We start from the raw sequence: 136033 nt of genomic DNA, 5'->3' as shown, positions 1-136033 counted from the left end.
AGTTTTACGATTAGTCCTAGAGGTCCAGGTACCGAGTAGTAGGTAGGCCCTCGGGGGGCAAGAAAACAACGGACCTTGACATGGGATGTCAAAATAAACTCAGTAAAAGTTATTCTAAACTTAGGCTAAAGTTACCTAAATCTTTTTGTCATTGGGGATTAAGGTACTGAGTTTTCTTTCCTCCCGTAGGTAGGTACCTAGTAGGCACTAAGCTGAGTACCTACCCTGTCACTGGAAAGGTCAAGTACATTTGGGCAGCGATTATGACGACGAATCAAGAAGAGATCGGAGCTTGTATAGGTCATTAAGGTTATTATGACCTGGGTAAACCATTTACATATAATACACATTTACCTAGATAGGTTCCTATATGATATAGGTACGTTAAACTACAAAGCCTGAACTTGGCCGTAGTGGATCTAGGTAAATCGCAAAATAACTCCTGGGTAGAATCCTCCATCCGGAGTAGGTACCTAGGTTTGCTTGCATTTATTTCAAACTTCCATTCTCTCCCCCACACTCACATCAGGAGCCCGTCCGCTAATCACCGGGGGTTGACCGCTACCTTATTAGGTTTGGGGCCTGTGCTAACAATGAATGTCCTTGAAATGAATTACTTCGATGTTGAAATATCTTTGGTTGTTTCACCCAAGGTATTTTACCTATTTATAAGCTGTCTTCTGCCCCTTGCTCAAGTATAATGCTTTGGTTTACAACTGTTACTGTATAAGACAATTCTGAAGTACAAAAAGACTTCTGGTTCTTGTCTCTGTTAGTCACAAACCTTAGCTTCGTGCATGACCTGTATCAGCTTGCATAGCTGACTCGGAGCATAAAACATAATGAAACACAGACAGACACTCCATGATCACCAAGTCACATCTCATTTTGTGTCTGGACAAAAGGCTACCCCAGAGCGATCGACCGCTGTTAGCTATAGTCATGTACAAAACCGACTCGCTAGAACGAGTTTCTAAATACCAGTACAAGCCCCTGATTCTTGCTACCCAGTTTCTTCCCACCTCTACCATTTAATGTCAATGTATCCCGTCTCTGTCTAGATGTAACCCCCCACCTCCAACTTGTCTTTTCAAGAACATAAAGCCGTTAACCTAGAGAATTTCCAGACCCAACATAACCTCTACAACTTTGCATCCGTATCCTCATACTCGTTAATGTCTTTGACGGGTCTGGCCCCTGAACTTGCGGCAAGGCCGGCCTTGTAAAGCCTGACATCAGTGATTTCCTCGGCCGTCTTTACAGCATCTCCAGGAGAGGGCTCCTCGTCAGCCTTCTTCTGAGCCTCTTCCTGTCGCTTATCAACCCCTTCAGCCTTGCCTTGAGCCTGAAGATGAATTGATAACCGTGCCCTGTGATTGGAGGCAGGGTTGAGGTGCTGGTTGAAGAACTCAATGACCTCGGGTTTGGTCAGAAGCTTAATCTGTGCGGCATCGCGCTGGGCTATGTAGAAGGTCAGTGTATGTTCACCACATAAAGCATGCTCTCTGCTAGCTTACCAAGCTCGAAGTCGTAGTATTCGTTCGTGATCTGATTCCAATGACGAGTGGACTCCTGGTCCAGGTTCCTGAGCTTCTCTAGACGCCGGACGATCAGACTTCGCTTGTGGCCCTCGAATTCTGTCTCGCTCATCTTCTCCAGAGTGTCTGCATATCTCATTAGGAAGGCTTCAATACGCGAGTCAAGGAACTCTGGTGTCATTTCACTCTGGATGAGGAAGCGGAAGCCATAAGTCGTCGAGAAAGCTCGAGGTCCACTGAAGACGATGTAGCCGAGTTGCTCCTTAGTCCGGAGCTGATCAAAGGCTGGCTCATGAAGCATCTGGTCTAAAAGGAGAGTCTTGGTCCGAATGTCGCGATCTTCTCTGCTACCGACATAAAACCAAGTCTCGACGCAGTGGTTAACGTTGGCAGGGTCCTTGAGAGTCTTTCTGAAAACGTAGTTGGAACCTTTTGTCAGAATGAGTGACCGCAGGATAGGCCATTGGGCCTTGGGCAAAACCCGTGGTTTCAGGATGGACTCGACCATATCAGTTGCTTTGAGAGCATCCTCCTTGTACATGTTACCATGTACGTACACTTCGATGAAGACCTGGCCAAGCATCTGCTTTTGGAACAGCCTGACACCTTCCAATGTGACACTTGGAAGCTCTGCTGCGAGCTCCTCCACTATAAAGTCCCGTTCGGGGGCATTGAGCCAATTAGTGTAATCGCCAACCTGGTGATAAGATGATTGCAGCTGCCAGTTGCTGTATCCTCGGATCAAGCGCTCCCTAACAATCGCAAAACGATCTTCCTTGATATCCAGGTCTCGCATTGTGGTGACGACTTGTTCCAAGAGCACGGGAAGCTTATCGTTATAGCCGCTAACGTCCAAGAACAGACCGCGCGAATCGAGACTGACGTTGTACTGCAAGCCAGCCAGCTCCGCGTCATACGAGTACTCCTCGAGTGCATCACGGACGAGGTCTGAGTACAGTCGAGCCTTGACGTTGTTTTCTGCCGAAGCGTATATGAGTGGTGTCTTCAAGCTGACAATAACATTGGCGCGAGGAACCCAGAAGGTATCATCCTTCTTCCACCATGTCCTAGCAATGCTATCATTGCGAAGAACCCGAGGGTTCAGTGCCGGCTCGGCCACATCCTTCTTCTCGACCTCAAGCTTGTTGGGGATAAACTGATTTTTGTGAGGCAGGTGAAGGGCAGGCAGTCGATCTTTAGGAGAGACTGCAAAGGCTTTCTTGCACTGCTCCATGAGATCTTCGGGGATCTTCTCGTGTCGATATTCAGTTCCGTACCACTTTTCCTTTTGGTCCCAATTGCCAGGGTAATTGCGTGATACAATGACCATGCGGAAGTTATCTGGGCGAATCGTGGCTAGGGCTTTTTCGATCTCATCAGGAGCAAATTCTCGGAGACGGCTGTGTCCACTAAGTAACCATTCCCGAGGAAGAGGCTTTTGCATGACCGAGCTGATTCGGCTGGTGAAGCGGCTGGCGGGCGTCTTCTGCTTGAACTTGAAATCGACATCAGCCATTCCCTTCTGCTCTTGAAATATCCACTCCTGGGGTGGGCTCTCACGCAGGAGAGTAATGTACTGGAAAAATATCTTGACAATTTCAGGGTAGTTCTTAAGACCTTCTTCCGTCAAGCGAACCTGTACATCGAAGATACCAGGAGTACCAGGGCAAACAGGGTAGGCGCCGGCACTAAGTCCATTTGCCCAACCCTTAGACTTGATATATGACATGATACTTCCAGGGCCTTCATGCCCGATGAGATGACTGATATATCGGCTAGGTTGAGTAGCAAACATAAACTCCTCATCGATGAAGGGAAAATACAGGTTAAGCTCTCTCGAGTCCATGACGGGCTTCGCGAAACACTGCATGCCGAGATCGGTTTCCCTGAGAGGAAGTTCGCCTGGCCACCTGTTTGGTGGAAGCTTTTTGTTAACAACAGGAGAAAACAACTCGGCAACCCATTTCTGAAGCACGTCAAGCGGTTCTCTACCTAGAACAACTAGCTTCATGCGGTTTGCTGAGTAGTGTCTGGCGTGGAACTCGATAAATTTGTCCCTCACGTTAATTCCACGTGCCTCCGGAAGTGTCTTGAGAACCTCAAAATTGCCGGTTGAGAAATGACAGAACGGGTGGTTAGGGTTGGATAGAGACTTCTCCAGCTGATGAAGCCTCCATGTGTCATTCTGAAGATTCTTTTTATTCTCTGAATCAACAGCTTTCAGCTCTCGGTCCAGGGTCTCGGGTAGAAATAGCGGTTCAATGAAGAACTGAGCGAATCGATCCAGGGCCTCGCGCAGAGGAGAAGGGTTGGTATCTGAAGGATCCTGGTCATTGTCTGGCTTGGCAGAAATATCAAAAAAATAGTTTGTCGATGTTGGTCCAGTGTAAGCATTTGAGCTTCCTGAATTGGCGGAGAGGTATTGGCCGTATTCGTTCTCAATTGGAAATTTCTTGGTGCCCATGAAAAGAAGCTGTTGACAAGCAGAAATGTTAGTCCACTGTCTGTTTGTATGACATCACAAATGTCGAATTGGGGCACTTACATGTTCAACCGCATGGGCCATCCCGGGGATATCAGACTCGTCGCTGAAGTTTCCCACATTGACATCCAGAGCAGCGCTGGCCTTATCGGTCTCGGGGTCATGCACGAGGAGAGCCTCGAGCTCATTGCCAAGACGAATGACTCGATAGTCGCGATCGTCGAGGGAAGGCTTCTCGAGAGAGTCGGTAACAAGCGTCACCGGTATGGGAGCACCACCCATCGCTGCGGAAGCATCTTCTTCATGCTGAGAGTGAGGCATTGTGTATGTTGCAAATGCAGATGCAAATGCAGGCGCAAAACCAAATTTCTACACCGATACTGTCACCGACACCGACACCGACTGTGACACTGACACACACGGCACAAGTTGTACCCGGAAACCGGAGGAAGAAAACGGCCGTGAACTGTGGTAGGGCAGGTCGCCGATCGCAAGGGTTCGTACGAGTTGCGTGCTCAGGTACGAGAGTCGATTGGACAAAGTCGGCGCGTACAGGACGATAGACGCAAGACAATGGAACGAACGTAATCCAATTGACGTCGAGAACCGAGAAAATAATGCAGTGCGGTAAGTATGACAATGGCAGAGCAGATGTGACCTGGAAGTAAGGTACAGAACGGATACCGTCCCGTAGGTAAGGTTCCTACCTTAGTACCTTGGTAGGTACTGTAAGACAGTCCCTACCTACCTAGAGGCTAACGGTACAGGGCCAGGGCAGGGCAGAGCCCGTGTCGCGGGGATGTAGTGTTAGTACCTAGGTACCTAGGTATTTACCGACTTACTGAGGGGCGAGGGGTAGGTGCTATGATGGATGCCAGCAATGGAATGGATGGCTACAGTACAGGGGCTAGATCTGAAAGATGCTAACGAAGCAGATGGGAAAGCTAGGTACCTGGACATAAATATGTAGGAAAGGCTACAGACAGTTAGCTACTGACCTATCTACTAATGTCATGAAAAAGCTACCTGTGCTGGTGATATGTAGGTATTAAACATGGGCCTCGGGAGGGCTCTGCAAGGACATGGGGAGGTTACCTTAGCTCAGTTTCCTCGCTTTCTAACTGACTAGGGTTAGAATATCGCTGGCGCAAAAGACCAGTCAGATAGTTGAATGGAGTTGAACTTTTGAATTGTGTCCTTCTATGACCGAACCACTTGAAGGCTATGATTGAGCTTGTGGGGTGCGCCACTCGACATTGCGCACGCGCACAGCAGAATAAAGAAGCCGAGGGGGGTCTGTACTCTGTGCTGAACCAGCGATCTAATGATGCCTGTGGAGCAGTGCTATGTACCAGTCGACTGAAGATGGGCGAGCCTTTAGGTTGTTGAGATGGGCTGTCAGGGTAGGAAGAGAACAAAAGAGAATAGAAGGATACCGAGTCTTACTGATTCGGTAATGATGAAAGAGCTTCTCGGCATGTACGGAACCTATCTCGAAATAGGATCAGTTTTCGAATGACCAATCCCGAATCCTTTTTGGAATCAAGTGTCTTGGCTGGTCCCTGATATATCGAGGACGGACAAGAGCAACCTTGTTGGGCGATTGATGGCTTTCTTAGGTACCTTACCTACCTAAGTACCTACCTTACCTTACCTAGTAGGTAGGTAGGTATGTACCTAGGAGACAAGGATAGTGGGTACTGAGACCCGAACCTTCTCGTCCCTGGACTCTTTGAAGGACAAGACAGTTGTCAGTTGTCGTGGGGGTGCCAGATTTGAATACTTAGGGAGATGCTAAAGGTGATGTCGGGGAGTTGATACTGGGTAAGTTACTAGCCGCTAGTCAAGTCCTCCGCGACTACTATTCGTTTTGTCCTTGTTAACGTGTTGTGTTCAAAATGAGGTGGGCTAGGTAAACTACCAGGTAAGCAACAATTCGTCAGCAAAGGTGCTGTCTCTACATCACGTGCTGTATATGATGAGCTTGACCAGATAACAAAACCTCTACCTATTAATGACCATCATGGAATGCTGAGGCGGAGATGTGTGCGGGTATGAAGGAACAAGAGGAGGTGGTAGATACCAGGTAGGTAGGCATAGTAGGCAATAAATCCGAGACGATGGTGTCAAACCGGGTATGGATGTTGTTCGTTTCTCCTTCGTAGGTATTAGTAATTATTGAGAGAGCTGAACATGGTCGTTTAGTACTCACCTACATACATGGGAATCAACACCAATGATATCAACCTAACAAGTCTGAATAATAGTACTACCTATACGGAGTACTGTAACTTACTAAGTGAACATGTGCCTTACCTCCATGCTACAAGGTAAGGCAGTACTTATTTCATAGTCAGTTTCTTGCAACGCTCCTCTCGGAGTTCTTATGATATCACGTATATAAGCTCAGTGACTCGCGAACAAGCGCTGAAATAAATAACACTGTTCTCTTTCGTCTCCCCATTCCTTGACAAGTAGGATCTCTACACTGTGGTGTCAAATCTCGTGATTGGTGACCGACCATTGGTCGTGGCAGATCCTTAAGAGTCCGACCAATCCAATCCATGCATCCATAGTTGCAAAGATCCCTATCAGGTCCCTGAAGACAGAAGTGATCAAGATGAGGCAAGAAAACTTAGAATCTCTATCCCAAACGACCGAAAAAACGAATAAATTGAGTATCATTTGGTGTAGATCTGATAGACCTTATATAGAGCATAATCTTCTTGCTTTGGCACTCTTGTTCAACATCAAATATGGTCTTTCTCCCTGGAGGTTATAAACAAAGGCAAACTACTGCGTGCTGCCTGTATGTATCTGTGAGGCGTCAAACAGAGCACCACTGTTGCCGCTGGAATTAGATATTGTTCCTTGGCCTCCGAATCGTTATGCTGCTTTTATAAGTGATGTGAAGTGGGCAACTCTCGTTGGTAAATCATTGGCCTAATTCCAACTTCTGTTCAATGTTGTGCCGTCCGAGTTGTAATCGTAGTGCTGCGTATATCGATCGCTGTTCTGCCTTAGTAGACAATTTACCCAACACCACAGGAATCCTGAGCCTCATCTCAAAGTTGCCAACGCAACAGTGTTATTGGCTATCTGTGTATGTGATGCTACCATAGTATGGCCTTAATATGACATTGACACCAACTATCAGCTGGTCAAGATATATAGAGATTTTGATGAGTATGAGCAAATACATACATATCTATGTATGTACCATACTACCTAATAGTGATTCACTGATTGTGTACTTTAGTAATAGTGGCTGCATCTCATTGCAGTCTCAGGAGTATACATCGTGTACCTTGGGTGCATATGGTAGAAGCTCAATGCATGTCGCCCCTGTAATCCTCGCGTCCAACAAGCCTTTAATCACGAAAATCGGCCAATAATTATGCCTTCCTGTCTTTGCTCAGGGGATGCACTTTAGTACCCATGAAGCTGCTGTCTAACAGTCGTTATTAAAGGGGTTTGGTCAGCAACTCCAATAGTTGCTGTGCGCTATGCAATGCCAGTATCTTCGTCTTCCCACTTCCTTGACTTCCTAACCTTATTTGCTTGCCCCCATTTCGCCTGGCCCTGGTATGCCATGATGTGGGAATGGGAAAATAGGTAGCGTTCTCCTGTATATACCAAGGAGCCCCAGACTTGGGCCAGAGATAATGCAGAGTGCCAAGTCTGCAGATGAGATCAAGTCAAGACATCCCCATGGATTTTGTATGGTTCTAATCATACATGTGTGCCATTTGACCCCTCTTAGGACAGTCGACAGCTTTGTGACCAGTCTGGTGGCACTTGTAGCAGGTCATGGCTTTTCCAGCAGGGGGGAACTGGCTCCCGCCTCCTGAAGAAATACCACCACCGGAGGATATTGATGTTGGCTTGCTGAGCTTCACCTCTTTCTTCTTTCTTCTATCCCGGAATTCTTTGGCTTTGGCACTCTCTGCAGTTGGTCGTGACCGGGAACGGGAGCGTGAACGGCTTGGGCTATCACTGGATGGCTTCCGCTTTTGTCCATGTGCCGGCGTATTTGTTTCTTCTGAGTCCTCATCTTCACTATCGCTGTCGTTGTCTGATGTCTTCTGGGATTCTTGTTTCTGTCACGGTCAGTCAGCAGTCTTGGTCCTATCTATCACAGCATAAGGTGGTGATCGACATGCCTGGTTCGCCGCCTTCTTGAAGCTATTTGTCGAAGTACGCCCGTTTCTCGGCACGTCCTCGTTATCGCCTGAGTCGTTAGATGAATCCATATCACCATACCCAACATACACGACATTGAGAGGTGCTTTGGTCTGAATTGCAGCTTTCAACCCAGCAAATGGGTTGTCAAGAACCCAATGGGTGTCGGCCCCAACATGCTTCTCCATAGCCTCTTGTCGTTTAGTTTCTTGTGCATTGAGAGCAGCCTTGATTGCAGCCTGGTCAATGTTCAGGTCAAGGCGACCCGCCGCTGGAGAATGTCCAGTCTTTCTTTTCTTGGATGAATGTGTTTCTGAATCCAGGGACGAATTTTCTGAGGCTACTGCCCGTTGCATAAACTTCATAGTAAGAAGTCTCGAAGAGACTGCTCGTGGTGTTTCGGGCGCCATGATGAATGTTCGTGTCAACAATTATTATCTTTGCGAAGACGCTTCGATATAATTCGAGTGGGAAAAGCTCCGGTGGCGCAAACACGTGGATAGGCTATAGCTACAGCGCAGAAAACGGCCCTATATATTAGTTTAATTCATGAAGATCAATTGACAAACTCTTGCAGTGATTCGATTACAAGAGGGCAAAAAAGATTGTGTTTATCGCAAAACGCATTGTTCCTCAAGGTTCCAGGCGCATTACCTCCGTCACGTCTAGGAAAATATTTCGGTCACGGATAAACTAGAAATCCGGAGCTGCAATCATGAACTGCCAAATTCAATACCTCGCATCTACGAGAATATCATCCAGCGCCGACACTGACGACTCGATCCGCACACCGGGAAACCGACGAATTTACAATGGCCACATCTCAATTGAGAGCAATTGGCGTCTTTGCGCGCGGTGCGCGCCTCTCCCAGCGCGCCTTCACCACCTCCACTCGGCAATTCGAGGCTGCTGTCTCTACCAAAACTAACGAGACTGCCCCCGCCCCGGTCAACGAGAACAAGCCTGTTGAGATCAATCAAGCTCCCAACCGCGTCGGTGTCTGGTCCCGTAGCCAGAGACCACGTTCTCAGGCCATGACCGGCCCCCGATTCGAGCAGACCGACTTTGATCTCCAGGTACAGCCAGGGCGAGGGAGCTAGGATGGAATATCAAATCACTAACTGTATTATAGCCTCAACCCAAAGCCGCCATTGAGATGATTCACAAGCAACCCGTTACATGGACGCACGAGCGCATTGTTGCCTGCAATGGCGGTGGTGGCCCTGAGGGTCATCCTAGGGTCTTTATCAACACCGACAAGCCCGAGATTGCCGTTTGTGGCTACTGCGGCCTACCTTTCGTACGGCACACCCCTAGCAATTTGTGCTTTTTTAATACTTATACTATATTTCAGGCCCACGAACACCACCGAACCCATCTCGAATCCCTCCCAGAGACTTCTTACCCTCTGTCATAATCAGCTTCGAATCATAGAACCGGAACGGGAGGGCTGTTATCTGGATCACTACCTTGACATGTGCTAGAGGCAAAAATGGTCCGTGTACTGTGATGTTTCTGAATGGAGAAGTCAAACCTCTGTGTATACTCCGCGAATACAATGAAAGAACAAACCGACAGCTTTCCCAGTGCGGTCTTCATCTCTATCTGCCCTGATGACACGTTAAAATCACCATCGATTCAGCATGTTCTTAAGAACGATCACAGATATCCGCTGAAGCGTTCGGTTGCGGAATCTTGCTACAGTCTCACATTATCAAAATGAATGTGATGCTTGCCTGGCCTCCGGCGATAGAGTGAGCTTATGGGGAACTAATCTTAGGTACTGATACCTAAAGGGGATTATAAATGATGCGCTGTGATTGGATAAAGAGGAGCTTGATATAAACTGATATGTAGAAAGAGACCCATACCTACCTACCTAGGGTCCAACTCTGGCCCCACTATGACGGTTGTTTGCTTTCAAGCACGATTCGTTCTAATAAGCCATGCCTCAACTTCAAACATCACGTCTCAACTCTGCAACGACACCAGTGCTTCTCTGTTTACTACTTGTAATATCTCTGTTCCCCGGTCTGTTTCACTATCTCTGGACACTGCCTTTTAGCCTTGTTGGATTATCAGGACCCCCTCAACCCCGCTCAACTGCCCGTCCAGTGACAGACCCTTCGACGGCAACAACCATGAGTTTTTTTCAGAAGCAATTCACACTTCCTGCCAAATCACGGGGTTCATACCTCATAACTGACCAGGTTGTGTCTTCACTTCCCGAAATTCGGGATTACAAGGTCGGCCTTTTGAACCTTTTCGTTCAACACACGAGCTGTGCTTTGAGCTTGAACGAGAACTGTGAGCTGAATTATTCGGGCCTGGAGAGCTCTTGATGCTGATATGAGAAAACCAAGGGGACTCTGATGTTCGGGAGGATATGAGCGATGCTCTTGATAGAATCGCGCCAGCTGAAGGACCCAAGGGAGAGGCTCTATACCGCCATGAGTAAGTGCTTTGCGTATGAGCCGCAAGAGGAGACATTGACACCCGATAGTGCCGAGGGCCCAGACGACATGCCTGCCCACATCAAGTCTGCACTCATTGGGGCCAGCGTTACTATTCCCATTAAGGATGGAAAGCTTGTAAGTGTCAGCCAATCTTTGACCCGACCATAAGTGACTGATATCGCCATACTTAGGCTACAGGAACTTGGCAGGGAATCTGGTACCTCGAGTTCCGTGCCGCTTGCCACCAGAGACGGGTCGTCGCAACTATCCAAGGGGAAAAAGTTTGAGTGAGATGCACAGAAAAGTGGAACTTAGATGTATAGAAAACAGGAAGAAGACAGAAAACCTATACTTGAGCTTTTACACATCCTTCCTATACGGGCAAACAACCAAAAACGCCGAACACCACGCCGTGTCTCCGCGGTCATATAGAGGGATCAGCTTGTTCCATTCTCCTCCTTCATGTCCGTATCATCGCCTGCCAAGACTTTTGTGTATGGAACATAGCCCTCTGGCGCGGCAGACCCTGGTGTGGCAGCGACGACGTTGCCATTCTCGTCCACAAACTCAAAGTTGTATCGACTGAGAAGATGGGGAATTGCAGAAAGCTGTGGGCCGTATCGGGCAGTGTTATCGTAAAGCTCGAATAGAGGAACGGCCAGAAGCTTCATGTTCTTGGGAACGCTTAGAACCTCTGCAGGAAGAATAAGTATCTAGTTTCTCAATGATGATCGGTTAACCTACTTTGTTTGGGCAACTGGATAAAGTAGAGCTTCTTGCACTCCTTTGGCCTCGTCACATGCGCCGGGATAAACGGATACATGAATGTTTCGAAGTTAGGCCTCCACCACTGAGCAAGGCAGTCGCCCACTTGCCAATCACCAGCTTCCTCGCCCTCTCCTAAGCGGCCGACAGGCGCCAGTCTCTCGTCGAGCCGCGACTTGAAGCCTTGAATTTCATCGTCTTCGGGGCGCAGGTAGTCTCCGGGGAGCTTGAAAAAGGCATTGGCGATTTGCAGCATCAGGATATGTGGGTGGTTGTGCTCATGGCAGACGAGGATGCCTTCGCAAGTGCGGCGCATCCCATGTTCCGTGTAGTGTTCTTCGAGTCTCTTGAGACGAGCGATGACTGATGGGTCCTCTTCAGGCTGGGTTTCCTTGACCCCGAACGTGTAGTTCGACAGTGGGTAGAGCGTCACCTTTTCGGGTTGGTTACCATTAAAGGACAGAGGAATGACGGGCGGCTGTCCTGACTGAAGCGCATCGGGGGTTATTGTTGACATGACTGCTACCCGGGCGCTGTCAAGGGAGAATTATTATATAGTCAGGTATCTCGAAGTCGCTCAACGTTTTATGCTGTCGTCAAGTCGAATGCAGGACAGTATTGGCTACCAGAGTACGGAGTATCTAGATTGGTACCTCAAGGAATTGCGGAGAGCTCAGGCCTGTCAGTGCTTGAGGAGCTTCAGGATTATTCACGGCAGAAGATGTCCCAGTTTCCTAAACAAGAAGGCGGTGTAGCGTCGCCAGGAAGTGTTACAATGTACAAGTACCTTTAGTGTTTACGATGAATCAAGCAATAAATCGTATTGAGGGACTCATAATCCGCTATTTTAGCTTATGCGAAGCAATGAGTGTACGTACTTATTAGAATATTACCCCAACTGAGTTGATACTACCTAGTACTTACCTTATATTCCATGGATGGTAACTGTGTGGCGCAGAAAGGCAGTACCTAGGTAGGTATTTCCAGCGAGTTGATGTTCTGATTTCGTTGCGACAAGCTTGTTACATCCATACACTTACAATCACCTATCAGGAAAGAAACAGGGCTCAAGAATAGCAATTTTGACGTAGCCACAATCTGAAGGGTATATATGTCGATTTAAAAGTAAAATATCTCCCTTAATGCTTTGATAAATATTGGATACTTCAAGATTAAACAGTCGTCTGACATAGTACCTACCTACCTTAGAGTCATGGCTTTGAGGAACATTGTATTTTCGTTGAACCTGCCTTCTCAGGTAATAGGTAGATGATGTAACTGGCTAAGATTTCTGATGGTGCTGCATGATAATAAAGGTTCCGAGTTGGATTCGATCGAGCTTTTCACAGGAGAACTTTCGTATTATAGGTATAACAGGACGAAACAGATGACTGATAGCTGGAGAGGTACCCGCACTGACTGTGACCAAGGCGCAAGTCATGGATGCCCTGGGCGTTTGGATAACGGGGTTAACCGGCGGGGTTTCTTTTTCTTTCTAGCATACCACCTACTACCTACCCAGTCGAACTAGCTGAATGCTTCCAGGGCAGCAGGGGAAAGGTGCTTATACCTGTCTTCAGTCAAGTCTTATCCTTGGATCAGATGTTATGTAGGTAGACAAGTGATCGTCGCAATGGGTGTCCGGAACCGGCCAGTCGGGACAAAGAATTGTTGTTTGGCTGAGGTACTATAACCTTAGATCAGAGCTGACGAAGTCAGAGAAGACCAACCAGTTCGCCCATAGAGTTAAACATATAACTAGTAGTCAATTGGCGATTTGCAGCAGGACTGATAGTAGTCGAATCATTCACTCATCCTATATCGATCGTATCTATCCATCCATCCGTTCGATTCATCATGCTCTACCCGAGCCGTTAAAATATTGGAGACATACCTTAGGTAGTAGTTACCTAGTAGGTAGGCATGTAAGGTACTAGGTAGGTAGGTAGGTACCTAGGTAGAGATTGATCGAGACCCATTGTAAAATTATAGGTCAAAAGTCTGACAACACCCTGCACAGTGTCGGCTTATATTAGCATAAATCCACTTTTATATACTTCTTTTTCTAGAGATATTTATATAATATTTAACATATAAAAAATTTATATATATAATTAAGAAATAGAATATACTAATTATATTAATATAAATAAATTAGATTTTATATTAATAAAGTTATAAATTCTTAAAGTAAAAGGGTTTAGTTATACAGTATAAAAAGCACTATAAATGTTAAGGCTTGAATAAAATAGCCATAGCCTATAAATTCACTATAAGTAGTAGGATATACTATAGTAATAGAAAAGGAGGAGGAGGTATTAAGAGAGTAGAAAGTTATAACTGCCAAATAGTGAGGTATAGGGTAGGATTTATAAGATAAAAGTAGGTCTGTTAAATAGAGCAAATTCTTCCGAATTTAATGATATATATTATGTAATTAGGAAGCTAATAAGTCTGTAACTAAAAGGAAGTTCCCTAAGTAGAAAGTCCTAGGGTTTATATAGACATTCTAAAGAGCAGGCATTAAAATTCCTAAAGAGGGGTAGACCCAATAGTAACAGAATAACTATCATAAAAACCGCCAAAATTCAAAGAAAAATAAGATATACTTTTTACCTAATTTAGAAGGCGCTAGCCTTTAGTAGGCTTATAAAGCTTAAATAAAAAAGTAAGGTTTTTTATAGTATGTTATAAATTATCTAACTAAGGGGTAAAATCTTATATATATAATCCTTATTATATAATTATTATGTAACCCAGTTTACGTAACTTTCTGACTAATATTCCCTTAGTAGGAAATATTTAAAGTTTATAGGAAGAAACTTTAATATGTGGAACTTGCTTAATTCTCTATATTTTGCTTAGGTAAGCATACTAATCGAAAGCCCTGATTTTTCTTATTATTTTGATATATATTTTGCCCTGATTAGTCATCTGGATTATAATATATTCCTTAGTTATATAATAAGACCTTTATATAAAATTAGGTCTTAATAATAAATAAAGGCTAATACTATATTACTCCCTATAAGGCCCCTATAGCTTAAACTTTATTTTTCTTCACTAACTCTATCTTTTAAAACCTATATAACTTATTAAATATAAACTATAAATTAAAAATAAAAATAAAACCAAGTAAATAAATAGTAAAAGTTAATACTAGTATTTTTATTTTATTTTTATTATTTCTTTAGAATTTATAATAAGTAGATTTACTAACGGTAGATTTAGTGGGGCTAACCTGTGCACTGTGAAGGTGTTGTCAGACTTTTGTCATATGATTGTATGTCGAATTTTAGAATGGTCTAGCCAGACTTAGAACCATGGCCGCTATTAGGCGTACCAATGTTCGCACTATTATCCCCCCAAACCTCGATTTGTGTTTGGTCTGCCGACGGCCTCGTCGCCGTCAAAATCAAAAATCCCCATTCTAACGTTGATTTACTTATCTCCTGCCCTTACAACTCACGATCCTGCAAGATCCTTCACGTGCCGTCACTCATAAAAATCCCCTTCTCTGGCAAGGCAAACATCTTTCCCGAGCTCGTTGCGTCATGCGCATACCGAGACATCCCTCTTTGTCTAGTCTTAGCTTCCCTAGAGGAACCTGTTAAAACTCACGGCACTACGAGTACTGTAGGTATACGAGTAGACTATGGATGAGGCAAGCCTTGTCAATAGCCTCTCTCAGAGGCTCTCAGAGCTCGAGCACAAGGTTCACACCTTTCGCCACGAGGTGGCAGCTGATTTCCTGCGCTACTACCACGATCTGCTCCGAGACACACAACCCGAAATCGCTTCCAATGTTGCCCAGTCCATAGCCCAGTCACTACCCAAATACCCAGACCTCAGCTCAGTTCTCACAAGTCTGGATCTGGACCTTGATAAAGCTGCAGCTGACTCACAAACTCTACCACTTGAGTCGACTCAACGCCACTTTTCCCCGCCGGCCACTGTCGCTACCTCCGGATCGGGAGCCGCAGAGCCTCCAGGCAGCCCCCGCGATCGACATCACGAATTGCTCTTTTACCTTCCCCTGCTAGAGGGCTCTCCTCCAAGACCGCCTACCTCTCCTCACCTCACAAATAACCACACTCCTCCTCTCGACATGTTGTTGCCTGACCCGAGCATCCAGGCAGATGAGAAGCAAGACTCAGCCATTGAGACAGGAAGGAAACCCGATAACGGCACTGACCAACTACAGAATGCCTTGCCGATAGTGCCTCATTCGCCTGGACGGCCAGGTCATGTTCGCCGCTCAACCAATGATACCGTCTCGTCGTGCCATTCGGATCGGAGCGAGTCGAAAACACCACGGAGCGCCCTACGACGGTCTTCAAGTAGTTCCAAACCTCCACAGAGTCCCAGGCGTGTGCGCTTTGATGTCATGGGAGCAGAGGTCTTGCCTACAGCGTCGCCACAACCTACCGATTCCATGGTTCCCTCTGCCGCATCTGCCGACCAGCCTCGCGCTGGATCTATGCTCGACGATGACCTGGAGGACCTACCACCGCCCCGAAAGATTTCCTCTTCAGAAGCACTGAGAGCACTATCTAGGGCGCCGTTGGAGGAAGGAGTGTGGACCGAGGTTAATTCAAATCCAGATCAAAGGGCCGGCGAAGAGGACAAGAAATCTGCTAGCATTTCTGAATCTCCGTCAGAAGAGCGGGCCAGCCCGATTATTATTGCACCGGAATCGCCATCGCCACGCCATGTTCCCGAATCTGTTCGGATCGAACGCACGTTGGGGAGCGTGAGCGAGGATCCAGAGGAGGACCAGGATTCATCCGATGATGACTTTCTTTCAATGGCGAAACCTAGATCTTTTACCAATAAGAAAGCGCCTGCATCACCATCTCTGAACAGAATCCCCGAGGAGAACCAGACCAGTGGCTATGATGCAAGCCTAGCCTCACCCACTAAAGCTCTTAGTTCTGGTACGCATGACGAAGTGGGAGCTGCCAACGAAGACTTGGATGAGGAAGACGAGCTTTTTCACTTTGAGGAAGGCGGCGGCTTATCTGCGCCGCCAAAGCCCAAATCGAAACCAAAACCTCTTACGGCCGAGGAGGATATCGAAGTTGACTTACCGGATGTACCGGAGACCGAGCAATCTTTATACGCAACTTCACCGGCAGTACACATAACCAAGAGGCCTGGCTCCGGGCCGACGACACCAATCGCGGCACGATTTCAAGCTGGTTCCGTGGGATCATACAAAGGACGGCCAGTAGTCATGCCTGTCGTTCGTAATCCCGAAGTTCATGCTCAAGCTGCGTCATTAGGGCATTTCAATACGTTTGTTGGGGGATTGGACGGACGCAGTGGCATGGATGAAGCAGATCTAAGTAGCTTCCGCGCCAGCGTCGCTAATACCGGCGGCTTCTCTGGCACACCGCGCAGTTTCACGGAACGCCTGATGATGGAAGAAGCTCAAAAGGCAAGGGCTGGTGGTTCGAAGTTAAGCTAAGAATACATTACCACAAGGAGTTTGGGGATCTTATGCATACGTCAAGGCCTTGGGCCCGGAATTCTGGATAGCTCGTTGTTGGCGTTGAACATATTGCGATAAGGAGTTTACATATTTTATACAGATATACACGCACAGGTGGTGGGTTGTGGATTAAGGATGATATACGATTAGAAAACGTTATATATACCTCTTCGTTGAGGGAATGGTTGGCCAAGGCATTCGAGATGGCAGAAAACTCTCATGGGAATGCCCTAATATGAATTTTTATTCTCTGTCCTTGTAGGTAGGGTCTTACCCGGGTAAGTAGGTAAGTAGTTTTGGTATCATGATGCCTCAAAGAAATAGTATCGTGCAATTGGCTGGGCTCACATGGAAAGCTAGGTAGGCTACCTTAGGTACTTACCAATCATAGGTCGTGATCTGATTTTCATAGCGGGGTACCTAGTGGTTTCTAACGCTCTACCGGGGGTATGTAGCTAGAAAGCATCATCCCGTCATCCAACGCAAGACAAACATTTTGCCTCCATTCTCAACTTCCACGCAATTGCCTAAGAAGGTGTCAAAGAAAACGACATTCAAAATGGGTGGCCTTAACCTAGAAGTGTTCAAGGTATGCTTATGTTGTGTCCCTAGAGCTGGTTTTATATGTTTTAGTTGCCCTATTCGAAGAAGATGACGAGTTGCGAACAAGACAAGACACTGACATGACATGCCCACAGTTCGGCACGTATGTCATGTTCCCCATCGGAATCATGTTCTACTTTGGCACCAACCTCGATAACCGCTTTGCCGTACCTGGCTTCTGGCCCAAGCCCGAAGAGTGCAACAAGATCCCCAAGGACCGAGACGAGATCAAAGCCGAGTATGACCGCATCGTGGCGCGACAAAAGCTCCGACAGGCTAAAAAGCTTGAAGAGGAACGCAAAAGAGCAGCACAGCAAGCCGAGAATGATCAGTCCGATTCTTGAAGCCCAGCGAATCGGATTCAAGCATGTACATTATTAGCCAGAGGGTTCGGCAACGGCAGCATTAACGATGTATTCATGGCGTTTGGAAGGCATTGGAAATATTCCCCCTCTGTTGGTTTGGGCAAAATACAGCATCTTACAAAATTGCTACAAAGTCGTCGATGTTCTGTGTTTTATACATCCAGGTTTCTTTCAACCTTGTCCCACTCTTCATCCCCTACAGCTCCCTGACGTACATTGGCATAAATGGCTCTGACCTCAGGATATTCCTTGAGTCCGTTGAAGAGCATGTCGAGAGTATCAGCTTGCTCTGTGGTGTCGATGCTCACTTTTGTGTCCTCATTCGGTGCCCAGACAATGTCTGCGTCGAGAATCTCAAGCTCAAACTTTTTGGACAGGGCCTCGGTGATGGCTGTCAACGTGTTTGGCAGGGTCCAAGCCAAGAAGTCCCCCTCTGGCAGTTCCTCGACATCTTCCAACCCCTCGTGCTCAATCGCCTCGTCCAGAACATCGGAGAGTGACGGCCCGCACTCCTTGGCTTTGAAAACGGCTCTACCACGTCTTGTAAAGTAGAAGGTTGTTGACCCAACCACTCCGCCGGCCTTTTTCACCACGAGGCGCAGGTCATGAAGAGTCCGAGTCTTGTTGTCTGTCTCAGCATCGATGACCATCGCGATATCAGGGGGCATAAGGACCTCCAAAGACATAGACTCTAACTGTGCGCCCGTGGCTGAACGACCTTGACCTCGTGCAATTGCACCCTCGATTAAGTTCTTTGGTATACTTGCTAACACCAAGAGTCAGACGCAACCCCAGACTAAAGACTACTGTGCATATATACCTTTTGTTGCAGCGCTTATTGCAGTGGCCAGTTGAGGGTTGAATTTGACATCATCTCCATACACTATCGAATATTAGAAAACCTTCAGGCCGTAAATACTGACACATTAATGCCTACTTCTTGAATACATAGCAATCGTCTTAGTGAAATTAGATCTCTCAGTCATCTTCTTCTTATCAGTTACAGCTTTGATGTGTTTTGTCTTGGACCACTTGTTGTGACCAGCCATTTGAGCAGGTGTCGTCACGAAAGATCGTCGACATTGGTGACAGATTGAGTTGGCAATTGACTTTGGTGCCTTTATCAGCGGGCTCAGGCACTTTCGTGTCGCCATAATGAGCGAGGGAGCCACTCGAGTCTCAGAATATGCCGATAGAGAAATATTCGGGTTTCGTGATTTCTCGTCCGAGTCTTCAACGGGCATGGCCCAGCTCAGGGTAAGTCGGCCAAACTCCGGACGCTGAGGATGCCCCACAATAGTTCATGTACAGTGGCCCTTGGGGAGCAAGAAAACACCGGACCTTAATCTAGGGTACTAAAATAAACTTATTAAAGATCCCCTAAACTTAAGATAAATATACCTAAATATTTTTATTGCTTAGGGTTAAGGTTTTGTGTTTTCTTTTCTAGAAGTAATGGAACCTAAGTGGCATGTGGCTACCTAGGTAAGGTAAGTGTAACTATAGTACCTTACCTACCTTATTAGGTACCTATGGAGTCTAGTCTAGGGGATCTCAAAGTCAGCTACTTACCTACCTACTTTAGGTATCCATTACTAGTCTTACCTCTTGAAACGTACATAGCAAGAGACCACGAATTCAATTACACCTGCGACTTCACTACGTATTCTTTCAGCTCTAACATAGTTGACGGCGTCGATTTTCGTACGTAATGTCGTCAACACAGGAGCCTGAAGCTCCAGCTCCAGCACGGAATCCCGAAGCGCAAGCTCCCTCCGACACCGCGACTACGAATCCAGAGCTCGATCTCCCCAAGCTTCAGTCACTCCCCGCCGAACAGCAGGATCTTTTCCTGCTCACTTATGTCTCGAGCTTGACGAAGCACGTCCTTGACCTAGCAGAGGATGATTGCACAGCACAGCAATTCTATCTCAAGAAGGAAATATTCCAGATAATCAGCCTCTCTTCACCGCAGCCTTCTCGAGTCATCCGGAATAATTTGGGGAAGTGCTTAGCACACATCTTCGGAATTGGAGACAGGAAGCTTCTCTTCGAAACGATCAACGACTTGATCGCCATTATATCGAGTGGAAAGTCAAAGTCCGATGCTGAGATACGGACCAAGCATGCGGCTATAGTCTGCCTAGGCGATGTGTTCGCTTCTGCTGGCGATAGCGCCATTGGGCTACACCCCCTTGCTTGCTCAAGCTTGCTCAAGCTTCTCAAGTCGTCCTCGAACAATGCTGGAATCCGTGCAGCATGCCTTACCGCTCTTGGAAAGATCGTTAGTATGGTTGAAGGTAGCATGGACGAAGTGATTGCGCGTGATATCTGGAAACAAGGACGAAATCATGCTTCATCCGACAAAGGCCATCTTGTCGTTGCTTCCGCCTGTCGGGCTCTCAAAACATTGTTCAGGCACACGCCTTATTTCTTATACTCGAGTGACCTGGACAAACTCGAGACTGCAATATCCAAAGCATTTGACTCTCCTTCAGTCCAAGTCCGACTGGCTGCAGCAGAGTGCTTTGCCGAAGCCCTGTTCCAGGGTCATTCGGAGGGCGGTCCACCAGAGGTAGCGTCACCAAAGGGAAAAAAGAGCAAAAAGGCACTGAAACGCCAGTCCACGATACCTAAAATTGCCGATGATGAGCTGGACATTCCCTCTAGATCAGCGAGCCCAGCTCCTTCAGGCAAGCGCAGTCAAGTGCTAGCTCTGTCTCTGACGGATATCCTCAAGAACCTGGCATCCCAATATATAAAATCGACAGCCTCAAACAGAATCCGAACAGCCATTGGTGTGTGCTATGGCAAGCTTTTCAGGCGCCTAGGAGAAAAGCTTGTCGAGACAAACTATCTCAAAATAGTCGAGAGTCTCGCGATAGATGTGCTGGGTCACTCTACAATCGCCAACAATCGATATCGACTTCTTATTTCCAGAAATATAGTCGACGTTGTTATACAGGATGTCATTGGGCGTAAGATTTTGGGAGAGTCTGGCCAAATATCCGCTGCAAAATCTCTCATCAACAATATCTTCAAGAACTACCCTCAAGCTCTAGCAGAAAGGCCAGAGCCTTCTAAGCATACTCTGATCGCGACGCTGAGCGCTGTGTCTTCGCTTATCCAATCACTAGGATCTGCGGCAAATACCTTCGCAGAATCATGTCGAGATGGTCTCTTGCAAGTCTTACAACATTCCAGTTATACTGTTCAGGTATTTGCATCTCACTGCATGAAGACGCTTGTCCTTGCCTGCCCCCAACAGCTTCTTCCTTGCCTTTCTGTTTGTATGAACAGTCTGAACCGAGAACTATCCCTTCTCGGATCGGGACGTAATTCGCCTAGAAGATGCATTGGATTTGCTCATGGACTCGCCGCGACTCTGAGTGCAAGCCCTGCTCGTCCACTCTATGGGTCAGTTGAGATCAATAGTCGCGTGTTGACTATTGCGACAAATATGTTGAAATCGAGCAGTCAAGCGCAGCTCAGGGTTGCAAGCACACAGATTCAAGTCGCTTGGGTTCTTATTGGAGGCTTGATGTCCTTGGGGCCAAACTTTGTCAAGATACATCTATCACAGCTCCTTTTACTTTGGAAGAATGCGCTTCCAAAACCCCTCGCCAAAGATAATACATCAGCCCGAAGTTTCCTAGAGGTGTCGTTCCTGACACATGTTAGAGAATGCGCGATGGGCTCAATTTTGGCCTTCCTCGAATTCAACAGTCGACTTTTGACTGTGGATGTGTCAAAGAGAATAGCCACCATGCTCCAGAACACGACGGCCTTCCTGAGAACTCTGCCGTTTAAGAAGATCTCTGACGACGTCAGTCAGCGACTAGCCCCTGCTCTACAGCTCCAAGATCTTGAGATGATGGTTCAGCGCAGAGTCTTGCAATGTTACGTCAGGCTCGTCAACCTCAGTCCTGCTGGTGGAAGCGAGGCACTCTTACAGTCTAATTTGCTGACGCTAGCGATTTCACTCTTCGCCGACCCGGAGAACTATGCACCAAACTCTTTGAGTGCCTCGATTGCGAACGCAGCCGCTACATTCGAGTCTGTCTGGGATGTGGGCGACAACTCGGGTTTCGGAATTACTGGCCTTGTTGCTGGCCCCCGTGTCAGAAAGCTCCCTGGGCAGCAGGAAAACTCCGATGATGGGAACACAGATGAGCTCGATAGTCCAGAAGACATGATAAATAACCTCCTGCGCTCGCCAATCTGTGGCAGTTTAGAGCATGATGCATCTGTCCTGTATATTGGCAGTACAGACTCATTTTTTTCAAGTCCTGATCCTCCTGCCACAGAGGTCATCAATGCGGCTATTCAGCTGTTTGCATTCGCCTTCCCACTCACTCCTGGCAAGGTTCAGGAGAGTATACTCGAACAGATTCGAACATTTGCGTCTGCTGGCACCCTGATCAGAGATCCTGGGCGCAAGGCCGCCATCAACGTCAACCTTGCTGCGGCCATTCTCGCTACCATGAGGGTAGCTGTGAAAGAGACGAAATCGCCTTCCGGTGACATTTCGAACCAGGCAGTGGAAGCGTTGCTCCAAGATATCGTTCGCGACTTTGTCCTTGACCCAGACGAACATGTCAGAAGCTTGGGGTACGCTGCAACTGCTCGCTTATGCAATGTGTATGGAAATGGCTTTACGAATAATGAGATCAAGTACCTAGTCGATACCATTGTGGGCAACCGTGAACCTAGTGCGAGAGCGGGCTGTGCTATGGCACTTGGGTCAATCCAAACTCAGGTGGGTGGCATGGCGGCCGGTTACCACCTGAAGACAATCCTCGGCATCTTAATGTCTCTCTGCAATGACCCTCATCCGGTGGTCCATTTCTGGGCACTCGAAGCACTATCACTCGCAGCTGATGCCTCGGGGCTAAGTTTTGCTGGCTACGTCCCCAGCACTTTGGGTATGCTTGTTCAGCTTTATGTTTCAGAAACCCATCATGCCGAGATTTCCTCTGCAATTACAATGAATCTCGAGCTCGAACTTTCCACGACATCTGCTATCGCTCGTTGTGTTGATTCCCTCATCAACGTCCTCGGTCCTGACCTACAGGATGCCACGAAGTCAAGAGAGCTGATATTCACTCTTGTTAACCGTTTCCGTGAGGAGGATGATTGGCTGGTGCAGCGGGCTGCGCTGGGCTGTCTAGAGCATGTGTCGCTTTACGCCCCTGGACACATGCAGTTCGCTGACTACGTCAAGTTGCTTCAAAAGTACTTGATGTTTGAATCAACAACTTTACGAGATGTATCAGTGGATGGGATACACAACATGATGAAACGGAATCCACAGGACGTCCTCAAAGAAGCAGATGCCGGGTTTGAGGAACAGCTTTGGCTAGTCCTTGACACCGTTCCGTCTCATGACGGGATTCGCAATATCATCCGCAACTGGATGCATCACACATGTCTTACGGAGACCAACGCTTGGCTTCAGAGATTCCAGGCTGTACTCAAGATGACAAGAGCACGACCCAAGGCAGAAGATACTCAATCTGGGTCTAAAGGCAGCGGCGTACCCGACTTGCAAGACGAGGAGGTTGCTGGGTTCGCTGCTGCAGCTGGTGCTGCTAAAGATGAGAAGGAAACCAAGGCTACCTCTGAAGTTGAGCCTTTAAGATGGCAAGTAACGACTTTTGCACTGAGCTGCATCGATGAGATGTTCTTGATGATTGCAAAGGATGTGACTACCAATGGAGAATCCAAAGCCCAGAGCGATCTTCAAGGCAAAGTTGCAGATGTTGTTCGCATGGCGTTCTCGGCGTCAACCTCTGGTGTCCTGGAACTCCGTATCTGGGGCCTGAAAATCATAGGAGACATACTCAAGATGTTTGGCAAGACACCCGATCCAGACTTTGAAGAGGCGATGTTGCTGGAGCAGTATCAGGCTCAGATCAGCTCAGCTCTTACCCCAGCATTCGCAGCCGACTCATCGCCTGAACTTGCTTCAGAAGCAGTCAATGTATGTGCTAGTTTCATCTCAATCGGTATTGTCACCGACGTGGATCGCATGGGTAGGATTCTCAAGACTCTTGTAAGCGCTCTAGAGAATTTCTCCAAAGATAGTGAGAATGCTGCGATTGGTGACCTGAAAAGTCTGAGTTCCAATGCGCAGGTCATGGTAAAGATATCGGTGTTCTCTGCTTGGGCGGAGCTCCAGGTTGCAAGCTCGGGGCAGAAATATCTTCTGGATGTGCTTAGGCCTCACATCGGCACATTGACGCCCCTTTGGTTGGAGTCACTTCGTGAGTTCGCACGGCTTCGATTCGAGCCTGACATTTCTATGACCTTGGGGCCCCCTTCACTCTCTGGGAGTCTCGACACCATCTATGCAGCCCTGAACCGCGAGACATTGCTGCGGTTCTACCAGGATGCCTGGTTGAAGTTGGTAGATGCGATTGCCAGCTTGATCGAACAGGATAGTGAATTTGTGTTTGACGCCCTCGATGGAAAGGAATCGGATGGTCCCTCAGCGAGCGGCCAGAGCAAGAATTCCGACATCAATTACAGAGACGAACCTGTGGCATTCTTCTTTGTTCTGTTCGGTCTGGCCTTTGAGGCGCTTGCCACGCGTTCTGGGCAAAGCGATTCTCTGGCTACGCACGAACAGACGCTAGCCATCCTCCAAGCCCTCAAGAAGATCCTCCACCCGAGTGTGTCCGGCCATGCTATCTACAGGCCGGATGTGTTTTCCGAGACCATGGACTTACTGGATCGTCTAGTGCTCACCGAGAGCCTCGACGTTCAAGGTGTGATCGTGGAGATCGCGAGCGTTCTGTGCATTGCGCACCCTTCTGCAAGGAGACACGCCACTGAAGAGGGTGACCTGTCTGATGATATCGACCAACTCTTTGAGCTGACGCGAATCATCGTTCTCGTTCTTACAGGACTTCTTCCTAACCTTTCCGAGGGAAACCAACCAGCCAGACACCAGATGAACGAAGAAGCCATTCTTCTCATACGGTCATCTCTCAACGCGCTCGTGGACGCCGCAGAGGTCTTTCCAGCTATCATCAAAACCGATCTGCATGCGTGCATCATACACATCTTTGCCACAATTTTATCAACGCCTGGTTGCCAGGAGCTCATCGTTCCACAGTCCCTGTCCACACTGAAGCGTTTCGTCGGTAGCATGTCCAAGTCAAGAAGGAACCACAGCAATGGCGAGCCATCTTCCACAGATGTTCAGTTGCAGGGGTGCCTACGCCGATTCCTGTCGATATACCTCAACGCACAGAAGCGTGAGGCTCCTCAATCCCTTACTTGTGTCAAGAACTGTCTGTTGGCTACGACAATCCTCTTTACCGGAGGCCAGAATCACCTTCCAGCTTCTGAAGCTCTTGTGGCCCGTTATCTTGAGGAGTTGATGGACTGTCTCACTGATCGAATGGTACGCATTATCCAGCTCACTTTCACCATCCCCCCACTCTAGGGACATCAGCTAACAATAGCCTACTTTAGACTGCCAAGATCGCGGCCAACTGCATTAAGTCGCTGCTGCTCCAGCCATCCCAGACCAGTGCTGATCTCAGCATTGCTCGTTACCTGTTTCCCCGACTCGTAGCCTTTGTGACCGATACGGACCCTGAGGATCCCGAGAATGCTCGATCCTTAATCGCACACACTCTTTGCCAATACGTGGGCACGGGCGTCAGGGGTCGACATTTGGCGGCTATGGCAGTGGTGATCCCAACATTGATGGCCCGAGCAACAGCTGAGGGTGAGGAGGTATACCAAGAGACTAGCGCACGATTACTCGAGCTTGCCGCGATCGATCAGGAGACGTTTAGAGCAGTAGTAGGCGGCATAAGCGATGGCCAAAAGGGGTTCCTCGAAGAGGTGATTCGCTTCGGCCGGCAAACCACTGACCAAGTGAGCAAGGCTGCAACAGCAGAGTCCGGGCAGCCAAGTATTGCGTTGAAGATGGACTTCGGAGGTTGATCTGACGTATATTTCACCAGGTGCCTATCCGGATGGGTGGGCGATGCGGTTGAGCCATTATGCGCAAAGTTCAATCCCTAAAGCTAAGCTGCATTCCTTCTTAGCAAGCTTAAACTTATGTCCGTCCCTGAGTCGGGCATACATGCCTATTACAAAAACGAAAAAGAAAAAACAAGAGGGGGAAAAATGACAAAGAAACGCACAAGACCACTAGCCATCTCTGTTGAGGCCTTTAGGGGCATGTGTCAGGGAAGCAGAAGCACCGCTTGCCATGGTAGACATGCTGACAGGGGGACGACAACGGGCGATGAACGGCAGCACGTACCAGACAGAGAGCGAACTCCAGCCAAAGCCCAAGGTAGAATGATTCGACGAGATACGATTCAGCTGGCCCAACGGCCGGCGTGTCCCCGGTGGAAAGACTGCGGAGTCATTTGTCATGTTACACAAGGATCGCTGCAGCATATCCACACAATGTTCTGGGTCAAGTATGTAGTGCAATGCATTGCATAGGCATAGCTTATACAGCATGCTCGGGCTGCCGGCAATATGCCGTGCTATCAATATCGAGTGCATACGATAGCAATATGCAAGTCTGAAAGTCGCATAACTACCAATCAACAAGATCCATTCTGTATAACACGGGGACGGGAAGGGAGAATGATAGAATGGGGTTATGACGGGGCTTTCTATACATGCAATGGGATAGATATGGTTAATGGTTACATATATAATTATGGCGTCATGGCACGCCAAGATACAGACACGAACGAAGCACCTGTGGCCTCCTCGATCATGTGGTGTGCAACAACAGCTCTGTTGTTTTACCCAGCCTTCACCTCTAAGACATAGGTAGTGTAGTGTCACTGTACTCCCTGACTCTGTAGTACTGTAGGCCGATAGCCCTACGTATTTTCGGCTCGAGGTTCTAATTTTTAGCTTTCAAGCTAACATCGACTAGAGTTGGTCTAGGGGGAAATAACACCGCGAATATTCAGGGGCTGTACGCACCAACTTCTGGAACATCAGCTAGCATGGTCAGGAATAACATAGCCGTGTCAGACTAGGCCCATACAACGACTAGGCAATGTTATCATTACTGATTGAGCGCAACGAGACAGGAAACCCCATCATGAACACTCCACGGAAGAGAAGCACAGGTAGCCATGCATCCAACCGTTGAGGCGAGCACCAAACAAGGGCTGGCTGGCTGGTTTGTTCTACGTTTACGTTTCTCTTTTGATCCGTTTGGTGGGAAACTCCGTATCAAAAGAGACAAGAGTGTCGTCGGTGGGCCTCCGCAGAATCTTGTTGGTCTGTGTCACCATGGCATGGTGGGTAGTAGTATATTGTAGGTGTCAAGATATCAGAGATGGTTTACTTTCTTTTTCTGACTTCTCCACGCAATCTGGGCCAGCTCCAGCACCTAGGCTAGTAGGCTAGACATTATCTGATCCTCGAGGATGCACGGCCTTTGCAAGGATCAATGATTTGGGCTGTGACATTTCCTGTAGTAGGCCCAAGTGGCAAAGATTTTGACTGACATGCAGCTCTTTGACCTTGCGTCAGACTTTAGTGCGTGCTAGTCACGCAGTAGAACATGCCCATGTGGTCTTAAGTTGAGCTAGGACAAGTAACGGGGATGATGATTCACCTGTTGCTACTTTGTCGGAGTGGTCACAAATACCAGCTCTGGCATGTCCGTCACTTGTTGTTAAGCAGTTTCTGGCTTTGGTTAATAGACATCTGCTGAAGGTCTGCATCGCTTGTTTTCGTTCTATCCAGGGGCAGTATCTTAACATCAAAGCTTGTCATGGTGATAGGAGGTTCCATCAACGACGACCGGCTTTTCATCCTTGACGCTGGTCTCCTTTTCGGGGGACGCCTTTTTCGATGGCAACTTCTTGTCCACTTGCGACCCCGAAGATTTCTTGCTTGAAGACGACTTCTTTTCCGTTGCCTTCTTTTTATCAGATCTCGTTGGCTTGGTCCCCTTGTTCTTTGATCTTTGGGACTTCTCGTTCCGTTTTCGGCCATCATCTCTCATGCGGGATGGAACAGTTGGTACATTCACCTCGCTCTTCTCAGAGTCGGCCCAGTTTAACGATTCATGCCAAACGATGGGCTCCCCAAGCTCTTCCACCTCTGCATCCTCCCGAGTGGGTCGCGCTATCATTCTTCTGCCTTGGAAACGTGCTTTGTTGAACTGCTCCGTCGCAATCTTCGCGGCCGCGACGTTTTCAAAAACGACAAAGATGTAGCCCCTGAGGTAATTGCTGTCACTGTTCTTGGGTATCTCGATAGATTCGATCTTGTCATTATCCACTTTGCGCTGGACCCAAGATTTGACTTCATCGGCTTCCGCTTGTTGCGGGAATGGCGACACACATAGCTTGCGTGTTTCCGGTACCACGTACTCCGACCTATAGGATGGCTCGCCACTGGGGAAGCTACAATTCGGGTAGTACCCTGGATTCTCACTCATACCGCGATAAGGAAGAGCAAGCTGGCTTCCTTCATGTTGGTATTGTGGAGAGTACGAGACTGCGCCTGATTTTGGGGCAAATAGCCGAGTAACGGTGTCATTGTATGTGTAGTAGCTCCCCGGGCTGGCAGCCGCATAAGTTGCTGGAGTGTTTGTGGTTACTGTGACTGGTAGCTGATGGGAGTAGCTTGGGTTCAAGAAAGACTGAGTGGTGAATCGGGAGCTGTTGACCGGAGGGTAACTAGCTATATAGTACTAGAGTCAAAGAGTCATTACTGGGATCTTTCCAAAGCTTGTGCCTTCAGACAGGCCAGCTTACCTGTCCAGGTGCAGCAGAATACTGCGGAGACATAGCCATCTGAGTTGGCAGGACATAGGGGTTCGGAGGTGTGGCTTGGTACTGCAGTGTCTGTGAAATGACGGCTTGCGGTGGTGTAGCAAGCTCCCTGATCTTGATAGAATGCTTACAGTTTCTGTCAGACGCAATGATCGAGCGACCCTTGAAGACGCCGCCGTTGAGAAGAGCTACTACCATGTTAGCTCGGCCAGATAGTCGTCGTGCGAGATGTATGCCTACCCCATGCCCTTTCAAAGTTCTCTCTTCCCCGGACTCGGACCCAGCCTGAGGTACTGCTCTGGAAGACCTCGATATGGTCCACTAGGCATGCTGTACGTGTCCAATCTTTCAACTCCTGCCACGAAGTTGCGAATGGTAACTGAAAGGGTAGTTAGCTTTGTTACCGTAGCACAGGTCATGATGGGTGTGAGAGACCGTACGTTGCAAATGGTAATGTAGTAGATGCCAGTCTCATCGCCGGGACCAACGTCCGCTTGGACTGTAGCTTCGGAAGGCATAGGATGAAGGAATCTGCACGAAGCCGACAAGTTTCCAGTTCCGAATGAGGTCTTGTGCGATGCTACAATGGTTTGGAAAGAAAGTCAAAAGCTGTGTGACAATGATACGAGAAGCAACGGGGGGTGCGTGCTAGAAAAGTGACAGCTGGAGGCTTGGCCAACTGTACTATCTCATCACTGAGTTGCGCTGCTCTCCAGGGCTCTGAATGAAGGCTCTTGGAAGCTTCGAATCGGGCTCGGGTCATATTGTGAATCAGTGACAAGCAAAGGCCGTATGTATGCTTTATATCTAGCTTCACGCGACAACTAGCATGGGAGCGGCAAGATAGAATCAGAAGAGACAACAACCCGTCTAGTATCTTCCAAACGTTGCTTTTGAATCGTCCTTTACCAGCTCTGGATTCGCTTGCATTCGATCCCAGCACTCGGGCCATAATTTGGGCGCCCCGGGGTCTGGAAATGACACCGGAATATGGGCGGTTTGCAGAGGCGCATATCGTCTCAGCATTGAGAGAACGCCGAGAAACGTTGAGACTAACAAGTCTGGATCTGGCAAGCTCGCCTCCTCCTGGATGATTAACGGTGCAGTGTAACCCGAGATCCCTGTCAGCGTTTCGACATGCATCCTGACTCTCAGCCTCGAGATGTGGGGTTCCAGCTAGGGGCAGATCGTCCGGAACTGTAGGGTTCAGTGTCATTGCGGAACTAAGGATGTTCATTTCGCGCTTAGACGCTAGAGTAGAAATCTTTAAAGGGTGCAGATTCTCCTAGACGTTGTCCCTCGACTCAGCTATATGCCCAGGTGCTGTAGATCGATCCAAGCCACCGGCCGTAAATGTCTAGGCATGTCTCTCCCTGGTCGACATGCAGAGGACCAGGTTGAGTCCCGCATGAGATAATGACATATCATATTGCGATCACAGCTCCACCATCTGACGAAATCTTAGTTGTCTAGGTGTTGAGTAGTGATAGATCCATCGACAATCAAGGCGATGATCGAATGCCCGGCGCAAGGTACCAACAGTTTTCCCTCTTGATCTCACGGTGAGAGGAGCAGTGGCAGCCCATAACTTGAGGTCTCTTTTCGCAGCCATGGGTGCATGTCGCTTCCGTGGCCCCAACAAAACGTGGATTCGATTCGTTGCTTATTGGAGGTGCAATTTGCAAGCTATCGCTGCCATGAGAGAAGAGGAAACTACACACCTTTTATGACAGCCGCATTATGCAGTCATGCCCTTGACATCAAATAGAAACGCCATTTGTGTAACATGATCCTAGCCACTGGAATGACTCAAATGCGGGATATTCTCTCCAACAGAGTCCAGCCTCGTCCCTCCCTCCCTTTTTAACCTTACACGTGCCAAGCCGTAACCATTTCCTAAAGGGGGTGGATCAGTTTGTGCCATACAGATGTGGCCTTGGCGACGCTCCTTCTACACGTGCTTGAAAGAGAAGGTATCGTCCAAAGTGGATGTGTCGTCCGGCATCAGAGAAGATATGTCAACGGTGTCTCCAAGATCATGTACCGATCCTATGGTTCTATCGCCAACTACCCCCTCACGCCATAGAGTCGGGCATTGTGCCCCATCTGAGCACGATACTAGGACTCCGTTTTGCGCGTCTGAGATCATCACAACCGGGAACTCGGGGTCGCTGTTCATCCATGTTGTTCTAGTCCTTCCGACAATCTTTCCGTTTGGCAAATAAGCGCTCAAAGAGACTGGCTTGGGACCTTCGGACAGGGGGTCCCAAACGAAGGACACGCCACGATACTTTTCATCTTGGCATGTCACGAGAAGAAGCTCACGGGCAGTGGGATGCCAATGAAAGTCCACGACTGAGTGAAACATGAGTACTGCCCGGAGCTCAGCTGCGGTGACATCCCAGATCCACAGCGTGGTAGGGGTATCATCAAGCTTGGTAACTAAAAGAGTTGAAGATGCATCAAAGGCCAATGAAGAGCATCCATCTCTGACCTCGTTAGGGGCCTTGCCGTCGACCAGTCGGTTTGGAGGTGCGACCATCTGGTTCGCACGAAGAAATGTATACGGGCTCCCTCCATGGGACGAATCGTTTAGCTTCTCCTGCCAGACCTAGGATAATTTGTGAGAATGAAAGCGAGCCGTATATGAAGTGACCTCACCTGCAGGGTGTCCTTGGGGACGACCGTAGTGGGATGTACAAGTTTCAGGCCGCCTCTCCACGTCTGCGTGCTGAGAGCGCCCACTGTTCGGCTGCCATCTCCCATGGCACATAACGACGCGTCAGGACTGAGACTGCAATTCTTAATCCCCGTCTCGAGGTCGGCATCCTCGCCTCCCGTGATGCTAGACGCCAGGATGGAGCGGAAAGGCTGACCGTCGGGTGTGTAGAGTAAGAGCTTATGCCCATGTGCCGGGGCGTCCCACAGGAGCAGCCATTGGCCGTCAGGGGTCCATTTCAAGCCATGAGCGTCGACTGTTTCCGGATACCAAGATCGTAGAACTTGCCTCGATTTGGGATGGTGAATACTGATAGCATCTCGACCATTTGTCCGGGTCAAGATGGCAAGATGTGACGTCTGAGGTCGTACAGAAAAGCCCCTGGGGGCGGACGAGGGGAGATAAAACTTGGGGTTGCTTATCTCGACAGCCTTAGAAGTTGATAGGTCGAAAATAGAAAACTTGAGGCCAAATGCAGCACAGGCAAAGACCTCATCATCATGGGCGCCAAACTGTACAAGTGTCTGCTTTCCACCTCCAACTGCAGGGTTCTTGATCGTGGCACGAAATGACGAGTCAACTATTGACGAGACATGAATCTGGTCGGCACTTGCAACAAGGATACGAGACGATGAAGGTGACCATGCGAGCGTGGTTACAGGGGTTGTGAGATCTGAGGGCAATTTGACCACATGCGCAATCGAGAGCGAGAGAGCCAAGCGTACTGTGATGCTCTGCGATGATAGGGTAGCAATAAATCTTCCGTCGGGGCTGGGCACGCAATGAGGTGATGCTGTGAATCCTGGTTAGTGTTCAGTGTCTCAGGTGCTGTCTAAAAGGAGGAGAAGGAGGGGGATCCGAGCCCAGGAAGTTGATATGTTCCAGAATTGGTATAGTAAGGTAGATTTCTACCTTTAAAAACACGTGAGGGATGCATCACGGCTACCACCTGAAGAAGTGCTGGAAGATGAGAGAGTGTTTGTGAGAGGTGAGAAGAGTGAAAGCTGGCAATCGAATCGTGAGGGCGGGGTTACAAAGTGGTTGACTACCTAAGGTAAGTAGGTAAGGTAAGGTATCAATGGAAAGGGGGAAAGTCAGGCAACGGTCTCGTTCAAGTTTTGCTTCGATCTATCAGGTTCTCTTTGCGTTGTTATGGTCTTTGGCATCGATGCTCTTTGGGTGGTCCAATTATTCAGTCTTCAACCTGGTAGTTAGTGTGTAGTGAGGAAGCACTTAAAGGTGGAGGATGTTTTAATGTTTTGATATTTCCTCATTTGTGCTAGCGTCACCTGCCATCAAAGTGGAGGATTTCCTGATGTGCTGGGCCCGGAACATACTATACCTAACTACTAACTTACCTACTAACCTTCCATTGTAAGGTATATATATACCTATGGGTAGGTACTAACCTACTAGATATAGGTAGGTAGGTACCTTAGGTATTGTTTGCATTCATCAGTATATTGTACCTGCCTAGCATCAAAATCTAGGACACACCAGCCTATAATGCTATGTTGGGTGCGACTGGGCCACACGGGTCTACCTACTAACCTTACCTAGGTACCTACCTATGTTTAGTACCCATGCGGAAATACTAATTTACGTATAAGGTCAGGTAGGTAGTAAGTTAAGTATGAACCAGGGTATGGCACAACATCTATAGGTCAGCTAGTGTTTCCTAATTGGTCATCAATTTATCAGGGTCTGTCTGATATGCATGTTCCATGATGGATTTGTATCATGCACACGAAACAAGTCCCATGCATTCCACTAAGCATCGGAAGAAGAGCCAATTCTACGTCAAACGTACCTAAAATTCCCTGGAACAACAACATCATCATGAATTCAGGCTCAGCTGTCATCGCTGACAGCAGCATCTATATCATTCCACTTTCGAACTAACGTTACCGTTGCAGTCTATGCAACTCCGCGGCTTGAACTAGGTAATGTTAGACTGGAGGCTACCTATTTCCATTACTCAGCGCGGGGATCGAATTGTGGCGAGCGGGCCCTATGATAAGATTGGACAACCTAGGTAAGGTAGGTAGCTTAAGAGGGATAGGCACTTCTTACTTGCGTATTTGACCTATCTACCTGTACATACTAAGATCATGATAGGTAGGTACCTAGGGTTGGAACTAAAGTAAACGAAGCGCCGACGGCCGACAGAGACACCAAGTCAGCATATTATTCTTTTACTTACTAACCTCTTGACTCTCTCTCTCTCTCTCTCTCTCTCTCTCTCTCTCTCTCTCTCTCTCTCTCTCTCTCTCTCTCTCTCTCTTCTACCCCATTGTTGCATCGTCTTTGCGATAGCACGATACAATGGAATCATAGGAAGCGAACCTCCCCATATATACATTTACCTAACCATCTTTATTCCCCCACTTGTCAAGTAAATAACTTCATAGGTATTATAACGCTTTGGAAATATGTCTTTGCTTCGCCTATTAGGCTCGAAAACTTCGGTCCCAGTCAAAGCTAATCCTACCCTGCAACGAACGGCTCCTTCACGAGTGCTCCTCGCGTGTCCCTCCTCTAGAACCATTGCGACAGCTTCTGTAGGACCCCAAGAGGCACCCCGCGAACCTCCCTCTGCAACACCAGAGATCGACCTCCTAAAGTCTCGCCGCCGGCGCATCCGAGATTCAAAATCCTTCTCCGACTTCCTCACAGATACTTTCCACCGACAACATGATTATCTCCGCATATCTGTCTCGGAGCGCTGCAATTTGCGATGTGTCTACTGCATGCCTGAAGAAGGCGTGCCATTGTCGCCAAACCGAGAGCTCTTGACAACACCAGAGATTGTCCTCCTCTCATCCGTATTTGTCTCGCAGGGTGTGACTAAGATCAGATTGACGGGAGGGGAACCGACTGTGCGGCGAGATATCCTACCTCTGATGCAACAGATTGGAGAGCTGCGACGGCATGGTCTAAAGGAGATCTGCATCACAACCAATGGCATTTCTCTGCACCGGAAGCTCGACAGCATGATCGAGAGTGGACTGACGGGTGTCAACCTGAGCCTCGACACTCTGGATCCTTGGCAATTCCAGATCATGACAAGGAGGAAAGGCTTCGAGGCCGTGCAGAAGAGTATCGATAGGATTCTTGAGCTCAACAGACTTGGTGCTGGCATCAAGCTCAAGATCAATTGCGTGGTCATGAGGGGTGTCAACGACAGAGAGGTACTCCCATTCGTGGGCCTGACGGAAGAAAAGGACGTCGAAGTCCGCTTCATCGAGTACATGCCATTTGATGGTAACAAATGGAGCAAAAATAAGATGTTCAGCTACCAAGAGATGCTGGACCTCATCAGGACAAAGTACCCAACGCTGCAAAAAGTGCAGGATCACAAGAACGATACAAGCAAGACGTGGCACATTCCAGGCTTCACTGGAAGAATAGGCTTCATCACGAGCATGACCCACAACTTCTGCGGTACTTGCAACCGTCTTCGAATAACAGGCGACGGCAACCTCAAGGTGTGCTTATTCGGCAATGCTGAGGTCTCTCTACGTGATATCCTGCGGAAGTCCAACAGTGGCGAGCCCATCGATGAGCAGGCTTTCGATGCCATGAGACAGATCGAGATGGACCGGCGAAGGGATTTGTTAACATCGGACCGGACTCCTCTCGGCCTTGCACCTAATGAGATGGAGTTGCTCGAAGTCATTGGTGCTGCTGTCAAGAGAAAGAAGGCAAAACATGCGGGTATCGGTGAGCTCGAGCATATGAAGAATAGGCCCATGATCTTGATAGGTGGGTGATGACACCCCTGTGTTCATCCTGTGCAAAATTCCCACGTATGGTTCACAATGTCAGACTCAAGTGTATGGTTCAAGAGACGTTATTCAGAGATTGTTCGCAGGGCAACTATCATGCACGGGGCGGCGTTCAATGGTTTTTTTCTTTTTTCTTTTTTTTGTTCGCTTATTAAACTCTGAGGCTTGGACACCCTCCTATATGAGATGGAAGTAATACTGAATTGAGTTTTTGTTGTAGATACCCTTGGTCCGTCGTCATCATTGCGCGCCATGCCTCCTCGAATACAATCCCTTCTGCATAACGGTCCCAGCTTCAAGGCTGGGCGTTCTATCTTCACACAGCAGCGACTCTTCTCCAAGACTCGCCATGTCCGAGGACAGGACAACAGCGACAACGCAAAGCTGACACATGTCTCTGCCTCTGGAGAGGCACGGATGGTCTCCATATCAGACAAGACGGTGACATCACGCATCGCCAAAGCTGCATGCACCATCCGATTCTCGAATAGCACAGCGATTGGGCTCATCAGAGACAACCAGATGAAGAAGGGAGATGTCCTGGGGGTCGCGCGGATCGCTGGCATCATGGCATCGAAGCGAACTCCGGATCTGATCCCACTCTGTCATCCGATCTCGCTCTCCAAGGCCGCGGTTGATCTCGACCTCGGGGGTGACGACAGAGTCGAGATCGTAGCCACGGTCACGTGCGATGGAAAGACGGGGGTGGAGATGGAGGCGCTGACGGCGGCGTCTACGGCGGCATTGACAGTTTACGATATGTGCAAGGCTGTGGATAAGGGCATGATTATCGAGGGGTTGAGAGTTGTCCTCAAGGATGGGGGGAAGAGTGGGAGATGGGAAATAGAGTGAGCCTCAACCCTAGGTAGGTAGTAGTTAGCCAACCACATAATATGAATATGCAACTACCATTATACGGTGTGATAGAACCTCATATGCATAGCAGGTCCCGCCTTCAACGAAATAAAAAGAGTGACTCATCTAACTCGCCTCTTGTCACATCTTGCAAGACCGACGGACGAATAAAATGTTTGGCGACACGGGGTCTTGGTAGAACTCAGCCCAAGACCACAATTGTGCGCAGAAGTCAGGAAGCAATATACAATCATAATACTCTGTACACAAGAAAGAATCGCCCTAACCGTAGTCATCTTCTCAACCAATGGCAGTAATCGGACAGTAGAGAGAGAATACTATGTGATCCTCTTGATTCAGCCACAATGCAGTAGTCGTGTAATCACCTCTCATATACGGCCCCGGCCCCGGCCCCGGCTGCGAGTGCGGGTGCGGGTGATATGAATCGCGAGCCACCGTGACCACAAAGGCAAGGAGGGGAAAAAGTAAATATTCGGAAATAATAGCAAACAGCCACAGTCGAGACATTTAACGGCAATCTAGGGTTGTGCTGCAGAAGCGCCAGGCTCAACACGAGACCAATGGAGAGGCCCAACACCTCCAAGATTAAAGCCCTGGCAGGGAACGGGAATCCGATAGCTAAGCGGTAAACTTCCTATTCAAGACGAAGCGAGAAACACAAGAATGTGACAGGCTGACAGGGCTCGGCATTGCATGCAGAGAGGGAATTGTCTGCTGCACATGACCCTAGCGAGGCGTTGACGATGTGCATCGGACAGGAGGGGAACAAAAGGCGGTGGAGGGGATTGTATGTATGTACCTAAGTGCTATACCTAGGTAGGCAAATACCTGTTGATCGATGCCCTCCCTTGTTTGGGTTGTCAGGTTGTGTTGTGCATTTTGAATGTATGTACTGACTGTAGAAACCTCTTGGTTGATCAGTGAACTCATACGGAGAACCTACTTACCTAGATCAGCTTCTATTGGTCAGGTTGAAGGACCAGAACCAATTGACCATCATCTTTATGCTTCAGGCAAATCATCAGCTTGACTTCCTACCGCATTAGATGGAGCCTTTACTAAGTCCATACGTCGAACCTAAGTAAGGGAGGGTGTAAGATACAGCCAATCGACGATAACTGATAAGAATGCCGAGGAGCCGCAGTTGGACAGGGGATATTGAAGGTCGACTTCCGATACAGGTAAAGCACATCATCCACTTAGAGTCTTGGCACTCCGGGCCCTAATAAAGTCAAATGGTGTGGGCTTAGTCTTACGGAGTAGACCAGGAACTGTTTGATGAGAACGGAAGTTTTTTTCTCTTTTTTTTTATTTTTTTTTATTTTTTTTATTTTATTTTTTTATTTTTTTATTGGAGGCAAGCCTTCGGCACTTACTATTATGTACAGCCCTCAGGGATAGTAAATGTAAAACCAGTACTTCTTCCAGTGGCTAATCTGCTATATTTCCCTTGCTAATTACTCTAGTATTATTTCTATAAATATACTGAGCCTTTCTAATCTTATTGGTATATTTAATTCCGTTGTGGGAATATATACCTAAAAAATCGCAGAAATGCACATTTGCTATCCCTGCGGACTGTACTGCCATGTTACTCAATGGAGATACCGGCATTTCCATGCCACTCGAAAGAAATTGATCAAGATTCGGGGCCTAGTAGCTGAATTGAACTCGATACAAGCCGGTACCATCCATGGGAGCCCTCCTCGGGGTGAGAGTGAGACCCAGCTGTCATCGATTCTGGACCCTGACGACGGTCTGGTCTAAGGTAGGCTACGACCAGCCAGTCACTGTTCACAACGATCACGACAGCATTGAAAACCGTGTAAGCTAACAGGTCAAAACTTGTGCATTAAAACTGGTACCTGAGTTATGATGGGGAACGATGTTGCACGCTCTCTGGCCCATGTCTGTGCTCCTGAACCAGGTCTCGAATCATCTGGTTGACCTTACTATCTATTATGATTGGATAAGTTGGATATACCAGCCTCAACCCACGTCTCAACCAGCCACCAGAGGAGCGTTTGATACACCATGTATGTGTCTATCTGAATGGTTCTGCTCCGACTACCTATGCAGATCAGCGGTGAAAGCAGCACATTGCTCACCGGATTCCGAGGCCTCTTCGGACCCTGAATGGAGATTAGGTGCCTTGACTTTTGTTTCTTCATCTCGAGGATTCCTTCACCGCAGTGCAACAGTTGTAGACTCATACCTGAGCGAGACTGTCCATGGCTCCGGAGGCAGTACGTAAATGCTCCCTTTTACTCCATAATAATAACTAATGTAGGTCCGTATACAGTGATTAGTTACATCTTATTCTCATAGCTCACAGCTTGGACCACTCCACTTGCTTGGACCCTGAATTGCTAACAAGATGCGATATGCGAGTGCTAGTCAGCCTTGACTGGATAATGGACACGACTGTCGATCATTTTGTCTCGAACATGACTGATCGAAGCTGAGCCCTTGTGTCCTCTGACCAGAAATACAGTACGTATCACCTTTTTATCTTAGCGCCTCCTCAGTGTCTTGAAAGACTTAAAGGCAGGGAGTTGGGTCATGACGAAGCCAGTCGTGATTAACTGATAGTACGGAGTAATTGGCTTGGGCCATGGCAGATCTAGAAAAGGCACCCCACGGTGACGGGCAGGTCGGTCGGCAGCGCCACGAATTAAGGACGGATGCTAGGCTAAAAAGGTTAGGAAACGTGACTGCAAGCAGACAGCGAGCCTCGGTGGAAGCCCCGCAGAATCCCGACAGCGCCTAGAGTGGAAATAACTGGACAAGGATCTGGCTAAGTACGGAGCGCGCTGTGGTATGAATCATCCACCGTGGAGATGGAAAAACTTGCCCAGGCCAACATAGTGGAACTTCAGGTGGCGTGAAATGGATCGTTCTCCAGTCTCAAGAGCTTCCAAGATTCGAGAAAAAGGGAACGCAACCTAGCGGAAGACGCTCAGGGAATGATGAAGCGCCGAGGAGCCGCAGCTCTTAGGTACTAAGGTATAGTACCTAGGTAGCTTACCATTCTATTGTACATATGTAAGTACATGTATGTTCCGGAACTTCAGCGATGAACTTCAGCGATGTTCCGCTCCGATGGTGGTCCGATAGAAATTACCCAGAACAGCAAGACTTGCAACCAAAGTGGAATTTATGTGAATGGCGTGGGTGTAATATAATAAGCAATGGCAACAATGAGCGCACTCGGTGCGATTACCAACAGAATCTCGACCTGTCTGGATTCCTCGACTTTTGTTGTCCCTCAAACAAGACTGAAGGGTTGCGGATTGCTCAAGTGACCAGAGAAGAGAGAAAACATGACCGTGCACCGGCCGAGCATCTCGGAGCTCGAGGCCAAGTGAAACAGAAGACCCCTGGAGCAGCGACCGGACGGGAAGGTCACGAGACCGTTGAACGGCAATTGACCGTATAGAGAAGCTCCAAAGAACAAGACAAAGAATACCACAAGGGTCCCAGCTTGAAACGTAACAAACAAACCCAGCAAGCAGTGGATTCGGTGAATGATGATTTGAGCTACCCAGCCGCTGTTTGCCTCAAAGGCCTGGCCCGACTGCCTGATCAATTGAAGCCCGTTGATGATCTAATAATAAGAGTGCAGCAAAATGTGGATCGGCAATGAATTGGGACTTCAAGGTGGAGTTTTAGAAGGCCATCAAAAGAACCGAATGAGCCAACCACATGTCGCGTAAAGGGGAAGTCCAGTAAGGTAGGTAGGTATGTGAATCACAGATGATGGGTGGCCCTTTGGCCTTTGGCGAAAGGTAAAAGACATTATGGAGGGGCGGGATGGTGCTGCTGTGGTGAAATGTTCGTTCCTAAAAGCAAGGTAGAAGCAAAGCAGCTACTAACAATAATAAGAGACGATGCAAGATGATATTGAAATGATATCGTTGGTAGGCGGGGAAAGGGTTGAGCGCCCGGCTGGGCTACCTACCTACATACCTACCTAGTACCTAGTTAATGGTCTAAAACGTGCCGGCCAGTGTTGTGCAAGAAGATCATGACGAACATGATGCTGCTCATCACCCTTCAGGTAGAAGATGAGCCCTTTGTGATATGTACCTATGAACCTACCTTGCATGGATCGAGTTTCAGTCGCAGTATTATCCGCACAGTACGAACATACATACATACATACATACATACATACGATCGGATCGAAATAAGAGATCCATCGTCGAAATTACCAGCATCAATTCAAGCCCCATGTCATGGCAATCATGATATCTCGGGTCCTGTCAAATCGCAAGGCAGGATAGAAAGCGAGCACCGATCCATCTGCATGCATACCGACCTGCCCTAGGTACATAGAGAGGTGCTGTAGCGTTGGACAGGGGCGGGCGCGATGAAAGAGAGAGCACGACGCACGATGATATTGCTATGAATTGAAACAATTGTCGACAAACAATGTATGTGAAGCCGTGCGTATAAGGCAAAAAAGCATGTGCGTTGTATTGCAGATTGCTGAGATATGTACTCCGTACCGGTGAAGTCTGAATGAAGAATGAGAGCGATGGGACACACACACACACTGCGGCTGCGGCTGCAACCGCATTTGTCGAATTGCAACCGCCCACCGTTACCGTTAATGTCAATGGAACACCTTAAGACCACTGCCCCTCTTTCCCCAAAGCCCAAAGATGGGTTCTGGTGATTATACATTTGCCGATTGAATGAATGAACTTCATTCTAATCTGTCCTGAATCCCATCGTAAGCTACTAGGTAGGTAGGTAGGTTGTTCGGGAATCTATGGGTCCTTGACTGGTTTGTACGTAACAGTTGGCTCATTTCCAAACATCATCAGAATAGCCAAAGATAAAAGATTTAGCAACGGACAGAACAACTAACGTTCGGCCATACCGTTGTCTTCCCTTGCCTTCCCTTCTTCTGTTTCGGTAGTCACCGGCTTGAGCTCAGAGTTAGTAATTATGGTGTTGCGAGATGACGGTGAAGAAACTCCGCTGTCTCTGCCAGTCAGAACACAACTCGACCCAGCCCAACCCAACCCAACCCAACAACAGACCAAAAACTCCCCGTTACAAAGCCGGGAACCGCAGTTGCCCAATCAAACAACATACATCCGTAAGAACGGCTCTAGTGGCTCGACCCTTGAACCTTGCAGAGCGCTCTGGCTTTGACTTTGGCCCCAGGCTCCCTATCTATGTATGTACTAAGGTAGCGGAGACATGCTTGGCCTAAAGAGCGCGCTTGTCCAATTGCCGCCCTACGATAGTCAGCCCCGCGGACCGGACAAAGTTGGCCACACTTGTTCGTTGATGATGATGAACATCCAATGCATAGTACATACCTACACACGAGCCGTTGCCGTTATACAGTACAAGTTTAATCCATCAAGATCCGGCGGGAAGACCTCGAAGAGTAACAGGATTCGGAACTCAAGGAGACAATTGTCAAGGACCTTGTGGCTCCAATATGCAGCCCATTACCTACCTGACTCGAAAGCCTCCAGTTCTTAATTTAGCCGAAATCCCGTTGTCGGGAACACAACACGCAGACACGAGCACAGCACAAGCACAGTATCCGAGGGTAGATACGTAGTGTATCACCACTTGGGAACCGGCAGTAATACCACCCATAGCCGGCATTCGAGAGCAATTGCCTACCTACTACCTCCTTACCTTTCCTTAGTTAAGAGGTACTACAGATGTTTTCAATCAAGGTCCATATCCGCTTGTCGTAATGGTCCTGTAGCGTATGTACTGTACAATACAAGACGGTTGAGATACAGGGGCATACCTAATAAATCTTTGATCGACCAGGTCAACCCACCAGATTGGATCTGTCTCCAGCGAACGCCGAAGCCATCCAACCAGAGCGCCAATATAGGAAATACCCTGTCCACAGTTACGCACAGGCAGGTATCGAGCAACTGTTTCCGTTCTGTTTATCTCTCAAGACCCTTTACCGTATCCGGATACCGCGAGCCTTTGACTGAGTCGCGAGAGTCCTGAATTACATCACGGTATGAAAATCGCGAGACATGATCTTGTTTTGTGTGGCATTGACCAGACAAGGCAAGGTATAGATAGTACTGTATGTATTGTGCGTACATAGACCGCATCCGACACCGGTCAGACTACATCAGCAAAGGGATGATGTTGAACCCCTAGGGACTCTTGACTACTAACCTACGGATACCCCAATTCTGGGCACCTGCTTGAGACATTATTGACTGTGAGCCGTTGAGACGACGCTCGCTCAAAAAGAGAAACAGACACAGACACAGCGATGCATGCATGCCTGTAACAAGGGCTGGCCCCGGCGCCCTGCTCCAGAGGAAAAGTTAAGCCAAGCTAGGGGAGGAAAGAAAACATAAAACCTTAACCCTAAGCAATAAAAATATCTAGGTAAATTTAGCCTAAGTTTAGGGGATCTTTGATAGATTTATTTTAGTACCCTAGACCAAGGTCCGGTGTTTTCTTGCTCCCCGAGGGGCCAAGCCACACCCATTCACTCACTCCACCGCCTAAGTTACCGCTTCCCATCTCCACATGCAAGAGAGGCCACATCCTTGTCATGCGCTAAGAGTCAAGTGCTAGGTAGGCTAAGGTCGGCTAGCACGTTAGGATCCCCAGTCAGTTCCATCTGCAGACAAGAGGTACGTACCTCTTCCGCCCCCGGTCTCTACGCGACGGTGTTGCCCGCGCTGTCCACCTCAGTCTTCCCAGAATCTATGTGCATACCTTTAGTACTTACTTACTTGAGCCAGTTCGCTTTGGTTTAAACTCTGCGTGGCTCGCCCTTGCTCGACTCCTGCTCGTCTAACTTCCCGTTCAACTACAGCCGTAGAAAACCCCGAATCGATCATAACTTAGTACCTTACCTACCTTACCTATATCCCTCCCTACCTACCTCTACGTACAGATAACTCACTCTACGCCACCTCCCCTCTATAATATCTGTCCAACTACCTACTCCCTCCCGTCGACTTCTCAGCGTTGTGCAAATACATACCCAAGCAACAGCCCTCTCCTGTTTCTCAGAGCGAATTTGCATCTGCTACGATACAAAACGTCACGAGCCATAACACACCCAATCTGTCTCTCTTCCGCGTATCAACAATTACTCTCCACCACCTAACCCACGATAATGGCTGCCGACCTCATTATGCCCACTCTTCCGGGCGACCAGCACTCACGCCATTTCTTCCCCCAGCAACAGCGCCCTACGCATCAACGGAATCAGTCATATCAGATCTCGGTTGGACCTCAAATTTCACCCATCAACACCAATGAGTCCACCAGCCCCGACTCCGCCTCGTCAACTCCCACTTCTCCCAGAGCGCATCATGCACGACAGACTCGACCCATGTATATGCCTGCAGCTCTGCGCCCAAACTTGTTTCCTTCCAAGACCAATAAAATGCCCATTGATGATGCTGCTTCTACTTCCAGCACCGAGCCTGATGGTGCCTTGAGACGTACCAACAGCAGCCTCATCAACCTCCCTGGCATGTCCGTCTTCAGCAACAAGCTAGCACGTGTTTCAACCGGCGATAGCACTCAAAGCAGCATTGACGGCGATTTCGATCCCGATATGTTCCCCGAAGTCAAGGCTCAGCCTACTCGCAAGCACTGGAAGGTCAGTAAAGCAGAAACAACTCGTCGCTCCATCTTCCTCGTGCGCCGCCTACCTACTTGCATGCGCCATTGTCTCAGATCTACCCAACGCTCCGAATCGTGCAACCCAAAACTCCCCTCATGTCTCACTTCATACACTTCGTTTCCTTGCTATAGTCAGCTAACATTATGTTTTCGCAGCCCGATTCCGAATCTACCGTTTGTGATGACCCGACTTGCAAGCGGACTTTTAGCTATTTCACTCGCCGTCACCACTGCCGAAAGTGTGGTCACATCTTCTGCGACTCTCATTCCACCTTTGCTGCTCCTCTCGATCATGATGCCAAGTTCAATCCTCGCGCTCCTCTTTTCCGAACCTGCCGTCACTGCTGTGAAGAGTTCAAGAGTTGGTATACACGTAATAGCAGCCGTGCCTCGAGTGCTGCCTCTTCGGATGCGCCCAACCCCACCCCATCGACTCCTATCGGCACCGGTTTTGGAGACGCCTCCGAACTGCCTCGTGGCCCTGAACTCGCTGCCAGTGTGCCTAGGGATTGGAACTGGAGCACTTTCTGAGCAAAAACAGACAATTTTACTCGCTGCCGCCAGTGTCAAACAACTGCCGACAGCAGAGTTGTCTGTCTAAAGACGCAAATATTCAGTACTGTCTTTCTTAAGGTCGAGATGGTCCCTGCCAGCAGACACTCCTATTTCAGTGTCATTCTCGATTCAGAATTTGTTGGAGATTCGATTACACCAACACATGGTTACCCACCACATTCCTTACGACACACCTGCCGAAGTTGCAGTATAACATACCCGAAGCCGTCAGCTTCATAAAGCCACCACAGAAGCATTATAGATCGATAGACATTCCCTGACGAGTGACTTTGATCATTGTCAAATGTCGCCAATCACCTCATCCTTCCTCCTCTCCATTATACACTTTTTCTGCTGAACTTCATGGTCAAGCAGCGGCTCCTGCGGCCACTTTTTTGGCCTTGCCCCTCGCATCTGGTTTTTACGAGTTCCTCTTATTTACAGCGAGGCGTCCTGGAAAGCAGACTCGATATGAGCTGCTACATTTTGGTTATTAGTCCTGGTATGATTACCTTGGTGGCCAGTCCTGAGAGAGCACGTACAGGATGCGCTTCTGGCTATGCTATTTAATCATTTGTTGTTGTTGTTTTTTGTTTTTTTCGGAAGGCGTTTTATGAGCTCACATAGCCCGGTTCAACTTATAGATGGGTTTGGAATCTGCATTGCCATACGTGGCACGGAAGGAAACTAACGATATGATGAGAATTGAGTAGTTATTTGGCCAGAATGAGTTGGCTATGAAACTACAAATCCCCCCGCTCGTCCATATCTGTCATTGCTGCTTGTGACTTAAAGCATCGTGTTAGTGGTGATGGGACGAAACCTGATAGATAATGGCAATATATAACTGGTTCATTCACAAACTGGAGATCCAACGTGAAACATAAAGGATCACCCCTGTTCGTCATTGTAACTGCAAGAAGTGCATGACAATAAAGAAACCTGCAAGATTCGTTGCTAGCTAAAGAGACTGAAGTGTAGGATACGGAGACTCCAATTCGAGCTTGGGAAAACACACGATGCGAGCTCTTCATTTATCAGGAACCTGTGGCCTCCGTGTAATGATCATTATTTCAAAGGCCATTCAATCACTATGTCCAGTATCAATCATACAACTGAGAGCTGCGAAATATACAAATGCCCTAACAGCGAAAGGCGTAAGACACATCAGTATCCATGAGAATCTCGAGCATTCACAAAGCAATACGTAACAAAATCCCAATTCGAAACTTTTATTGTTGCGGCTCAGGCTAATATCAACTCGCACTTCATACCATCTTACGAGTTGCATCAGATTAGAGTAATATAAGACACAAAACGCTTTCTAAATTTTGCTAAGATCAGAGAAAGAAACGGCCTCATCACCCAAACGAGACACGAGACGACGGTTCTGTTTTTTGTTTTTCTTTTCGTTTTTTCATTTCCAATTCTTCTTCCTTAAGCCTTTCGTCGTGGCTTACCATTGGCCTTCTTGGGTGTGGAAGAGCACGAAGCCTCGTCCGAGGAGCCGTTGGCCATGTTGGCACCATCGTAAATTTCCTTCTCGATACCTTTGGCAGCATCCCAGCCAGCCTTCTCGGCAAGAGCAATGTTTGCATTGACATCGTGAGCTCCCCTGTGAGATGTCTTGCTGGCAGCGTTGCTTCGCTTGACATAGCTGGCAATGAAGAAGCTGACGAAAAGATAAGTCAAAGGAGCGAGGTACAGCACATTGAGCCATATAGCAAAAGTCTCGCCCGTGGTCATGATACATGGCTGAGTAATGTATTGGGTCTCCGCGGTGAAGGCCTCGGCACTGACGGCCTGCGAGGCAATAGGGTCGGCACCCTCACCAGCACCCCAAATGAACTTCTTGAGGGACTCAACCGCGCCGTCAATAACGGTCTCTTGGCTGGCATCTGGAGCAGCTGTGGTAGCGCCGGCTGGAGCGGAGAGTTTCTGAATTACAGTGACCGGAACCTTGTAAGAGATGAAAGAATGGGCCACAGTGTTGCTTGCGCCGACAAGGAATTGTGTGATTTGCATCGAGGTAAGTGTCCGCTTGACGGGAGTGGGGACTCGGATGTTGAAGGCAGTCAGGGTGTAGTAGAAATACTGAAACATGTTAGTTGTGGTTTTTGTTTTGAAGTTTTGGGATAGGGACTTACCATGAGGGAGTGGATGAAGGAGTTTATAAGGACAAATTGCCAGATGGGTGCAGACATGTAACGCATACCAGCCCACATGCAAAGCATGGCTCCGGCGTGGTGATATGTCTGGAGAGTAGAGCTAAGCTTGCCCTTGGCTAGAATGATGAATGTATCGAGGACCTCGTAGAATTTGCTGAGATAAAAGATCCAGCCATAGTAGGCCAGCCCCTCGTTCCATAGACGGCCCCCAACGGTTCCACTGGGCAAACCATCAACGATAGCAGCATTCTCGGCAGAAGACACAAATGAGCTTGTGGTTTCGTTGTAGTAGACGGAGTTTCCGAGACCAGAGGGCCCATGGAGACGGCAGAAACTATCAGCCGTACCAGCAAGACCTTGGGGACCAGCGGGGTTGACAATGCTCCTCTTCATACCAGCAAGCATGCCCCAAAATGTCCAAGCAGAGTAGACACAGAGGAAGACGTTGTGAAGAACCACGAAGGCAAAGAAAGGACGAGTCTTGCTGATAGCCCATGGCTTCTTGCCGTTGGACTTGTTGTAAATGTTGAGACTCTTAACAGTCACGGCGTATAGAATGGCGATGGTCAGGGGGACCTTGGCATCGAGTGCGCCAGTAAAGATATGCTCGGGGATATTGAATGGCCGTAGGATTGTTGTTGGAACCTCGACGGGCGCGATGGGGGCTGGCGCATTTGCAGGGGGGAAGCTGAAGAGGCTCGAATCTGGCGTTGAGCGCAGCAGTTGGAAGTGCTCAGCCATGATGGCGGTCTATGAGTCTTGTCTGGGAACTGGTGGGTGAAATAGTGGTGCAGGAGGTTTTGCTAATCAATTGAGCTTGATAGTCGTCTGCTGAAAGATAGTAGTCAACCTGAGGTTGAGTCTGTGCAAATGGTAGGAGCGAAGCACAGGTTTCGAGTTTGGGGGCAAGGCCAAGACAAATCCAGTTCAGAGTGAAGGGGGCCAGCAAGAGAAGAAGAAGAGACCACTGCAAATGGTAAGAGGTAAGAGGCTGGAGTCCTATTCTTAAAAGGTGAAGGTGAAGGGAAAACGTTGGCTTTAACCTTCTTTTTTTTCTTCCTTCTCCCCTTCAAGTCCACCCCGGCTCGAGCTGGGGCGGACCGGAAGGAGGGGCCTCGGGTCTTGACTTGTAAGTCAAAGTACCTTACGTAGGTTGGTACCTTACCTTACATTAGTGAGTGGTCTGGCCTTCCTAGAATGGCCGGGGATTGGACCCATTGAGACCGTGCCTTTATTCTAGAGGCAAAAGGCAGGTATGATGAAAGGGTCTTGTTACCAGAAAACGGAGCATGAAAATGGCACCTGTCTACCAAGTGTGGTACCCGTTGCCGCCTTCGGGGCGGGAGGACCTAAATGGACTGCCTCATACCTACCTCTACGCTTGTATTAACCTATCAATGCGAGGTTTCACTTGGCATGTGCATTTGAATCACTGTTGTGCTCGGTATACAAGGGCACTTTTGGTAGATATCAAGGGTCTTAATTAGTAACCTGTTGAGTGTTGTTTTCTACCCATACAAGTAGTCATCATGAAAACCTTTTATACCATGATTTCGTATTACAAACATCCATTGCCATTTATAAAGTGTAGCATTTGCATCTTGAGATACATCCCATATGCTTTCATGTGCACTACGGCCGTGTTTGTCATGGAAGTTGATCATCATGATTGCGACCTGTGGGCTTTGACGTTGAAGCATTTGTGTGATACAGAAACAAGACCCGGATATCATGGATGAATGTGGCAATGTGGGGCCAAAGCCGAGGCAGATAGATGTGCCGCAACTGAGCCCTGGAATAACTTTCTACATAGGTACCTTGCCTACCACAAGGTAGGGGGCCTTACCTTTCCAAATACCAGCATCTTCAAACGGTGCAATAATAATGATAATAGGGGCTCATGATTAGCGATATCAAGATTCCGCCGGCCATTATCCTCCTAACAACTGAACTGCCTATTTCTGATGCTCTCGTCTAAGAGACAAGGGTCACCGTGGATCTCTGGTCGACGTCGACACTTGCTCCGGTCAACGATTGAGTATTGGGACGGGGGGTTCTGGACTAGAGCACCATGGATCAGGGAGAAATCTTTGACGGAAGCAGAGTTACAGATCTGTACATCCAAATGTTAGTCTCTCGGTGGAGATCATGCACGAGAACTATCTGATATCATGTATTTGAGCATGCGGAGAATTGCTCTAATAAATCTGTAAACAGAGTGCGGCTGCTGTCCATCTTGGAGGCTGATTTTTGTTGGGGATACGCTAATGCAACGACCATGTGGGACCCGTTAAGTCAAACTACCTAACTAAGGTAATCTTTTTTTCTTCCTTTTCCTTTCCTCTTATTGAGTGAAGCTACCAAATGCTGTCGTGTAAGTGTCGTGTGACTGTCTTGAAAATATTCCATTGAAGCTCAGCTATTACGGACGAGACTTAACACTTGGTTAAGACCGAGTGAGAACTTGGCCATTCCTTGATTATTGGTGCCGTTTCTGAAGTATTGAGCCTCTTGTAACTACCTACACATCTCATAGGTGCTATGTTTGATATATAACCTTGCTATCGTAGAAGACTGCCTGCTTTGAATGCCACCATGACAGACGTACACAGTCACGCAAATTGTCTTTTCTCTATCACCTGCCAAACCTGCAGGGGCTGAAGAAAGAAAGATGTCGTCTTCTCAGGTTCTCTCCACCGTCGTCCCGCGGCTGTCCGAGAACCAAACCCCAGAATCCTCAACAAATCTACGATACCCATACGCATCGAAGCTCCTTGTTTCTGCGCCATCCATTCGCCTCTTGGCCCGCGCATCTTTACCCTCTTCTCGGCGCCTCCTCCGCTGTTCGACGTCTGTTGTCTCTCGTCAGAGGGTACTCCGTATCAGCCCCAGTTACCTTGTTCTGTCTCGCACTCAGTCCATCTCTGTTTTGTACATGGTGGAAACTCGACTTTCATCCCGCTGCCCGGCCGCCGTCCGCCCGGCACGGAGTTTGGTTCCTAGTAATTGGATTTGTCAAGTTGGTCGGCGTACAAAATAAGCAGAACATTCTTTTCTCGGTTTCTTTCTGACAAGATCAATTCCTCCCAATGTCTCTGCCCTTTCTTCTCTTCATCGAACAAGTTCATCTTGTCAGTAGGAACCGGATTGTCTCGGTAATTGTGGGTTCATCTTCCGTCACTCGGCCGGAGTGGAGATCAATCTGGCTCCGTCGGACTTGGAAGTCTCCTGATGTGACACAATACCGATTACCCTCGCCCGTACGTACACTCGGTAGCATTCATGTCAGGTACCTACGCATGGCCATACTGGATACAGCTGACAATCCACATGTGGTACTACGACAATTGATAATCATGCAACCAACACAAAGGCACGCTTACATTATCTTTCATTCTTGTAAAACGTGGTAAATTCGTATCTGTCTGAAGCTAATAACCAACCATTCCCATAATCATGCAATGCCGTCCTTATTCGCGTATTCAAAAGTCAGTGTTGGCAATCTCTCATTTAGTGTGCATTCAAGCACCTCATACACGAGTGATCCAGCTTAGAACCACTCTCCGCTTAGCCAGCGGTTGAAGAAGTCAGAGGAAGCCTCAGGCTGGTCCATGGGCACCATGTGGCCAGCACCATAGATCTGCATGAAGGTAAAGTTACCGCTAGACTTGACCTTGCCGTACTCCTTGCCGTCATGCTCGAGGTTCTTGATCTTGGCGTGGCTAAAATCCTTCTGGCCAGACCACTGGAGCTTGTCGGTCCATGCCTGGTTACCCAACCAGTTGCAGATAAAGTCGGCATCACCGGCATAGATGAGAACGGGGATCTTGTCAAGAACGTTGGGGACGAGCTGGTGATAAGGCTGCATCCAGTCACCAGCAAAGAGGAAGTTTCGGTTGATGTCCATGTTGCAGCTGTCGTAGCTGCTGACCTCAACACCAAGAGCCTCCTTGACCTCTTCGCGGTTCAGGTAGTCGGCAATGTAACCCAGACCAGGATAGCAGAGGTTGGAGCTATCCTCACACTTGCCTCGAATATCGTAGACATTCTGGCCGGTGCGCTGGTAGGGGCCCATCATGGCGTTGTTGCAGTAGATGCTGGCGGGGACACAAGACCAGGCACTGCCGGACTCGTAGCAACCCTTGATCAGAGACTGGCAGCGGGGCAGAGCGTTGTCCATGGACTGACACTCGCTGTCACTAAGGACAGAAGGATAGCCACCCTCACCGCAGGCCATGGGGCGGTAGTAGGCGTACTGGGTGTAGCCATCAGTAAGACCATTGCCAATGAGAACGCTCTTGAGGTTGATGTTGCGGTCATCGTGAGAGAGAATCTCGTTGGCGAAAACAGGGATGTAGTGGCCTGCATAGGACTCGCCAGCAATGTGGAAATCCTGCTTGGCATACTCGGGGAACTGGTGAAAGAACAGGGTGAGGAGAGCATAGATGTCCTTGCCGGCAGCAACGGTGTTGCTGACGGAACCACCGCTGTAGGAGTAGCCTACGTTGACGGGCTGATCCAGGAAGATAACGGAAGCATTGTTGTTCCAGGACTCGGGGTTGTTGACGAGCTCGATCTTCTTGTTAATGGAAGCAGGTCCAAGCTCAAGGAAGAGACCAGTCAAGGAAGAGCAGCCAGGGCCACCGTTAAGCCAGAGTACGACAGGGTCGTTCTTGGGGTCGTTACGAGACTCGAAGAACCCTCCCAGGTATTAGTTCAGATTTGGCGCGAGTCGGGACGACAACTTACAGTAGAAGAGATGCTTGTCTTCCTCCTCATTATCAAGATAACCACTGTACTGCTTGACCTTGTCAACACCGAGCTTTGAAGGGTCGACCTTCTTGGCGCGGAGGTTGAAGTTGTCGAGCTTCCCGCCAACCTCGCGATGCTTCTCGCCATTCTTTTCGACCCAAAGAGACTGGACATCAGCACCCTTGACGATGTGATCCCAGTGGGCATCGGGTCGACGGTTGGCCTTCTTAGGCTGGGTCAGGACCTGCTTCTTGAAGGCCTCGACAGCGTCGGGGGCAAGAAGAGTGACTTCGTCCCAAACGGCCTTGGCCTCAGATGAGATCTCGCCAAAGAACTTCTCGAGGGGCTTGGTCCAGGCGTTGACGTCGATGTCGACGAGAGGCTTGGAGTCGCCGCCGAGAACCTGCTGCTCTTGCAGACCGATGGCCGAAGAGGCAGCGCCCAGCACGAGCGCGGAAGTTGACAAACGCATTGTCTGCTGTGTAAACAGGCTTCAGTGACTGCTTTTTCTGAAGATGAAGATGACAGACTAGAGAATACGGAGCAGTTGTTGGACAAGAAAAGTGATGATGTTGTTGATGGAAGAGAGAGAAGTAAACGCGCAAGCCAGGCAAGCGACGTAATATGGCTGGGGAAGCTCCCCCAGACCGTCTGAGACCTCCATCAGATGGGACGCCCAGCAACGCAGCTGACCACTCAACACGCCCCGCGTAGCGGCTAGCTTCCTAGCGGCAGGGGCGATTCAGGCAGTTGTCGGGGGGGTCTGCTATCAGATAGCCACTGTAGCTACTTGTGTAACTGTTAGTGCAGCATTGCGTGTCACCTATACGCAAGGTACCAAAGGACCAGGCTAAGCTAGGAAGGCAGCTTGCGCCAACAACTCTATGCTCGATAACGTGACTCGACGACGCTATCTTACCCTGATGAGTCGTTGATAAGAGGTGCTCGGCTCGGGATTTAACTCTGCCTTTAGAAGCTGCCTCGCGATGATGGATGAATGAATGCTCTTGTCGATACAGAGTAATACCAAGTGGCCAATGTTCTCTGACTTGAGCCGTATCTCGCAATCTCAACTCTCTCCATGATTCTAGCAATTGTTTAGGTGTGGCCAGGGTGTAAAGCCGGTGCCGGTTCAGTGACGTAGACGATACAGTGCCCGTTTGCTGTGTTACCGTTCGCGTCTGAACTGATAATGCATGCACTAAAACATGGTCAGAGCTTGATTACGATTCCGTTCAAGTATGTCTCATTCATGGCTGTAAGCTTGCCATGATCGGATAGTATCCATTCTCACCAGGCGGCAGCTTGCTCGAATGACTCTGGAACACAAAGGAGGCTGGATTTCATTTTAGTCATATACTTTGTTTTAATGGTAATTAACCGTCCCTTCCCACCACAACCTACTTAGTACATAAGGCGACCACAATCGGCCTACCAATATGGATGTATGTAGCAGCACAAGGCATGAAACATGAGTGAGGCGGCAAGTTGTAACTGATACCTGATTAGACGGGTCATCATGAGCCAACGGGTAGCTTTATTGCCTATCCTTTGCATGGTCTAGGGGGATTCAGGTGAATATAGCCTAAGCTCAGAGGGCTCTTCTAAGTTTGTTTTGATACCCTATATCAAGGTCTGATGTTCTCTTGCTCCCTCTGAGGATGGTTTAACATTATATTAATACGTTCAACTTTGGCCGGTGATTCAAGTTCCTATCTGCCCTGTGTTGCAATTGTATCGAAGAGGCATATGTTCCTGAAGAGAGACAACATTTTCATCAATGTCCATTTGACTTACCTATGTAATTTCTCCTTTTCACTAAAGTAGTTTTGCCAAACTTCGCCTGGGCTAATAAAAGCAAGCTCGAGCTTGAGCGCATGGATACCGACCTACTTATGGAGAATATGCTCAGTATCTAAGCCTCCATATCCTCAGACTTAAGCCAAAGCCGATACATAAACATTACTTGGCTAAGAGCATCCTGGCCACTATAGAACATCCAGACATCGTTCTTTATCAGTGAAAAGCACACATACCCCCCCATCCATAGGTCTCCGCCCGCTTGATTTCTAAACCACATGGTCTCTACTGAGTAAGTACTGAGTTTAGAGCGGCGGCCTGGATAAAACGATCGATATTTTGCAAGTCATTCAGCAGACGAACAGGTATTGTTTATTGGAGTTCGTCTCCAGGAATACGCAGAAATGAGTTATATCTGTCCAGATACTGTTATAGGATCAAAGTAGTCCGCATGTTTACGCAAAAGCATTCATCCTTTACAGAAACCGCTATAGGGGCCTCACTGTTCAAGCCTTCGAATGTAAGTTAAAAGCTCGGTGGCCTCATAAGGCTGACGGTAAGGGAAAAATAATAAAATAACAAAAATCATAATACGAAAACCGTAGCCAGGCAGGATGCTAATAGCTGACCACACGACCCAGTCTCCAGATAGGGACATAAGCAGTCACAATTAGACCTTGTTCGTCAAATGAAGAGACAGACCGATTGCCAAGACATGTCACATTATACGAGGCGAGGTGTAAGTTATTCGCAAGCTTGGCGACATGAATGTAGGTAAGGTAAGGTAAGGTAAGGTAAGGTACCTAGCCAGTTGCTAAGATACATCACGGTTGTCACTTATAAAATGATTATGGAGAAAGGTCAGACGAGGGTATTAAGGGGACGTGCCATGTTCGTAGTAAATATTGCGAGTCTCATCCATGTAAGTCATGTTGATTCTAGTTATCAGCCAGTTTAGTCCATCCGCATTGTTCCAACAACTACTGCTTACTTACAAGAACAGGAAACCAATCACACATAATATAGAAGCTCAGTACATATATGCCTTAATACTGAGAACAAGGGCAATGCGTCATTATAATTGGTTAAATTCAATGAATGGTTACTGAGGCATGGTACATATCGTTATGACTCAAAAGGTATGACGAAGGCCTACCACTATATTCTTCATTGGTGCGGGGCATTATTACGCAGGAGGAAATCCAAACCTGACTGATGGCGGGGTCCAGAAAAAAGTTCTGGTAGAGAAGGTGAGAGTGTCTAACTCGGTACTGTCTTTATTAACTACCTCAGCTCTACGCAAGTCTCAGCAACTCAACGCAGCGCCCTCTGTTTCCCTTCTCTAATTTGTTCCATCTCGTAAATAAATCGCCTACCATGTCTCGCCAGATCCAACAACCATCCAACCAAATCAAGCTCACAAACGTCTCCCTCGTACGCCTCAAGAAGGGAAAGAAGCGCTTTGAGCTCGCCTGCTACAAGAACAAGGTCCTCGAGTGGCGATCCGGGATTGAGACAGATCTCGATAATGTCCTCCAGATCCCAAACGTCTTCCTCAACGTGTCCAAGGGGCAAACAGCGCCTCGTGAGGATCTCGACAAGGCCTTTGGCAAGGGCAAGTCCACAGACGACATCATCCTCGAGATTTTGAAAAAGGGCGAGATGCAAGTCGGCGAGAAGGAGCGCGCGGCGCAGACAGAGCGGGTGCACAATGAAGTTGTCAGCATAGTCGCTAGCAAACTGGTCGATCCGAGAACCAAGCGCGTCTATACTTCTGGCATGATCGAGAAGGCTCTCGACATGCTCAGCTCACAGGCCCATACCGCGACACCAGACAAGAGCGCTGCCGGAAGTGCTACTGGAACACCTGCGACTGGAGAAGCGGGCGAAGCTAAGCCCAGAGCCCAGCACAACTGGACGGGGGTTAGCACGACCAAGAGCGCAAAGAGCCAGGCCCTCGAAGCCATGAAAGCCCTCATCGCTCATCAGCCCATTCCAGTGGCGAGGGCACGCATGAGGCTTCGTATCGCATGTACCACCAACGTCCTCAAGCAAGCCCTGAAAGGAGCCAAGGGAGGTAACAAGGAAGAAGACGGCGAGCAAAAGGCCGTGGGGACAGTCAAAGACAAGATCCTCAGTTACGTTGAGCAAGTCGAGAGTCAAGATGTCGTTGGTTCGGAATGGGAAGTGGTCGGCTTTGTAGAACCTGGAGCGTTTAAGCCCCTATCCGACTTTATTGGCAATGAGACTAAGGGACAGGGAAGAGTTGAGGTTTTGGATATGGCTGTCACGCACGAGGATTGAGTAACAAACACATTCAAGCAGTCAAAAGAAAAGTCATGATACCCTTGCCTAGAATCATACAGAATATTTTCCTTTCTGTAGCAATACCCATGTTGTCACCGGGTTACCCTGTCGTTGACTTCGTAGAACCATAAAAATTCACGTATCGGTAGCATGGAAACTTCCTGCTCCCTCGTAGAACATCTTTACTTGAATACTTTTGATTCGTGACTCTGATCTAGAGTACAGCCCTTGCTTTGGCTGCATGTGCCAGAAAGCAAACCTCTCAAAATGCTCAGAAAGATGGAGAAACCAGCCGTCACGCCTGTCCACCCATAACCAACACCCATAAAAAGTTTAACCACCCTTCTTCTTGGAGACACCGACGGTCCTGCCACGTCGACCAGTGGTCTTGGTGTGCTGACCGCGGACACGGAGACCCCAGTAGTGTCGGAGACCACGGTGGGCGCGGATCTTCTTGAGACGCTCGAGATCCTCACGGAGCTTTGAGTCGACACCGTTGGCGAGAATGTGGGAGTCCTTGCCATCGACGATATCGCGCTGTCGGTTGATGAACCACGTGGGGATCTTGTACTGGGTGGGGTTTTGGAGGATGGTGACGATTCGCTCGAGCTCTTCAGAGGTGAGCTCACCAGCGCTATGAATTATTGTCAGTATATTGTGTATGTCTCGTAGGTATGAAAACTCGCGTACCGCTTGTTGAGATCGACATCGGCCTTCTTGCAGACCAAGTTGGAGTATCGGCGACCGACACCCTTGATCTTGGTCAAGGCGTACATAACCTTTTGCTTTCCGTCAACATTGGTGTTTAAAAGACGGAGAATCTGCGTATCATTAACATCTGCTTCTTTCGGGTTTCATGTCTCATCATCGATTTCGATGCACACAACGCTGAACAGGACGGCACAAGCGCATTCGAGCGCAGCGGTGTCGAATTCGATATCGATGAGATGATGCTGGAGAGGATGACTTACGAACTGGAAGTTCGACTTCTCTCCCGAGACGAGCGACATGATGGGCAACTTCTACCGGGCAGTTGCCGTATGCTCGTTGAATTCGATGATCGGGTGTAGAAGATAGAAGACTGAGTTGCCCTCGCTTAAGAAAAAAGGCTGTGGGTGGGTACTAGGGCAAGTGCAACTTTAGTACTATGTTGCGGATGGTAGTTGATCCGTGCCCAAGACAAGTCACGTGAGCTGTCTGATCCAGCCAGGCTGGGTCTCAGTCTCCCTGACTCATCAAATTTGAACTCAAAGTTTTTATATTGTTGTCTACGATTTATTCAGGTTTAACGCTTAGAACCACTAGGTACGAATGAGTGTACTTCGAGAAGCGCCTCGAGTCCGTGTCTGGCTCCAATATGAAGGACTTCAATCATCACACCAGGTAGGACTTTACTCATTACATGCTGTCAACTTGTGCTTGTGCAGCCCAACATCCGTACTTTGTCGTCTTTTTCCATCGCTCGGTCAGCTCAGCTCGCCAGCTGATCTTGAGCCGGATACCTCACCTCGGTGCTGGTACAAGACAAGACCAATATTGCAACGTTTTTTGAGTACGGAGTCTTTAGTGTTTTCACCAAATGGAGTCTTCCGTAATTTGACTGTTGTTACATTCCCTAGATTAGTAATTAACCCATCTATTCCCGTTCGTTTGTGTACCAGTACGCATCCTTCTATGCTTATTAGCCGGTCAAATCAATCTGTCCATGAGGACAGGCATCAGTATGTCTATTCCTTACACCTTGCTCCAAACTCGGGCCAAGTTATTTCCTGTTTGCACGTGTAGTTGAGTGTCATAGTTCTCGCAAATTCTCAGCCCCAATAGCTCCTTTCTGACCACCTAGAATTCGTCAAGCGGGTCGTAACCCTACTGACATCAGCATTGAACGGATTATGTCGGTCAGGAGAAACAAACCTTTTCTTTCTTGAGTTGATGAGCAAGCATTTCTGAGAGATTCGCTCTATCAGTCTCAGCGGTGAGGTTGGTGCTCCTTGTTTGAAGGTGGGTAACTGACACCTCCTTGAGGCCCCGAATGGTCAAAATCTCGTCCAATCCCAGAATGTCAGTGATCCTGACATGGCGATAGGATAGCGGGAAGAATTGCTTCATCAGATCGGCTCGTGGACTGAGGTTGGCAAGTGTGGATTTCGAGATGCTGATGGTCAAACCCTCGAGCTTATCACATTCTGCAAGTTTTTTGAAAGTTTTTGCCGACTTGGGTCCGCACCAGTGAACCTTGATGTCGCGGACATTCTGCACAAGCAGTGGATTGCTGTCGAGATGATGCAAAAGTTCGCAGCAGCAGCGGAAACGGACAGCCTTCTTCCGAAAAAAGATGCGAAAGAATTCGTGGTTGAGTGCTGGACCCAAGATAGACGGCAAAGCCTTCATCTGAGGAGTGTGGAAAGACCCGAATTCGCGTTCCAGCTGCGGACAGTTGCAGCTCACTTTTTGTGAGCTGGGTTTAATACCCTTTGATTTGAAGACGGTATCAACCATCAAGTCGACAATATACTCTCGGATCTCTGCAGGTAGTCTCATGAAAGGAAAACCCTCGATGGGCGGTGGTCGGTCTAGGTCAGGGAGTCACTCGCTGCTTCTTGGGAACGGTCTGTCAGATACTAGGGGACTACTTACCGGCAATCTCGAGGATCTCGGTGCACATCTCAATGATGTCGACACAGGTCTTGGACTCTTGGGGGTCCTTGTTGATCATGCGCGCGCACTTGGCTATTGTTGCAGCAACTGATTCTCTGCGGCGAGGACTCAGCCGGACCATGCTTCCCAGCTCTCTGGCGTCGATAACGCCGGCGTGAAAGCTTTCCAACCCCTGAAGGAGGACTTGAATGTTCTTGGTCAAGCCATATCGCGTATGTACGGCCTTGGACTTGAGAGCATACCAAGACTTACTCGACATGGCGACGATAGTAAGGAAACGCGATATAATTGAAAGCGACGGCGGTTATTTTCGATGCTGGTGTGAGAAAGAAAGTCAAGGAAAGATGATGGCGTTGGGAAGATCATGCAGCAAGCGGAGAGAATCTTTCCGAGTGAAGGAGCTCGCCTACTAAAGCGCCTCATTGATTCAGTAACTCAGGCAATGCCTCAGGTACCTTAGCTAATTCAATGTTGGGACGGATATCTAGGTACCTACTAATGGATGGGGTAAATCACAGTGGAGGTACATTGTGGTCTTTGCAAGCAGGAGCCTGCGCGCAGTGTCAAAATCTGCCTTCCCGCGCGCGCATGCGTACTTACCTCACATTAACCTACTGCCTTTGAGGTGCTGCGTCAATGGCAGGTACTAACTTTGGTGGAACCTCAAATGATTGAGATCACCTCATATCAAAGGCGAAAGAAGAGGTCTTTAGTAAAATACTCAAGGTACCTCGAGCTTGGTGAGATGCCAATAATGCAGCAAACAAGCGGCAGTGACATTGGCGGGTAAGCGCAGTTACATAAATGATGATAACGACGATGCTATGGAGCTGGAGTTGCAGTACATTGGTGCACCGACAGTATGTATGTATAAGTAAGGTACCTATCCATGGTTTACTCTGTGTTACATCGAATTTCCGCTGTCAAGTTATCCATCAACTCTTTTGTATCTAGATGAGTACCAGGTGTATGTCTACTTAACATGTGAAGTTCCATTCTTTGTTATATGGTTATTCTGGTTACTGGTTGTCAAATAGGTTCTTGATGTCAGTAAACTGTCAGCAACGTCCTGTGTTACATTAAAGGGAGCTGCTCTTTGTTCGGGCTGGAACAAAGCCTATTTGGCCACGAATAACGCATAGGCTACATTGAAAGTAGCGCAATGGTGACATAAACACTCTTTCTGAGACAATTTAATACAACATCGTAATCGATATGTATTAATCGTTATACATCAACTACTAATAGACCAGATTGTTGTGCCAACTCAGGGATTCCTGACCAACTATTACAGCAAGTTAGTACCAAACTGGCCCTGTTAAAAGCAGTCGTTAAAGGTCAATCTCAAATGACACAGGAGGAGATGTTTGATTGTAAAATAAGTAGACTTTTGTTGGTATGTTCGATTCAACGCCTTTTGGTCTATTTGCCCAGCGCATGACCAAAGTGATATGTATGCAAAACTCCTCAAGACAGTCGCTAAATCCAATATGCTCAATTCCAAACCACACATGTCGTGGCGTTTCAAATCATTTCATGCGGTTTTCCTTCGGTGCCCGAGACACCGTCGTCAGAGAAGACGATAAGAAAGACAGCCAATGCGCACTGCTTTTGTTTTGGTGTCTTTTGTTTTTATGCTCTAATGCAATGATTAAAGGCAAGTTCTGAAGTGGTGGTGTTGTTCAGATCGTCAGCTGTTATTCCTGTTTGGGTGGGAACAGGGGCTGATCTTTTGAGATGGTTGCATCACCCAATCGGTGATATTGTCGTGAACAGAGACAGCTTCCAGAGTTGCGATAAGATGGCGGATGGAAAAAATGCAACGCCCAAGGCGAGGATCTTCCAAGGGAGGTGCCTGATTTGGTGTGTTGTAGTAACGTTGCGGGCTTTTGGTGGCAGGCGTTGAAACTGGGGTTCTAGAACTCTTCCAAGATTCGCCGCTATCGACAATCGGCGAGCCCGCATGCCCGCCCATCCATTATCACTGACCTTGCCATTTCAGGAAACGGGCTACGATGATTTGACGGAGGAAGACGAGGAAGAAGTCTGATCATCGCTTTCGCTGTCGCCTTCCAGCGAGAAGTCAACAACGCTGGGGGCTCTGGTGCAGCAAGGGCTGATGCCAATGAAATTGTCCTCCTCGATTTGTTCGGGACAAGAGGCGCCAAAGGTGAAGTCGAAGTGAGAGAGCATCTCCTGATGCTGCAGATTCTGTGCGGTCATTGGCTTCTCGCTAGGGTGGGTGATCTTCTTCCCCTTCTTGTTCTTGGTCTTGCGCTCCTTGGTGGCATCCTTGTCCTTAGACCCCCACGTCCAGGTACGAGACAGCTTGTTGACGAGTGATGATTTTGATGATGAGTCTGACTTGTCGCTGTTCTGGCTGGACTTGGTCATGGTAGCTGTGATCTTTCCTGGGGTGTTGGCGTCGACGATATTTGTGCTTGAAGCGTCGGAGCGCACAGCGCGGCGGAAGTGCTCTCGGATGGCCATTGTGGATAATGTGTTGTGGTCGGCTGTAAGACAGGGTGTCCCGTGTTGTTATAGAGCAAGGTGTAAGCTCGATGATGAGTGTATGTTGTTGAGTTGTTATGATCGAGGCAATGAGCTTGGGATTGACAGGATCCTCAACTTTGGAAGTATCAGAGATGGTATGGGCGATCGTTTATCATGAATGGATAGAAAAGAGACAAGTGCAGCAGCCAGGACATTTAAAGGGAATCCCTGGAGACTGGAGATAGGAAAACCCCTCAAAGCCTTCGGTCGTTTCGGCCTGTATCCATCCAATCCGTCCTACTCTCCGGCGGCGCCTTGGAAAACCTGGGCTTGGTTGTGGAGGTGGAACCGCCTTGGGGCCCCTGGTCCCTGGGTACAAGTGGTACATTGGGGCGTCCTTTGGATTGCCTCTGGGTCTGGTAGCCCCTGGAAATGAAGACGCCGCACTGTGATTAGCTCAAGAGGGTGTCGGGGGCGGAGAATAGCGGAGGAGTCGGCGGCTTATACGGGGTCAGACCCTCAATGAGGTCAGTGTTGGCCAGAACAACTGTATGGAGAAACCCTGTAATGTCGGGCCGGGGAGTTGATTTTGGTACTGAGAGTACATTGCTGCCTCGTAACCCTCTCGCGGTTGACCATGTCGTGGTGGATGGACCGGAAGTAACAGTTTTTAGCAACATTGTAGATCCAGGAGTTGCAGACATGTTGAGGCTACACCACCTACGCCACTATTGGTAAACTATCAGCCTCAAAGGGGCAGGCCGCAGGAGGGCGAAAGGTTGTTTCTGCCTCTTGGCTTTTAGCCGGTGATCATTTCTATGATCGCTCTGACAGTGACAAGGGTGCTCAAGTGAGACTACGATTGCAGGCACCAGAGTTTCGTGCATGTTGACTGGCCCAGGCTTGGCTGACAGAAAATGGATCCAATAGCGAGCCTTGTTTCTTCCATTTCACCAGAGTACATATGTACATATCTAGTATAACCACAGCCGAATGTGTCCGGTAGTCGACGTGGGAGTCAGCGGAAACATGGCGTTCAGGAGTTAGGTGAACCGTGAGGCGCCTCGTGTATCAGCCGTTAATAATACCTGTCTCATACCGTCGACGCCTCTAAAAACAGACTTTTCATCTGGATATCGAATCCCGCAGCATGGCAACGGGCCTCATGCATGGTGTAACATTGGCCGTTTTCGACACCACCAGCACCTCATTTAGACTCCAACTTGAATCTAAAAACACGGGGTCGGCGACAAAGAGCCGTGGAGGGCCCCCGCACGATATCATCCACTTCATGCCCACTCGCCCACTAGCATTGTTGGGGGTTCTTGGGGTTCAGACCAGGCTAGACTCTGCGTGGCAAGTCATTAGGTAGCGTCGTTGTGTGAAGGTAACGCCGAGCTGAGTCCGTTGAACTCCGTTATGAGCTACTGGGTTCAGGTTTCTGAGATTAAGGCCAGCTCTAGGACACATAGTGACATCCAATTCAACGGCGTGCTTCCACTTCCAGGCACCGAGCAATCTGTAGTCTGATGAAGTCTCTGATGAATGCCACACTCTGCCAAGACTGAGCACGTTGATGCACATTATCCTTGCACGGAGATCCTTCGTCGCGCTGGAACCACCTGATGCGAATTACGTACTGGGGAATCGGCCCTTGCTCGGTTAATACTTGTGAACGAGGTCAGCCAACTACCCATCTATCTTTGGCAGCCGGTCGCGCGACAGTTGAAGCCGTTGGAGCCGTCAACAGAGTTTCCAACTGTCAATTTTGCAGGACTGCTAATAGCCCGGCAAGTCAATGAATGAATCTCTCCGGCTGGCAGGTAGAAAACCTCAATGATTTTCCACTGTTTGCTTCTTCCGTTTCTGGAACCCTTACGGGCAGGGCAGGACGGAATTCGGCAGAGACCGGACCGGTGTTTATCACGTTTTTGACCTCTAACCTCAAGACACTCAACTATCGCCGTTCCCGTTGGCTCCCGTTGCAGCCCACACAACATGTCTCATTCGCCACCCGCTCTCTGCGCCGGACTTGGCGTCCCGTTAGCAGCGCGGATAATTGCTTGAGTGTTGAGCTTATCGAACATAGCAGCTTCTTCTGATGGTTGGCGGAGAGGCTTTCGTTGAGGCGGCTATACTTGGCTTGCCTCTAGCCAGTTTTTGGAGGTTTTTTTTTTTCTTTCTCTCCATCTTTTTCCTTCTCGTAAGTTCACTTCTTGGCCACCGGAGTTGGCGACGATAAGTTGAAGAGATAACAGCGCCTGGCCTTGGCATGTGGGGATAACATCAACCTTGTCCATTGAACCCGTCGACAACCGTTCAGGTTCAGGTTAAGCCGGTGCTATTCGCTGAATAATTGTCTTGGTGGACCATCTGAGTCTCGCTAAGTCTTATCCCCCCTCTGGTCCACTTCTTGGTTCGAATTTGTTCGGCGTAACTCCGTCCTGTGGCGAGGTGATTACTGCTTGTTGTTCTTGTCTTGACATGCATACGGATACATGGGGGAAGATATCGTGAGCAGTACATCTGGAAATATCTGGTTGCATCATGGTGGTTGTTGCTGTTCCTGGTGATATGGGGCATTTTCAGTCAGGGTTTGCTTTTGCCAAGCTGCAGGCATTCCTGTTGCTCCTAAATTGTAGCCTAAGGCATCTATGATTTATTGAGTGTGGATATTGGACTCGGTGCAACATGCTGCCGAAAAGTTCACATGTATCGATTACGACCAAACAACGATTTGATAATATAGTATGTAGGTACGGAGTAGGTATATGTGATAGGATATCGACCACTAGCACAAAGCTGGTACTCGACAACGTCTGTTGAGGCTCTTGGTAAGAGGACCACTTATGTCAGGAGCTAATAGAAAAGACCATCGATTACGGGCTATTTTTTGATCAGACGTCGTCATACATTATCTCAAGCGGAGTTGAAAGCTGCTGGGTTACACACATCTGGGCTATTAGGAGTTCACCAGAAATATCCTACTGACCGCCTCGACTCTGAGCGTCATATCACCGCGTGCAGTAGGTAGATATTAGTTTGAGACACGGACAAAAAGGTCCTCGGCGTGCTCAAATTGCTGCATGTCTTTGATATTATCCGTCATTTTTGACGCAGTGAAATCTACATACAGGGTAAGTTCCACAGAAGAAGCACCAGCGAACGGGGCAGCTACAGGGCATATTAGTGGCCAGTACCACCTGGGCATGTGCCGTGGCCAATGACATAGCGCGCTGCAAGCCCCGGACAGCGATTCGAATCAGGAACGGGGGCCTCGATCAGTCAATTGATGATCAACGTCACGATCTATTGGAGGCGGGCCCAGTGACGCACCTCTTTCACACTCTGACAGCACGGTACCCGACCTCTCTTTACCTGCCACGCCCGACTCCTGACTCTGAGGCCTGCCTACGACAGGCGCAGCTTCGGTCGCGTGAGTTTTTGATTTGACCACATGATAGTTTCATACTGCAGATACCTATAGTACCTAAGTATTCAACGGACATTTATTGATCCAGCCAGCTGAACCCAAGGTAACTCCCCAAAGTAAGTACATACCCTGCCTACCTCCTATCGTCTCCTCGGCTGTCTTCTGAAGTCCACCGTTTTCTTTATTTGCTTTTCGTCACATTGTCTCGTGTCTGTATGAGATCGGCTCCTCAGCGCCTTTATCCCACTTGCTTGTGATAACCATTCGCAGATACCCAGGTCGCGAACGGATACAGCCCCTGTCACCGTCTTCGTCTATTAGCAACACAACTGCCGTGTTGTAATTACCTGAGTTCGCATCTTACAGCCTCCCCGCATCCGGACTCTTACCTACGGCAGCTAGATAGCAGCAGCTTTAAAGCATCGAGTGTCTCCTCCAGATCCCAGCGTGTCAAGTTTGTTACAATAACTTCTTGTCGAGCACCGCTGTGATGGGCGCGGAAGACACTGGGGGTGGTGGGCTACCAGCCTCTCCCTCATCCTTTAATCCACGAAGAACCGGCGGCAGTCAGTCTATCGCTCGAGGCGCCAACACACAAGGCTACGACGAACAATCACCTCTACTAAACAATGACGCCAACAATGGCCATGGGGAAGCGGACGATTCACAGGTCACAAAGAGCATATGGTATTTGCTCATATTGACCATCAGCATTGGTGGCCTCCAGATCGCATGGTCTGTTGAGCTTTCAAACGGATCACCATATCTTCTATCTCTTGGCTTGAGCAAATCTCTCATGGCTCTCGTCTGGATTGCTGGACCCTTGACCGGCACCCTTGTTCAACCATATGTGGGTATGCTCAGCGACAATTGCCGTCTGCCCATGGGCAAGAGAAAACCGTTTATGATTGGGGGATCTATTGCCACCATACTCTCACTCCTGTTTCTTGCCTGGGCCAAAGAGATTGTCGGTGCTGCTGCTGGACTCATGGGTTTCGACCCAGAGTCCAAAGATGTGAAAACAACAACTATTGTGGTCGCAGTCATCGGCGTGTACGTCCTCGATTTCGCCATCAACACTGTCCAGGCGTCCATTCGTGCTTTCATCGTCGATTGTGCGCCAGCTCACCAGCAAGAGTCTGCCAATGCCATGGCCAGTCGGATCACCGGATTTGGTAACATCGTTGGATACATTGCTGGGTATGTCGACCTGACCCGTCATCTTGGCTTCCTTGGGAGGACGCAATTCCAGATCCTCTGTGCCATCGCATGTTTTGCCCTCGCCTTGACCGTGTTTGTGAGCGCCGCCTTCATCAAAGAGAGGGATCCCCGACTTGACGGCCCGGCCAAGAAGGAACAACAAGGTGTTTTCTCCTTCTTCTTCACTATTTTCAAGTCGATCAAACGCCTCCCGCCTCAGATTAAGAGGGTATGCGAGGTCCAGTTCTGCGCCTGGGTGGGCTTCTTCCCTCTGTTGTTCTATACATCCTCCTACATCGGAGAGATCTACGTCGAGCCATACCTCCAAGCGAATCCCCACATGTCTCCGGAACAGCTCAACAAACTGTATGAGCAAGCGACCCGTATTGGTACCTTTGCACTTCTGATCAACTCGATCGTGAGCTTGCTCACAAATGTGTTCCTTCCATTTTTCATTGCTCCAACGTACGATAGCCAGCCAGTCACTGGTGTTCCGGGAGAGAGCCCTGCAGGCTACTATGACTCGGATGACGATGAGAAGCCATCGTGGCTAGACAAGCTGGCCATTCCGGGCCTGACTCTTAAGCGTGCTTGGTTTCTGTCCCTCCTTCTTTTTGCTGGGTGCATGTTCGCCACGCTTTTCGTCCGGACCGTAAAGGCGGCCACCGTGCTTGTTGGTCTTGTTGGTATCACCTGGGCGATGACACTGTGGGCTCCATGGGCCATCATCAGTGCCGAGATCAGCCGGAGAGATGCCCTGATACGAGCTCAAAAGATACGATTGGCAGCCGCCAGAGCAAACAATGACGGAACCGCAGATGACGAGGAGGAAGAAATCGACCAGGCTGGAGTGATCCTCGGCATCCACAACATGGCGATTGCGGCACCTCAAATCATTGCTACTGTTGGTTCCAGTATCATCTTCAAGCTCTGGCAGAAGCCCAGAGGCACACCGGGAGACCACAGTATTTCTATTGTGTTCGCTCTTGGTGGAGCCTGTGTCCTGATCGCATCATTTTTCGTTGCCAAGATCAAGGATGATGCTTCTATGCCAGCTGATGTTATGATCGAAGCCGAACAGGGTCGGAGTGGGACAGAAGAGGCCCCAGAACGCCGACCTCTCAGCAGGCGCAAGTCTACCAAAGACCAGCTTCCCAGAGCAACTCAGGCCCGGGCCACACTGACACGACACAAGAGTTTCGGAGGCGCCGAAATGCACTAAGAGCATCAATGCACACACACACACACACTCACACTCATTCACAGACAGAGACGTACACGCCCTTGAGCGAAGCATGGGGAGGCGTAGGGTAAGGCATCTGGATTGGCATTTGGCTCTACTTACCAAGCCTAGGAGCATATGGAGGGATGGAATACCGATTTTCTTTTAGTTAATTTGATAAGTACCTAATGCTAGAAGCCCTAGGTATGATGCTGGGTTATAGGTTGGATGCTAGAACCACAGTTTTATGTTTAAGCTTAGATCAAAACATCACATTCGTTCCTCAGCTCGTCTTGATCTGATATACATCGCTCAAATACCCAAGCCTATCCATCCGCCACCATGACGCACAACATCCTTAGCAGAGCCTACGCCCCGAAATCAATCCACTGGGTTTGGGTCTGCTGACTTGGGACCACACATGCCGATAGAAACCCTTGTCTCGCCAGGAAGAGGACCCAGGGTAGGATTGATGGTGGTGAAAGGGATGAAGCGAAAGCACCACAAGACATCGTCATCATCACCACAATAACTGTAGTCACAGTCGAACGACTCCTTGGGAGCAGCTGTAACAGCAGGGGCATCCGTGTCGCAAGCCTCTGGGTTGTGAGGGAGGGCCAGGGCTGTTGAGGCGAAAAGTAAGACGAGATAGTTGATGGGAAACATTTTGAAAGTTGTGAAGCTTCTGTATCGGACTTGGGCCAAGACTTTCCGTTGCCAAAGTTTCCATGAGAGGAGGGGATCTTTATAGAAAACCATGGGCAAACAAGTGCCACATTCGAGAAGGGTTCCCTGGAATCGATTCAACCAACAGGTACTTGTTTGCGTTGCAGATGATGGCATATAACACTCACATGATACTGCAGCTGGGTTTCATATGGACTAGAACAACAGAGAGCAAGTACAGTAAGCGAAAGGGCGCGTATGGAATCGGCAGATGCGATTTGCACCCACTCTACCCGAGGCAAAGAATTTTACAAGGCGATTATATAAAATGGCCGAGAATTGTGAGACCAGGCGGGAATGCTGTACTTGGGAAGACTGAAAGCCAACTGTTGTCTCTGGTGACCAAGGTACCTATTCAGGTATACACCAGCCCTCATGTGGCTCTCCTTTTACATGGATAGCATCTTGTTTCCAGCCTTCAACCACAACGACATGATAACTCCGATGCTGGTTACCCAAACTAAACTGCGTACCCGTGATAGTCGGGGATTATCCTGCAACCACAGGTAAGCGATGTTGTACAGGAGACGGCTCACAACATAGCCGAGACCGAGGATATTGATTGTTGGCGCTGGTACGGCTGCGAAATTTGCGGCCAAGATACCTGCGGCATAGCAACCGATAGTTTCGAGGCCGTTTTCTGTGGCAGCTTTTGCACGGAGGAGGAATTGTTTATGCTGGGATGGTTAGTGGGAGTTGTGAGTGGGATGGACAGTCAGACAACCGAACTTACAGATTTATCAAGAGTCTGGCAATTGGCGATTCTGTCCTTGTGAGAACGAGGGTTACAGTTGTCGTAGGTCCCTTTGGCACCTGCGGTGATGGTGTAGGCGTGAGGGAACGTGATGATGAAGAATGCAGCTGGGACCTATAAGAAGCATTAAGTTGAGATGTCGTTGATCACGAGGGGAGAAGGGCCGTACTGTGAAGAAGGAATAGTTCCTTGTGAGATCGAGACCGAGAAAGGACTCCATTGTGGTTGATAGGGAGTGAGGGAGTCGTACTGTGATGAAGAAAGAGGTCGACTGAATTGTATGATGGATGGAGGAGACCTCTGTTTTAAATCACAAACAACAACAACAGCAACAACAACGACAAAACTGTTGAGATCTGATGAGACTGAATTATCGTGAGTTCCTGGGAGAATTATCAAACTTGTCCGACAGTTTAATAATCAGGCGTAACTGTTGGTTATTAGACCCGCTTCGAGCATGAACATGCATCCAATGTCATGCATGTCATGTTGAGTTAGCATAACGGTTATGATCAACCCAAAGGCCCAAGTGAGGATAACGACTTTTGAACAACGTGACAATTTCTCACTGAATCCTACTATGTGTCATCATGGAGTGTTCAGTGTTATTTAACACGATGAGAGTAGATGAAAGTCATGTCTACTAGTTACGGTCACTCCTCACTAAGGTATGCCATGGAATGTCAAGAAGAGGTATAGGTACTAAGGTAAAAACCTGGCCATATCGGGTTTGGTGGTGTACCTGATCCATGCCCAACACCGCTAACGTCGATCATCAACATGACTAAAGAAACAGGGGCATTCTCAACGCCTTTCAACATCATCAGCATTCCCCTTCTCACAAATGTCCCCTGGTGATGATATACACACGTTCAGCAATCACGCCACAGAAAACACCCAAAGTAGGCTCGTAAGACTTGCATTGCTAAATACTTCATATGCTCGCATGGCCATCAACCACTTGTAGCCAAGAGATGACTATATATGTATGTACTGAGAAGAGTAAAGGCTGACATAAGAAATCTAGAATCGAAAATGCTTTGACAGATGTTCAATATCTGTTAGAATGTCACGTAAAAACAGCCGCCACCGCCGACCTATATCTTTCCTTCTTGTGTCTGGGGGGTATCTCATATGTTTGTAAAGAATTAGAGGCTCGACCTGCTCATGCAAGATATCGCTTCGAGATGACGGATCGCTTGGACCCGACTCGCCAACCGTTTCCGTTCCAGCTTGCGGTGCCGCTTGGTTGGGACTTGCTGGTCTTGTAGGCTCCGGGGCCATGGTATTGACCATTGTCGTAACTTTGGCCAGTGCTGTAGCCACTACCGCCTTGGCCTTGTTGACTGTCAGAAGAGTATCCATCACCGTTCTGACCTTGCTGACCGTTCTGGGTGTCTTGTCCTGGCTGAGTATTTGTGGGTGGGTTGGTCTGGCCATCACCGTTTCCGCTCTGGCCGTTACCACTGTTGCCATTGCCACTGTTTCCGTTGCCCGAGTTTCCATTACCCGAGTTTCCGTTACCGGAGTTGCCATTACCAGAGTTGCCGTTACCGGAGTTACCGTTGCCAGAATTTCCGTTTCCTGAGTTGCCATTGCCAGAGTTGCCGTTACCACTGTTACCACTACCGCTGTTACCGCTGCCAGAGTTGCCGCCACCGGTAGTTCCGTTACCACCACCACCACCGCCGCCGTACGAGCCTCCCTGGATGTAAACCTTGATGCTGTTTACAAGCCAGTAGGCGTTCTTGAAGTCGGCAGGGTTGTTGGCAACATAGTCCTTGCAGTCTCCCAAAGACGAGGTCTCTGGGTTCTTGCCCCAGACATCAGGGGAGCCAGCCCAATCACCACAGAAAGTGGTATCAAAGACGATGTTGTTCTCCTTGAAGTGATCGTCGATGTTGCAGCCTTGACCGCCGTTGAATTTGGCAGCGGGAGGACCCCAGGATGAAGGGGTGGGGTTACCGGACTGGATATCTTGCGGGATGCGACCACGGTGGAAGAACCATACAGCAATGTGGTCGGATGTCCACTCAGTGGCGTAGACCCCGCCGCCGATGTCATTGAAGCCATCGCCGTAGTTCTGGTTGTCTGAGGTGTCCTGGCCACAGCCGGCGGAGGCACCAGCCGAATCGCAGTTCTCGGACTCGAGGGTCGTGCCCTGAGTGGTGCCATCATTGGTGATGCTGCAGCCAGGTCCTGTGTGGAGACTGATCTTGTTCTCAGTCTGAGTGTTGACACCCTCAAGGATATCAATTTCGCCAGAGGTTGGCCAGTTGGGGCCGAACATCCAGTATGCAGGCCAGACACCGGGGATGCTGCCAGGCATATGGGCGATATCGGCGACGAAGAGACCGTGAGTGAAAGCGTCGCGAGAAGTGACACGGACAGACCTCCGGCCGTTGGAGGGGTTCTTTGTCTGGTAGTCTACACCCATGTAGACAGCACCATCGACATAGCCAGCCAAACCCTCAGAGTTGGCGGCGTCGGCATCGACGTAGTCAACAAAGCCGTGTGTAGGATCCTCCTCGTTGAAGAACTCAAAGGCCTCGAAAAAATTGGAAGAGTCGTATGTAGTCTTGAGGGAGTACTGAGAGTAGGAGTTGTTCTGTGCAAACGCACTATTGAACAAGGCCGTGAGGCCCAGCGCGAGGATGGAGGAATGCATTGTGGAGTCTTTGGAGAAAGAGAAAGAGAAAAGGCAAAAGAAAAAGCCGACAAGAGGAGTGTTGTGTTGTCCCTAGTTGACTATTCACAAGATCGATTCTGATTTGAAGCTGAAGTTTTGAGTGTGAAGGAGAGAATGCGATGAAGTCGTTCACAGAGACAGATGATTTGTGCCAGGTGGGTAGGTTGTATCAGAGCGAGGCTGATCCCTTTAGAAGGTCGAGTGCAATGAACAAACGGTTTATAACAATAGATCCGTGAACGACCATTCATCACCTATTGTCTGAACGAGGGAATCCCCAGCCAAAAGGGGAGGGAGGGCTGGAGCTTGAGCTGGAGCTGGAGGGGGAGGCTATTGAAGTGAGTGACAATAGCTCTGGCACTGACGCTGCCAAGGAGGGAGGGAGGGAGGGAGGGAGGGAGGTAGGTAGGTAGTCCAGCGATATAACTACTGCTCCTAGTCAATAGGAAAACAGCAACAAAACCAAGTAAAAAGAGAGTGGATGGAAGAGAATGATAAAACAAGGACGGTCAGCCAGCTACCAAAAGGATTGAACGGTGATGGCGACGAATGCAGCCAAGAAAGAAGTCAAGGAGTGGATGTGTCTTGTCTAAGTTTCCAAGAACAGCTCAGCCTCAGAGTAACCAGACACTGAAGACGGAAGAAGCCAAGGCAAGGCAAAGAACAAAGACAAAGACAGAGAGAGAGAGAGAGAGAGAGAGAGAACAAGAAAGAAAGAAAAAAGAGTGAGGTTGGTTATGGTCTAGTAAAAGGAAGGGCTTCCAAGGAGAGGAGGGAATGCGGGAGCTATGTATAAGTTTATGTCTCTGATATGGACCGGAATGTCTTACAGCCTCTCCTTTTGAACGCCAAGCTATTTTGAGAAACGAGACTAGCCATGTTTCTTTGTTACTCTCCCACCCCTTGTCTCGTTTGGGCTTCTATCAGTTCATGCTCTACGGGATAGAATAGAGATCAGATGGATACTAGTGCTCGTGCTGTGCATGCTAAAAGATTCCGAAACAATAGCCAAGGGGGTAGGGGAGGAGCCCTTGAACAAGTCAGGACTCTTCATATAATAGAGTGCCACCAATAGAACCTCCCACAACCACTTTTGTCCAGAGGCTCTGATGCGTAGCTTGACAGTTCCGACTCAGAGAGGGCCAAGGCCAATCACTCCAACGGAGAAAAAGCTTAGCGGAACCATATACGGCTTGGCGTGCCTGGAGATGGCCGGTTCAGGCAGGGAGATAAATAAGTCGAGGCCTGTGGTAGGCCCATATCAAGTAGACGAGCGGGTTCAGGGGTTTGCATCCACTAGAGAGCACGCTATTTGACAGTGGAGTGAGTGTGTGGTAGGGAGGGGGTTTTAGTGAGTACTGTACCTTACTAGCTCACCTAGCTCGAGGGCTTTCAGATGGGACGAGAAACAGCTGACGACGAAACAGAAACATTCCCGCTCAGCTGAGTGAGGTGTAGGTTGTGTTTTCCTGGAATTCTCTATTGTAATATATTGATTATCCATCTGAATGCTATTGTTCTTGAATTCGTGAATCATACAACTAACTACTACCTAAATATTTAGGTACACCCAGTCTATCAGGGACCCAGACTTTGGTATCCATAACAGCGCTTCTACATACTAAACTTGACTGCATGTACTCCGTATAGCCGCGCGCTCAACTCGTTTCTATCCCTGTCTCTCCACCTGATGCCATCCATCTATAACTACTAAGGTACCTATCTTAGGGAGTTAAAAGCCCAGTCCAACAAGCAAGCAAGAATAAAGAATGTCCAGACAAAGCACCCAGCATATAAATCACAAATTACATAACCTGATCTTGACCCCATCTTGAATCGCTCATATTTAAGCTAGGCTGAATTCATTCCTTACCAAGACATTTCAGTCACTTACTTAGCCTCGACGCGCGTTATCCAGCCGCCGCCACACTCATGCAAACAATGACCTTCCTAGGTATTCTGAAACATAGTCTCAGGAATGGAAGCAAGGCTAGACCTTTCTATCCCTTCTTCCTGCCTGGCCTACCTTATCTAGCACCTCTTTTGGACACTCGCACATATGTACGGTACTGTACTCACGCTGCTGACCTCACCGCAAAACCTTTCTGCCACCTCCGTTCTCTCTCATCATCTTGGATACTCCAACATTTCCACTTGATGAACCTTGAAATTCGATAAAAATCTGCCACTACTGAAATGTATGCAGACATCTATCGTATCTGTCCTCTCCTGGCAAGGCTAGTCTACTCTTAGTACCTACAGTAACTACTTCAACGGGCGGAGAATCAACTTCTGGGTCTATTTTTTCCGTGCCGTGGTCCCGAAGTCACATCACATCCCGGCAGTTATGATCTCGGCTCTACGTATAGACTAGACGAACAAGATCGACGTCTTTCTCAAGGTCCAGGACCACCTCCATCTTTTTAGACTTTTAGAATGTCGTGATATTTCCCCTGATTGTATGGAGCCTCGCTACGCATATTGTATCAGCTTGATCTGTATCTGGGATTATCCTTGCCCAATAATCATCCATCATCCATCATCCATCACTTCCGAAGGATCTCACTCATTCGACACAAAACAGTTTCACCCCACGCATCTCAACACTACTGTACCTACCTAACAGTATCGGACAATTCCCCCGTAGGTGGTTAAACATTTTCTTTCGGACCGACCGCAATCCCAGCTACTCGGGTATATACTGTACTGCAATTAAGGTACATAGTATACGGAGTATGTATGTTCTTTCTAATTGACAGCCACATGAAACTCTACATACATCCTCCTCCACAACCTAACAACACCCCTTTCATATCTATAAAACACTTCCCATCTCCTCTCATTTCATACCATGAGGGTTCGGTAAGCAGGCGATGCTTCCAAATTCAAACCTCTCCGTGCGATATGCAGCCGAGATTTCTCCCTTACGTCCATCTCTCTCGACTGTCGCGGCTCTCTTTCTAATGCCTCGTCTAAGTGGGTATATGCAGTCGAGAAAAGAAAAAGTGCAAATCATGTACCGAACTCCGTGGCAACCATCAGCACAGTCATACCATCAGACTGCTTTTCGTGTCCGTGTCCGTGTCCGTTCCCCGTATATCGTCTCGCCGAGTTGATGCGTCTATACCCCAACAACAAACAATCAAGAGTAAATCGTCGCTTCATTCATCTCACAGCTTCATTCAAGTGCTCTTCACAACTTGACCTTCTTGCCGGTGAGCTTGAACCATATGACCGCAATGAGATCCTCCTTAAAGCGCTCCCATGGGTTTCGGTTGAGCCAGTAACTGAACTCACGGTAATAGTACATCTCGCCCCAACAGTCTCGGCCCCATTCGCACCCTGCCATATTGACCAGGAAATCGCGCTGGTTCTCCTCATAGTGGATGTGCTTATCCTTGGGACCGCCATCGGGGTTGCAAGCTCCCGGTGGGAAACTGTTGATCTTGCGCTGATGTAGGAACCCGACATGCTTGCGCACCCATGGTTGCGTCTGATATAGCTGATCCAGCGCATCTTGCTCTTTGTGTTCCCACTGCATGTGCTTCTGCTCATATGTAACAGGATCCCACCAAACGTCGAGCAGTCTGTCCGTCCAGTCGCTGCGCCGCATGAAGAAGGATCCGAGGTTGAAGCCGGCGCAATCCTGTGTCATGATCATATTGATCGAGCTGGCCTTAGCATCGCCAACAGGGCTTCGCGAGACCTCATCCAGATAATGATGGGTGAAAGGATGCGATATGTTGCGAGGGTTGAAGTAGTTGATGTCGCGCTCGACTTTTGTCTGCAGGTGGTTGAAGATGTGGTCTTGAAGTGATACTGAGGGCTCCATGACGAGTGTGTTCAAGTCCAGCCACCAAACCCTGGCATCGAGTTTAGTCTTTTATTCAGCAATACACACAGCCAGGGTCAGCTCACCATTCAGCCTTGGGATACTTCCTCAAGGTCGACCGAATAAAGTCGACTTTCTCCCAGCTCTCCCGCCACTCGTGCGCATACTTCTTCTTGGTGCTCATGTCCACAATTTCCAAGTCGTAGCCCCATCGGTTGACGTACTTTCGCTTGTTTCGCACGCTGTCTCGCTCGATAGCCCATTCTCTGGCACCCTTCCACTCCATGACACCACCTCCAACATTTGCGCCCAAGATAATGACAAACTTGTTGCCGCCACCAAACGATCTTCTCCAGTAATATACAAGAGCTGTAAATGATCAGTCATAGCCCGAGACCTCAGATAGGCCAGGGGCAACTTACGGGTTGTGTAGAAAATGGTATAGCAGAGTGTCGCTAACAGCATGAACAGTAGAACCATCTTTAGTCTTCTGCCCATGCGCCCATAAATCGATCGTATTCTACCGGCGAGTGGAACCTTTCGAATCCATCTTGGCCCCCGTGCATGCTTTTCCTTCAAAGTCTCACGCTGCCCGTTAAACTGCGGAAGACTGCTCGATAGTCGTCGCATGTGTCTGCTGAAGAAACCCTTGTTTTGAGTCGAAAACGAAGAAAATGTGCTAGAGTTGTGAGGTCGCATCTTGGCCGATTCCCATACAACAGGACCACCGCTCACGTTCGCTGGAGTCGACCTCCCGCTGTCAAGGCTCAAGCCTGGACTTGACCAGCCACCACCGGGAACAGGCGAAGGGCTTCGCGAAAGGGTCATGGAAGGACCTGGGGTATCTGTAGGAGGCGGGCTCAGCGATTAGCCCGCGAACTAGGTTGACTGCAGTTGACGGTCCATGGAAGTTAAAGACAAGCAAGATATATCTATTGGGGGGGGGAAGAAGAGGGAGAAGGAAGGAAGAAGTGAGAGCAATGGGCTTAGGTAGCTGATAAAGCAAGGATGATCAAGAACAAGTTAAGGCTGAGGCCACGCAGAAACTAAGGCGGAATGACGGGCACAAGAGTATGTATAAAAAGAGACAGTGGGGAGGATAACAGTCCAAAATACAGTATGGATGGTGTAAGGGGATCCGCCAAGAAGCCTCAAGGTATGAGAGCTGAGACATTGACAAGACAACTGGAGAGCGTCACGATCAACTGTACGTACCTGGAACTGGAGATAAGGGACTGTTGTGAGGCTGCTGTGGCCTCTGGGGATCGGAGGATAGCAAGCCAGGGTTGATCACGATATGGCTGACAGAAGACCGTTGTCTGGTATGAAGTGCACGGGAAGGCCGATCGCTAAACGAGCTCGAAGAGCCGAAGGGTGAGCGTGATGAAGCCAGCTTGTTGAGCAACGTCGCAATCGGCGACTTCTAAGAAGGGTGCCGCTTATGCCGGTTATCGCGAAGTGGAGGGTGAGGGGCAGCAACTCTCGTGGAGGGTCGCAATCACGAGGATCAAACTGCTGTGATAGCAAATGCTTGGTGTTGTGTGGTTTTCCCCCCTTCCCTCTTTTCCCCTTCTCATTCGCCCACTCTGCTTCTTCTGCCCAGAGTCGCAGGAACGAGAAATTCGCCTTGACGCCACAAACGTCCCGACTTTTCCACCTTGGCAAGGGAGGGTATACAGACGTTGTCCAAAGTTGTTCAGCTGGAAATGTGGCGCAGAGTCAGAATATAGTAGGCGGAATGGAATATCGGGGGTCGTGACGGGGCGATGGGTGGCAGCACCGTATACGAAGATTGAACGACGTTGGCAGGTATACGGGTATGGGATGGTCGATACGATGCAACGCGATGATGGTGACAGAAATAGGTTAGAATTTCCCGTCGTGGTGGGTGGATGATGGGAGAATCCGCAGTGAAGCAGGGCAGTGATGGTGCAGTTTTCTTTTTTGGCTTTATCGTATCAACACTAATAAGGTATCCCGGTCTGACTAGTTAAGGTAGTAGCTACAGTAGCTTCAACGATGGAGCTTCTCAAAGATTCGGTGTAGTTATTTGGATTGGGTTGGCAACATCGCAGAATGCACCGGTAGGTACCTAGCTAGGTAGGAATAAAACGAGTGTGGTGCACGGAGTCGCAGTGTCTTGAGGTGTAATTGTTGAACGAGCAGTGATCCGATGCGATGCGATGCGACTGCGGGAGCAACGGTGAACAACGGTCGGTGTAAATGCAGTCGAGTCTTGTCGCAACCGGATCTGAGTAAGATACAAGATACTGCATTGACCGGAGTACACTAATAAATTAGCCGAGTCAGACACTTTGTTCAGTGTGTTGGATGTGAAGCTCGTATCGCATTGAATCGTACCGTATCGGTCAATGTAGGTTCGCTTCGTGATGGACAGTCAAATTCAGGAAAGGATGAGGGAGAGTGCAGCAAGTCCAAATTATTATAACAGAGACCAAGAAAACTCAAACAAAGGCCATCTACCTACCACCGCTCTCAGGGGAGGGGGAAAGCTTTTTCTCTTGCTTCAAGGTTCCCTTCTCATAAATAATAGGGGGATCCTGGACTTTCAAAGCCAAGAAAATAGGTAGCTACCTATGCTACACTTGGTTCTAATCCGATCCCGAGAACTTCCCTTTCTTGAGAAGACCAGGGGATACCGTACTCCATCTCTGTGTAACAAAAGATCCTTTGCATCCAATGCAGGTACAGACACAGACACAGGTACAAGTCCCTTGTTTGTCAGTCCCCAAGAAGATGACAAGCTGCAGTCAGCCTCTTCGATACTGTTGCATTGGGAATTGGGTGACCTCTACTGGAAAAGGCGACATTTCTCGAACCTTAGTACTGGACGCGGCCGGGGGGCATTGGTTAAATTTCCTGTGCCATGCCCTTCTATTTCTTAGCCTTGGACCCCTATCTTATTAGGTAGGTACTAAAGCAGACCAGGAGCTCATCTTCTCCAATTGAATCTGCCAAGACAATTTGATTGTAAGGATGCGATCAAAGAGTGCCAACACTGCCAGTCGGAACCGGTTACTTTTCTTGTAGGGCAGAAATGTGTTGGGTTGGTGATTCTTCTCTGCTTCTTGAACTTCTTTTTCCAGGTGCTGATGCTGAGATTGTGTATCCGTAAACCCACTGACGTATCAGAACTCTTACCTCTGATTGCCTTCGTGGACCGGGCATTTTGACAGTTCAAGAACCCCACAATCCTCACTTGAATTTCAGGTTCAGGGGGGTGTAACCGTTAACGGAAAGCCAAGAGTTGGCTGAGGAGAGTGAATTGAGTTTGGAACCAAGAGCGTGTGTCATTTCAAACATCATTCACGATGGCAGTCTGCAACTACCACAGTACATACTCCGTATATACATTCATATTTATATGCCGACGGGACGTTCATTCTTTATTAGCTTTGGTGGGTTACATCAAGCCAAACCTACGAGCCGACCCTGAACCTGTCAATCACAGCTTGAGCCTCCAATGGGCATTAGCATCGGTGTCATCTCACCTGTCAGATGAAAGAAAGGCATAGATGACTGGTGTGCAAACACCTGCCTGTTAATCTTCCCCTCACAAATCCATGCAGAGTGAAGTGTCCTCTGGCACGTGATGCATTATAGATGATCTTCAATTTCTCTTCGCAGCTTCACTGGGTGCACCAAGAACCAGGAAGCCCTTAGACAAGTGTCTCCAACTGGCGGCCTCTTGCAAAGCGTACCTGGATACTCTAGAACCAAATCATGAGACACCGGCATGACGTGCAACACTGCCCCGAATGGCCATGATGGCTTCTGAAGAAGGGCGAACTCGATTTGGCCAGGCCAGTTTAGCGACCCGTTCGGCGCCGGGGGCTCAGAAAGAATCTCTTCGTTTTGAGTACGCCTCAACAAACAAGAGTTTGTCAAGTCTCTGCATGCCACATAGGTACCAATTGTATCCATGTTGTGGTAGTGAGGCCCTTTCATCTTGACCCAGTCATACTGTCCATGGCCAATATACCTGAAATCACGTCACGACTGACGATGCCAAAGTTGACCTGATTGAACCCGCCCGAATCAACTCTTCAATAGCAGTCAGTACCAGCTTCAATCAAGCGTGTCTTGATTTCATAACAGGCCTTGTCTCGACCAGCCAACAAACACCACAAGCCAGGCCGAGTGGCTCTTTTCGAGAAGGAAGACCAACGCTTTTGTATCCAACATGTGACTGTACAGTACCTTACTGTACCTAATGATTGACAGACTAACAGCAGCCGGATGCCGGACCCTTTCCCCCGAATACACTCTGGATCGCGACAACAGCCAATTGAGCATTCTCCCGCCTCTCCATCAGAGACGCGACTTGGGCTTTTGCCTCAAGACCAATCTCCCCTAGTCCCTGTTGACTCAATTAATTCTGGTTCGAGTTACGGAAACCCGTCGCAGATTCTAGGCGTGCAGTGGTCGCCAATACAACGGCCTACCTACGTACGAATCACACACACACACACACACACACACACACACACACGCCAATGTCGGCGCTTAGAATTGACCAATCACACCCTCGAACCCCAGAAGGATGGCGGCTATTCCACACTCTCGGTTGCCCCAGGTCATTGAATCCATAGCCTATGAGCTATTGTTCAACGTTTGGACCTCAAATGCTTTATTTAGCCTGCATCGAATCGATGCGGGCTTCTCACCAGAGTCCAATCAAGATGCTTTGCGCCCTTGGCTCTGCTCGATCCTGGTGCTTTTGCTTTTACCTGGGACCATCTGAAGGTCCACAAGCAACAAAATGCAGTTGCTCGAGGTGCTATTATCGCCCACATCCTCACTGTGATTAACTTCCCTATTGTCGTAGTTTTCATCCATCCTCCTCCTCCTCTTCAAGTCATACTTGCCTACCTACTCTTTTCATTCTCTCTTTTGGTTTCTTATTGTCGCTGTCGGTCTTTGATTGTGAACAAGCTATTCTTGTCACTTCCTATTGTTCACACTCTCTCCTTTGTTCTACTACATTCATACCACCACTAATTGGCATTTGTTCTGTATCGTTTGCTTCCCACAACATACTATCTATCATCTAGACGGTCAAGATTTTGACATTCTTCATCTTCATCTAATCAACGACGATATAGTCAAACAAACACCAAACGATACAATTTCCATACGACCGCCAGCCATACATGTCTAAACACTAGATACTGTTAGCTTTCCTTCTCGTTTTGCCTCCCTTTTTCTATTCAAAGACTGGTATTTACACCATGAACAACGATACTCATAATCAAGTCCCGGTACACCCACCACCGTACTCGGAAGCCCAGCCACGGCGTCGAGAAGAGTGGGAGGATTGGGAGGATGACGAGCCTATCACGCCCATCGACGCTGGGGAGCAAGTCTCTCCAGCTCCGCTGAATGTGTCTACTCGAAACTCCAAACCCTCAACGCGACGTGCATCAAGAGCTTCTGCTGCAAGGATTGTCCGAGTCAAATCACGCCAGAGACAGAAGGTCCAGAATGCCAAGGCAGGCATCAAGCTTATCACAGACATGTCGACATTTCGCCGCCAGAACTACATGCCAACGCCGGTAGGACGAGCTGGGAAATTTGTAGACGCTGCTGCTCTAAAGGCATTGGAGGGAGAACCAACATCGGCTTCAGTAGGAAATTGGAATTGGTTCAAGAAGAGCAAGGACCAAAGCCCAGCAACTGCTTCACCGCTGTCATCAGCCCAGCCAGCTCGATCAGCACGTACACCAGACAATAAGCTCTCGCCGGATGACAGACCCATCGTCATTGGTCTGGCTCTCTCATCTGAGGAAGCGGGCAACTCTTCCCGGTATGATGCCGCTCCAACACCCACTGAAGCTCCATCACAGCCCTATTTGCCTCGAGACCCTTCTGCAAATCTGTCTCCATTTCCAGTTCAGCAAAAGTCAGTATGGTCGCCTGATACACCCGACACCGTTTCCTCATTTAGCACCATTCGATACGCCTCAAGTATCTATTCACAGTTTCCATCTCCCGGCACGACGACGGCCGTCAATGTTCCACCAGTGCCTGCGGTTCCAGCAAACTTCAAGAAGTCAGCTCATCAGAGGCTCATCAGCTTGGAGCTCGGAGGCAGAACTCCTGATGACTCTGATGGCGGCACGCCATGCACATTGTTTGAAGAAGACGGCACTTCAAGCCCATACAAACAAGCAAGGGGAAAGACATCAGCACTGACGCCCGATAGTGCTGCATCCAAGTCCCGTGGCTGGTGGGATCATCATGTTGTCACACCTTTTATGGAGAACAGACTGACATTCACTACCAGTCCAAAAGTGTATACTGACTCACCAAAGACTATCCGAGGGGATGAATGGTGGAACAAGCAGGAGACCAAGCCTTCTCAAGGAGATTATCTTACACCGAGCTTGGCTCCTGGCTCATTTCAAACACCAATTGTCAAAGAACCGACGCCACGCAGGACACCATCTCCCCGTTTTGAGTACACCCAAGAGAGCGAATCTGGACCTTCGACTGCAAGGGCATCCCCCGTTCCTGAAACCATATCCATTTCAGAAAAACCACAAATACTTGTGACCGAGGAAGAAGAAACTACAGGGGAACAGCTTCCTGCATACTCGCCTCCCGAAAAAAAGAGCCAGGCTGCTCCAGTAAGGTACAGGGCTGTTTTCCCGCCTGGACACCCACTTCAAAGCCAGTTTCCCCCCTCGCCCAGTCCTGGATCTCCTGGTCTCTCCTCTACCATGTCATCCCAACGAGCTGAGCAACTGACTGATATTCCACTTACTCCGGCCCCGCGAGACAAACTGCGTCTCTCTCAGATGCCTCTGCCAACACGACCGCTGGGAACATCTGCACCCCACGAATACTCCCATGGCGAAGCCGAACACGCCACCAAACAGGAGCGTCAAAGAAGACGAAACGAGAAAGAAGAGGCTGTTGCTCGGCGCCTCGGTGGTTTCTGGAGAGGTCGAGGATGTATTCCAGAGAGGGGTTGCTTTGGTCGGACTGGACGCGAAGGTCGACGGCGCCGTCGTGTCTGGATGATTATTCTAGGAGTTCTTGTTGCGGTCATTATTCTTTCGATCACTTTAGGCGTTGCTCTGACACGCCCCAAGCATTCAGAGGAGGTGCCATCAATCTGGGTCAACTTGACGGATTTTCCACCCATGCCAACCGGAGACTTGACAATCGTTGGACCGGACAATATCGCCGCAAAGAGTGGCTGCACTGAGCCATCCACCTTGTGGAGTTGTTCTCTACCAAAGGAACAGCATGACTCTGTGAAGCCTTACAAGCCTGACCAGCCAACCATTATCCTCCAGATCCAGTGGGACAACAGTACTCGCAACGATTGGAAAACTCCCAACGAGGATCCCCCTTCGTTGAAGGAGCGTCGAGGTATGGGAGGTGCCGCACATGCGGGAGACACTGTCCGAGCACGGGGGGCGCCGAGCTTTGAGCCCAGTCCAAGCCCACCCAAATTCCAAGAGATGTGGTTTCTGGGAAACACAACCGACGATATCAGATCCGATAAAAAGGGCGGCGAGGCGACTCCATTCTACATCAGTCTGGTTGATTCTGTCGACGAGAGTAGCCGCAAAGAGCTAACCAAAAGGCAAGAATTGGACGTGAATGTTAGTCTTGCTGAAGTGCTCCCATCCCCTGATCTCAACGAGAATGGCGCATCCAAACCAGCTGTCCTGCTCCCGCAGCCGGTACAGCAGCCAGTGAGGCTCTATGACCGCGGGCTTCCGACGGAGCACTATGGCTTTTACACCTACTTCAGACGAACCATCTTCCTTAAGTCGGTGACGGTTCTTAATGATACCAAGGATGGGGACATCCCCCTAGACGAGGACGGTGGCTGTCGGGAGACAGAGGCTGATTTCATGGTGACGTGGAGCGAGACACGTTTTCTCGTTCAAATCTGGACACGCACACTGGCTGCCAACACATCGCAGCTGATCGATCCTACTGGGCAAGGCGCCATCGACGGATCACCAGAGCTGATACAACCAGGAACAATGCCATACCCGGTGACGGTAACGATGGATACACATGGAGGAGACCCAGGGAAAAAGTTTGTCTGGGCCTGGCCTATCGATGATAGACAGAAGATTGATGAAGAGAACCCTAAGCTACTGGCCAACGACATAGGAGCTGGTGGCACGTGGATCAATAAAAGGTCTCGAGGAGACGAAAAATTTGGCGGATTCGACGGCGGGACCGGAGGATGTAAATGCCAGTGGGTGAATTGGGTGTCAAGATGATCACCATCAACCAACCAACCTATTAATTGACTAATGATGGGATGCATGTAAATTAGGAGATAGATAGGTACTTATGCATCTAACATGAAAGCATTAGAAAGGGCGTCGTGCAATGTTCAACCCTGGAGGGTATTTTATTTATCAACTGGGTTTAGTCAAATTTATTAAATCATCTCCTTCTATCACCCGTGATCAAGTCAAGATCCGTCTTTGATGTTGTTCCGCATCCCCGCCCCCCCCTAACAACTTGTATCCGATGAGTGGGGCCGTTCCGTGTTGGGGCCGTAGCCCAAAACAACTTCACATCAAGTTACTGTAACTGAATGCCTTTGGATCTGTCTATCATATCCTCGGATAAAAACCCCAGGCTCTTCACGCAGATGCGCTCTCTTCTTCTTCAATGTCGCCATAAGGGAATGCTCCCCGGCTTCAGGCCTCAAAGGCTCCGGTATCTCACAACCCTCGCCATCGAGACATCCTGTGATGATACGGGCGTGGCCGTTCTTCGGCATACGCCAGAATCAACTGAACTCCTCTTCAATGAGCGCATATCCTCTGATAACCGCGCATTTAAGGGTGTACATCCAATTGTGGCCGCCAAGGGCCACAGTGAAGCTTTAGCACCTCTTGTACGTCGAGCAATAGACACTCTGCCAGCTGCTGAGGATGATGGCCAGAAATTCTGTGATGCCGGTGGCGTGAGAAGGCAAGTCCCGGACTTTGTGTCGGTGACTCGTGGGCCTGGGATGCGCTCGAACCTCGGAATCGGCCTGGATATGGCAAAGGGACTGGCTGTTGCTTGGGGTGTCCCCTTGGTAGGCGTCCATCATATGCAGGCTCATGCGTTGACGCCGCGACTGGCCCGGACTCTGGGGATGAGTATGGGCGACGAGGAGATCTCTAAAGAGGGACCGGAATTTCCATTTCTGTCCCTGCTTGTCTCAGGCGGACACACTCAACTTGTTCACTCAAGAGGCCTAACAGAGCATTCTATCATCGCTACAAGCGGCGATATTGCTATTGGTAATCTTCTCGACCAAACAGCTCGCGATATCCTACCCCCCAATGTTCTTGAAGCAAGCGAGCATGTTATGTACGGTCGCCTCCTTGAAACCTTTGCCTTCCCACCTGAAAATAGCTCGACTTCTGCCTATGAGGCTGTTTTCACACCACCAGCTTCTCGCTCCGCAGAGATGTCTCCTCCGTCCACAGGGTATGAGTGGAACATCCCCACGCCATTTCGACAGACTAGAAAACTTGCATTCTCATTCAGTAGCATCTACACCCACGTCCACGATCTCGCAACCTCCCGCCCCTCCATGTCTCTGCCTGAACGCCGGGCAATGGCACAGCATACTATGGTGGCAGCTTTTACACACCTCGCTGGCAGGTTATGTATCGCCCTTGACGACAAGCCAGAGCTTCGAGCTGCAAAGACACTAGTTGTAGCGGGTGGAGTCGCGAGCAATAAATTCCTCATGCATGTCCTGCGGTCTATGTTGGCTGTAAGGGGCTTTGATGACATACAAATCGTTGCCCCTCCTATAGAACTTTGTGTAGATAACGCAGCAATGATTGCGTGGACGGGTATGGAGATGTATCAAGCAGGCTATGAGTCTGAGTTAACCGTGACGGGCATTGGAAAATGGTACATGGATCCTGAAGTCGGGGACGGGATATTGGGGGTTGATGGGTGGGTGAGAAGAGACACAAGAGACACCAAGGGCTCAACTCCTTGAGAATTCATGGGAAAATCGTGAGAATAATTGCACCCTGTATACTAGTTAACAGCATGGGCGGTGTTAGCTTGACACGCTGTATGATATAGCATTCGTTGTATTGTAATTTATTAGACCTTATGTAGCCATCACCACGAGATAGTGGGGTTTAGGATATCTGTTCTTTGGCAGGGCAAAGCCGTCATTTGATATATTACACGGTCGTTCTGGATTTCAGGTCCTGTGGACGCGCAAGAGCCACCTCTATCACGTAAGGTAGGCTACGTCAGTCTACACGCCTCTATTCCTAAGCTGACAGCATCTTTGTTTCTAAACCCAGAATCCTCTAATCAAGTGCGCTTGTCACATTGGTGAACTCGCCCTTCTCAAGCTTGGTCTTCCAGAAAATGGGGTTGGTGTCGTTGAAGCCGTGCTTCACCCAGCCCTCTTCCTTAACATGGTACAGGTTGATGTAACCACCAGAGTAAGCATCTCGGTGGGTGGCGGCCAGAATACTTCGCTTTCCAAGCTCCAGGGCATCCTCATCCGACAGATCGTACTTGTACTCGGCATCGAGAACACCATAGGCGAATGTTTGACCCGAGCCAACGCAGAAGAGGTTGCCCGCCAAGCGAGTACCATCGCTGTCGACATAGTAGAGAGCAGGGCCTTCCTCCTTGGTGACACCGGCGCACATGGTGCCCATGCTGAGGCCCATTCCCTTGTAGCTGTAGACGAGGTTGGCAAGGATCTTGCTGGCGGCAGCAACGCTGATGCGACGCTTGTGTCGTAGCTCATGGAGGCGACACTGCATGCCGAGCCAGGCAAGCCAGTACTGACAGTCTGCAGCACCACCGGCCATGGTTCCTAGCAGGACGCTGTTGATCTCAATGACCTTCTTTACGGTTTGCGAGGCGATCCAGTTGCCAGCGGTGGCTCGGGAGTCGGTCGCAACGATGATGCCGCCCTGGAAACGGAAAGCGAGCGTGGTGGTTCCGTGGGCGATCTTAATGGGGCAGTTGGGGTTTGATCGGTCATCAGTGGCAGCGCGAAGCCATGACGAGGGCTACAATGATACAATCAGTATAATATTAATAGTAGCCAAGTTACGCCTAGGGTACGAACCTGAGCAACGGGGGGCATGGCAAACTTGAGCGAGAGATCGCCCATGGAATTCAGCAGCTCATCCTGGTCCTCAAAAGGCTCATTCTGCTCATATGCTGGCCGGCTGTATTTCGAAACAAGAGAATCCATCTTGGCTTTATTGAAAGAGAAGCAGTAGTAGGAAATAAATCGTCTTGGAATCCTTCGTCCTTGAGCTGAGCTGAGCTGAGCTGGATGCCTCGAATCCTAGCTTCGGTGGCGTGCAAAGGGCGGAGAGAAGTCTTTTCCCTGGTCGTGATGTCTTCGTTATGTCGTTCGTGATCGAGGTTGGCGTTTGTTGACGTTGACGTGCGTGGATGATGATGATGGTGATGGGAATGCTGTGAAGGCGAAAGCGGAAGTACGGTAGAAGTGGGAATTGAAGCTCTAGACAAGGAAGCTGAGGCTCAGGCAGCTTCCGTTGCGCGCGTCAACTCAATGCCACCTCCAACTTGGGTACGTACCTTTTCCTGTGACGGCGGGCAAGCGGGAGGGACAGGACAGGACAGGGGGACTGCTTCTGAATGCCTGATTTTCAAGGCTTCCAAGCCCAGCTACAATCACGTACCTTGCCCGCTCACCTCAGGCAGCATCTTAAATCTTCACCTACAACATCTCATATATACATAGGTATGTATATATATATATATTAGAGAAAAAAAGTACTTTGTTCGTTCATTGATCGCTTCTTAGTCTCTGACCAAGTTTCCCAGGTTCCTCAATTCCTTGCCCAATACGCCAAAGAAAATCACTAGTCAAGGGATATCACTCTCACTGACTCCCAACAATTCACAGAGGTAAACCATACTGATTTACGCCATGCACCTCTTGGTAGAGCTTCCTCCTCGATTCGTCAAAGAACCTGCTGTCTCCTTTCTTCCATGCCGGCCCAGATATTACCTCCCAAGATTTGCTTCTGAATTAAACAAAAGAAAAACAAAACGAAACAAGAACTTGAAAGGAAAGATCAAGTATAATGTCTCAATTGCTTCAAGACTCGTGTGAAATGAAATACCCTGACAATCACCCAGCTAATGAACCGTTCCTGCTTAGGGGTTTGGCGTCACTTCCCGACTGGTTCGCCCATCTCGCTTGCTCATGAAGCTTCGGCGAAGATGAGCTTTGGGACTATCGGGAACCAGGGTAGACTCCGTTGGTTGGAAACTGCTCTTCAGTGTCACTGTTCCACTGCCAACTGTGAGCTCCTTGGCGGCAGATGAGCCTGACTCGTCCACAAAGTAAACATGTTCGCCCAGGTCATCATCACTGCTGAAAGTGTGCTGTCCCTTGGCTTCGATCTTGAACTGTGCGTCGGGCGAGCATGGAACTTTGAATGTGTCGCCGAAGGTCCACTGACCATTCGTAGACTTGAAATGCTTGGTCTTGCCCACTGTCTTCTCCTTGGGGTTGATCTGCGTGATGACGATATACAGATCCGAGGCGGGAGGGAAACCTGTGGCTTCGACCACAGTGAAGGAGGCAGTGCCTCCTGGTGCAGCTCCGGGATTAGCGCTGTGGACTGATGACTGTCCAATGCTCTTTGCCCGAACATGGCCGTTGCTTGTAGAAGGCCGAGTACCAGGTAATGTGCCCTCTTCGTTGATGGCAGGTGACCGGCGAAGTCCACCATTGGTGCTTGCGGTACCATTAGAGCTCAAGCCTTGAGGTTCAAACGCCTCACCATCTTCTTCGATGATGTCCCCATTGTCCTTTTTGTTAAAGATGCCACGGCGGAGGAACGAAGCTCCCTTACCAACACCGTGGCCAACAACTCCCGCAACTGCAACACCACCCTTTAGCGGCGCTCCGGCAACACCGGTGACGATACGACCAGGAGTAGACGAGAAAGTGTTGCCAAAAGTGGAGGTGCCCTGTCGTGATCGCTGGACATAGCTGGGTCGGAACAGGAGTCGGATGCGTACGCTTCCCGATTTGCCATCAAGGATGTACTTGGTTTCCGATGGCTTGAAAGGATCCAGAGACTCAAGATTGATGTCGGCAGCACCCAAGAAGTCGGGTTTGTCTGCGAAGTCGTAATCCCACACAGAGAGTTTGAACTGTGCTGCAGTTCTCGAGGGCACATTGACCTCAAAGTATTCATTCCATGTGGGATTCAGGGTCTTCTTTATAACCTTGGTCTTGTGGATCTCCTGGCCGTTGAGCTCGAACTTACAATAAGGATCACTCTTGCCATTGCGATCAGCTGAGGGAAGGTCAGCAGCATCGAGAACATCAACGCGTAGTGTACCCATGTTATTGATACTTTCGCTCGGGTCAAGCTGCATCTTAACCGGGATGTACTTCAAGCTGACCTTAACACTCGCGGGGCGTCCATCTTCGCTCTTGAGTTTCAGAGTTGTAGGGTTGTTCTAGAGAGGCTAGTTAGTTTTCATGCCTATACAGTGAGATCCAATGTCAGTCTTACCAGGCACTGCTTGAGAGTTTCCAGGGTGTTGCCAGCCAGTGAGGCCATGAGATCATCTTGGTCATCACCCTTCTTGCGAGCTCGGAGTGTCAGTCGGGAGAAGTCAAGCTCACGAATAAAGCAATCTCCAATCTCTTCAAACTTGTGGTGCTTGCTACGAGCAGTTGAAGAGACGTAGGACGGGTATGCCATATCGTCTACAAGAACCTCCAGTAGTCCATGGCTTTCTGGCATCTCTGCCTCCATGAGTCTGAAGATGAGCAGCCCACTCTCATACCTGAGAAGCTCCTCAGGAGACAATCGGATTTTACGGGGACCCTTGGGCGCCTCGATCGAGGGGCGTCCAACAGTTGTGGGCGTAGGCGGCTCCAGTTGGTTCTCCTTTGGCTTGTCCAGGCTGGCGTTGAATTTACCAGCTTCGCTGGATCTCTGCGGATTAGGAGATTGTTCTTCACCGGAGGAGGAATCCTTGTCCTTCTCTGCATCCTTCGCCTTCTCCTTTTCTTTCTCCTCTTCATCTTCCTCCTCAGGATCAGCGACATTGAGACAGGGGTAAAAGGCAACAGTGTAATGCAGAACTCCTTTGGCTATACCCTTGCCATGCAGACGCAAACCATCCTCACGGAGCTGTTTCTTGTCGTTGACAAGGTACTCCCCAGTATCGTCCTGTGCGACATAGTCGGCGGCGAAGACTTCGACCATTCCCAGACTACGGTCCTTGCCAACCTTTTCTGTATCCATTACTTCCAAAGCAAGTCTATCGCGAGCAGAATGGATGGGCACGTAAAGTACCTCGTCCCATTCAGGATTGAGATCGTTGCGGAAGGTGACAGTCCTTGCTTTTTCAATACCAGAGAGCAGAATTCGAGTGTAAGGATCTGATTTACCGAATGCCTCAAAGTTTCGTAGATCAGTAGCCTTCTTGAAATGGAGACGCATCACACCGATGGGAGTGACGTAGCCACCAGTGCTGGCCACACCAGAGATAGCGACGGGCCTCCACTGTGCCATCATCTTGACACGACCAGTCTGAGCACCATGCAGGTTGTACCATTCTTTGCCTTGTTCCATACATTCAAGCATCTCATCAAGCTTGATCTGGTACTTTCCGAGGACTTGGTCTCCAGCAAGATCACGGTCATCCTTGATTGTAAGACCAAGCTTAGCCTTCTTCCGGTCCGTGATTAGAATCTCCTTAGACCCATTGTCCCAGATAGGGTTATTGGTACGCTTCAACTTCTTGGTTTGGTGGACTTCTTTACCATTCAAGAACATAACCGCGTAAGGGTTGAGAGACCCCACAAGACTCTTGGTACCATCCAGATCCTTGGCCTGTTCCACAGTAAATCGAAGGATACCTTGGTTAGATGGAGGTGGAGGTTCATCTTGTCCCTCAGCGTTCTTGACGGTTTCAAGCACAGGAAAGAAGCGAATGTCGCACGAAACAACACCGCGAGCCTTGCCATCAGAGATGACCTCCAACCGCTGATTTTCATGAACATTGAGCTCCTCGACACTTTCCAGAGGGAAAGAAGCAACGCCCAGTTCTTTTGACTTGCGGAAATCATTATGGTCGAATATTTGCATGTCCAGCGAGTCGTTAAAAGAGGTAACAATGATGTAGTGGGTTTCGTTCCACCTCGGGTTGGAATTATCATGAACAACTTTGGTTCGGGCAAGCTCCTGGCGTCGGTTCAGGCTCAAGCAGGCGTAAGGGTCAATGGTTCCACCAAAGTTGTCGGTGTTCTTTAGGCCCTGAGCACCATGGAGAGTCACTGCCACGACACCGATAGCCTGGTCAACGGGAGAGCCAGCTAGCATCTTCGCGACCTCAATAGGAAAGACCTTGGGCGCGTACATCATTGGGGCCAAGTTGCCATGAATCTGCTCCAGGATGAACTTCTCGAGACCAGGAATGAAGTTGATATCAAAACCGAAGTTATCACCACCGAGGGGCTTGCAGACGTAGTCGATTGTTGGTCGCTCAAGGAAGCACATTTCAACACGGTCAATGTGAGGGAAGGGAATTTGCAGCTTGATCTTGAGGCGCATAATACCCGAGAAAGCCATATCCTCGACAATGACGTCGAGACCCTTACTAATCATGGCCTTGCCAATGCGGATCTCGAGGACAACCTTGGGATTGATCTTGCTTGAAAGCTGGCGCGAAGTCATGTCGGCGGTGTCGTTGGGAGTGAAACTGAACTTCCAGTCCATCATAACAATGTCGTCCTCAGTCTTGGGGTAAGTTTTGACGTGTTCCATACGAGGGGGCTTGCTGCCTAGAGTAAAGGTCTTGAGCTTGAGACTGTCCAAGAATGACGGGGTAGCAGAGCTCAAGACTTGATCGACTGAGTTGATGATGGTCTGAGCAAGAACAGGCTGATAAATAGGCCAGAATTTGACCATGAATGAATTGATCCATTCGAGGGACTCGTTGTCGTTCTCGAGCTTTTTAAGAGCCATCTCGCGGGTTATGTCGTCTCGGAAATTACGTCGCACTCGTCGCAGGGACGTTCGGTAGTAGGTCGAGCAAAAGGCCATGATGATGATGATCCAGCCGAGGCCGCCGCCAAAGACAGCAACAAGCCAGGAGGAAATGCAAGCAAAAATGATGACACCCGTGTTGTGATACCAATCTGCCCTTGTTAGTGGCATGTATGCGCATGCATGTAGTTGAATTGAGACATACCACCATAGAGGGTATCTGGAAGCTGTCCCTCGACCCATGTCGCGTGGTCGAGGAGACTCTCCTGCTCGGTAGCATCGTCAATTGGCCATCCTAATCGAGGAGCCCATCCTGTCCGCGAGAAGGGGGCTTCTTCGGCTTTGGGGTCAGTGCCATCCGCGAGCGGCTTGCCCTGCTCGTCGCGGGCTACATCCAATACCCCTTCTTTGCTCGGTTCTGGCAGATCCTCGATAGGGCCGGTGCCGTCATCGACGTCGGTGATAATTGCGGCGCCCTTGGGCCTTCTACTTTGCTGAAGCTCGGGTGGGATGGCCTGTGCATGGTTCACGTTAGTTGTAGGTCGCGATTCCAAGAGCAGAGGGGCATACGGCATTGGCTTGAGCTCTCTTCTGCTCTGGGCTCGCATCAGGATCGAATGTGAAAGCAGTTACACCAGCATTCCTAGAGGACTCTACAATCTTTTTTTGGGCATCGTCTGCGGTAACATTGGTTTGAGGGTCTGCAGCAGCCTCGACGAGACCCTGCTGCTTCAGCTCATCAGCTTCCTTTGCGGTAGACATGACGTTACGTGGTGCAGCGTTGCTGCGGTTTCTGTTGGAACGTGCTGGTTCGAGAGGTATGTTTTGAGCGGTTCGAAGTCGTCAATTGGCGTATTTCAAGCTCTAAGCACCGTCGCGAAGCATTCAAACTTGCAGGTCGATTCCGAACGACCGTCGTAATGGCGTTGGCCGATTTACTTCGGGTGGAGGTTGCGAATGCCCGTGTTGACAGTTGAAAGCCTAGTAGCTGGTAGCTCGGATACAGACTACCTTAGAGCTGAGCTGAGCTAGGTTGCCTCTAGGTAGATTGCGTGCCTTAGCTGGAGCTGGAGACACCAGCTTGTTGGGGACTGCAGACAGAGGGAGGGGTGGTATGGAAAACGAAAGGAAATCAAGAAGTGGAGTCGAAAAGAGAAAAGGGAACTGTTGAAATAAGAGAGGGAACCTGGAAAGGAAGGATCGGAGGTAGTAAGAAATCAAGCGAAAGGGATTGGAAGGTGGAAGAAATCCTGGCAGAAGATGACAAGACGAGACAAGACAAGACAAGACATGGAAGACCAAGACTTGGGCCTGGGCTGTTCCAGTGGTTGTGCAACCTGCAACCCGCAGACGCAATTGCAGCCCAGTTGAGTGGCTTCGTTCCAAGCTTGTGGTGGTCGTCGAGGTGTAGGTACTGGAAAGTGAACTGATAAAGGTACCAAGGAAGTACTTGGCAACAAGCACATGACTATATATACGGCAATGTCATTTTAAAGTTGCTCTCGCTAGTGGGAGGGAGCTAATTTGTGGCTCAATAAGGGAAATTGAAGCAGCCGAGAGAGTTCGATCATTATCAGCAGAAGCGGAGTCAACATCTGCATGTAGACAGCTGGAAGTTCGAACCAGCCCGGCTAGGTAGAGGCTGGAGGCTACCTAGGTACTAGGCCTCGGGGAGCAAGAAAACACCGGACCTTGATAGAGGGTGTCAAAATAAACTTAGTAAAGGGCACCCTAAACTTAGGCTAGGCTTACCTAAATATTTTTATTACTTAGGGTCAGGGGCCTGTGTTTTCTTTCCTCCCCTAGCTAGGTTAGTAGGTAGAGCCAGTGATCGGATACAGTGGGGTTAGAGGGTGCCTGAGCTTCAATAGAGGGTGTTGATTGCGGGCCGAGCGAGCGAGCGGCAGAGAACCCAGGACCCGTCTCGACGATGATCAGCTTTCACTGGCTGCAAATCGTATGTACAATGTATCGTGGTACTGTGAAACAAACGTCTGTAGACTAGGTGCTAAGTAATAGTGGAGGCAATTGACCTGACCACTTCTCTTATTTTGTGCAGTTGTCCTTTCATCATCCGTAACACAGGTAGGGCTTCTAGAGCTATGGGCACTTTAGTAATAAGCTCAGCTCAAGACTGCTTCTCAATTACAGTACCTCCAGAGGCATAAATGCTTTGAGGCGAGCAGTGCAACACCCTGAGGTATTATCCGCAAAAAGTTACCTATCTATGTACTACCAGTGAACAGCGTTCTCATAAGTCACCCCATCCCAAGAAAAGCTCTCAAGCCTCCCTCGATCCCTCCTCTCTCCCCTGCCAATCACCGAATTCCCTGGCTAGTTTTATCCCTGCCGCGCTGAGCAACTGGACACGACCTACGTAATTGATGGTCCGGGGGAGCTCAATTTTGTTTGTGACGGAAGTATTCAGTGGGCCGGGACCCTCAACGACAAGGATCCTGGGGGTTCCAAGATCGAGCAGAGGAGTCTTTTCTGTATTTGGTTTGGTGTTGGTCCCTGGAATCCCTGCTTCGTTTACTGCTAGCACGGCTGAAGTTGGTTACGTAGCTCGGAATCTCCAGCTGGTGTTTTTTTTTTTCTGGTTTGTTTGGGTTTGACTTTGTTGATGGGACGTGAATTCGTGGCTCCTGTTGTGAAGGTTTCCCTTTTGTTCCATAACATAATATGTAGCCACATGAAACCAACCGCTGGCACAACTCGATACCAGAAACACAATTGTGCTCTGACTGGTTAATCTTGACGAAACAGTTTCCTTGCTGTGCAATCTCGCCTCCAAGTCTGTCATACTCAGAGGCAGCTGTGCACCACAGTAGGGAAACGCTGTAAGAAAGATACAGAAACAGCCTGTCCTCTCCAACAACCCGCACTGCTTTGGCCTCGCCGAGTTCCACTTCCTGTCACCTTGCATTCGAAGCGTTCCTTTCTCCCTCGCCTGCAGTTGCATCTGCACTGCCACTCCGCTTGACCTGAACGCTAGGTTCACACTACTGTGACTGCCCAATAGATTGCGGTGCTTGCCGTCAGCATTTCTATTGGGTCGGATGCCCTAGATAGTATCGTGTTATAAGACGCATTTTCCCAGTTTCTGTTGCCTGTGAACTTGGGTCAACGTCTTCCTCTCATGGATATGAAGATACTGATGATGCCATTTTTGGGGGAAATTTAATGAATCACTTTGGAAGCCAAAGGCAAAACATAAAGCAAATGCAGTTTGTTTGCTAGTTGAGATTATGTAGGTACCTCAGTCAATAGGTTGTTTGACGGATACCTACCTAGGTAGGTAATGTACTAGGTTAACACAGCGGCCCTAGGATGTTCCCTTCCCTTGACCAGAATCATCAGCAATCGATAGACAATCCAAAATGCATCATGAATCATCTAACTACCTACCCAAGCAGACCAAGTAGTGTTTCATTTGCACATTTGCATATCACGTGTCATTGTATGGGGACCATCTTCAGCTGCAGCAGTTCTTGTCGCCTTTCACAAATACCTATGGAGATGGCATCAATATTATAACAACGAGTCAACATAATGCATCTGTTGCTCTCAGCCTGGTTTCGACAGCCAACAGTGAGTATCGCTATACTTGCCCCAGAAAAAATCAAGCTAACGATACAGTAACAGTCATGTTATTCTCGCCAGATAGGCTCATCTCGGCTCTTTACCAGAAATCACAGCTGGCCCCAGTCTGTGGGCACCAAACCAACCTTCAAACCATCGTCTCAGCAGCTGAGGATTGCAAAGCTCTGTGCTGACCAGAATGTCGTGGTATCAGCAAGACCCGGATCAGGCAAAACCGCCACCATAGAAGCAATTGCGGCTGCACACCCTGACAAGAGAATTGGAAGCATTCTCTTCTCTAAGAGACTTCAGAGTGAAACCTCTCATCGTCTCAAAAAGTACCACAACAGCCATGTATACACTTTTCATGGTATGGCGGGTGTACTCCTTGGACAAGTGGTTCCGAGCGATGAAGCACTTATCAAGCTCTTGGAGAATATCGATAAGTGCGGCAAACTTCCACGATGGGCCTCAAAACCTTTCGACATTATTGTACTCGACGAGTTTCAGGACTGCAACCCAGAAACATTCTGGCTAGTCGAGTGCTTTGTCCGGGCCAACAACATCAGGAAAGGAGGCCAACCCGCGCGCATCGTCGTCCTCGGCGACGAGCGCCAATCGATATACCGCTTTCGTGGTGCTGATCCTCGCTATTTGACTCTGGCCCCTGAGGTGCTGGGTCCAATCAGCCCCTATCCATTTGCAGAAGTTCAGTTAGGCAACAGTTTCAGGCTGTCCTCATCAGCTGTCCAGTTCATCAACCGTGTCTTCCTTGGTGGAGAGCAGTACATCTCCAGCTCGAAGCGTGGTCCAAAGCCCATTGTCCTGAGATGCAATATTTGGGACAGTTTGGCAGTGGCCGGAGCGATTTTCCCCCTGATAAAACGTTACAAGCCTGAGAACTGCGTGATAATAGCGCCCTCTATTCGTACGAAAGGACCGTTGCAAGATCTTACAAATGCGTTGGCCCAGGTCTATGGTTTGCCGATAAATGTACCTCCCGATGAGGAAACACCTCTCGACGACATCGTAATCAACGGAAAGCTGTGTATCTCTACGATACATCAGTTCAAGGGTCGAGAGCGTAAGCTTGTTATTCTTCTTGGCATCGATGCCTCTTATTTCCAGTTTTTCGGCCGCGACTTGCCAGATGACGGCTGTCCCAACGAAGCTTTTGTGGCTTTAACGCGCTCTCTGCAACAACTCGTATTGGTCCATAACGACAAGAGTAAGATGATGCCGTGCGTATCCCTCGATTCTCTGTACGAAACCGCCAAGATAGTCAACTTGACAAAGAGACGAACAAAAATCCCACACCCTGATCTACCCGGACGCCCCTTGGAGCTGGGCCTTGTGCTTCCAAAATCTTGTGGAGCCCGTGAAATAACGCGGTATGTCCAGGGAGATGCTCTTGATACACTTGTCGAGCGCCATCTTCGTGTAGACAGGCTAGCGCCTCCTCTCCCTCGCCATGAATACATCAACATAAGAAATGTGGTACTCTCAGATCCGAAAAGGGGGTTCTATGAGTCTGTTAGCGACATCAACGGCCTTGTTGTTGCAGCAGCTCTGGAACTAGAAACAGCGGGAACATTAAAGTCGCTGGGGCGACCAAGTGAAGGAGAGGTTGATGAAATTTTGCCAAAATGCCCCGAGAAGCTTGTTGCTTGGCTTTGCCGGAAAGCTTGCGAGTATGAAGCGACTCTCTCGGGGTATCTGCCGCGTGTGATTCAGATGAAAGACCACAAGTATGACTGGATCAAGCCCGAAGACCTCATCCTTGCTCGGCGTCGACTTGATAATGAGCTTGTGGATTCTGCCCAAGGGCTGAATTTTGAAGTCGAGATGCAGCAGCGATTCTATATCGATGACCAAGAAACTCAACTCTGTGGTCGAGCAGATATTGTACACAATTCCGCTACCGAGAGCAACGACGACATGGATAATCGAACAATATGGGAGATCAAGTTCGTCTCAAGCCTTTCCAACGAACATGTCATCCAGACTTGCGTTTATGCCTATTTGTCAGGCTCAGAGTCTGGAAAGTTACCACGCATCATACTATACAATGTGCGAGATGGGGACAAGCGCGAGATCATACCACGCCATGGAATAGAGGGGTTGAGGCAACTGATCACAAGTGTTCTTAGACTTCGGTATACTTCGAAAGGAGAGATGACATATGAAGAATTCATCGAACAGTGTAGCAAGACAACACGGAAGGTGATGAATCTTAGTGATGGGTCATAGTGAAAGTCAATTATGAGACTTATGAAGAGTATGAGACTCGCCGAGTTACTTCACAGCATAGAGATCTATTCATTCTAGAGCATTGACGTATCACAATTCCTATCCAAGTGGCATAATTTCTGTATGTAGACTCATGGAGACCATATCTTAAGCGTGGTTTCATGGAACCTGCTGAGGTCATGGGGCAGGGAGGCTTGCCAGACAGAGCGTTGATAGTATGTTTGTTCGGCCTTTCTTTCGCTAGAGCATTGAGAGTCTTCGTAAGTTTAAGCTTTGTATGGTTGTAAGATGTGAACTCTTCATGCTCTATTAGAGACTAACGCGACTTGCGTTGATGGAACCATCAGACTATCAACACCTTGATTTACCTGCATATATATTACGTAGCCTATCACTTCCAGGTTTTTATTTAGGCTGTATTATGACGTTTGAGTTTGATATACCTAGGTAATGATATGGAGTTAGATAGCACTGAGCAGACTTGTGCAATCAAACAAATTGGCAAAACCAAGGAATCAACTTTGAAAGCAGGCCATTGACACCATGGTTTACATTGGAGTAAGTTTCATGAGTATTTCTCTATTCTTCGTCACATCATATGGAAACATCCAATACTTCTCGCACAACCTACATGACGCATATTGAAGCTCAAATGCTGCAATGAAAAAAAAGGCACAGTAGCCAGTGCTCAACCAAATCTAAAACATAAGAAAATGCTGAAAAGTGGCCAGTCCCATATCCTTTACGCCATTCTCGTATGCAATGAACGCCTCTCCTCTTAATAACCCAAGCCATGCTGGTGAACTGGACATCTTCCGGGATGTTTACGGAACCAAGACGAGATGCAGTGCTTATGAAATCTGCACAGGCACTCCAAACGTGCCATTTGATCACCGACAGTGAATTCTTCGAGACAAATGGTGCACTCTGCATCATCGATGCAGTCCTTCTCCGTTGCGGAATAACAATACATGCCTGTTAACCGGGGTGCAGCTGGTGCTCCGCCATCCTCACTAGCGCCTAACATTCCGTACGCGCTGTGAGTCTGGATACACTTCGTGATATGTGACTGACGAAGTTCCTCAGCATTCGGCAAGCTCTGTGACGGCAGCTCGCGGTGACAAACGGGACATTCATCTTCCTCGGCAATCTGTGGCGTAGGCGGAAGTGCCCGCTGCCTGGTTGATGATTCTCCTAGTGAGCTATAGCGATCTGGATATGAAGATGCTGAAGCAGCCTGGCCACTTGCTTGGACTCGATCAAAACGCGACTGTAACGCTCCACTACGTCTTCTATAGGTAGGACCAGGAGAAGAGCCAGATGACGCCGAGCCCTGGTGATACGTCAGTTTATGCAAAAATTTAACGAGAGAAGGCCGAAGTACCATTGTGATGCTCCTCGTCCTGAGAGAGAGATATCTGTACGGGTCGCCACCGGTGCCGGGCGCGAAAACCGCACCATGTCGGTTAGACGGCTGCAGTGTTCCATAGGCATTACCGATACTGCTTCTTGACCTCTGGTGAGAAGTTCGTGGTGAAAGAGTTACTTGTGGACTCGGGCTTTGTGGGGGCGCTGTATTCGGATCTGGTACGCAAGGATTGCAAAGCCGTACCCGTTCACCTCCCGACATGTCGTTCACATCAAAATACCCAGCTCCTAGTCCGTCAACAAGCAGTGAATGATGAATGGCTGCCTCGGAGCCAGGTTGCCGTACAATATATTGGTGAGGGATGATGATCCTGTGCGGTGAACAGGCGTTGCAAACAACTCTTCCACATTTCCTGATCTGATAAGCATATACAATCAAATGCTGTCTGGACATATCTCGACATACCTGCAGTGATGTTTGCGGATGAAGAAACTAAACTGTGTATGACAGATAGGGCAATATGTGACCTCATTATCCGGCTGCCACCTTGGGCGTTGCTGATCTGAAGATATTGACTGGCGAGCAGAGCGCGGAAGCGGTGGAAGTGCCTCTTCCAAGGGCCTTGGAGATGGTAATGGTGCATCCATTCTTTCTCGGGATGGAGTTGTGTGCACTCCTTGAGCCCCTTGTGAGTTTGATGCGGTTATGAGTTGGCTGGAACCCGCTCTCTGATCCGAATTGCTGGTGGCAACACTCTGAGATTCAGGTTGCTCGGACCGCGTATTATGAGAGTAGCTCACGGGGTATGTCGATAGTGAAGTATGTGGTGTATTTGTCGATGGCTGACCCGATTCCTGGGTAGCCGTGGGGGGTGAAGCAGGTTGGTTGGATGGAGGATCGCTCGTAATATACGCAGCATCTCTGTCAACGTTTGCAGGGATTGAGTCTGGGGCTGGGACATTATCCCCAGTGATCCCAACTTGTGCAAGCTTTTGGTTTGAGAAGCGAATAGTTTGTGCTCCAGACTGATCTCGCTCGACATCAGTACGAGAGTAATGCGAGCTGTGGGTGGATTCTTGGTCTCCTGAACCACTCTCTGATAGACTCCGCTCGATGGTGTGGGATGGGCAGTCGAAGTATCGCGAGCATTCTTGGTGATGGAAGCGAGGATTCCGCCAAGGGCATATTGGATCTCGTGCGTTATCTTGGTGGTGATATGGGTTTAGGTCGTTCTGGTCGATTTCGCGGTGGCTGTCATCGCTATGCAACGAATGTGAGCTCGGAGAACCGCTCGACACAAGAGCGCTGTAGTCTATGGCAGCCTCCGAGGCGAAGTGGCCTGAAGCACCCGAAGGGCTGGCCATGACAGCTCATTAAGACTCGGTTGTGAACGAGGGGGGGATTGGAAATGCGTAGCCCTCGTCTAACACAACATGGGTTGATGATATCGGTCGAGGGGATGGGACCCGAGTTTTGTATTGTGGGAGTGTGTAGGTAAAAGAAGAAATTCTGAGTTCGAGTGCGACGTTTGCCGGCGGTAGGATTCCTTGAACCTATATCAGATGCGATTAGAAAATGGTTGGTTCAAGGCTAATAACTCGCATGATGCATGAGAGATACTAGGTAGCTCGGTGATAGCCAGGATAGTAGGTAGTAAGTCGGTACTTACTGAGTCAGGCAGGTCTGGGGGATGCAGCGATTTGAACGTACTTTTGAGGTGATCAAAGATGATGCGAAGATGATGTAGAGCCGCACTGAAGACAAGCAACCTTTTAGAAGTGATTCGAATCAAGTCGTGCCGAATTATTTGTTGATTAGGATAAGTTTAGTTGGTCCAAAAGGGCTGGCCTTGGGCTTCCACGGGTCCGCTAGGACTGGGCTTGCGGCAGGCCCGTCTCATCTGAGGGGCTGCCCGCTCCGAAGAAGTGGAGCTGGGGGAAGCATTCGCCCACGCGATCACCCTTGCATCACCTATCAAACTATCTGGACGGGACCTCTAACTTACCTACCTAGTACCTAGTGGCCTTATTAGCCCCTGGGGTTCAACGTGCGGCCTTGAGAGATCCCTTAGCTGAGGTATTCAAGTTGGTAGGTACTAAGGTACCTACTATTTCAGCTTGCCTTGAAGTACCTTACCTTACTAACCCACGGTACTCTACCTACTTTACATCTCATACAGACAACTCAGTTTTATACCATCCTTCGAACTTACCTCACTACCTTGGTAGGTAGGTAGTTATCATTGTTTGGACCTTCGAGAGGTTAGATAGCACTACCGTAGATCTATAAGCACTTCTCTCTCATCCTCACACCGCAGCTCACTTGACCACTCACGCGCTAACTTGAAATGTATCAGGTGGACACACTTTATCTGTACCTGGAGTCTGGGCAGATCTGGACCCTTATCGCCGACTTAATCAATATCATCTTATTAGCCCAGCATTGGGTGATTAATTACCCCATAGTGTTGCTAGTGGCCTCGACTCGAAAGATAACCCTTCACCTTTTAACTGTAGGTATCTTCACTTCTTCTATCAGCGTTGATCCCAATCCACAAAGTCAACTCTATTTCAGACGGATGGTCTCAGCTCATCACCCAGGCTCCCCAGATCTTCCTCTAGCTTAACTCCTTTCACTGCCAGCTGCTTGCTCTCCTGAAGAACAAACACCATCCGAGCCCATTTCTCCCCATCTGTGTTGACCCATTGATGCTTTGTCCCACGTTGGACTGCCACATCCCCTCGCTTCATCACACGATTTTCTCCCGAGTCGAGCACCAACGCCATCTCACCCTCAATCACGACTCCGTAGTCTATACTCAGTGTTCGGTGCATGGCTGATCTACCGGGTGGGAAGTCAACAATCCGGAGCACTGAACCTCCAGGGACACTAAGCCCTGGAGAGTTGCTGATGTAGTTCCCATATGTCTCTATGTCTGTGTTGTCTTCAAGATCAACTGGAAACCCTTGAGTGACGTAACCGAGGTAGAAGACGTGTGTCGAGAGGACAGTCTCGGGTAACTCATCTTTGAGCCGTGTGTCAAATATCGCGTTTCCATCGTCATTATGCTTGGTGATGAACCGTTTTGGTATGGGCAAGGTATTATCTGCTGGAAAGAAAAGAATGAGGATAAAAATGCGAAGAATGAGAAAAGGGGTTTGGTTACTTGACGTGCCACTGTGATATAAAGTTCAAAGGTCATTCTTGGGTTGATCTCGAGGATGAAGTGAGGATATCTCGTTTCTATATACCTCGGAATAGCTCGTTCCAGGGCCAATTTTCATCCAATGCTCTATCTTCGCCAAGTGTCACCCCATCAACTTCCTTCTCGTGAAAACCATTTGTTGGTGAATCAATATGACGTTCTTGTGCTCCCTGCATCATCTGACCCAGCTTGGTCAAGCACATCAAAAATACAAGTACTGGTGTTCAAGTAGCACACAGCCTGGTATACCCTGAACATTATTCGGGTCCCGAGTGAATATTGCATTTGTTCCGGGGTGATCATATGGGTATCAAGTACTCTCCCTGCATGTGAAAGTACCTGAACGAGATTTGGAGGATAACTTCACAGAAGGCTTGATGCTACGGAACCCTCTTCTTGTCTTGATCCATCAACATCGAAATACAATTCGGCGCAGCTCCAAAACGCATAATTGATGTTATTTGTGCCACTGGGTCGACCTGTTTTCTCAATTGCCTTTATGCACCACCCAGACTGGTAAATTACATAGCACTGCTTGAAAAGTTGGCGAGGACAAAAGACGTCGTCCTACTTAATACGACTGTCATCCCCTAGCCAAACTTATGTTTTCAAAGTGCAACATTATAGTTGCATGCGTCCTTGGTGGTTGCTAATGCAGACTTATACCCCTGAGGTGGATAATCACACCAAACAATCTGTCTATTTGTGATTTCTATCTTCTCAATACGACGTGAATACCCTCTTTCACGAGAGACTTCCCAACACGAGTGAGTTTGGATCAGATATTTAAGAAATAAAAGCGATAATTGCGTCCAAGACTGATACATCATCATGGAGGAATGGTTTTCAGCCCCTGTTTGAGCACTCACCTGTGAATCATGTCAAAGAGAAAAGACCTGTCCGACTGTATTATCTTGGCAACTGAAGCAGATGATTGACCATCAGCTATGCCGTGTAACACTGAGACCCGGTTATCGGTTAGTCGGTGAGAGTGAAGCCCACTGGGGTGGCTACGGCCCAACATTAAGAATTTTCGTGTATTCAGTTGATCATCAACTCAAGCTAACGCAATGGAAATCAATCAAAGTTATAATTCATCCTTGAGGCCTTCCAAGAAATCGTGACAGCTTTCTATAGGCTGTTAGTATCAGGGCATTGATTATTACGGATGAGAGATGCTGATAGACATCACGTCCTTGTGACTTGCTTGCTGTATTGAGTCAGTGGTCATGATAGAAATTGGGCGGTAAATTTCGAGATTCCTGCCTTGTTTATAAGTAGGAGTGAAAGACAAAGTTAGTCTTTTGCTCCCTTGCTCATCAAACCCTTTTGAACATAGTTAAACAAGCCCGCAAACTTAACCCAATTAGACTTATTCTCATGCATCAGCTTCTCAAAAGTTGTAGGATCGTCCGTTGAGAAATTCCATGCTCAGTTGATTGAGGCAAAATTCTTACGAATAACCCCCTTTTGACGAATTGAAAGCTCACCACCACAGAAGCGCCGGCTATGCGATATACTTAGTGAAAGGAAAGGCTATGATTCTTCTAAGCTAGCTATAGAAAAAGAGGACTATTTATAATAGTCCTTAGTCATTTACCTATTAAGATTGCCTATAGCTGCCTAACCAGGCTTCCTGCATATAATAGGCATCTAAGGCAAATAGCAAATACAAACAAAGGGCATCAGTTATCCAACAGATATGCTCTACATCTCGATACCAGGGCCGTGATCGGAGCTCTCTCAGTGAATCTACAATGACATTACTGTTAGTGCAGGGTATTGACGACGTACGTGTGTCTCATCTGGTGCTTTGGCGTGATGCCAAACTTGCAACAGAACAAATGACTGCGTACCTACCCAGCTGGTGATCGAATAAAAGGGGCTGGTGCTGAGCAAACAGGCCAATGAAAGCAAGGCCAAACAACGACTTGATATGTTTTTTTCACCTCTAAAATGGTTGAATGCAAGCATCATGAGACCTCTTTCTCAAGCAGGAGAGCGGCAAACGCCGCTACTGTGTGCATTACGTGGACAGATAAATGAGGCATTCGCGTCTCATTGGGGTCGATCTATTTTACACCAATAGAACCTGGGCAGTTGACGCCATCACACGTTGACGGGCTTGTGTGTATGCAGGTCCAGGACAGGATGAGAAGGCTCATGATATTAGGAACGGTCTTGGCACGGCTGAGTCGGCTTCAGGTGAATTGTTAGCGTTGGTGTTTCAGACGAAGGATGGATCATGGCGAATCTTTTTTCAACCTCGCGATCAGATAAGGGTCTGTGTCTGATTGTCTAGCGCAGGATTAGACAGAGAGGAAGACGTACGCAGCTAGAACAAGACGTAATAGTTTCACGATGGCTCCCTTGAATATGGAGCAGAGTACGTATGCTCTCAATTTCTTGGCCAGTTGCGGAATATCGCATCCCCATACCAGACCCTGGCCAGTCGACATATGCTGACGACGACATCGGACGTAGCCCAAGTTGCGATATAACTAACTGACTAGCAGGCCATGATAGCGTTTTAGAGCTTTGACTTATCTGACGCGGTATGTACATACTGTACCTTAGTACCTAGGCTGGTTGACCCCGATGCTGATGCCGGGCCGGAGTTTGGCCAGAAAAGGGACTAGACCTCTCAGCTTAGATCCTGCGGGCCCAATCATATCATGAGGGCATTCCCCATCGAAACCGTTCAGGATTTACCACACATTTTACCTTTGACTTTTAGCAATGGATGGATCCATGACAACTTAGAGAAGAAGAAAAAAAGTCGCTTCTTGCTAGGCTCCATGTCACTGATCCTTGCACTTTGCACCTTTCTTTTAAAGCTTTTTACACTCTTTAAATCCCACGGCCAATCATTTGTTTCCCGCTTCAAGCAAGTTCCTGCTAATTTATTATCCGTCACTAAACCCGCCACATTAATTCCGCTTCCAGCCCTACAGCATTGATTGCTACTACCTACCACTCGCTCGCATACCTCAATTCCTCACATTGCTTGTTGTACACTGTTTTCTTTCTTGCTTTCTTGCTCTCTTTCTCCTCTTCTTGGGGGGGAGAGTCACTCTCATTCGATATATACTTCCTCTCCAATGCCAAATTAAGCACCGTTGCGGGCTTAGTAAAGCCTGCTTGCTACCTTACCTACCTCCCTACCTTATCCTTCCAAACGAGTTGCGCAATGGCTGGCCCTTCGCCCTCGTCCTCGAATCTTTCTCAGAACATTGATCCCTCACGTTCAGATTCAGCCTCAGTTAACCCTGCATCTCAATCATATCCTCCCCCTCATGTGCCGGTGACGTCCTCGGGAGATTCAGCTGGTGGCGCTTCCTCACTAGCGAAGCCAGAGAAAGGGCTTGCACTTTACGCTTGTGGTCACTGTGGACGACGTTACTCGAGGCCGGAGCATCTTCAGCGCCATGTTCAGACTCATACTTTGGGTCGTAGATTTGCCTGTTCGATTTGTGGAAAGACATTTGCGCGGGCTGATCTCAAGAAGCGCCATGAGACCAACCATGAGAACGACGATACCAAGAAACGCAGGCGCACGACGTCTCTCAACACCGGTAGGGTTACTCACGCTTGCAAGGCCTGTGCCACCGCAAGGGTCAAGTGCCAGGAGGAAAAGCCTTGTCAACGGTGCGTTCGTCGCGGCTTGACCTGCGTCTCGTCAGAGGCAAGCTCATCTGCAGCCATGAACCTAGTTCACTTGTCTGCCAGTGCTCGTTCCAAAACACCTATCGATGATGAACACGACAGTAGCAATGCTTCCGCGGAATACGCCCCCACTAGCTTTCCTAACTCGACTTCTTACCCTACCGATCAACCATCGCTGTATAGTCAGAATACTCACTTCCATGCGCACTCTCGGTCAGCAACCCCAAACACCGGGGATCTACCACCCAGCTCAGAGGCTGGATCTTCCAGCCAAGCCGGGACAGACCAACTTCCCTTTTGTGATTTTCTGCGGGATGTCTTATACGAACAGCAGTACGACCAGTCAGCCAGGATCCCAGAAAATCAAGGTCTCGCAGTACTGAACTTTTGTAATGACAGTAACATGGAACTATCAGACATGGACTTTGGGTTGCTGGATCATTGGAACACAGACGGGATGGCCAGCTCGGCCCCAGTACAGCAAGAGACGCCCAAAAGTCCCGTCGACATGGACCATATGCGGCAGAATCTTGTCACAGCCTGGGATGTGTCTCCATGGCGATGGGACCCAGTAGCAAATGACAACGCCTTCGGCGAACAAGGAAATCTGCCAGTTTCGAAAAGAGAGGTGGCTAATATACAGGCTCAGGCTTCAAAGGGGGAGTTCAGAAGGGTCGTCGACCAAAAACTCGATTTCGCCGCTCGTGATGGCGTACTAGCACTGGTATTGGGGGCGTGTCAACCTGATACGATGTCGAGCCGCATCTCGGGGTCCTTTCCTTCAGCAGACCTTTTGGACACCATGTTGCATGTATTTCTCAACTCGCATACCAACCAGGTCTCGGGTTACATACATTTCCCGACCTTCAAGCTCAATGAGCAAGAGCCAGAATGGATTGCGGGAGCAGCTGCTGCTGGTGCAGTGTTGATTCCCGTACCGACTCTGCGAAAATTCGGGTATGCTCTGCAGGAGTCCATCCGTATGTATAACCAGCTCGAAAGTTCTTCCTATCTCTAATCTTGAAATAGGAATTGTTATGCCCAGGCGTTTTGAAGAAAACAACAAAGAAATCCTCAATATAGGCCTCATCCAGGCTATTGTTCTGGGTCAAGACACAGGTCTTTGGAGCGGCAATCGACGGAAGATGGAAATTGCAGAGTGCCACGTCAACATCCCCGTGACCATGATGCGATATCGTGGCAAGTTCCAGAGGTCTTCGTATCCAATGCTTTCAGTAACGCCGGCGGATGAGGGTGCGAATCTCGAGCAAAAGTGGTGGACATGGGTCGAGATGGAGAAGTGGAAGCGGTAAGTATTTGCGACATTCTATTCCTTTCTGTCTATTACCAATGCTAACCACGCCAGTTTTGTGTTCCATCTTTTCCTTCGAGATAGCCAACAGTCCATGACAGCTCTGACGAACCCCGTTATGTCATACGCTGAACTTACCCTCCCTTTACCTGCATCTAAGGAATTGTGGTGCGCAAAGACAGCAAAGGATTGGAAGGATGCATACTTGAGACGAGAGGCTGGGCACATGAAACGAGCGCCGTCAGTTGGTGATCTATTCCGCGATCTGAACCTCCTCGCAGAGAATCGACATCGTTTGGATGTACAATTTTCAACAGCAATCTATCTTCAGGCGTTTTGGCTCCTGATCCTAGAGTATAGAAATCTTTGCTCGTCCTGCAGAACACGATCTTATATCCAAGACACCTATGAAGGCTCCAGTTCATTGCTAGCTGCACGACGCCACCAACTGCTCCAGGACCTGCAGACCTTCAAAACCACAACCACGAACTGGCCCGAGGTCACAGCCCAAGATCGTTTGTTGCTCAATCAGCTCGTGATGGCCTTGCATATATCTATGGACGACTTGCAGCTCTTTGCAGGAAAAGAGGGGGATGAACAGGCACATCGGACATTTCCTGTGCTTCAGCAATGGGTCGAAAGTGTAGACTCTCGGGCAGCTATATGGCACGCCGGCCAAGTTCTTCGATTTGCCAAGCTCTTCCCTCCTGCTCAACTGAAAAACTTTTACGCTGTCTGTGTACATCATGCGGCACTGGCCTTGTGGACTTACGGGGTGATAACAAAAGCCGGGCGCCGGCAGGATATGTCTTCTCAGCATGAAAAAGTCTACCTCGATGGCCCGGAAGCGATGAGCGTGCAGCAGTACATTATTATGGGACAAGGCGTGCCAGTCATTCGAGGACCGAACCAACACAATGGGGCAACTGGAGCATCAGTTGAGAATCCCAAGACGACCATGGAGGCTGTTCATGATATACTCCTAGCCAATTTTGGCGGCACGAATAAAATGGCTCCAGCGATTGTGGAAAACCTAAGCATTTTGATACGGCAACTGGGAAATGTTGCTTGGGCAGTAGGGTTAGGTTAGGTAGCCTGGGGTTGTCATGATGTGATGTGTATAGTAGGATGAAAAGAAAGTTGTTATGTTTTCTTGGTCTGGGGCCAAAACGAAGTTAATAATACCCGCATACCTACCTACCTTACCTATGGTACGGAGTACATCAAGCTGATATAACAAGACTGGACAAAAACCAGGTAGGTCAATCTCCTCGGCGGCGGCAGCAGCAGCAGCAAACGAAAGGATCTAAAGTGAAAAGAGAATGTCACGCATGCCCTTGGAACCGGTCAAGGTACATTTAAACATGCTCAATATAGTCAGTCTCTAACACATGTTGATCATGAATATATGAATGCAAGCGGCATTCACCACCATTAACTAAGTAGGTATGGAATATAATACAAAAAAGCAAGCTTACTGAGAGAGGCTACCATACTATTGGATAGGTACTATAGCTTTTGTTAACTTTTCTGGATAAAAAGTGTCAGTCGTTATTATTATCCAATGAAACAGAGATAGATTCATCATACGGAGTATAGTAAATATGATAATAGAGGGTAATTATTAAGACAAGCTCCGGGGTGTATATCGGTACTTTAGGTGGATATTTTTAACCTCCGGCTTAGCCGGCCGGGGGCTAACTACCTTACCTACCCTAGCTCTCAGCTCAGTCAGTAAACAAGCCCGGGTAAGGGGGCTTGTGGCATAGTGGTTAAAAGTGTCACTGGCCAGACCGAAGAGCTGTATCTAGGCAGCTCGAGGTAGTAAGTAAATCCCGCAGCCCTTAACCCAAAAATAGGTTTTTAATCTCTAAACTACCCTAAACCTAATACAGCAGTGTAAGCTACTAGCCTATATAGCCTTATATATAAGCCTATACCTTTAAGTACCTGCTAATAAGTATAAAAGCCTTAAAATATAATACCTTTATAAGTACTATATACTAAGAAGGACTAGTTAATAAATAAAAAGGCAGAAATTTATTATATAATTACCTATCTTATATTTTACTTTCCTATTTAGGACTAGTATATCTTTTTACTTCTTATTAGAGGTTAGCTAGGAGAAGCCTAGTAGGACATTAAATAATACAATTAATCAATCAATCAATTAATCAAACAAGCCCGGGTGATGATAACGTTACCTTATCCCTCAGACCTGCAAAGCTGGAACCCTTTTTGTACAGTATCTTTTATTTATTACTTGTCCCTGTCGATCACGGGGTTTCCAGTGCTGAGCATTTCCGCTTCATCACTGTGGCTGCATCGTTGACTCAGACGTGCTACATACCTCACAAAGTGGCTGAACAAGTGTTCATCATTTCTCTTTACCATCAACTTTCTACTCTTGCTTTCTTCTACCTTGTTAGCCTTAGCTCTTCTCACCATCCAATATTCTACAAATATGTCCCCTCAAGATACATCAACGGCCCTCGTGGTCACAACGACTGTTCTCTCAACTGTTGCCTTTCTCGCCATCGCCCGCGCACTTCTCTACCCTGTGCGCCCAAAAACCATTCGCAATCCGCTCAAGGCGGGCGTGTACGACAAGGCCAATGCTCATAAGTTGAAGAATCTTGTTTATCACCCTGATCAGTTTCCTGGCGCTCGAGATGTCGAAACCCCAGTAAGCTACTATCTCACGGCCTGATACCCAGAACTATGTTGACCACAAACTATTAGTACGGAAGCATTCGTGTTTACGAGTTTGGCCCTGAGGACGGTGAGAAGGTCTTGTTTGTGCACGGCATCAGCACACCTTGCATCACTCTTGGGCCTATAGCTCTTGGACTCGCCAAACGCCGCTATCGTGTGATGCTCTTTGTAAGCTTCTTGCTATCTGCCTACTCACGCTCTCCAGTTTGGCTAATGTCTCTCAAGGATCTCTTTGGGCGTGGTTTCTCCGATGGCGTCGCTGATATTCCACACGATGCCCGCCTCTACGTCTCCCAAATGCTTCTCGTCTTGGCTTCTAGCCCTCTTGCATGGACCGGTACAGACGCCTTCCGCCTTGTTGGCTATTCTCTCGGCGGTGGCATCGCAGTTCACTTCGCCAATGCGTTTCCTAACCTCGTGCGCGACCTGGTGCTCCTCGCGCCTGCAGGTCTAATCCGCGCCGCCTCATTTGGCCGCGTCTCTCGATTCCTCTTCGTCTCCGGCCTCGTCCCGGAGCGAATTCTCGCCGTTGCTACACGCAGTCGTCTTCAAAAGCCTATCGCCGCTTCAGCCAAGCCACCTCCCAAGACGCCCATCGAAGCTGTCACTACGCCGCCACTCAATGTTGCCGAGGCAGAAGTGGCTCCAGCGTCCGGTGAGGCCGTTACGCCGTTGGAGCAACGTGTCATGGAGTATGTGCGCTGGATGGTCACTCATCACAATGGTTTCGTCCCCGCGTTCATGTCAAGCATTCGCTTTGCACCCCTAACCGATCAGCATGAAGCATGGGCCAAGTTGTCCAAACGTGCTCCTGGTACTACAGCTATTTTACTAGCTAGGTCTGACGAGATCATTGATCCCGATTCCTATCGCCGGGATGCACTGTCTCTCGTTGGCGGTGAGCACCATGTCCGCTGGCGAATTCTTCCAGGGAGCCATGATTTCGTTATGACGCATGCGGGAGACATCCTTAGCGAGATTGACGACATGTTCAACACTAATAAGGTATGATGATGGTCGTGTTTTATTGTATCTCTGTTCGATGTCTTCCTACAACAGGGCTCCAGACATTTACAAAGAGCGAGAGCAGGGAGTTTGGGTTAAGGAGTTTGTTATATTCATGGCCTTTTTTGTTTTCTGGGATAGAATACAGAGTAGAGAGCGATTTACATATTTTTCTATTTTGCACTCGCTTCTATGTATCCGTTGATGGTTGGCTAATAAATGCAACCGTTATCAACGATCTAAGGCTTGACTTTGACACTATATTCAATTAGCACATTCCCGCCATCTCAGTCACCGAGCAAGAATACTCACCATGTTCCAGTAGACGTCCCGCCTCTTCAGTAACTCTGCATGGCATCCTTGTTCCAATAACTGGCCATCTCCCAGGACAAAGATCACATCAGCATTCTGCACTGTGGCCAGTCGATGTGCTACCACGAGCATCGTGCGTCCTTCACTAGCTCTTTCAAATGCCGACTGGACTAGCTTTTCGCTTTCCGAATCAAGGGAGCTCGTAGCTTCGTCAAGAAGTAGGACTTTTGGGTCGCGAATCAGAGCCCGAGCAATCGCCACGCGCTGCTTCTGACCACCTGAAAGTGATACACCACGTGATCCAATATTTGTATTATAGCCCTCCGGTAATGAGACGACAAAATCGTGAATCGAGGCATCACGGCACGCTTGGTGTAGTTGCTCATCGGTGATTGCTAAGGGGTCGACTCCAAGTAAGATATTCTCCCTGATGGTGCCCTGGAAGAGGGTGGCTTCTTGGGCCACAAGAGAAAAGTACTTTCGGTATTCGTACAGGTTGATATCGGTAGCATCCTTGCCATTCAGGAGGATACGGCCCTTGTCCAAGTCGTAAAATCTGTTTCTTCAGCCAGGGTACAATGTAATCACATGTCAAGCAACTTACCTTTCAAGTAACGAAATGATCGATGACTTTCCTGAGCCCGAGGCGCCTACGAGGCCAGCAAACTGTCCCTTCTCAATCTTCAGGCTCAATCCTTTGAACACGGGTGTGCTCCTAGTCGGGTACCTGAAGGCGATGCTTGCCAGCTCAATCGACATTCCACCCTCTGTATCTGGGATCTCCTGCGAGGTAGAGACCTTGTCTCGCGGTCTGCTCTCTCTCATGTTTAGAATACGATTCGCAGCTGCAGAAGCCATCGCACTGTTTGGTCCAAAGCCAAGGGCTTGCCCGGCTGCCTCACTTCCATTTGTAATCGCCACTGTGAGATGTAAGTAGGCGTCGGAAGCGTTTAGGTCTCTGCACTACTCGAATACAGAGAGGCACAAAGTTCACTTACTGAAACAGACGAAAAAAGCAACTAGACCAATTTCATGTCTTGACAAAAGGCGACCTCCCCACCAGAAGTTTAGAGCTTGGCATGCCATACTGGCACTATCGGAGAAACCAAAGAGTATGCTCACCCATCTGGCTTTTCTATATGCTGACACAACGTGGTCGTTGAGTAAGTTCTGATATCGGAGGCAAATCGAATCTTCCAGTGTCAGCGAAGTGACCGTTCTAAACGCTCCTATTGACTCAGATGCAAATTTTGAACTCTCTGCAAAGACATCATTATTCATCTTCTCGAATGCCAGCTCGTATTTGAAGCGCCAGTACGCTGAAACGATCATTATGGGTAACACGACACAGCATGAGACGAGAGCTAGTTTCCATGCGAACGCGAACGCAATGGATATTGCACCAACCACGTTGAAGAGAGCGACAAAGACACTAGCCATGTTCAGTCCCATCAACTCTTCAAGTTGCTTGGGATCCTGGCCAAGCCGGGACGTTATTGTTCCATGAGAGTGGTCTTCATGGTCAAAAAATGATGTTTTCTGAAACATTACCGCATCAAAATACTGCTTCTGGTATTTCACGCGTATCGTAGATGACATCCGAGTGGCCACGAAGACAACTACAAAGTAGCTGATTCCGATTCCTGAAGCCAGGGCGACGAACATGAGTGACCAGAAGTTGCTCCCGGATACGTTCGAGTCAGTCCCTATGTCGTTGAAAGAAACAATAATCTTCCCGAAGATCCATGCCTGTAATGGCACTCCAGCTCCCACACAGGCACCGGCAAATAGAGTCAGGAAAAACGCTGGCCAGACATTCTTTGACTCGTAGAACAGTCGACCAAAGCTTGCAAAGAAGTTCCGCGCCTTGTCTTTAGAGGCCTCCGTCGACGTGTCGACCTCGGAAGCTGCAACACTCGTCACGTTGGCCAGGGCGGGCTTGTCCTCAGCTTCAGTCGACTCGTCTCCTGCATCTGTGGGTTCTCCAAGCGATAGGGATTGTGCATGCACAAGCCCTGAGTAGACTCCGCCCTCGATCGTCATGAGACTGTCATGTGTACCTGATTCGGCGACTTTGCCCTTCTTCAAGACGATGATACGATCTGCTTTCTTAATAGTCGACAGTCGATGGGCTATTGTGATAGTGGTCCGGTCTTTTGCAGCTCTGTCAAGGGCCGCCTGGACAATCCTCTCACCGCGGACATCAATAGCACTAGTGGCCTCATCCAGTATAAGTATGCTTGGTTTTCGCACGATAGATCGTGCAATAGCCAACCTCTGTCTCTGTCCACCGGAGAGTTTGGCACCACTATCACCAACGAGCGTATCCAGCCCCTTTGCATGTGTTAGCCTTGATGGTTTTTCGCCAAGATTTGGCCACAACTTACATCTGGCAGTCGATCAATGAACTCATCGGCGAATGATTCTCGACAAGCCTCCCTAACCAGCTCTCTCTTCTTGCCTTCGGTCTCACTTTCCCATGGACTTCCGATCAGACCATAGGCAACATTCTTATAGATCGTGTCGTTAAACAGAAATGGCTCCTGCGAGACGAGACCTATCTGGGACCTCCACCACTTCAAATCGATGTCGTCCAACAATCGGCCTGCTGTCGAGATTCGCCCATGGACTTCGATAGGAGGTCCTGAGTCTTCAGGCTCGTTACCAACCACGTTTTCGGCGTCGATATTCTCATCACTCTCGTCCTTCTTGTTCTTGTGACCCCCTTTTTTCTCTTTCTCAATGACCTTGGCAAGAACGTGTTGATCCTGTAAGGTATACCATCTCTGGATGAGTCCAACAATGGTCGATTTGCCTCCCCCAGACGGCCCGACGATCGCATTGATTTTTCCAGCCTCTATGCACAAGTCCAGGCCATCTAGCACCTTGACATGAGGCCGGCTAGGGTAAGCAAAGGTAACACCCTCGAAAATGATATCCTGTGTCGAAGAGACTTCGGGAACCTTTAGAGTACCCTTGGCAGGCTGCGGAGCGTCGATAACAACAAAAAATTCGCAGGCTGCCACAGTGGCTTTTCCAACAGCTAGTAACGGCGTAGATGTTCGTTCGAGTGAAAGCACGACAATCATAACAGAGAGCAATACGCTGGAGCTATCAGCACAGTATCATTTGTGATGTGGACGGACTCACACAAGGACATCACCCACGTTGTCCAATCTTCCCTCAGAGTAGGACTTTGCACCAAACCAAAAGCAAAGTGCGAAGCCAGCATATAGCCCGAAAAACTACGCATGTCAGCAGCTTCAAGTTCAGCCACTATTCATGGTACTCACTATCAAACCCAGTTGTCCGCCGACAAGGGGAGAGAGAAGTTTACCATGTTGGCGGGTTTCCTCGACAAATTGGCCGTATCGCTTGGAAATGCGTGATTCTGCACCACACGCGGCCACCATTCTGACGCTCGCCAAAGCTTCGCTGGCAACCGCACCAGCTCTGCCCTCTGCCTAATTCTCGGTCAGCAGTCGATTTTTTTTGAAGGGCAAGGGCACTGCAACCTTTGTGATGAGGGCATTAACCTTGAGTATCATGGGCAGAAATGTTCCCAAGACAAGGAAAAGGTAAAGGATGATTGAAGACGTGACAAGGGTCAGGAACCAGTTCTTGACGAATGCTACAATAATCGCAGCTACAATAGTTGAGTTGTATTCAACAAAAGTGCCAAGTTTTTCTGATATGCCTAGCTGCAGGACATTGGCTGTAGAAGTGATGGTGCCTGTGGCATAGCCTGGAGGCATTGAGTCGAGAACATGGATAGATTGACCGAATAGTCTTTGTAGGTAGTGAAGTCTGATGGCGGATGATAATCTGATGCCTATCATGCGGAAGACGAACTAGAGGTGGTCAGATCAGACCGAGTGCTTGGATGAACAGTTAGTTGATCGGCCATACCTTGTTGATGGAGTTGAGCACGAAGCGACCCAGAAACAGTGCGAACATATACAACGCCAACTTATCGATGCTTTTGTTGAATTCACTTTGCGATGTTGTGCTGCCTGGCAGGAAGTATTCTGTAAAGTTGCCAACGAATTGTCCTAGTGATATCGTCAGGAACAGATTCATAGTTAGGAGTTGTGAGTACGTTTACCAAAAACCACATTCATTAATGGCAGCGTCTAAAAGACGCGTTAGCCATAGTACCTGGTGATCTTGTCTTGATACCGAGGTTTGGAGCAACTTACAATCCCTGCTCCAATGCTTGCAAAAAAGCCTGCAGCATACGCAAAGAAATCCCATTTTGTTGCGTAGGAGAATATCCGCTACAAGTTATGTTAAGAGTGCTATTGATACATTGCGCCCTCAGGGGTTACTCACGAGGTAATCTTTGAAATTTGCTGTCCGCTCGGGTCGGGCTTTTGCCTTGGCCTGCAGCTCGCCTTCTTTTGCATCATTCGTTAATGGGCCTTGAGGCTCCGAAGAAGGAGAGTTGGCAGACTTCTCGATTTTGTCATGATGCTCAACAGTCATGATGGCGACGAAACTTAGACACCTTCACGTATGGGGTCTAGGACAGCAGATTCGATATTTCAAATGAGGACAATCATGGAAATCGGTGGCTCTCAAAGTCGCGCATTGGCTAAAAGAGTAATCTGAGTAAAGAAAGAAGAGGAATCGATGGTTGGCTGATATAGGCAGACATCAACTGATGCACTGTATAGAAAGACTTTAAGTACCTAGTCGAAGCCCGGACTTTGTAGGTTTAATTACCTAGTTGGTAGAATATTACCGTATTGGGAAGTCGTTGATACGAGATACGAGACCAGTAGGCATTAGTTAAGGTAAAAACTGGTGATTCTTGATGTGACAAGGGTCTTAAACTGACGGCGGTCGATGAAGGGTGCCTGTGGTGATCAACAACGCAGAGAAAACAATTGTATTCTGTCAGATCTATTATATTTGAGACTGGACTCGATCTTTTGAACACTTTTCATCCACCAATCCCTGTCCGTCAGCATGCTAATGGCTTGGTCACCACAGACCATGTTTTGACTCGGGGCCTGTGAAGAGGGACAGAGTACGCGTACACAGATGGAATTGTATGATATTGGACTAATTTATAGGTAGTAGGTGCGCAAGAAATGTTCCCAAATAAGCTTGATTGACCGCTTACAATGAACTACCTCGCCTACCAACTCTAATATTCATGAGATTAGGTATACAATAACCACGAGCTTGTACTGTACAAGTCGTCTGTCTGCCTGGGTGCCCGTCATGGACTTGGTGAGCTGACCTGTCCTGCTACGTATTCTTTACAAGTCGGCACAGCCAATAGCGCCAGCTTGACATGATCTAATTTCCAGCCTCGCTTCGAGTAAGCTCTTCGGGTTCGGATCGAATCAAGATTCCGATCCAATGTGAGTTGGTGGTGTGCATGTGAGATATCCCGTCACAACACTCGCGTATCATTTCTGGGGCATGGGGTCAATGGAAGGATGACTTTAAATCTGACGCGTACCTCAGTGAGCGTCCCGCAATCTCAAGAAGCCTGGGATGAGGCTGAATGTCCCGTTTCCTAATTATCGTGGGTGTCGGATTGTCTCATTGGACAAGTCTGAATGGTAGGATCACTTCTTCCCATCATGATAAGTTTCAGAGAAAATGCATTTAAACTTCCCCAAAAATACATACAAGTATTAAATAGGTATCTAAAGTTTACTTTTACAACGATAAAAGGGGCAAGATAGATGACTACCCTATAATATAAGCATGCATGCTGACATATATACTAGGTAGGTATCTTAGTAGCTTTTGTGACCATTTCTTGTGCAAACATCTATTAGTTCTTCCTGTAATAAGCAACTGCCTGAGGTACCTATGCTGATAATATCAGGTCGCTTTTTAGGTGAAGACTTAAACGGCGTCGCTTGAGGGCTTCTTGTCACTTTCCATGACAATTATCCAGAGGTAAGTGCACAAGCCTTGTCGATTAGTATGAAACCTCCAATATATCCAACCTTCTCTCATAAACCCCGAAGTTCCGGATCGCTATGACATCTATATACAATAAACTACAAAGTACGTATTTACCCTATACATCTATGCTCTAGGTATGTAATAACCTTGAACTTTAGTATATTAACAATACCCGTCAATCAATCCAAGCCAATTAGTATAGTGTTGGCTCCCCAGCATCTCGGGCCACAATCAGTAAGGCATGCCCCACCAACTCCTTTGAGCCAGGCAGCCTAGGTACTAAGAACTATGTAATAAGGTAGGCTAGGTACCTACCTTAGGTACTAAGTCAATTGCTTCTCCCCACTGGAAAGGTTTTACGCGCGATTGACGTGCTTGCTGGGCTGTCTGTACCCAAAGTGTGACGCATACCTACCTACCTAGGTAACCCGTCCCGCCGCTCGCACGATGAGCATCGGCCTACATTTTTGTGGTGAATTTCAAAGCTTCAATTTCTTCTGAGGCTGTCGCGTCCTCGCATTGAATAATAGGGAGATGAGGCCAAAATCAGCCCCAATCAAATCCCTTTCCCTGAGCCGCATTACGGCAAGACCACTGTCGTCCACACCTGCCTGTCGGTGCCCGCCTTCCTGCCTTGCTCTTACTCGGAGGTATCGTCATTCAAGGTTTCTCAGCCTTGACCCCTCCATCACAGTCTTTTCCCTGCCCCGCTACGCTTCTTCTTCCTCATCTTCCTCAAACCCCACCACCACTCTAGAGTCTCCTACATCACTCGAAATGGCGCCCAAGAATAAGTTCGAGCTCAAGACCCCTAAGGGTACAAAGGACTGTAAGTGATCGAATCAACCGTACCGCAGAGGTCATTCTTTGACACCATCCAAGGGGAGGGGAAGGATATGGTTATCCGTGACCACATCTTCAACACCATCACCCAAGTTTTCAAGCGTCACGGAGGAGTCACGATCGATACCCCCGTCTTTGAGCTCCGAGAGATCCTCGCTGGAAAATATGGAGAGGACAGCAAGCTCATCTATGATCTTGCTGACCAAGGTGGTGAGATCTGCTCTCTACGATATGACTTGACAGTCCCCTTCGCTCGCTTCCTAGCCATGAACAAGCAGATTCAAAACATCAAGAGATATCACATCGCCAAGGTCTACCGCCGAGACCAACCTGCCATGACCAAAGGTCGCATGCGAGAATTCTACCAGTGCGATTTCGACATTGCTGGCACCTACGACCCCATGCTGCCCGACGCCGAAGTCATCCGCATTATTACAGAAGTATTTGAGGGACTTGGTTGGAACGGTGGATACACGATCAAGCTAAATCACCGAAAGATTCTTGACGGTATCTTCCAAGTCTGTGGAGTCCCCGAGGACAAGATCCGCACCATTTCCTCGGCTGTCGACAAGCTCGACAAGCTGCCTTGGGCTGATGTGCGAAAGGAGATGACCGAGGAAAAGGGACTTGACGGTGATGTCGCTGACCGAATCGGAGAGTGGGTTGTTCTCAAGGGCAAGCAGGATCTACTGCAGAAGCTTCAGAACACAGAGAGCTTGGCTGCAAACGAATCCATGAAGAAGGGAATGGAAGATATTGCTCTGCTGTTCGAGTACCTAGAGGCCTTCGACTGCCTGGATCGAGTTTCTTTTGACCTCAGCTTGGCTCGAGGCCTCGACTATTACACCGGACTTATCTACGAAGTTGTCACCCAGGGCTCTGCTCCTGAGGTTACACCTGGGCAGGAGAATACTGAGTCTAAGCCTTCCAAGAAGAAGGGTAAGAAGGGCTCTGAGGATGACGACCGTTCCGATGACCCCACAGTCGGCGTAGGAAGTGTGGCTGCCGGTGGCCGGTACGACAACCTTGTTGGCATGTTCTCTGGCAAGAGCCAAATCCCCTGCGTCGGTATCTCCTTTGGCGTTGACAGGATTTTCTCTATCACCAAGGCCAAGATGGCCGCTGAGAAGAATGCTGCTGTGCGTAACAATGATGTCGATGTTTATGTCATGGCCTTTGGTCAGGGATATCTAAAAGAACGCATGTCAGTGTGCGCCAAGCTATGGGAGTCTGGAATCAAGGTTAGTTAAGCATTTTACCACGAACCTTACTATTCCACGGAACAGAGGACTAACTGTGCTATCACAGGCAGAGTTCCTTTACAAAGTTAAGCCTAAGCTACCCGCACAGTTCAAGGCTGCCGAGGCCAATGGTGTGCCATTTGCTATCTTCCTCGGCGAAGATGAAGTCAAGTCAGGCAAGGTCAAGATTAAGGAGATGGGACTCCAAGAAGGCCATCCCGAGAAGGAGGGTATTCTTGTCAGTATGTCCGACATGGCCAAGGAGATCAAGGTTCGGCTTCAACGCAAGCGGGAGCTTGACGAGATGACCAGGCAAGCCGAGGGCCTGAGGGTTGTCCATGGTATCAAGGGCGATGAGGTAAAGGATGCGGAGAAAGAAGTTGTGGATGCCAACCCTGAAACCACACCAGCAGCAGTCGAAGCGACTCCAGGAACGGAAGAGCCAGCTCACAGCAATCCGACAGCATGAGTTCTTGGTGACAAACCTCAATAAACAGTTAAAACGATGGCCGTGGCGTTAAGTCTTAATAGAAGAGACGATCATCTCACGAAGTCACTGCTCACATGAATGGATGATTCCATTTATTGCCAATCATGGGTATCAATGTTGGGGAAACACGTTGTTCCGTAAAGCCAATCGTAGTCGCCTGTTTTTCTGTTTCCCCTTTGCCTAACGCAGCCACGTTTGTTCCTCTCTACAACAAACATTATGACAACCAGGTGCTTCCGATCGACACGGTGGTGCTCTAGGGGCCTACTGTCTGTTGAAAAGCATCCAGCCTCCAACGCTGGGGCTTCTGAGAACGTTATCACGAACGGGCGACAATGGAGACTGCGCACATTTCGTGAGCAAAGAGGTAACCCTCCATTTACGGAATGAATTGGAAGTCAGGCCGCGACCAATCCCTCCCCGCTTACGGCTCCAGCCGACGTTCTCGAGCAGAGAGGCTTGGATGGCGACCCCGAAGTTGAAACAAAGACGAACACAGGACTGGAGAGACTACCATAAGGGGACAAGTCTAGGGAGCCCTATTCTGCCAGAGACGCAGGTCCCGAGTCGCACGCATCCAGGATGTGGCGGATCCATAGCCGCATCCGCAAGTGACCATTGCATCAGGCGAACCTGCAGTCGCAACCGTCGTCAATCAAGTCGAGAGGGGGCTCTAAATTTCTGTTGCTACCTGATGGCCACCCCTGCATCAGAAGGGGAACTCTGAAGTTTGGTTTAAGTGCCTATTTAGACGGCCTCAGGATCCCGACCTTCTGGAACTGAGACACTGGCGTTTGTCGTTCACGCCATAAGGCCGACAAAGCCGAATCGAGTGACTGCAAGTGCAGTTCGACTGTGTGCATTTTTGCTCTGTGTTGCGTGATAATGTTTCATTCATATCCCCCTATTTGCATCATCTTTTCCACCTGTCCCGTCTATGGAGGAGTATGGTGCTTCCTTGAAGATATGTTTCTTTTCCTGGCCAACCTATCAGCCCAAGTAAGACTACATACTAGGTTGGGAGGGAGAAAAGAGCGAAGCAGGAGTGACGACGGCGCGACAAGAGACGGCCCGGTGGGTCCCCTAGGCCGGACCACGGAAGGGTCTGAGGCTCGCGCAGCCGGCGCGGCACCGCCATCCCCAGTTTGGCCTGACTGGTTCCCACAAGATCGTGGGACCACTCTGCTCTTTTTGCTGAGTTTTCCTCATTACTCAGTAGTAGGGATAGGAAATAAGAGTATGGAAAGACCCTTGGAGTGGTGCAATGCCAGCTGGACACGAACCATGCAGTCAGGGCGTGGCCCAACACACGAGTAGCTGAACAGGGTCTCAAGAACAAGAACAATCCTTCTCTTCAAACAAGGGCGAGGGCTGATATTGAGGTTGAACCTGTCATCCCCGGATCGTGTGTGTTATGTGAGCCCATGTCGAGTTGTGCTTATACATATCTATCTGTGTTAGTGTCTGTTGGCCCGAGGACCGACGTGTGACAGACACTCTTGGCCGTCACTGTCCACTTTGAGCCGATTTCGCTACCCTTTGTTCTCTGATGCCATGCTATTTGCACTCTGCCGGGACCTCGATCTTTCGTAGTGTCTGACCAAAAACGACTCAACGGCATCATCGTTCTCAGAACTCTTTCGAAACCGCCTGGCAACCAGCGAAGAGCTCCGCTGACACAAAGGACGAGACCCAGCCCAGCAATGATCTTCATTGCCCAGAGATCGGTATTCCCGACGACAGAGTAGTATCGACGCTATAATATTTGATTTGTGCTTGTCACCTGGACAACTTTGGCACTGGCGAGATGGTTCATCGATGTGGCGTTTATATGCTCAACACCAACCGCTTTCGGATATCTTGAATTCCAGTCCATCTCTTAACTACCCGCAACCTCCATCATCGCACGGTTTTCAGTATTTTCGACTTGTTTTCGTCTTCTAACGTGAAGGTGCTCCTCATACAGCCCCAGAGGCTTTGATCTTTGCCTTTGCTATCTCGACGAGTAGTCAAGAATTCGCTGTGCAGCTCTTACAATACTGGGGCTCTCACTTACACCTCGTTTCACTGAACTATTTTCTCGATACCTTTGTTGTCTTACCAATCAATTTATGGGACGACTCAGAATTGTCTCTCTTTGCCCCTACCTGCCAGGGGAGACTATCAAAGACACTTTCACGTCACAAAACCTTTAGTGCCCTGTCATACTTGGGCCCCAGTTCGCACACACTCATGAGACTGACCACGAGGAGCTGAGCTGATAAGGCACCATTTTGGTAACAAAATATTGGCATATTGGCCACACAAACCTTGGCCACGCCACGCGCCGCCGCCGCTCTCAGTCCGGACTCTTATATTGTAACGCCCCCAGAACAGCCCCCCATCCATTCTGCCTCTAGACCACGACCATAACCCAAGACACGAGCCTTCGGGCTACCTTGACTGAAGAATATCACTTGTCACCATGGCTGCTTTGCTGCCTCAACCAATTCATACAGCCACTTCGTCGCCTTGGCCTTCACGAACATCATCACTATCCATGTCGCCACGGATGGAGACATGCCGTGCTTCAGTCACAGAGACTAACTCACCGGAATGGCTTCCTCAGGCTCTGTCAGAGACTCTGCACGTTCTGCCTTACACTTCCACCGAGTGGGCGAAGGTGATTTCGGATGTCAAGAGAGAATATCTTAACCGCCGTTATCGTCCCTGTGCAACCCGCTGCAGTGAAATCCTGGACAATCTCAAAGACTTTGTAAGTTATCCTTTATTAACAATGGTAAAACAATTCTAATGAGAACCAGAGCATTGTTGAGCCAGCATATCTCATATATCTTCACTTTTACGCAGCCAACTCACAAGAGATGCTTGCTCGTGCACTTCATCAAGCCGCCCCAGCACGAAACACACTCCTCAACCAGGCCCGTGACCATTATCAACGTGCCTCAACACTCATCAATGCTGCAGATTCAACCGTTGGTCCAGCCTTACTGAGAAGACCGTCTGGCACCACTACAACATTGCCAAGCCTCCACTCTGCCGATAGCTCTGTGAGCTCCTATGTATCGTCAACATGGACCTCGTCTCACAGTGTATCTCCGGCATCATCTATCTCATCGATCCAAAGCGTGCCCACTTCTAAGCGTAAGAAGAAGCGAGTGACTTTCAGCGACGTGCCTGTTGAGCTTCTTGAACGTCCGGACTCACCAACGCTTGGCCTAGGCAGCTTTTTAGGGCCTGCTCGTTCAACATCCCCAGAAATTTCTGGGGTGGATTCATCTGCCGTACCAGCACCTCTTCGGTCATTGACTCAGGCGCCTCGGTCAATACTCACTCCACGCTCAGCGCAAAACGACGTCTCCCCTTCTACAGACGCAGAGCTTGATCCCTTCCGCCATGCTCGCTCTGTTCACCGCTACAGTGCCCTCCTAACGAGCCTGCAGCGCCAGGTCTTTCGACACCTCAACTTCATCGAGACAGAGCTCGGCCAACAGCACACTACCCCCCCGTATGAAGATACACCTCCATCGCCTACCACTGTGAACACGGTCACTTCTGCGTCCGCTACACCCAACGCTGACAAGACGCGTTCACCGGAGCTACAGGCACGGATAGAGCGACTCCGCGCACAAGGCTGGGAACGCAAGCGATTCGACGCGCGTCGGTATGCCGAACTTCGCGAGAGTGCTTCGGCCGACATGAACGACTAAACTCTACTCATTTCAGTCGCTAATCGGCTACCTTTGCCGGCCCAATGTTTATGAGAATGAAAGTGGAGGATGCTCCTTTCATCGTATGTATGCTTATGAGATTCAATGATATCACGAGGAGAGATCACGCAGCAGGTTCCAAGGATACGCTTGACGCGTGGCCCGGGATTGATTAATGACCGTCATTTGTATTAGCACACCAAAGACTGGATCTTTAGCTTGTTAGGATAGAAAAGCCAGGGGAAGATCACACAAGATTGTTGGTCAACTGGGAAGCTGCCGAATATAGAGCATTTATCTACTCTGCACTATGATCTGAGAGAAGAACACGAAATTCATTTGGGTTATAACTTATCGGAGGCATTCAACTCCTACCTGTTTTTTTTTTTAGACCCAAAGAATCTTTCCGAAGCCAAAAAAACAACGCTTTCAACCCAAGGAGTCGCAACACTCTCTGCGACCACTTCCGACTCATCTTTTCCATCTGTGTTATTGCCCTTCCTTCGCGCATCAAGCGAGGACTTAGCCTGCCACCCATCTCGGCGTCATGCCAAGGTCGCCCACCGAGATGCGGTCCAATATATGTGAACATGTCTGCAATTGATTGGGATCCTCAATGTATTTATCAAGCCTGGAAACTTCGACGCTTGGCATCTTTTTCGACCTCTTGAGTGACACGGAGAACCTCTTTCTCCTCCTTGTCGTCGGCGAGCTTTGCTCTGGCGACCTCGGAGAAGATAGCTGAAAGATCCGAGTTCTCCGGGTCCTCCTCCATAGCCTTGAGCTTCTCGATACGTGCTTGGAGCTTGATCTTCTCAATGATGCGCCTGAATCGGCTTCTGGCGCGGAAAGACTTGATCTCGGGCAACAAGTTGTAATCGCTAGCGTTCTTTCCGGTGAGCCAGATATGACCCAAAGCTTCCTGTATCGCGGAGTTAGCTCAAGGATTTCCCATCGTGACGACGGTGATATTCTACCTCGCTGGTCCAACGCTGATCAGCATCTGGGTTGATCAGATGCAAGATGAAGTCTTTTGCATCGTTGCTGACGTCCTTCCAGTATCGCTCGTGGAAGACAACCGAGTTCTCAGTGCACTCCCGGATAAGGTCCTGGAGGTTCTCACTGCGGAAAGGCGAGTAACCGCAGAGCAAAGTGTAAGTGATGACACCCATGGACCACATATCCACAGGCTTTCCATGGCCTTCCTTGCGCATCACCTCGGGGGCAGCATAACCGAAAGAGCCAGCCATGGTCTTGAGAGACTCGCCCTTTCCGTCGAGCATCTTGGCAATACCGAAGTCGGCCAAGACGAGGTCAGAATCGGGATCTTTGCTGAGGTAAAGGAGGTTCTCGGGCTTGAGATCTAAAAACCGGTTCAGTTGGTGTCCTGAGATGGGCCGTTGCAGCACTGTACCTCTGTGAACAATGTTGTTCTTATGAAGAAAATCGACAGCAAGTAGGATTTGCTTAATAGTCTCAGCGGCATCCTTCTCAGTGAACTTGCCCTGCTCGCAAATGCGATCAAAGAGCTCGCCGCCGGTAGCAAGCTGTGTCACGATATAAAACTTGTCCTGAAGACGCGAAAAAGGTGAGCATCATGGCATGTGGGAAATGGAGAGGGAGGGTAGTGAACTGGGCCAGTATTCCAAGAACCTGACCTGAGCGGGGATCGGGATGGAGAATTGGGGTTGGATGAGCTTACTCTCGACTCGAACCAGTCAACAAACTTGACAATGTGAGGATGCTTGAGTTTCTGAAGCATCTCGAGCTCGTCATAGACCATCTGTTCGTTTCCCTTTACATTTCGTTTGAGAATTATCTTGACGGCAACCTTGCCAGTTGGGCCATCAGCCTCCCGCACGACTCCATATGTTCCAGCTCCGAGTGTTCGACCAAACCTGTACTTAGCTCTACAGTAGAAAGCATTTGTTAGGATTCATGGGATTTGTGATCGAGGTCAGGGGATTTCGGGCGCACTTCTTATCGTAGCTCTCGGGTTGGCCATGAAGCCTATTCAGCATGCCGGCGACTACACAAAACGACCGCGGTCAGCGTATAATTCATGGTGGCGCAAAGGCAGCAGGACGGGCTCTTGAAAGTACAACACCAGACGCAAAGGTCAACCCGCCAGAGCGGGGAGGGGAACAAGGCTGTGAATAGTCGCAACTTACAACTCATGGCGGCAGTTTTGGCGGGGTAGAAAGCGACCCGTTTGGGTTTTGGGGATGGTAAGCTGGAGGGGAAACGAAGATAAGAACGAGTCTGGCCTTTTGCTGGTAAGACGAGACGGACGATCTGTACCCGCACGACAATTCGGTCTCGCAAAGAATGTTAAAGTAAGCCTGAGAGGATGAAGCCTCTGGGACAACGAGAGTTATGTAAGAAGAAGAGAAAGTAGGCGACGGCGATGGACAGGACGAGGAGGAGGTCCTTGTTAATTTAGTACCTACCTAAGCTTGCGACACCAACCTAGGTACTAATTTTGGTAGCTACGGGACCCTCCACTGACGACTGACGGGCTAGACGGGCTAGACGGGGCAGACCTGGGGGGGGCCCTGGGGCTGTCAACATGCCCGAGCAGAGAGCTCCGTATGCCACCTTTGGGGGACTTTAGCACTTAGGCACTCCACTAGCGGGGTGCCACCATGAATGGCTATGGTTGGTTGCAGGTGAAGGAGTGTGGCTCAGGCATTTGCGATCCCTGGGCTGAAGGCATCTCCGGATCCATCTGATGGATGCTGACAGGGAAGAAACCGCACCTGCAATACCGGTAATTGCAGGTGAGGCTGAGTCTTTGTGGATCATGATATATCCATCTCTGGAAGCAATCGTCGAGTTTTCGCTTAGGTCCGTGGCTGAGCAGAACAAAACCACCTGCAGTAGGGGAGTATCATCGTGATTGATTGCTTCCATCCTTTCCAAGCTGGACAGGTTGCCTCTCAATGCACCCAGCCCTATGAGGCTGCTTACGAGCGTTGTTCCATTGGCACTTCAAAGGTTACTATGCCTTGCGTGCTGTTAGCGTTCACACGCCCGGAAATATGGAGGCCTCAGTAAGTTAGCGGATGGTATCAGGGTATTCAGAACCGTCAACTTGATCGTCTCGCCTCGAAGCTAAAGATCATCAAATTTCATACACAACTTGCTGGCTGGCCATCCATTTGGGTAGCGAAAGAAAGCGACTGGATAGGTAGGGTCATATCTTATCTGAGTGATCAGCCGTAAGCTAAAGGCACCAGCGATTAGCTGCTCACTGTAAGCTGAACACATAATGGATGTCTTTTATGGCTAACAAAATATGTGGTATGAATAAAAGACGCAACATTGTTGGGATCATCCGTGGCACATACATAATACATATGGAAATCTCTCAATTGAATTCTATTTATTAACCTGGGCTGGACGGTACAGTCAAAACCGGTGCGTCGGCTTACGTGGTACCAAGGTCTACTGTACAGAGACCAGGCCAAGGTCAAACAACCGAAAGCAGAGTTAATAATATGACAGGGAGAGGCTAGTGATAGCTGAAGAATAAATCCTCGATCTGCACTCCAATACATAGGTAGCTTCATGTCTTACTCAGATACTAATGAGACAAGTCGATCGAGTAAAGAAAATCATGGCATAGCCGTATAAGTTCACCCAATAGCACAACACGAATCAATTTATGGGCCTAGCTCAGCTAACTCTGGCCCATATCTTGACACTTGCTGTCGATCTCCAAGACTGGGACATGATTGACCCTACCTAGGTGCTGCATCAGAAAAGAATATGAGTGTATTAGATACCTAGCGCGGCATTCCAATGCCGACAAACACCTTGGGCTCTATCATAGAAGTCTGCAAACAACAGGTTCTGCAATGCCTTGTCGTAAAAGAAATGTTTCAGTACCTAGGTTTCGAACCAATCATACCTAGGTAGGCATTCCCGAGTCCGGCTGTCTTCAGATCCATTGACTGGGCCCTTCTTTCCACTACCACAGTGGTTGGGGGGGGTTCTCGATTGTGGGCGCAGCATCGCAAACGGCCCCTCATTGCCCAGTGTTTGACTGTTCCACCAAACCACGCCCAACATTTATTCGAAACCTTTCACCTACATCTGATCCCTCCGCCCACGCTTCTTTTACGTCGCACGTTGATTAATCCAAGCACCAGGGGAACAAATCAACCTCATCGACGATGGCTGGAGCCACGCGGGATAGGCGTTTGGTCAAGGAGCTGGGCAAGGTTGGTTCTTCGCATCCCTCGTCAACGCATCGTGGACTCGACTGACGCTCTTATGCCCCGCAGATTCATAAGGATGGGATGCCCCCCGGTATCACATTGATAGAACGCAACGACAGTGTTGCTGGCGACTGGTTTGTTGATATCCAGGTTCTCGACGACAATCCGCTTTACAAGAACCAAATCTACCGCCTCAAGTTCCATTTCCCCAAGATGTATCCCATAGGTCTGTGGTTGCACTGCTCGTACATGGTTCAAATGCTAACAATACTGTATAGAGCCCCCTGAGGTCACATTTGACAAGCAAACCGATCGGCCCATTCCTATGCATCCTCACATATACTCCAACGGCATCATCTGTCTCGATCTTTTAGGCCAACAGGGTTGGAGTCCGGTCCAGAGCGTTTCGAGCGTGTGCATGAGCATCCAAAGCATGTTGACAAGCAATGACAAAAATGAGCGACCTCCCGGCGATGAGGACTTTGTGCGAGGCAACAAGCAACGGCCCCGAGACATCGAGTTCCTCTACCACGATAACACCGTGTGAACGGGACGATGCGGACTCGTCATATGCAGACGAATGCCTGGGGGCTCGGGATATAAATAGCATTCATTTGGCGTTCAGGACACACCATCTGGTCGTGACAGGAGATCAGCGTATGGGATATAGCATTTGCATTTACCGACGGAACACAGTTGTTGAGATGCGCATTTGTATGCCTCGGGCTGAGGCTGGGCAGAAGCATATCTAGTACAGTCAAGTCAAACATGGCTGCTCAATGATGAATATCATGAAGGGGGCGGACGATGGTCTCCGCAGAGCACGATGGCCAGGTGTATGATATTTCTAGTTGCTTATGATACTTATGAGAATCTGCTAGACATTTGTTTCACTGCGAAGCCATGCATCTTTCATGTTTGTTGCTAATGGCTCGATCAAATGAAGCGAGAGGTTAATACATCCAGCGACAGAGGAAGACTGCCGTTTACTGTCACATATATCTGCTTGCTTACTACACTACAACTGTAGGTCCTGTAATTATCCATCACCTTGGACTCCTGACACTGTTCAAATCAGCAAGGTTGACCTGAACCAAGTTAGACCTGACCTGACCTGGCGGGACTTCAATTATGTGTCGGCCCCACCAATGAAGCGTCACTACAGTGGCTGGTGCAGCAGCTCTAGGATCCCCCACTTTACTGCCGTCATCCGCACGCAACCTTACCTAGGTACCTACCTAGGTACCGTACTCTAGTCTATAGGTAGGTACTCCATACTGTAGCTCCATCATTCCGCACCCTAACTAATCCATCCACTTGAGCCGAAGCTATCTCAATCACTGAGCTCACTCACCTTGCTCCCTCTTGGGTTTCTCTCGCCAAGCCCGCGCAATCGCGTTCAGCCGATCCCATGGCTCCCCGGATAGAATTCAACGTCGAGCAGCTTCGCAACAAGGCGAGAAAAGATCTGTTGTATCTCCTCGAAGGCGTACGTTCCCACCGCCTTGCCCCGCGAGCTTCACTCAAGCCGATAGCTATGTGATTCATGCACCCGGCGAACTCAACTCACACCTTACTTCTATGTAGGTTCGCGGGAAGAAGAATGTCGTTCTAGATCAAAGTCTCGTCGGCCCAATCGGGACTATAGTCAAGGTTGCCGTCCTGCAAGAATATGGAGTAGACAAGTTCTTCATTCTAGAGAATGACAATGCCGATACCAGCCAGCGCAATGTTGTCTTTATATCTCGTGGCGAATGTGGCCGCCATGCTGAAGCTATATCTGGTCAGTTACCATTATGCGATATCGAGGGTGCACTCTGACCCCCTCCTAGCTCAAATCAAGCGTATTCAGCGCGAAAGCCAAACCGGGCACGACTTTCACATATTCTGGGTCCCTCGCAGAACCCTCGTTTCCGACAAGCTTCTAGAAGAGGCTGGTGTGTTAGGCGATGTCAACATTGCGGAATTGCCACTATCCTTCTTCCCTCTGGAGAAGGATGTTCTGTCACTCGAGCTCGACGACTCATTCCGCGACCTGTACCTATCCAAAGACGTCACACCCAACTTCCTTATGGCCAAAGCCCTTATGGAGATTCAAAGAAACCATGGCCTATTCCCGCGAGTGATAGGGAAGGGTGATAACGCAAAGCGTGTTGCTGACTTGCTTTCTCGCATGCGCCAGGAGCTTCTTGCTGGTGAAGATACGTCAGAAGCCAACAAGATTGGGTTGACGCCTAGCACAACCAATGAGAGCGTAATTGTCATCGATCGCGAAGTCGACTTTGTTACACCCTTGCTCACTCAACTGACTTACGAGGGACTCATTGATGAAGTCTTTGAGATTCACAACAATCAGACCAAAGTCGACACAACAGTTGTCGGTGCACCGGCACAGGCCTCGGCAGCAACTTCACAAAGCAGAAAACGAACGGTCCAGTTGGACTCGAGCGACAAGCTTTACGAACAATTACGTGACGCCAACTTTGCGATCGTTGGAAGTCTCCTCAACAAAGTTGCGAGGCGGCTGCAGAAGGTGCAAAGTGATTATGAGAGTAAACACAAAACAAAGACTATTGCGGAACTAAAAGACTTTGTCAGTCAATTGCCAGGATACCAACAAGAGCAGCAGAGTGCGAGAATACACACAGGCCTCGCCGAGGAGATCATTAAACATACCCGGACAGACCAGTTCAAGGGTCTTTTGGAGGTTCAGCAAAATCTCGCTGCTGGGGCTGATCCGTCAAGCCAGTTCGATGGCATCGAAGAATTGATAGCGCGAGACGCTCCTATTGCGCAAACTCTAAGATTACTGTGTATCTACTCGTGCATATCTGGGGGCATACGACCTAAGGAATTCGATCAATTCAGGCGACTGATTCTGGAAGGCTACGGCTACCAGCATCTCCTCACGCTTAGCAACCTAGAGAAACTACAACTCTTTCTGTCCAAGTCGTCACCTCTGGCTGGCATGATCCCTATCCCAGGCAACAACGCCGGCCCAACGGGAAGCAAGACGAATTATACGTATCTCCGCAAGCAACTTCGGCTCATCGTTGATGAGGTTCAAGAGGACGATCCAAACGACATTTCCTATGTGTACAGTGGTTATGCTCCTCTTTCCATTCGCCTCGTTCAGTGCATTCTGCAGAAGCAATATCTGCTTTCGGTGACTAAGGGAAACAGCGCCAACGCAGCGGTAGCGCCCCCAGGCGTCGGTACGCAAGGATGGCAAGGGTTCGATGAAGCTGTCAAACACGTTCGAGGACAGACGTTTTATGAGCACCAGAAGGGTGAGGATAAGGCTGTCAAAGCGCGGGCATTGCTCTCTGGAAGTGGCAACAAGCAGACTGTCTTTGTTGTGTTCGTCGGCGGCATCACTTTCACCGAGATCGCTGCTTTAAGGTTTATTGCAAAGCAGGAAGAAGGTAAGCATCCTTACAGCCGCCAGGGTTGCTCTGAAACGAAATCTAACATTGCCCCGGCAGGACGGAGAAATATTGTGATTTGCACAACGTCAATCATCAATGGAAACAAAATGATGGAATCGGCAATCGAGAAAGAATCGTTTGCGAAAGAGAGCGTACCCGCTTCAACGACCTGACATCTAATGTCAGCATACCTAAGGTAAGGTAGTTACTATAACTATTTATGATACCTAGAATATTGTCAAGTACTGGTTACGTGGTGGCTTGGCGCATTTCGATGGCGTTTGAATGATCGGGGCAAGATACCGAGTACATTAATAAGTTACGGCGTGCAAGCGCAGGGCTCATTCTTTGATGGATTGACCCAGACCCTAACAGCCTGAGGGTGAAAACCTTGAGAATGAAGCTCATTAATACAAGTTAAGAACTTGAATGTCGTCTGAATGAACTGTAGACCCACCTGTTAGAGGCGTCTGATTTGACCGTAGCGCCGCACGTGATTGAACTTGAAGGTTGCTTTCCTTATTCTGAGGGGCTGAATGGCTGACGATGGATGGCAAGTTCCTCTAAGGCAAAAGGAGACAGTCTTTGACAACTGAGTTGTCTTCTGAAATAACTCACGCCCAATCAACCATGGACTAGAAATTGTCCAAAGAATCGATATCGAGAAAAAGCATGTCGCTGTAACGAGTTTCTCCACTCAAATCTTCTCACTGCCTACCTTACCTACCTTAGTACCATACTCATTAATCCACGATATCAAACGAGTTTAGAAGGTTGGTCATTTCATACATGTCCTCTAAACTCCATAAACAAAAAAGCTAACTATTCAGTAGGGTCCCGAGTTTTCTTTAGTTCTTTCGCATAATGCAACTTTCCTCATCTCATTCGTCTCTGAGCAATACTCTTCCTTCCGCCAGACAGTAGCGGCCGCAATTTCAGACAGACCAATACCCTTCGAAACCAACGCCGTTATGGGGTCAGACTTTGGGCAGAGTTTCCGCAAGGGGATTGGCATTAGGAAGAGGGACTTGGACGATAAGGATGCCATTGATTCGCTGACTCCGTCCGACACCATTGTCATGTCGAACCCTGCAGGTCGCATATCACCTCCAATCACTCCTGATGTGGTTTCGATGCCTCAGTCGCGACAGACTTCGACAGAAATAGCCTCTGAAATTGCGCCAGAGATTGTTGTGTGGACTGAAGATATGGATATCGACAACGCTAGTCACGTTGAGTCTGAAGATGAATTGTCAAGCATCAAAAGTTATACCGAGTGAGTAGTCTAATGCCTCGACTTTACGTGCTTGATGACTCGACAGAGTCTTTCAGACCCAACTCTAACTGTGTGCAGGGAGGGACCTCCTCAGAACGACAATGACCCAACACCATTTCGGGTATCTACTGTAGAGGACGTCATAGGCTCGCTTCCCTCGAACCTCACAGAACTATCAGACCTCTCATCGATACCTTCGACGGTGTCGAGTAAGGCTACTACTCCTACACCAGTCGATACTGATGGTGCGCAAGAAGAAGACCAAGACCAAGACCAAGACCTTGCAATCGACGACCAGCCGCAGTCTTATCAACAATCTCCTTCTCACGATGCCGAACGCTATAACTTCAATATCAGACCGAAGGCTTCGGTACCAACTGATATGTCAGCATATCAATATGCGTCAGAATGTGTCTTGGCCGCCGAATCAAGTCGGCTCAACCCATATGCTTTACATCCGGAGGAATATCACCTCCTCCGTCATCACATATCTTATACGCAAGTAACGACATATCTCAATATCAGAAACGGCATCATACGGTTATGGTTCAAACACCCTTGGATCGGTGTGACCCGGCTGGAAGCGGTAGGGTGTGCCAACGCTCGCTGGTTCGACGCAGCGAGTGTTTGCTATGATTGGCTTGTCCGTCGAGGCTATATCAACTATGGATGTGTGCGACTCTCCGAGACTGAGACAGACGATACTGTTGCGCCTGTTGTCAAGAGACAAAAGACAATCGCTGTCATAGGTGCTGGTATTTCCGGACTGGGTTGCGCGAGACAGCTTGAGGGATTGTTCAGGCAATTTGCTGATCGCTTCCATGAACGAGGCGAGCCTGCGCCCCGAGTGGTTGTGCTCGAAGGACGAGCCCGTGTTGGAGGAAGAGTATACTCTCGCGAGTTCCAGACCAAACCAAAAGAAAATTCACTAGCTTTTGAAGGCAAGCGACACACTGCGGAGATGGGCGGCATGATCATCACTGGGTTCGACCGGGGAAATCCTATCAACATCCTGCTTCGTGGACAATTGGGACTTCCTTATCATGCACTGACGGCCGATACTACAATTTACGACAGCAATGGAAGAGCAGTTGACCCTGTGCGCGATCAGCTCGTTGAAAAACTCTACAATGACTGTTTAGACCGGGTCAGCGAATACAAGCATAAGAATCAACTTGCAAAACTTGTTGAAGGTAGACGGGACCTCATCGAAGAGGGACGTGATAGTCCTGGAGACGGTAGCAAGACAATGTTTCAGGAAGAAGAGGCTGCTGCAGCACTGCAAGATGCACCATCAGTGGCACAACAGAACGTCCCAGCAAAGGTCAACCTGATACCAGTATCGTCAGACAAGCTCACGGGTCGGGTTCATATGGAGCCTGGCACTCCCGCGACTACTAAAGCCTCCGACAAAGCCAAATCGATGGGCTGGACAATACGAGACTCAGCCGACGGAGAGAACATTGATTTGACATCGGCAGTGAATGAAGAGGGGGCAACCTTGGGATCTGTTCTTGATAACGCCATCTCTCAGTACAAACAAATCGTAGGGCTGAATGCCCAGGATCACCGGCTTATCAACTGGCACATTGCCAATTTGGAGTACAGTAACGCTACAAGCTTGCATAACCTGAGCCTCCCATTGTGGGACATTGACGCAGGGAATGAATGGGAAGGAAGCCATACAATGGTCGTGGGCGGTTACCAAAGTGTGGCTCGTGGCTTGGTTCACTGCCCGAGCTCACTTGACCTCAAGACTAAATTCCCGGTCAAGAGCATATCCTACCATACTGGAGAGGGCATGGCGTCAGCTGCGATCGAATGCGAAGACGGCTCAGTAGTGGATGCTGATGCCGTGGTTTGCACTATTCCGCTCGGTGTTTTAAAACAGAATAATATCGTCTTCAATCCACCTCTTCCATCGTGGAAGACCGATGTCGTTGAGCGACTTGGATTCGGCATTCTGAACAAGGTTGTTCTAGTGTACGATAAGATTTTCTGGGACCATGACAGACATATCTTCGGCGTCTTGAGGGAGTCTTCAAACCGACTTAGTACCTCACAAAAAGACTACGCCGCGAATCGTGGTCGCTTTTTTCAATGGTTCAACGTATCCAACACGACAGGTCTTCCGTGTCTCATTGCTTTGATGGCAGGTGAGGCTGGTTTTGAGACAGAACATTCAAGTAACGACAGCCTTGTGGCTGAAGCCACGGAAGTACTACGCAGCGTCTTTGGCCAGGATGTTCCCTACCCTGTAGAGGCCATGGTCACCCGCTGGGGTTCAGATCGATTCGCCCGAGGTAGTTATTCTTCTGCTGCTCCTGGGATGCAGTCTGAAGACTACGATGTCATGGCCAGACCTGTCGGAAACCTCTTCTTTGCTGGTGAACACACCATCGGTACGCACCCAGCCACGGTTCATGGGGCGTATCTGTCCGGTCTAAGGGCAGCTTCTGAAGTGTTGGAGACCTTGATCGGCCCCATTGAGGTCCCGACACCGCTGATACTGCCTCGAGACTCTGTGCTGCTGCGCAAGCGTAAGGAGCCTGCCCAAGATCAGCAACCAGCACGACTACAGGCCTATGAAAACGAGATTCAGACCTATATACAATCGAGACTTGGGGGCCGACCCTCTCGCCCGGCCAAAGTTGCGGGGAATGCGTATATACTTTATAGCAAGGATCTATTCGACGTTGCGAGGAAGAAGTGTGAGGAGAATCGGAAACCAGGCAAAGGTGGGCGTGCTGTCCCCAACGAAGTTCGGATCATGACTAGTAAGATGTGGAGGGACGCTTCGTCTGAGGAACGCAAGCCATATGAAGACCAGGCAACCGAGCAAAAGCGCGGGTACGCTGAAGCTGTTCAGGCATGGACCCGAGCCACCGAACGATGGGATCAGGAGGCTGCTGCACTGCGAACAGCTTACGAGAAAGAGAACCCCTTTGGTACCGCCAAGGTAGCAGAGATTCCTCACGAGAGTTCCAGCAAATATCGCAGGACGAGACACGTAAGTTATGCGGAGGACAGTGACATGGGGTTCTGAGATTTGCTTCGACGCATTCCATACGCTCTCGATTAGGTGTTGATGGCGTTTCTGGTTTCTGTGACTTACACTGGAGAGGCTACCCCGGTTTGGTTGTTGATTATTCTAAAAATATAATGGTATCGGTGTTCGGCGTTTTCAGACGAGGATGGTTGACTTATAACTTGTACTTAAATTTATCGAAGTTTTTTACAATGAAAATTCTTACTTCCGCCAATAGCCATCGAGAGGCAATGTTTGTTCTGTTTTTCTTTTTTTGGACTGCCGTGCATTGACTGCATGGGCTACTAAGGAATTTATTGAAGGCTTTGATACAATGGGGGAAACCATGCATGGATGGTAGCCCGATGACATTTGTTACAAAGGGAAGCATTATACCCCATCATGTACTCCCACTCCTTACATGTCCGCAGAGGCAGTAGCACCAGTGATAATCTCAACCAGTTCTCCGGTAATGACGGCCTGTCGAGTACGGTTGAAGAGAATTTGGTACTTGCTGATCATCTCACCAGCGTTCTTGGAGGCGTTCTGCGGGAATTGTCAGTACTAGCCATGAGAGCTACAACCTAGTGATACTTACATCCATAGCGTTTCGTCGGGCAGACTGCTCGCAGGCGTGACCCTCAGCAAGAGCCCAGTAGAGGGAGTTGGCAAGGCTGTACTCGCGAAGGTTGCCAAGAACCTCCTCGTCAACCTCGAAGGCAGAGAAGTTGGCTATGATTAAGAGTTAGACAATTGAGCCATCACTTTCGCATCCAGAGAAACTCACGGGACTGCTGGATAGCCTCCTCAGAAAATGCCTCAATCATAGAAGCCTCGTAAGTCTGAGCGTTAACGAAGCTGTTGTACAGAATCTTGATGTCGGTGTACTCGGTAGGAAGCTGGATAACCTGGTCGGCGATGGCCTGGGCGTCGGCGAAGGTGGGAACATCCTTGCCAATACCAGCGAAGCTCAGCTGGATAGCTGAGGCGTTGGTTCGTGAGAGCTGAGCCTTGGCCTTCTCACCAATGAGGACGAGGTCGAAGCCAGGCTGCTGGGCGTGAAGTCGGCGGACATATCGGGACAGACCAGAGTGAATACCACCACAGAGACCCTTGTCAGAAGAGCAGACGATGATGAGGGTCTTCTTGTCCTCGGTCTCGAGGGCCTTGGTCTCAGCAGACTCGTAAACCTCATTAGAAGTCTGACCGTACTTGCGAGAGTCGTTCATGGCGCGCTGGGCTCGGGTGAGCTTGGTAGAGGCAACGATCTTCATGGTGTTTGTGATCTTCTCAATGTTTCGGATGGACTTGAGACGGTCCTCGATCTCACGGAGAGTCGCATAGGTGGCAGCGGAGCTTGGGACGGCGGCGGCCCTGGAAGCGCAAAAAAGGACGTCATCAGCATTTTCCTTCTCTTTTGTTGTGTGTTTTTTTTCTTTGGCGATTATTGGTGATGACAGTGTTGAGATATTCCCCTCAGAGCATTCAATTGCCTCTCATAATTTGATTGCAACTCGGTCGGTATTGGGCGGGCGTATGTACTTGTGATGATGTGGCCGATGGTCGAGGGTTGAAGAGCTCAACCGGCAAACAAATTCTTGGACTTCCCGACAGCCGAGAGAGAGCCACTGGATACTCAAGGGGAGACGGAAGTGAATGAGGAGAGAAACTTACCGCGCATTAGCTGCGGCAGCAGCTCGGAGAGCTGGTCTAGCGGCTCGTGACAACATCGTGACTGAGGGTTAGGACGTAGAGAAGGAGCCTCTGCCAACGGTGGCCCAATTGATCGCGATATACAGATCAATTGATAGAGATGGGGTCGTGTAAGGTCGGAATATGAGGTGTATTGGTCGCTGCGGACTAAAGCATTCAGGTTTGCTCTCGCTATTTTCCCGGGTAAATTAGGTAGCCGACCGGAACTTCTAGGCCTTGTGTTTGTCCACTCTCAACTAACGTTAGTACCTAGTGGGTAGACACAGAGCTCCAGCAACGATTTGGTGCAGTCACGTGAGGTGGTCTCCAAAGCTCCACTTAAGCCGCATTTGCGGCAACCTTTTTTCTCACTGCATGCATGACTAAGGCAAAAGCTCTTTAGCCCCCCCCCCCC

General features: G+C 48.9%; 41 protein-coding genes across 41 annotated transcripts in view; 20 read left to right on the top strand and 21 right to left on the bottom strand.

Annotated features, from left to right (window-relative positions):
- FSUBG_6991 (ubiquitin C-terminal hydrolase) overlaps window positions 1-250 on the bottom strand; it is a gene marked incomplete at both ends in the record, with an annotated part of 5603 nt that extends 5353 nt beyond the window's left edge. Inside the window, one exon of the mRNA XM_036685248.1 lies at window positions 225-250. Within this exon, the coding sequence (XP_036537536.1) occupies window positions 225-250 (26 nt within the window). The remainder of the gene's footprint in view (window positions 1-224) is intronic.
- Window positions 251-1141: 891 nt separating this feature from the next.
- On the bottom strand, window positions 1142-4341 carry FSUBG_6990 (insulysin; the record flags this gene model as incomplete). Its single annotated transcript, XM_036685247.1, has 3 exons — window positions 1142-1461; window positions 1518-4011; window positions 4084-4341. The coding sequence occupies 3 exons, from the start codon at window positions 4339-4341 to the stop codon at window positions 1142-1144; spliced, it is 3072 nt and encodes a 1023-aa protein (XP_036537535.1).
- A 3407-nt stretch (window positions 4342-7748) lies between these two features.
- FSUBG_6989 (zinc finger domain protein) lies at window positions 7749-8612 on the bottom strand (the record flags this gene model as incomplete). Its single annotated transcript, XM_036685245.1, has 2 exons — window positions 7749-8120; window positions 8160-8612. 2 exons carry the CDS (start codon window positions 8610-8612, stop codon window positions 7749-7751), a joined length of 825 nt encoding a protein of 274 aa, XP_036537534.1.
- A 402-nt stretch (window positions 8613-9014) lies between these two features.
- FSUBG_6988 (NADH dehydrogenase (ubiquinone) Fe-S 6) lies at window positions 9015-9619 on the top strand (the record flags this gene model as incomplete). The annotated part of the gene is made up of 3 exons (XM_036685244.1): window positions 9015-9278; window positions 9335-9502; window positions 9557-9619. The coding sequence occupies 3 exons, from the start codon at window positions 9015-9017 to the stop codon at window positions 9617-9619; spliced, it is 495 nt and encodes a 164-aa protein (XP_036537533.1).
- A 529-nt stretch (window positions 9620-10148) lies between these two features.
- FSUBG_6987 (UPF0047 domain protein) lies at window positions 10149-10945 on the top strand (the record flags this gene model as incomplete). The annotated part of the gene is made up of 4 exons (XM_036685243.1): window positions 10149-10509; window positions 10566-10656; window positions 10706-10793; window positions 10850-10945. 4 exons carry the CDS (start codon window positions 10149-10151, stop codon window positions 10943-10945), a joined length of 636 nt encoding a protein of 211 aa, XP_036537532.1.
- Window positions 10946-11095: 150 nt separating this feature from the next.
- On the bottom strand, window positions 11096-11940 carry FSUBG_6986 (mRNA cleavage factor I subunit; the record flags this gene model as incomplete). The annotated part of the gene is made up of 2 exons (XM_036685242.1): window positions 11096-11352; window positions 11403-11940. 2 exons carry the CDS (start codon window positions 11938-11940, stop codon window positions 11096-11098), a joined length of 795 nt encoding a protein of 264 aa, XP_036537531.1.
- A 3138-nt stretch (window positions 11941-15078) lies between these two features.
- Window positions 15079-16893, top strand: FSUBG_6985 (uncharacterized protein; the record flags this gene model as incomplete). The annotated part of the gene is made up of 1 exon (XM_036685241.1): window positions 15079-16893. The coding sequence occupies one exon, from the start codon at window positions 15079-15081 to the stop codon at window positions 16891-16893; it is 1815 nt and encodes a 604-aa protein (XP_036537530.1).
- Window positions 16894-17476: 583 nt separating this feature from the next.
- FSUBG_6984 (cytochrome-c oxidase assembly) lies at window positions 17477-17864 on the top strand (the record flags this gene model as incomplete). The annotated part of the gene is made up of 2 exons (XM_036685240.1): window positions 17477-17506; window positions 17616-17864. The coding sequence occupies 2 exons, from the start codon at window positions 17477-17479 to the stop codon at window positions 17862-17864; spliced, it is 279 nt and encodes a 92-aa protein (XP_036537529.1).
- Window positions 17865-18037: 173 nt separating this feature from the next.
- On the bottom strand, window positions 18038-19129 carry FSUBG_6983 (yfcA; the record flags this gene model as incomplete). The annotated part of the gene is made up of 3 exons (XM_036685239.1): window positions 18038-18651; window positions 18706-18768; window positions 18823-19129. The coding sequence occupies 3 exons, from the start codon at window positions 19127-19129 to the stop codon at window positions 18038-18040; spliced, it is 984 nt and encodes a 327-aa protein (XP_036537528.1).
- Window positions 19130-19596: 467 nt separating this feature from the next.
- Window positions 19597-25847, top strand: FSUBG_6982 (omega-conotoxin-sensitive calcium channel alpha-1 subunit rbB-I; the record flags this gene model as incomplete). Its single annotated transcript, XM_036685238.1, has 2 exons — window positions 19597-25296; window positions 25368-25847. 2 exons carry the CDS (start codon window positions 19597-19599, stop codon window positions 25845-25847), a joined length of 6180 nt encoding a protein of 2059 aa, XP_036537527.1.
- A 1801-nt stretch (window positions 25848-27648) lies between these two features.
- FSUBG_6981 (uncharacterized protein) lies at window positions 27649-29432 on the bottom strand (the record flags this gene model as incomplete). The annotated part of the gene is made up of 5 exons (XM_036685237.1): window positions 27649-28587; window positions 28652-28857; window positions 28910-29048; window positions 29110-29249; window positions 29306-29432. 5 exons carry the CDS (start codon window positions 29430-29432, stop codon window positions 27649-27651), a joined length of 1551 nt encoding a protein of 516 aa, XP_036537526.1.
- A 1188-nt stretch (window positions 29433-30620) lies between these two features.
- Window positions 30621-32761, bottom strand: FSUBG_6980 (WD-repeat 8; the record flags this gene model as incomplete). The annotated part of the gene is made up of 3 exons (XM_036685236.1): window positions 30621-31280; window positions 31331-32190; window positions 32755-32761. The coding sequence occupies 3 exons, from the start codon at window positions 32759-32761 to the stop codon at window positions 30621-30623; spliced, it is 1527 nt and encodes a 508-aa protein (XP_036537525.1).
- Window positions 32762-33820: 1059 nt separating this feature from the next.
- FSUBG_6979 (molybdenum cofactor biosynthesis 1 A) lies at window positions 33821-35161 on the top strand (the record flags this gene model as incomplete). The annotated part of the gene is made up of 1 exon (XM_036685234.1): window positions 33821-35161. The coding sequence occupies one exon, from the start codon at window positions 33821-33823 to the stop codon at window positions 35159-35161; it is 1341 nt and encodes a 446-aa protein (XP_036537524.1).
- Window positions 35162-35428: 267 nt separating this feature from the next.
- On the top strand, window positions 35429-36028 carry FSUBG_6978 (molybdenum cofactor biosynthesis 1 A; the record flags this gene model as incomplete). The annotated part of the gene is made up of 1 exon (XM_036685233.1): window positions 35429-36028. One exon carries the CDS (start codon window positions 35429-35431, stop codon window positions 36026-36028), a length of 600 nt encoding a protein of 199 aa, XP_036537523.1.
- Window positions 36029-43190: 7162 nt separating this feature from the next.
- Window positions 43191-44236, top strand: FSUBG_6977 (VPS27-vacuolar sorting-associated; the record flags this gene model as incomplete). The annotated part of the gene is made up of 2 exons (XM_036685232.1): window positions 43191-43682; window positions 43862-44236. 2 exons carry the CDS (start codon window positions 43191-43193, stop codon window positions 44234-44236), a joined length of 867 nt encoding a protein of 288 aa, XP_036537522.1.
- Window positions 44237-45697: 1461 nt separating this feature from the next.
- FSUBG_6976 (fatty acid elongation) lies at window positions 45698-47169 on the bottom strand (the record flags this gene model as incomplete). Its single annotated transcript, XM_036685231.1, has 2 exons — window positions 45698-46354; window positions 46408-47169. 2 exons carry the CDS (start codon window positions 47167-47169, stop codon window positions 45698-45700), a joined length of 1419 nt encoding a protein of 472 aa, XP_036537521.1.
- Window positions 47170-49978: 2809 nt separating this feature from the next.
- FSUBG_6975 (PRC1-carboxypeptidase y serine-type protease) lies at window positions 49979-51652 on the bottom strand (the record flags this gene model as incomplete). Its single annotated transcript, XM_036685230.1, has 2 exons — window positions 49979-51129; window positions 51178-51652. The coding sequence occupies 2 exons, from the start codon at window positions 51650-51652 to the stop codon at window positions 49979-49981; spliced, it is 1626 nt and encodes a 541-aa protein (XP_036537520.1).
- A 2705-nt stretch (window positions 51653-54357) lies between these two features.
- FSUBG_6974 (SDO1-like protein) lies at window positions 54358-55284 on the top strand (the record flags this gene model as incomplete). The annotated part of the gene is made up of 1 exon (XM_036685229.1): window positions 54358-55284. The coding sequence occupies one exon, from the start codon at window positions 54358-54360 to the stop codon at window positions 55282-55284; it is 927 nt and encodes a 308-aa protein (XP_036537519.1).
- A 336-nt stretch (window positions 55285-55620) lies between these two features.
- FSUBG_6973 (40S ribosomal S18 protein) lies at window positions 55621-56297 on the bottom strand (the record flags this gene model as incomplete). Its single annotated transcript, XM_036685228.1, has 3 exons — window positions 55621-55921; window positions 55978-56108; window positions 56172-56297. The coding sequence occupies 3 exons, from the start codon at window positions 56295-56297 to the stop codon at window positions 55621-55623; spliced, it is 558 nt and encodes a 185-aa protein (XP_036537518.1).
- An 829-nt stretch (window positions 56298-57126) lies between these two features.
- On the bottom strand, window positions 57127-58204 carry FSUBG_6972 (uncharacterized protein; the record flags this gene model as incomplete). Its single annotated transcript, XM_036685227.1, has 3 exons — window positions 57127-57153; window positions 57202-57860; window positions 57925-58204. The coding sequence occupies 3 exons, from the start codon at window positions 58202-58204 to the stop codon at window positions 57127-57129; spliced, it is 966 nt and encodes a 321-aa protein (XP_036537517.1).
- Window positions 58205-59955: 1751 nt separating this feature from the next.
- On the bottom strand, window positions 59956-60435 carry FSUBG_6971 (uncharacterized protein; the record flags this gene model as incomplete). The annotated part of the gene is made up of 1 exon (XM_036685226.1): window positions 59956-60435. One exon carries the CDS (start codon window positions 60433-60435, stop codon window positions 59956-59958), a length of 480 nt encoding a protein of 159 aa, XP_036537516.1.
- A 3926-nt stretch (window positions 60436-64361) lies between these two features.
- Window positions 64362-66293, top strand: FSUBG_6970 (sucrose transporter SUT1D; the record flags this gene model as incomplete). The annotated part of the gene is made up of 1 exon (XM_036685225.1): window positions 64362-66293. The coding sequence occupies one exon, from the start codon at window positions 64362-64364 to the stop codon at window positions 66291-66293; it is 1932 nt and encodes a 643-aa protein (XP_036537515.1).
- A 381-nt stretch (window positions 66294-66674) lies between these two features.
- FSUBG_6969 (uncharacterized protein) lies at window positions 66675-67993 on the bottom strand (the record flags this gene model as incomplete). The annotated part of the gene is made up of 6 exons (XM_036685223.1): window positions 66675-67085; window positions 67148-67175; window positions 67371-67405; window positions 67493-67696; window positions 67753-67887; window positions 67943-67993. 6 exons carry the CDS (start codon window positions 67991-67993, stop codon window positions 66675-66677), a joined length of 864 nt encoding a protein of 287 aa, XP_036537514.1.
- A 945-nt stretch (window positions 67994-68938) lies between these two features.
- On the bottom strand, window positions 68939-70441 carry FSUBG_6968 (mixed-linked glucanase precursor MLG1; the record flags this gene model as incomplete). Its single annotated transcript, XM_036685222.1, has 1 exon — window positions 68939-70441. The coding sequence occupies one exon, from the start codon at window positions 70439-70441 to the stop codon at window positions 68939-68941; it is 1503 nt and encodes a 500-aa protein (XP_036537513.1).
- Window positions 70442-73655: 3214 nt separating this feature from the next.
- On the bottom strand, window positions 73656-75122 carry FSUBG_6967 (mannan polymerase II complex MNN10 subunit; the record flags this gene model as incomplete). Its single annotated transcript, XM_036685221.1, has 3 exons — window positions 73656-74325; window positions 74381-74663; window positions 74717-75122. 3 exons carry the CDS (start codon window positions 75120-75122, stop codon window positions 73656-73658), a joined length of 1359 nt encoding a protein of 452 aa, XP_036537512.1.
- A 4424-nt stretch (window positions 75123-79546) lies between these two features.
- Window positions 79547-82567, top strand: FSUBG_6966 (uncharacterized protein; the record flags this gene model as incomplete). The annotated part of the gene is made up of 1 exon (XM_036685220.1): window positions 79547-82567. One exon carries the CDS (start codon window positions 79547-79549, stop codon window positions 82565-82567), a length of 3021 nt encoding a protein of 1006 aa, XP_036537511.1.
- A 380-nt stretch (window positions 82568-82947) lies between these two features.
- FSUBG_6965 (sialoglycoprotease (gcp)) lies at window positions 82948-84306 on the top strand (the record flags this gene model as incomplete). The annotated part of the gene is made up of 1 exon (XM_036685219.1): window positions 82948-84306. The coding sequence occupies one exon, from the start codon at window positions 82948-82950 to the stop codon at window positions 84304-84306; it is 1359 nt and encodes a 452-aa protein (XP_036537510.1).
- Window positions 84307-84631: 325 nt separating this feature from the next.
- On the bottom strand, window positions 84632-85539 carry FSUBG_6964 (proteasome component PRE2; the record flags this gene model as incomplete). Its single annotated transcript, XM_036685218.1, has 2 exons — window positions 84632-85351; window positions 85411-85539. 2 exons carry the CDS (start codon window positions 85537-85539, stop codon window positions 84632-84634), a joined length of 849 nt encoding a protein of 282 aa, XP_036537509.1.
- A 938-nt stretch (window positions 85540-86477) lies between these two features.
- Window positions 86478-91102, bottom strand: FSUBG_6963 (uncharacterized protein; the record flags this gene model as incomplete). Its single annotated transcript, XM_036685217.1, has 4 exons — window positions 86478-87797; window positions 87854-90492; window positions 90546-90855; window positions 90911-91102. The coding sequence occupies 4 exons, from the start codon at window positions 91100-91102 to the stop codon at window positions 86478-86480; spliced, it is 4461 nt and encodes a 1486-aa protein (XP_036537508.1).
- A 2790-nt stretch (window positions 91103-93892) lies between these two features.
- On the top strand, window positions 93893-96172 carry FSUBG_6962 (p-loop containing protein; the record flags this gene model as incomplete). The annotated part of the gene is made up of 2 exons (XM_036685216.1): window positions 93893-93931; window positions 93986-96172. The coding sequence occupies 2 exons, from the start codon at window positions 93893-93895 to the stop codon at window positions 96170-96172; spliced, it is 2226 nt and encodes a 741-aa protein (XP_036537507.1).
- A 778-nt stretch (window positions 96173-96950) lies between these two features.
- On the bottom strand, window positions 96951-98905 carry FSUBG_6961 (PIB1-phosphatidylinositol(3)-phosphate binding protein; the record flags this gene model as incomplete). The annotated part of the gene is made up of 3 exons (XM_036685215.1): window positions 96951-97505; window positions 97557-97953; window positions 98007-98905. The coding sequence occupies 3 exons, from the start codon at window positions 98903-98905 to the stop codon at window positions 96951-96953; spliced, it is 1851 nt and encodes a 616-aa protein (XP_036537506.1).
- A 5031-nt stretch (window positions 98906-103936) lies between these two features.
- FSUBG_6960 (transcription factor Pig1p) lies at window positions 103937-106814 on the top strand (the record flags this gene model as incomplete). Its single annotated transcript, XM_036685214.1, has 3 exons — window positions 103937-105392; window positions 105442-105721; window positions 105779-106814. The coding sequence occupies 3 exons, from the start codon at window positions 103937-103939 to the stop codon at window positions 106812-106814; spliced, it is 2772 nt and encodes a 923-aa protein (XP_036537505.1).
- Window positions 106815-108188: 1374 nt separating this feature from the next.
- On the top strand, window positions 108189-109450 carry FSUBG_6959 (2-hydroxy-6-oxo-6-phenylhexa-2 4-dienoate hydrolase; the record flags this gene model as incomplete). Its single annotated transcript, XM_036685212.1, has 2 exons — window positions 108189-108410; window positions 108467-109450. 2 exons carry the CDS (start codon window positions 108189-108191, stop codon window positions 109448-109450), a joined length of 1206 nt encoding a protein of 401 aa, XP_036537504.1.
- Window positions 109451-109735: 285 nt separating this feature from the next.
- On the bottom strand, window positions 109736-114241 carry FSUBG_6958 (leptomycin B resistance pmd1; the record flags this gene model as incomplete). Its single annotated transcript, XM_036685211.1, has 11 exons — window positions 109736-110312; window positions 110361-110676; window positions 110755-112090; window positions 112144-112861; window positions 112907-113001; window positions 113050-113220; window positions 113272-113607; window positions 113666-113808; window positions 113862-113889; window positions 113956-114033; window positions 114089-114241. The coding sequence occupies 11 exons, from the start codon at window positions 114239-114241 to the stop codon at window positions 109736-109738; spliced, it is 3951 nt and encodes a 1316-aa protein (XP_036537503.1).
- Window positions 114242-116464: 2223 nt separating this feature from the next.
- Window positions 116465-118240, top strand: FSUBG_6957 (histidyl-tRNA synthetase; the record flags this gene model as incomplete). The annotated part of the gene is made up of 3 exons (XM_036685210.1): window positions 116465-116516; window positions 116570-117771; window positions 117839-118240. 3 exons carry the CDS (start codon window positions 116465-116467, stop codon window positions 118238-118240), a joined length of 1656 nt encoding a protein of 551 aa, XP_036537502.1.
- A 2485-nt stretch (window positions 118241-120725) lies between these two features.
- On the top strand, window positions 120726-121971 carry FSUBG_6956 (uncharacterized protein; the record flags this gene model as incomplete). The annotated part of the gene is made up of 2 exons (XM_036685209.1): window positions 120726-121016; window positions 121066-121971. 2 exons carry the CDS (start codon window positions 120726-120728, stop codon window positions 121969-121971), a joined length of 1197 nt encoding a protein of 398 aa, XP_036537501.1.
- Window positions 121972-122596: 625 nt separating this feature from the next.
- On the bottom strand, window positions 122597-123992 carry FSUBG_6955 (CAMK CAMK1 CAMK1-CMK kinase; the record flags this gene model as incomplete). Its single annotated transcript, XM_036685208.1, has 5 exons — window positions 122597-122893; window positions 122949-123334; window positions 123386-123518; window positions 123674-123881; window positions 123949-123992. 5 exons carry the CDS (start codon window positions 123990-123992, stop codon window positions 122597-122599), a joined length of 1068 nt encoding a protein of 355 aa, XP_036537500.1.
- A 2157-nt stretch (window positions 123993-126149) lies between these two features.
- Window positions 126150-126741, top strand: FSUBG_6954 (ubiquitin-conjugating enzyme; the record flags this gene model as incomplete). Its single annotated transcript, XM_036685207.1, has 3 exons — window positions 126150-126197; window positions 126261-126420; window positions 126473-126741. The coding sequence occupies 3 exons, from the start codon at window positions 126150-126152 to the stop codon at window positions 126739-126741; spliced, it is 477 nt and encodes a 158-aa protein (XP_036537499.1).
- Window positions 126742-127605: 864 nt separating this feature from the next.
- On the top strand, window positions 127606-129795 carry FSUBG_6953 (lysine-specific histone demethylase 1; the record flags this gene model as incomplete). The annotated part of the gene is made up of 4 exons (XM_036685206.1): window positions 127606-127683; window positions 127782-127977; window positions 128027-129619; window positions 129680-129795. The coding sequence occupies 4 exons, from the start codon at window positions 127606-127608 to the stop codon at window positions 129793-129795; spliced, it is 1983 nt and encodes a 660-aa protein (XP_036537498.1).
- Window positions 129796-130593: 798 nt separating this feature from the next.
- Window positions 130594-133944, top strand: FSUBG_6952 (lysine-specific histone demethylase 1; the record flags this gene model as incomplete). The annotated part of the gene is made up of 2 exons (XM_036685205.1): window positions 130594-130898; window positions 130977-133944. The coding sequence occupies 2 exons, from the start codon at window positions 130594-130596 to the stop codon at window positions 133942-133944; spliced, it is 3273 nt and encodes a 1090-aa protein (XP_036537497.1).
- A 399-nt stretch (window positions 133945-134343) lies between these two features.
- On the bottom strand, window positions 134344-135656 carry FSUBG_6951 (f-type H+-transporting ATPase subunit gamma; the record flags this gene model as incomplete). The annotated part of the gene is made up of 4 exons (XM_036685204.1): window positions 134344-134472; window positions 134525-134658; window positions 134714-135300; window positions 135601-135656. 4 exons carry the CDS (start codon window positions 135654-135656, stop codon window positions 134344-134346), a joined length of 906 nt encoding a protein of 301 aa, XP_036537496.1.
- Between the last annotated feature and the right edge of the window lie 377 nt (window positions 135657-136033).

This window comes from Fusarium subglutinans (assembly GCF_013396075.1).
Source record: "Fusarium subglutinans strain NRRL 66333 chromosome Unknown NRRL66333_c0000082, whole genome shotgun sequence".
Taxonomy (NCBI): Eukaryota; Fungi; Ascomycota; class Sordariomycetes; order Hypocreales; family Nectriaceae; genus Fusarium; species Fusarium subglutinans.
Note: the sequence above shows the minus strand (reverse complement) of the source record. Positions and strands in the feature narration are given on the sequence as shown.